Source organism: Cannabis sativa, chromosome X, assembly GCF_029168945.1.
Source record: "Cannabis sativa cultivar Pink pepper isolate KNU-18-1 chromosome X, ASM2916894v1, whole genome shotgun sequence".
NCBI lineage: Eukaryota > Viridiplantae > Streptophyta > Magnoliopsida > Rosales > Cannabaceae > Cannabis > Cannabis sativa.
The window spans coordinates 84,033,208-84,177,386 of record NC_083610.1 but is presented as its reverse complement, the minus strand read 5'-3'; the positions used below and the strand labels follow the sequence as shown (position 1 = coordinate 84,177,386).

At 32.5% G+C, this 144,179-nt stretch overlaps 8 protein-coding genes, 1 long non-coding RNA gene and 1 pseudogene across 15 annotated transcripts; 5 read left to right on the top strand and 5 right to left on the bottom strand.

The window, feature by feature from the left end:
- The first annotated feature begins 2,662 nt into the window (after positions 1–2,662).
- Positions 2,663–3,651, top strand: LOC115696782 (glycine-rich RNA-binding protein 1). Its single transcript, XM_030623668.2, has one exon. The coding sequence runs from the start codon at positions 2,663–2,665 to the stop codon at positions 3,284–3,286; it is 624 nt and encodes a 207-aa protein (XP_030479528.2). The 3' UTR covers positions 3,287–3,651.
- Positions 3,652–14,695: 11,044 nt separating this feature from the next.
- On the top strand, positions 14,696–18,060 carry LOC115701472 (SH3 domain-containing protein 2). The gene is made up of 10 exons (XM_030629288.2): positions 14,696–15,026; positions 15,568–15,690; positions 15,779–15,848; positions 15,949–16,100; positions 16,215–16,316; positions 16,598–16,798; positions 16,921–16,983; positions 17,098–17,250; positions 17,358–17,432; positions 17,619–18,060. The coding sequence occupies exons 1-10, from the start codon at positions 14,967–14,969 to the stop codon at positions 17,733–17,735; spliced, it is 1,116 nt and encodes a 371-aa protein (XP_030485148.2). The 5' UTR covers positions 14,696–14,966; the 3' UTR covers positions 17,736–18,060.
- Positions 18,061–26,604: 8,544 nt separating this feature from the next.
- LOC115701464 (B-box zinc finger protein 20) lies at positions 26,605–28,148 on the bottom strand. Its single transcript, XM_030629276.2, has 3 exons — positions 27,791–28,148; positions 27,236–27,685; positions 26,605–27,161 (listed from the first exon to the last, which is right to left on the bottom strand). The coding sequence occupies exons 1-3, from the start codon at positions 27,974–27,976 to the stop codon at positions 26,862–26,864; spliced, it is 936 nt and encodes a 311-aa protein (XP_030485136.2). The 5' UTR covers positions 27,977–28,148; the 3' UTR covers positions 26,605–26,861.
- Positions 28,149–47,290: 19,142 nt separating this feature from the next.
- Positions 47,291–53,990, bottom strand: LOC115701440 (uncharacterized). 2 transcript variants are annotated; one of them, XM_030629246.2, is made up of 7 exons: positions 53,698–53,984; positions 50,165–52,357; positions 49,992–50,046; positions 49,233–49,381; positions 48,744–48,830; positions 48,349–48,480; positions 47,291–47,678 (listed from the first exon to the last, which is right to left on the bottom strand). In XM_030629246.2, the coding sequence occupies exons 1-7, from the start codon at positions 53,764–53,766 to the stop codon at positions 47,580–47,582; spliced, it is 2,784 nt and encodes a 927-aa protein (XP_030485106.2). In that variant the 5' UTR covers positions 53,767–53,984; the 3' UTR covers positions 47,291–47,579. The 2 variants fall into 2 exon arrangements, with proteins under 2 accessions (XP_030485106.2, XP_030485113.2); XM_030629253.2 differs by having other exon boundaries at positions 47,678–48,032; positions 53,698–53,990.
- Positions 53,991–54,549: 559 nt separating this feature from the next.
- Positions 54,550–57,438, bottom strand: LOC133032751 (uncharacterized). 2 transcript variants are annotated; one of them, XM_061107057.1, is made up of 4 exons: positions 56,540–57,438; positions 55,756–55,880; positions 54,830–54,988; positions 54,550–54,614 (listed from the first exon to the last, which is right to left on the bottom strand). In XM_061107057.1, exons 1-4 carry the CDS (start codon positions 56,571–56,573, stop codon positions 54,609–54,611), a joined length of 324 nt encoding a protein of 107 aa, XP_060963040.1. In that variant the 5' UTR covers positions 56,574–57,438; the 3' UTR covers positions 54,550–54,608. The 2 variants fall into 2 exon arrangements, 1 of the variants encoding a protein (XP_060963040.1); XR_009685337.1 differs by lacking the exon at positions 56,540–57,438 and having other exon boundaries at positions 54,855–56,202.
- Positions 57,439–74,787: 17,349 nt separating this feature from the next.
- On the bottom strand, positions 74,788–76,809 carry LOC115703214 (S-type anion channel SLAH4). The gene is made up of 2 exons (XM_030630728.2): positions 75,726–76,809; positions 74,788–75,198 (listed from the first exon to the last, which is right to left on the bottom strand). Exons 1-2 carry the CDS (start codon positions 76,641–76,643, stop codon positions 74,884–74,886), a joined length of 1,233 nt encoding a protein of 410 aa, XP_030486588.1. The 5' UTR covers positions 76,644–76,809; the 3' UTR covers positions 74,788–74,883.
- A 931-nt stretch (positions 76,810–77,740) lies between these two features.
- LOC115696774 (coatomer subunit alpha-3-like) lies at positions 77,741–91,009 on the top strand (annotated as a pseudogene).
- Positions 91,010–100,599: 9,590 nt separating this feature from the next.
- On the top strand, positions 100,600–103,652 carry LOC115701393 (protein EXPRESSION OF TERPENOIDS 1). 5 transcript variants are annotated; one of them, XM_030629210.2, is made up of 4 exons: positions 100,600–101,123; positions 101,253–101,360; positions 101,686–102,408; positions 102,893–103,652. In XM_030629210.2, exons 3-4 carry the CDS (start codon positions 101,691–101,693, stop codon positions 103,297–103,299), a joined length of 1,125 nt encoding a protein of 374 aa, XP_030485070.2. In that variant the 5' UTR covers positions 100,600–101,123; positions 101,253–101,360; positions 101,686–101,690; the 3' UTR covers positions 103,300–103,652. The 5 variants fall into 5 exon arrangements, with proteins under 5 accessions (XP_030485070.2, XP_030485095.2, XP_030485062.2 ...); XM_030629202.2 differs by having other exon boundaries at positions 100,601–101,123; positions 101,253–101,332; XM_030629182.2 differs by having other exon boundaries at positions 100,601–101,123; positions 101,253–101,332; positions 101,666–102,408.
- Positions 103,653–126,647: 22,995 nt separating this feature from the next.
- On the bottom strand, positions 126,648–129,235 carry LOC115701384 (probable cysteine protease RD19B). Its single transcript, XM_030629172.2, has 4 exons — positions 128,491–129,235; positions 128,278–128,397; positions 127,307–127,553; positions 126,648–127,206 (listed from the first exon to the last, which is right to left on the bottom strand). Exons 1-4 carry the CDS (start codon positions 128,953–128,955, stop codon positions 126,929–126,931), a joined length of 1,110 nt encoding a protein of 369 aa, XP_030485032.2. The 5' UTR covers positions 128,956–129,235; the 3' UTR covers positions 126,648–126,928.
- A 13,897-nt stretch (positions 129,236–143,132) lies between these two features.
- On the top strand, positions 143,133–144,037 carry LOC133032548 (uncharacterized). The gene is made up of 2 exons (XR_009685170.1): positions 143,133–143,673; positions 143,809–144,037. It is a non-coding gene; the product is annotated as an uncharacterized LOC133032548 (long non-coding RNA).
- The last annotated feature ends 142 nt before the right edge of the window (positions 144,038–144,179 follow it).

Sequence of the window (144,179 nt, the reverse complement as noted above, 5' to 3'; positions counted from 1 at the left end):
TCATGGCTAAGAACAACAAAAGTGGAAGTCGAAGCAAGCACATCGACATTAAGTACTTAGCTATTAGAGAACGTGTTAAGGAAAATAAAGTGGTCATTCAACACATTAGCACTGAATTGATGATTGCCGATCCTATGACAAAAGGCTTGCCACCTCATAAATTCAAGGATCATGTAGAGAACATGGGACTTGGTTCCCTTATGTAATTTGTACAAATAAAGTTATTATTAATGAAACTCTTATTTTTATTTTTCTCATATTTATGCGCATCTTAATTTTACATTTGAGAAAAATTTCAGAGGACCTGAATAAACATAAGGTTTAGGGTTTATTCACTTAAGTACATTGCCACATAAAGTACATTGTTATATAATAAATGTATTGTAATACATGGAAGATAATACTCGATTCATAATGAGGACATGTCGCTATGATTCGTATGTTTATTATATAATGAGGAACGTTGGGTTTGAATATTTTAGTTTAAATGCTGACCAAGTGGGAGAATATTAGAATATTTTATATATGAAAATCATTTTCTTAAACAAATTAAACTATATATTTATACATATATAAATATTCATATACCTGATGTATCACTCATCTATACTAGGTAGGACAAGGTACTTTATTTTTTTAAGCTCTTAATTTACCTTTAGGATATTACTTCTGTTCAATTTGTTCAGTCTCCTCGTTTAAGATTCCAACTTCTACTTGACAATTGAGAAAACCAAGTGTTTGAGCCAAAAATTAATTTATGAAAAGTCAAGTGGTTGAATACGTCCAGGGCTGAAAATATTATATATATAAAAAAATCATGAAAAAAAAAGATGAAAAATATTAAAAATATATAACTCATGAACTCTATTTATATTATATATACATATATATATATATTTTATTTCAAAGTTGAGACCACATGAAGAGTTGGAAGCATGATGACTACATGAACATATTTTATGAAGAGAAGCAACTGTTCTACTACTCATCTCATCTGTATTCCATATAATATTAGTACCACTTTGGCACCCACCATACTTGCTTGTTGTTACATTAATAGTTACCTTCCTCAACTGAACATCCCATACTTGTAGATTAAGCAAAATACAAATGAATTATGAGTTCAATACTCATGTACGTACTTAGGTAGGGGCAAGGTAGATGAATTCGTTAATTACTTATAAGTTTGCATTGTCTCCTAACAGGTTTTTGTTGTTTCTCTATTAATATTTTATACAAATAGTGAGCTAGGAGCCATTAGTTAATCATTTTGAGATGTCTTTAATTCACATCTTCATTGCAATATTATTTTTCTTTCTTAGCTATCATTTTGTAATGTAACAGTAGTTGTTGAATTGGGTGAGCACGTGATTGGTACGTATACATAAAAACTAATCAGAAATTATACATGTAATAAATGGCGGACCCAGAATTTAACTGGGGAGTGGGCGTAAATTTTTTTTATATATAAAAATATTTTAAAAAAACAAGTAAATATAAAGAAAAACACAATTCAATATTTCAATTCCCAACTAAAAAGATATTAAATATCAATTACTAAAAATCTTCTAATAGAAAAAAAAATAATCTAAAACGATGTTCAAAACATATAACATACTCAATATCCTAAAATTTTAGTAAATATATCAATTTTTGAGTTCATATTTTTAGAGTTGTCCTCGACGAGTTTTCATGTCTTGAAAACGATGAATAATAAGCTCGTTGTCAATAGCATTGAATACATTCTTTTTTTTTTTGAGATACTGTCAAACTATCATTTAACTATTGATGACTCATTTTATTGGATATTTGTTGATTAAAATAATTAAAAGATTTTCTTTTAGTTAAAAAGTAAAAGAAATATTTTTTTTTTCAGCATGAGCTTAAGCCTACACCGGTCCTTTATTGGGTCCGCCAGTGTGTAATATATATATATATATATATTGTGTGGTTCAGGGACGGACCCAATTGTTTTAATGTGGGGGCTATAGCCCTCACTAACAAAAATATTGCCTTTTAAAAAATTAAATTATTTTTTTTTTAATTTGATAATTATAGACTAAAATAATGGAAAAGCCCCCACAAAATTAAATAAATTTAGTAAAAATGATTATAATATATGTATAAATATTTTTTAATAATAAAAAGCCCCCACAAAGAAAAATTTCTGGGTCCGTCACTAGTGTGGTTGTTGGTTTCAATTTTAGAAAATTCTAATAGTGGTCACTAGTGCTAACACTACTACCAGGTTTCATAAACTAAGTGCCTAATAACAAATTTTTTCAGTTCTTATCACATAGTACAATTAACAAACAAGGGTATAAATATGTCTTATTATGGTCCCTCCCACATGGCCAAAATAAACTAGGACACTAAGCTATACGGCGCGTGGTATATGAGTGAGTGGGCATAATTTCAAGCTTCCTAATTGCTCTAGCCAACCATTACTGCAGAGGTGGGGACAAAGTAAGACAAAAGCAATATCTCTAAAAGATAGAACCAAATTTTTGTTGTGAGAGATTCCTTGAGAGATCTAAAATCTCTGCTGTCATTGGCTCAAATTCAGTTAAGCAGAACTGTACTATATATATGTATAAATAGTGTAAGCTAGCTATATGGTTACTCATACAAATTTTCTTCACAACCACAATTCATTTAAAACATGGGTGTTCCAAGTCCTATATGGGTACATATGTTGCTTATCTCCATAGTAATTACAGGGCTGAAATGTGAGCATGAAAGGGGAAATGGCATTGCTGATCAAAGTCAAGACAAGCCTCCCTCTTTAGCTCTTGCTGAGGTTCCTAAAGGAAATAAACAAGTGAAAAACAATGACACAGACTCTTATAAACAAGTTGATCAGGTCAATAAGAGAAACAGAAATTATAGAGCAGGGGGCGGTGGAGGCGGTGGAGGCGGTGGTGGCGGTGGTGGTGGTGGCAGTTATAGATGGGGATGGGGTGGCGGTGGCGGTGGCGGTGGTGGAGGGGGAGGAGGTGGAGGAGGGGGAGGAGGAGGAGGCGGCGGCGGCGGTGGATGGGGATGGGGAGGAGGAGGAGGAGGAAGTGGGTGGTGGAAATGGGGGTGTGGAAGACATAATAATAATAATAAGCATGGGAAAAGGAACAGAGGAATGAAGAAAGATGAATACATAATGGGAGAGTTTGCACAATGCATGAGACGAGGGCGTTGCAGAGGAATGAGACTAGATTGCCCACTTCACTGTGGTGGACCTTGCTTTTACGACTGTCAGTACATGTGCAAAGCTCATTGTCGACGTCCATGATATTGATTCAAACCATGTCCTATATAGCTAGTCTATGATTAAACTAATTAAGACTTTTATCACATACACATATATGAGGAATGTTTTCTTCTTAGTATTATGGTTGTATTGGCTTGTTTTGCTTTTCCTCTTCTATTATTCCTTTGTTTCATTTTATTTAACCCTTTTATTATGACTTCATGATGTAATCATTTTTCATTTTAAGTTTGTGATGAGCTAAGCTTAGTGGGTTCTTCTTTTCATTTTTTTTAGGAGAGGAAAATTTTATTTGTGCTACGTACCCCATTATTTCTCTGTTCATTGATTTGTATAAGACTGAAATTTAGTAAGAAATAAGAAACACTTGTCCTTTTTTTGGTTGGAAATTTTTTCATCCCCTCCATAGCTTGATTTTTTTCTTTCTACTAGATAGTTTTAATTCTGATTGTTTATATAATTATATAAGAGTGTATATTATACTCGTCCTACATTACTTGTAGACATAAAGAATAAGCCTTATAACTAAAAGGGTTTTGGGCAACCATTCAGTGAGTAAGCAATGAGGCATTCACTACAAAAGAAAACAGCTACCTTAATTATAATTTTTTTAGTCGCAACATAATTTTTTTTAGACTAAATGTGACTTTTAGTCACAATAAAAAATTACTTATGAGTAAAACATGATATTTAGACACACGTTGTCACTAATTTTAACAGTGTGAAAGCCATGAATGAAAAATAGAGAGAAAAAGAGGAAGATGAATCAAAGGCTATTTTCATTGATCAAATGTAAGAGTACATGAACGCAGCTACTTATAGTAGCTCTAGTTAGTTACAATGACAACTAACTTTAACTAACACTAATGCTAACTCACACATCGAGCCAACTAACTCCTAACTGTATTTTCCTAACCAAATACTAACTTGATACTTCCCCCTCAAGATGGGCTATATATATCATTCAAGCCTATCTTGTTTTTGAAAGAATTGAATTGGTTAGAAAATAATGATTTAGTTAGAGTGTCTGCTAGTTGATTCTTTGTTGAAACATGTAGTGTTTTGAAGATTCCCTGTTGCACCTTCTCCTTTACCAAGTGACAATCTATTTCGATATGCTTGGTTCTCTCATAAAAAATAAGATTTGCAGCTACATATTAGCCGACTTGTTGTCATAGCAGAGTAGCGCAGGGTCTTGTGTTCAATTTTAAGTTCTTTTAAAATAGAGAAGAGTCACACCTCTTCACATGTTGTATTGGCTATGACTCTATATTGAGCCTCTGCTGAAGATCTAGAAACAGTATGTTGTTTCTTGCTTCTCCATGAAATGATTGAAGAACCAATGAAGATACAAAATCCTGTAGTTGATCTTCTTATATCAGGGCAAGCTGCCCAACCAGAGTTTGTGTAGGCATGTATCATGACCTTTGTATCAGCTACAAAAGTCCTTGTCCTGGATTGTTTTTAACATACTGAAGTACTCTTTGAGCAGCATTTAGATGAGATACCCGAGGTGTAGATAAGAATTGGTTTAGTTTGTTAACAGAGTAGGAAATATCAGGTCTAGTAATTGTTAGATGCTGCAATTTTCCAGCAATCTTTCTCTATGAAGTGGGGTCAGCCAATTTCTCTTTTTCATCTTGTCCAAGTTTTAGATTACCACTTATTAGTGTACTCTGCTGCCTAGAAATCCAAGGTCTGTAATGCATAAGGTCTTTGAGAGACAAAGATCCCTTGTTTGATCTAGCAACTTCTAAGCCTAGAAAATACTTGAATTTTCTGAAGTCTTTCAACTTGAATCTGACATTCAATCTAATTTTCAAGGCTTTAAGTTTTTGCAAGTTGTTGCCAGCTAGTATGACATCATTCACATACACCAAGAAAGATGAAACCTCCATCAAAATGCTTGATGAACAAAAAATGATCTATAGCAAAATGATGGAAGCCTTCATCAATTAGAACACTAGAGAACTTGGCAAACCACTGTCTTGAAGCTTGCTTCAGTCCATATAGTGATTTTTGTAACTAGAAAATTGGGTTTGGTGGCAACTCCCCCTTAGGTCTATACCCTTGAGGTAGAGACATATATACTTCTTCATTTAGATCACCATGTAGGAAAGCATTGTTTACATCGAGTTGATGTAAATGCCAACCTTTCATTGCAGCAAGAGCCAAAACCAATTTGACAGTGACCAACTTAGTAATAAGTGCAAAGGTGTTTAGATATTTACTTCGACTATAATCAAATCAAAATGTATCCATCCAACTAGGAGCATACCAGCTTCTGAACATAAGTTGGATTATACTGTTATGCATGGTCAACAGAGATTAAATCGACCATAATATGGATGTGCATGTAGATGACATGTCCGTCAAGTCCAAAAGGGTCTAGGGCATATAGAGGACCTGAGCAAATGTTTTGAAATTTTGAGAAAATTCCAAATGAAGCTAAATCTTCTCAAATATTATTTTGGAGCTAAAATTCTATAAGAGGTTGAACAAACTACAATGGTATACTCTAGTCAAATAGCAAGTGACCAAGAGTCTTCTTTAAGAAATTTTAACAAGTAAATCAAAGAAACTAATAACATAAATAAGAGTTCCTTATCATATGAATTAGGTCTTTATAGTAAATGACATGTTTGATAAAGACAGTTTAATTACATATCGATGCTTTTCATATATAATCTCTATTATATACGATACCTTCTCTTAGATATCATACTACATCATCAATCTGAATCGAGATTACTTGCAGCGAATAACGGGCATCAATGAACCACGCTAGCAATCGTTGATTAAAGATTCCATAACTTTAATATGTTGTTGAGTATTTTATTCATGGCTAAGTGGTCTTAATTCTCCGTACAATACAAGTCACAACTTTATGTGTGAATAAATTTTTTTTTGATATTTATATATAAATTATTCAATATTAAGTATCAATAATTTAACAGTCAACCACATATAAAAATATTCAACTTCTTATTTATAAACAAAAAAAATTTCACAAACTTTTCAGGACAGAAACCTTAACACCACCATCTAGTATAACATTGACCAAATAAACAGTTAAAATAACACTAAAAAGTACATAGAAATATTTCAAGAATTTTTTAAAGACTAAAGTGAGAGTGCATAAATTGTAGTTTTTTCACAAGCAAAATGACATATATGTTATATAAATTAATATAAACCCCAAGATCAATTTGTATATAACATAGAACACAATAGTAATATATAATAATTAGGTATGTGTACCTGATTGATCCATAGCAATTATCTCTGTTTGATCCACGAGCGATTCTCCACTTTGATAGTGCAATACTATCAACTAAGTCTTCACTCACACAGATCTAAAATCGAACGGTTTTATTTATCTGATTATCAAAAGGTATACAATTGTGATGAGACAATATGTATTTATAGAGTTAGGGAGGGGACTTGGCTACAAAACCCCTAGTTAGGGTGGGCTGCTCATCGAAGGCTTGATCAACTAGAAAAGCCCACATACCTTCACACTAGACTTTACACACGAATCTTAAGCCCATTAACAATTGATCACCAACAACATGGGCTAACACAGCAAAGAACTACCCAATCAACCCAAGTTTTAATAAAACCAATAAAATTTAATGTAAGCCCAAATAAAAGTCTAACATTCTCCCACTTGGGCTACATTGATTTTAATACATATATATTATATATCAAAATAATTTTGTTTGAAAACGACTCATGGGTTGAACAACAGAAAAACATTTGTGGCCACTTTAAAAAAAATGATAGTTCTCTGATAGCATCTCAACATACCGGTCCAATTTAACCTTTGATAATGAACTATGACAATCATATTGTTTTTAACTCAACAAAAGACATTCATAATCACAAATACCAAAGTATTAAATCGACATGGTCAATAAGTCTAGTAGTGTGGTAAGGAATTATGTTCAACATGTGATCAATTTAAAATAACATAATATCCTTATCAGTCCTCAATTTCAATCTTGATACGTGATGCTTAATAAATAAGCCGGTGAAATTCATCATACACCACTTAAAATAAGTTAGTGTCACTAAATATGCTTAAAGAATTAAGCCAAACAACATATCATTGTTATTTAGTAAATATACTTAAAATACAATGATCATGACAAGATATGAACTACATGCTTTCAATTCAATTATTCTCGAGAATATAACAAAGCCTAGCGAAAGCATAAACATCCAATAATCAAAAATATTGGCCTGAGAAGTAGTTAAAATAACATCAACAAGTAAATTACATATAAATGTAATCTCGAAAGATAAAGCAAGAAACTCCCACTAACGAAAGGAGCAAAAGATTATAAAATGCCTATATCAAAAACATGTTTATCAAACAATATGGCACTTAATCCTTTGGTTAGAGGATCTGCAAACATCAACTTGGTCTTTCAATATTCTATCACAATGTCTCCTTTCTTAACCAAGTCTTTAATAGTGAGATACTTTATTTCCTTATATTTAGAAGCACTACTAATCTCATTATTCTTTGAAAAGAAAACAACAATATTATTATCACAATAGATTAGTATAGGAGAGGAAATAGAATCAACTAGCCGTATCTCTAAAATCAAATTCTTTAACCATAAAGCTTACAAAGATGCCCCATAACATGCAACAAATTTAACATATATAGTAGATGATACGATTAAAGTCTATTTAACACTTTTTCAAGAAATAGCAGCACCAACAAAAGTGAAAATATAGCCAGAAGTTGACTTTAAATCATCTACATAACCACCAAAATCTGAATCTGAATAACCAACAACTTAAAGATTGTTGACATGCTTATACACAAGCATAAAACTCTTCGTTCTATGCAAATATCTCAAAACTTTCTTAGGCACCTTGATGATCATGGTCAGGATCAGATAAATATCTCCCAAGAACATCGACCATGAAAGCAATGTCAAGGTCTAGTGCAAACCTAAGCATACATCAAACTCCCTACTACACTTGCATATGGGATATTCTTCATTGCTTCTCTTTCCAAGTCGTTCTTAGGACATTGCTGCTTAGTGAACTTGTCCCCTTTCAGAATAGGAACAGAACCGACTTTACGCAAATCCATGTTGAACCTTTTGAGCACACGATTATTGTAAGCTTCTTGAGGTAAGCCAAGAAATTTTCAATTCTTATCATGATAAATCTCAATCTCCAAAACTAAAGATGCCTCTCCAAGATCTTTCATATCAAAATTGGTAGATAGAAAACTTTTGGTCTCATTTAGTAATGACAAATCACTGCTGACAAGTAAAATGTCGTCTACATAAAGAACAAGAAAAATATGATGACTCCCACTGATCTTCATATAAATACACTAGTCAAACTTGTTCTCGATGAAACCCAACAGTGTCACAACCTTATTAAACTTCAAGTACCACTGGTGAGATGCCTGTTTGAGACCATAAATGGATCATTTCAATTTGCAAAACAAATTGTCATTTCCATTTTCCTCGAACCCTTCAGATTGAGACATAAAAAATTTGCTCACTCAATTCTCCATTCAGAACAATAGTTTTAACATTCATTTGGTGTAACTCTAAATCAAAATGCGCAACTAAATCCATAATAATTCTGAATGAATCTTTAGTGGAAACAGGTGAGAAAGTTTCAGTGTAATCAATACCTTCTCTTTGAGTAAAGCCTTTAGCCACTAAACGCGCTTTAAACCTTTCAATCTGTCCCTTTTTATCCCTTTTAGTTCTTAAAAAATCCATTTGCAACCTATTGGTTTGAAACCATCAGGTAATAAAACTAGCTCCCATACACCATTTTTCTTCATGGAGTCGATCTCATCATCCGTAGCTTTTATCTATTTTGAAGAATGTGGACTATTAAGTGCTTCACTAAAAGTAAGAGGTTCCACAAAATGACCAAGATCACATTCACCTTCTCCAAGGTAAATAAATTTATCATCACACCTTATTGACATCTTTTGTCTTTGAGATCTCCATATAGGAGTACTTACGGAATAACCTCTATTTATTGACCATCATTTTGAATGACATATTCCACAATTAGATTTCTCTGATAACAAGACCCTCATCAACAACAAAACCTTCTTCAATAATAGGTTCCTCATCAATAGTAGGACCCTCGTCATCTTGGATAGTAGGAGCAATATATTCATCAGCAATGGGAGTGTTATCAACTAGAGTAAGAATAAGACTGCTATTATTATCATCTCTTGAAAAAGAGATAGGAATAAAATTTCCTTTAGATGACTCCCCCATTTCAAGAGATGGTGAAGTAATATTTTCAGCAACATCAAATTCCAGAAATTTAGCGATCGAGATTGACAATTCGCGTACCACGAGTAGGACGATAAAAGCGATATCCTTTTGAGCGCATTGGATAACCAATGAAATAACAACGATTTGTTCTCGAGATCTAACTTTTTCAAATTAGGATCATAAATCTTTACTTCATTTGGACAACCCCGTACACGAAGATGATTCGGACTAGGCTTAGCCCGGTCCACGACTTCAAAGGGGTGCAGGAGCAGTTGCGGGAACATGATTTAAAATATAAGTTGCAGTCATAAGTGCGTCACCCCATAAAAATTATGGAAGATTTGTTCTACTCATCATGTTTCTCACCATATCCATGAGAGTGCGATTTCTCCTTTCAGCAACGCCATTTTTCTCAGTGAACTTGACATATTGTATTGAGAAACTACACAATTTTCTGGAAAATATTCAGCAAAAAGGCCTCATGTGTTGTTTAGATTCTGTATAACAACCAGAATATTCTCCTCCGCGATCAAAATGAACAAATTTTATGACTCTTCCCAATGATTTCTCAAGAACATTTCGAAAGATTTTGACTTTATTAAAAGCGTTGGATTGTCTCTGATCAGGTAGGTGAGGCCATAAGAAGAAAAAACATCGATAAAAGTTATAAAATACTTGTTCTTTGCACAACGTGTTGGAATAAGGTTTGCGATGTTAGTGTGGATAATCTCTTATAAAGAGTGACTATAGTGAAGCGATCTGCTTTCTTATTTTAGTCAATTTTTCACCGGTACAATCGGCACAAGTATCACATGACAGAAACATCAACGGGAGAAAGAATTTTAGCTAGAAGTAATCGATCAATTCTTTCTTTAGAAATATGACGATTTATCGTGCCGAATAATAAGGATGTTATGTTAATATAAGATTTCTTATCCACAAATATTCACTGATATTGAAAAAGGAAGCTAAGGAAGTCAATGATAATTTGAAAAGAATATCGAGTAAAAACGATTTCCAATTATTCGGAGTCAAACATAATGTCGACAACTTATAATTGGCAAAAGGAAAAGAAAATTATTGTTTAACTAAAAGCGGAAGCGAATTACTTTAAAAGTAGGAATCAATAAAGTACTGTTCAAAACAATCTGAACACGTACTAAACTGTAATTCAAGAATTAATGTGCCAACATAAATAACGTCAACTCCAATATAAGTGTCCACTGTAAGCATTGACTCCCTCTCACTTGGCTTTCTGAGATCCCTTAGCCCCTGGTTGTGGTTGTTTCTTTTCATATTTTCTTTATCCTTTGTTGGGCTTGAGTTGAGAAACAAAGTGAGAAGATTCATTCTTCTCATTCTATTAGCTTGCTTGTTTAATTTTACACACAACGAAATAAGGTCACTTAACACTCCATGTTTTATTATAAGTGTTTAGGCGATCTTGATAAAGCTTAAAGAGGTAGGGAGTTCATGAAGAACTTAAAGAATGGTGTAAAAGCCGGGACGAGGAATATTATGTTCTTTCAACTCGGAATTTGAACATGAATAATTTTCGAATAAAACCTCGCACTCCTTTGATTTTTCATACTTAATGGTTGCCATAGCATCCATAAGATGTCAAGCTAACGTGACGATTTCACTAGTGTTAAATAGTTATTTTCACTTCTTTGAAATATTTCATTAGCATTTGTGGTGTTTGGCAAACCACCAAAGATGTTCGAGAATTAAACGTTTCATAACGATGAGACTAAGATGATTTGAATTTTTCCAATGTGCATGAAGAATTTTTGGGCAAAAATTCGATATTAGAAATAAGATCGTGATTTTTCTTCTCGAAGGCATAAGTCCAAATCTATTATGCCTAAAGTAATTTTCACATCTCGTTTCCATGTCTTAAAGTTGAAGCATTCAGAATTCAGATGGAAACGGTATTGTTGTTCGTAGAAAGGAGACCGAAAAATCCAAAAAATTAAAATTAAAACTTGAATAAGCAATATGAGCAATGCATTAGAAAATATTGTAGAATCAACTGGTCATTATAAACTCCCCTTTGGGGTGAGAATATAACACACACATGATCTACCTTCATGAAGTTAACAGCAAAGAAAAAATACATATCATTTAAGAATTTTATTACCTTTGGGCAAATAAATTTCTTAAAAATATATATTAATTCAAGCAAAAAATAATAATAAATTTATATATTTAAATTATTACCTTTGGGCAAATAATGAAAATATATATATTTAATATTAACTCACTTCATGGAATGTGAACTAATACATGTAAATACTACCTTTGGGCAAGTAATTACACATATAGTCAACCAAAATATATAATATTTTCTTCAACATGTGAAATTTGGTGATAAAACAATCATTGAAAATTAATAATTTTCAACCAAATTTCTAAAAGAGAGATATTAATTGCTTTTATTATATTGATAATAAAAAAAATAAAGTGTTCACCATAACACATTATTTTTATATCAAATAATCAAGTTTTAAAATTTTAGAACAACAAATAATCAAAAGATGTGAATATAAGAAAATTGGTGGAGACTACATAGTCAAAATAAATTAAATAAGAGAGTGACTATGTCATATGGAACGAGAAGAAATTCAAAAAAATTTCTATGATTTACGGATTTTGAAAAATCATCAAAAATTATTTTTAATAATTTTTTAACTGCATAATTATCATTAAAATAATAATAATTATTAAATTGCGTCAAAAAATTAATTAAAAATCACCAAAAAATCAGAAATCAAATTCTAATAATGCTGGAAAAAAGAATCGTCGAAAACGGAGTCACGAAACTACCTCACTCTCTCTCACTCTCCGGCAGCCGCGAGTGGGCTTCGTCCCAGCGGGTTGTCTTCAACCTCCAGCAGCTTCCATGGCTGCAACATGGATCTTGTGCGGCCGGTTCAAGCCGGTCGGGTCGGGATGAAATTCCGGCCATAAAAGTGACGAAAACGGAGGGGAAAAAGAGAGATTTTGATTGGTTTACAATTTCTAATAGATCTATGTCTCTAATTTGTTATTAATTCTTAAAAAAATAGATCTAAAGAAAAATTTATCAAAAAAAATAAAACGTAAAAAAAAAATTATTTGGATATCAATCTTGATCAAAATTCAAAATTAATCGTTGAAGAACATTGTAAGCGATTAAGAATGAGATATCATAATCGATTTTAAATTAAAAAACGATAAAATCACTTATAAATTATAATTTAAATATTATAATTATATAAGCTACTAAAAACTTTAAAATTAAAATTATAACAATATACGCAATGATTTAAATGCATGTAATATATCAATAGAACGAGAATTTGATGATAAACAAAACCCCTAATGTTTTAAGATTTAAGAGCAAAAAAATTGGCAATAAAATAATACTTGAAATTAATATGTAATTGAAGAAAATTAACATATACATATTAATGGTTATACAAATTATAGGTTAAATCGTATACGATACAATAGGCGATACGTCTGCATGTTATATAAATTAATATAAACCCCAGATCAATTTGTATATAACGCAGAACACGCAGTAATAGTAATATATAATAATTAGGTATGTGTCTTTTGATTGATCCATAACGATTATCTCTGTTTGATCCACGAGTTACTCCACTTTGATAGTGCAATACTATCCATTCTAAGTCTTCCTCCCTAGATCTGCAAATCGAAATGAGTTTTATTTATCGATTGTCAAAGGTATACGGTTGTGATGAGATGATATGTATTTATAGAGTTAGGGAGGGGACTTAGCTACAAAACACTTAGTTGGTGGGCACACTGCTTCAAAGGCTTCGATCCAGTAGCCTGCTTCACTAACTGGCACAAACACACTGCATGAATCTTAAGCCCATTAACAATTGATCACCAAGCATGGGCTAACTTGTAAAACTACAAATCAATAGAATTTTAATAAAACCAATAAAATTTAATGTAAGCCCAAATAAAAGTCTAACAATATAAAGTTCCGGATATTTTTTCAAAATAACAAAATAAAATAAAATCAAAGTTAAAAGCCATTTGATCAGTCATATTGTTACTAAAAAAGAGCCACCCCGACCCGACATATGAAAAAAAATAATAAAGAGGAAATTAAAATCACACAGAGTCCATAGGAGTAGGAGGGTCGACATAGTTGGAGATCAACCCGTTCTCGTCTTTGTTCATGCACGGAAAAATCATTAGTCTCGACATTTTGGTCTGCAGCAGTCGTTGCTTGTACTCTGAAAAACTCATTTACTTATCTCTTTCTTTCTCTTTTCTAAGATTTTTCATGTTCATGCTTAATCTCATAGATAGCCAACAATTCAAAGTTGTAGAGCAAATAAAAAAGCAACCCTTTTGAATTGACACATTCTCACATTCATCCCATTTCAGCATTATATATCAAAACAGTGGTAAATCTTAATTCTTTTTCTTTTGTTTTTTTGCTTGAAAAGAAAGTAGATTAATTGGTGCACACCATATCCCTATTAATTTCCTTCTACGAGGATCGATTTGAGGAGTAGGCAAGTTAGTCACGTGTCCAAAATTTCTAAAAAAATAAGTTAATTTTTTTTTTACATGATAAAACTTAATCAATAATAACATAAAACAAAAGTTCTTTCTTGTTTCTGGCCCTTGGGTTTGAATTCCAGCCACAACTTAACACTCTTTTGTTTTAATTTTATTCTCCATTAAAAATTAAAAGAAAAGATCATGAATGGAACCCATAATTTCAAGGCAAAATATTAGGACTTTTTTTTACTAAACTAAACTTTTTTATTCCAATGAGATACTTACAAAATTTTACATAAAATTATTAAGGATCTCATAATCCCTAGAGCTTATACATATTCCCTTACTTACTTGGTTGCAAGCTAAGACTCTTCCACACAAGAAATTCATGTCTTATCTAATAGGACACCCTTCTTTTAAGGCCATGTTAAAAGTGTCAAGAAGAGGACTCAAACTCCTCCATAAGGCAACAAGAGCAAGCAACTTTTTAACTTACAAAAAGTGTCCCAACCACTACACATGCTTGCGTTAATTTTTGAAATTAACTTTTTTTTTTTAAAAAAAAAATAATAAATTGAAAAAAAAATGATAAAATATATGCTTTTATTATGAGAAGCATTGACACATAACGACGTTTAGTTTTTTCATTAGTTTAATTCAAGACTTAACAAATAAAGAAACGGAAAACTCAGGTCAGGTGAGGATAACAGGGAATGGTGCCGTTGCGATCGAAACTCAAAAATTGAGGGGGCAATCAGCAAAACGAAAAGCCACAATTCAGAAATTCAAAATTCAATTCAATCTAATCGAAAATCAAAATAGTCTTCTCATAATTCTGTTTCTAATTCCCCAAACCCAAAAGGTATCTCCCAATCTTCTTTCTCTTAATTTCATTCATGGAAGCCATCAGAAAGCAGGCTACGAAGCTAAGAGACCAGGTCGCTAAGCAACAGCAGGTTCACTTCTACCCCTTACCGTACTTCTTTATATTAATTAATTAATTACGTTCTTATGAATCAAGAATTTAGATCACTGGACACTATTGACTAGATCTTCCGTAGATATTAATTATTGTTAATTACTGTGATCGAGGAGATCAATCAATCAAATAAGAAATTGATCAATTTGATGGTGACGTGTATTGATCCGATTTCAATACTATTTTAGCTTTCTTTCAAACTTTTCATTTTTAAAAATTTATTGAATTCAATTATTAGTATTTTGGTTGAATTGCCTTCTTCTTCAATTTGCAATTTTTTTTGTTTTTTCATTTATATATTGGAGTTAAGATTATGTTTTTTTTTTTCTTTGATTGAGAATATGACATTGAAAGGAAAAGAAAGAAGGTTTTTTCTTTTCTTTTACTTGTGTCAGCTTTTTGGTCCTGCATTAATAAGTAGTGGGTAATCTGCAATTAAGAAAGATTAAAGTAGATAAAATACTTGCCTTTTTTATTTTTTTTACTAATTTATGCATATGGCTCTTTGAACATCTTAGGCTGTCTTCAAACAATTTGCTGGTGGTATATACGGAGGTTCAGATAATGTTGGCGCTGATGGAACTGAACTCCAACAACATCAGAAACTTGAGAGGCTCTACATTTCAACTCGTGCTGGAAAGGTTAATCTTTTGTTTTCAATTTTTTGCTTGAATGTAACTATACCATTTCTTCAGTTTTTTCTTAAATCTTCATCTCTTACTTGCTCAGCATTATCAAAGGGATATTGTTCGTGGTGTTGAAGGTTATATTGTTACTGGATCCAAGCAAGTTGAAATAGGCAAGTTTCTAAAAAGACGCCCTTTTATTTATGGGATGTGATTTCATATTTGTTTTCATAACACATATTGATAAAAAGTAATGTATTTATATATTAACAGGTACCAAATTGTCCGAAGACAGCAGGAAATATGGTACTGAAAATACTTGTACCAGTGGTAATACGCTATCCAAAGCAGCCCAGAGTTTTGGAAGAGCTCGTGCTCAAATGGAAAAAGAGCATGGAATTCTTTTGAAAGCACTTGGCACTCAGGTTGGGATTGGTATTATGTTTATTAGAAAATTCTAATGTGTATGAGTAAGAGAGCTATTGGTATAAGTAATCATACGACCAAGTGAGTTCTTCTTTTCTTGAAAAATAATCCAGGTTGCGGAACCTTTAAGAGCAATGGTTGTTGGCGCTCCTTTGGACGATGCTCGACATCTTGCTCAACGATATGATAGAATGCGACAGGAAGCTGAAGCTCAGGTAATGTAATGGTACTACTCTGTCTTGTAAAATAGTATTTACCAGTCTCGGTAGTTTGTCATGGATTTACCATTTCTTTGGATGAAATCTACTAAAATTAGAATTTTATGCCCAAAAAAAAATTGGGGGGGGGGGGGGGGGGTGGTGCGGGGAGGGGACAAGAAGATGGAGGCAAACTTCAGAATGTATGGATTTTTGTAAAGTATATTGTTCATTTAGTATTTAAGCTTGATTGATGATTTCTACAAGGTGGTCTTTACATTATGATTGCACCCAGACAGGCTATTGATGTATCCAAACGCCAAGCAAAATTACGAGAATCCACAAGCACTCCTGATTTTATTATGAAGCTAGAAGCTGCTGAAAACAGGCTTCAGGAGCTAAAGTCCAATGTGGCAACAATGGGGAAAGAAGCTGCTGCGGCGATGGCGGCTGTTGAAGGACAACAACAGAGGTTGACTCTTCAGCGTCTTCTTGCCATGGTAATACAAAAGGCTGTTTATTTTCGTTATCTAATTATGCTGTGAAAACAGGCTTATATCTGTTTCATTTTCAATCAAAATGTGTCTTATTAAGTTCAAGATATTTTGGGTTTCAAATGAAGGTTGAAGCTGAGCGCAACTACCATCAAAGAGTCCTTCAGATTCTTGATCAACTTGAAGGAGAGGTATGAAATATTTTATTTACGTCTTTTTAAGATTCATGGAGTCTTTGAGAGGTTTAGTTGGGTGTATAAATTATTTGACATTAATATGATGAAATAAAAATTTGTGGTCAGCAGATGTCGTCAGAGCGCCAACAGATTGAAGCACCTTCCACTCCAACTGCAGAGAACAGTATGCCTCCACCACCATCATACGAAGACGTCACTGGTGCCTTTGATTCAGAAACCTACGATGAATCAACTGATGGTGCGGATTATTTCTTGGGGGAGGTATTTTCCCTGTTTGTCTACACTTGAAGTGCCAACCGTCATGATTGGTATAGATTTTCAAATTTTGAGACTTGTTTACAAGTTCTAACTGTATATTCCCATTGTAGGTAATGCATTCATTTAATGCTGTCACCGACGTGGAGTTAAGTCTGTCTATCGGCGATTATGTTGTTGTTCGCAAGGTTCTTCCATCGTTATTTTTCTATCCCAGCATCTTTTGTTGTTTCCATTAATATGTTGGGATGTTTGGTTGTGGTCTCATAACTAAACTTCCACCCTTTTCAATCATATGGTGTCCCTCTTTTTGATGCCTACAATGATATTTCAAATTTTGTCTGTCATGACAAGGTTTTTGGGTGCTCATGCAGGTCTCAAGCAGTGGATGGGCTGAAGGTGAATGCAAGGGGAAAGCAGGTTGGTTCCCGTTTAATTATGTTGAACGGCGAGAACATGTGCTTGCAAGCAAGGTGTCTGAGGTCTTTTAAATTACTCGGCAGTGTATGGCTTTCTTTACTTCAACTGCTGCGAAATTTGGTCCTACTAGCCATTGTAAATCAACCCAAAGTTGTTTGTATCACACTCATCAATACATTTATTTTTTCCAATTATCATAATTGAATGGCAGTTACTGTAATTTTCTCCACCATGTTTGCATTAATACGAGAACCAAAACATGTAGTGTTGAGTATTTTTATCCACTCTTATCTTTTTGGAGTAGTACGGTTTCTTTTTGAATGTATTCCTGTTTTGACTGATCTTTTATATGCTTGCGAGAAAATTGTATTAATCTATTTGTTTCCCTTTTCTTAATGTCTAAGTTCAGCACTATTACTTGGATTTCTGTAACAATTTCATTACTCAATACATTACTGTTAAGAACTTGTTTCTTTGGCTTTGGTTTTTTACGGGCGTAACGTGAATGGGGATGAAATGAATGGTGTCAATGTATGATCACAATCTATACACTAAGATGTTCGTAGGGCTCGTTTGGAACGTCGTATTAGGTCGTATTGTATTGTATTATATTGAATTAGATTATATATCATATTTTTATATAACATTGTGTTAAACTTTAATTTATACTAAAATATTATATATTTAGGTATCCACAAAAATTAATAATACATGTAGTTTTACATAAACATATTACATAAAATTATATTCAATATAATGCGATACAATACGACTTAATACGGCGTTCCAAACGAGCCCTTAATTTTTTATTTGTTCAAAGGTTATAATCCATGATGTTCAAGCTTCAACTATGATACAAAGTATCATAGTTGTAAATACGTTCGTGCCCGCCCAATCCCATATTTCGAAAAGTCTGGAATAATATGTCGTGTCATGTTGGCCCATATAAATATGTGGGTCGTGTTGTGCCGTGTTAATATTTTAAAGGGTAAGCTTATATTTTTATGTCGTGCTCGGAGTCGTGTTGTGCCTTATTTGAGCTGACCTGATTTTAATAAATGGGACAGTTTATTTTCTTCTTCGAACTCGAATTCGAGCTTTACTTTTTCACTGTTTCTTTTACAATTAATGAGTTAATCACCAAATTATATGTATTTTTTATAGTGTCAATTTCTTTTATATAATTTTTCAACAATAAGATTAGAATTTGAATATTTATTAGTAAATACATATGTATTATTATTATATAAGAGATTTTAACGTATTATGCTTTTAGGCTAGTCTATTTGTGTTTATGTGTCGTGTCTTCGAGCTTATCGTGTCGTGCTTAAATCTATTTTGTCATATTGTGCCGTGCTACTTTGAAGTATCGTGTCATGTCGTGTCCATCAAATTTATATTTTTTCGTGTCAGATTATGCTCGTGTCATGTGAAAAAGCTTTGTCCGTATTTACAGCCTACCAAATACCAACGTGCGATATAAGAAAATAATTGTAATAAATCTTTGATCCGTGAATAAAGGGAAAGAATAACATTTATAACAAATTGGCCAAAAGCATGCGTATTATTTTCTCTTCGACAAATAACTAAATTTAACATCAAAGAAATCATTACTAACATTGATAATATCTTTAATCACAATCCCACTTGAGGACGCCTAGGGTAAAAAAAGTATGCGAAACCTAGCTTATCTCAATTGTCACTAATGAGTCTCAATCTTCCTTTCATAAACCACTGTTTTGTTTTTCAATCCAACATAAGATTTGATTTTGTCCATAGACTAGGAATGCTAATCATTATTACTATAGGAATTTTAATTTCTTAAGAGAAAGCACAATCTTCATGTTTAATAACGAACAAGGTTAGCCTAACCAAGCAGTTTGGACTATTGCACAAGACTTTTATTTTATAAAGCCTATTTTTTTTTTGAAAGAAAAGGCTTACTTTTTTTCTTTGTTTTTTTTTTCATTATAAATACATAAATGAAAAATTTATAACTTTAAGTTTAAGAACGTATCTTAAAATGAAAAAAAAAATAGAAAAGAATTGAAGTTTTAATGTACACAAAATTTTTTGGGGTAAGTTGAAAAATACCACTTTTATTAATCAATTAATTAAATTTACCTCTAATTTTATATTTAATTGAAACATACCTCTTTTTATATGTATTGTACTCAAAATACCCTGACATAAGAGAGTAACATGGAGAGTATCTTGAAGTGACAGGGGTAAAATTGGTACAATGTTTAAAAAAAGAGATAAAAATGATAGACTTTAAAAAAGAGGGTAAAAATAAAAGAGGACAATATAAAAAGGGTATAGAGTGCAATTTTCTCAATTTTTTTAGTAAAGGGCCCAATTTGCACAAGGCCCTTAAATGCTTGGGCCAACCCTGATAAGGAATACTATATTTGTATAAAACTTTCTATTGTATTAATTATAACAACCATAAATTGTAATACAATACAAATCTTATTATTTTAATACAAAAGAAATGATATGTATTAGCTTGTATTATAATATTTAGAAATAATTAGAGGCCGAGGTCGGGTCCAGTCCTGAGTTTGAGTACAGATCTGGGGTTGAGGGCTGAGGTTTGAGTTGGGACCAGGCTCCGGAGTCTAATATCCGGGGTCCGGGGTTTGGGATCCGAGATCCAGAGTCTGGAGTCCAAGTTCATGTTCGATTTTGGGTCTAAGTTGGGGGTTTGAGTCGAGGTTCGGGGTCAAGGTCTAGATTTATCATAAAGATAGTATAATTTTACACAAACTAATAATACAAGTCAATACCAAATATAATATTACATTAAATAATACTATACAGTGCAATGTGTCACGGGCTCACCTTTTCAGGCAGTGGAACGCCCGTAGGATACCTTGACTTCTCTAAGCCAAGGTCAGCTTTACAACCATCTGAGTAATAATGAGCTCATTTTTCTCGCGACCGTGTGCCTCATGCACCCTTTGGTCCCTTGAACAACTCATGTCGAGTCGTGCTCGCAAGCATCTATGAATGCATCCATGCATGGAGGCTCTCTAGCCAAGATATGCACACTGTCCATAAATTCTCACTATAGTAAAGCAAATCACAACACCTTCGCTCACCTAGTCACTCATGACCAAGGTAGCATGTGTGGCAAGATGCTAACACCAAGTTGACGTGCCAACAACTTTAGTCATGTCCTAATTGATACTGTTCAAATAGTCTCCCTCCTGGCCCAAGGCCTCCCATACGTTTATGGTCCAATTCTCAAGGCACCATACCTTCACATATGTCAATAGCTCCTCGAGATAAGTCACCAACTAGTAGCATACGCCAAACCTCTATCTTTTTCTAGCATGGTGAATCCATCCCATGTGTGTATGCAAACTAGCTCATGAATGACTACCCATCTGACCTTATTTTGAGACCCATGGCCAAGGTGCACCACAACATCTCTTGCAGGTTTAGGCCATGTTCCATGCAAACGACATACCGACAAGCTAAATGAAATGTAACAGCTGACATCTAGCAACATCTCTAGATGCATTACCGGGTCGGCCCGATAATGTCCATGAGTACTCCAATTCTAGGAGACATATGAGTTCCCTCATGGTCCTCATATGCCTGTCCTACTAGTCCCGTTGACTAGTAGTAGCTCACTTAGCACCAAGGTGCTAGAGGGTGGTGGAGAGCTGACACCAAGTTCTCCCCCTTAAGGAGCACCCTAAGCTTTCAGCCTTCTAATAGGAACATATATGATTTTTACTCTGTAGACATATGGTCATCAACATACACTAATTCTCAGAATTTCTCAAATCTAATTACGCCATTGTAATCCTAAGCCCAAATAAATGGTGAATACCAAGTCTCATCCTAATCCAAATAATATTGAAGATATTTATAAAAATGCCACTACCGTACAAATTAGGCAACATCATGCCACCAATGTGCACACCAGCATGTGCCACCACTTGGCCACCAGTTGACCACCTCGTGGACATCACCTAGTACCATGCCATCTTGGCCGACACACTAAATTCTCCCCCAGTTTTGCATGTTGATGCCCTCATCGACGGACCATAGAGAAATTTATTTGATCTCGACGCCTAAGCTTACTTCAAGCTTCAACTGAATCCTAAATCTACACTAGTCCCTTTACTTTCGTAGAACCACCCTTTAGGTGATGATCTCCCATGCCCACTCTTGAACTTGATCAAAAAACCTTTGCCATTGTTGCTATTCAAAATCACCCATGAAACAGTGCCACTGTACTCGAATACTTCCTCTAACATGAACTCCTCCATGTCCATCACAATGCCCCTCAAGTCAACCAAGTATCCCTTGCAACACTGACTTTGAAGCTTACCCATCCTCTGGTAGTATATCACTCACCAACTGTCCAATGCATCCTCCTTTTGACAAGGACTAAGTATGGTGCACCCCTCACGGTGAGGTTTGCAAACACACCGTACCCAATGACACCAACAGAACATGCCTCCACTGAAGCAAGTCTCTTAAGATAAGTCCATCTAGAAACTTCACACGCGCACTCCATTGCATGCTATCCTATTGATGGTAATCGACCACCTTACTCTTGTCGCATGTCAAAATTTTAAGGCGTCTATCTTGAACGAGGCTCGCAAGCCAACTGCACCCAATGCAGCACCAAGTGCACTCTTTCACCCAAAACCTCCTCAAAGTACTCAATACTGGTCCATCAACCCTACCACATACCCACGACTTCATGAAAAAGATCCCTATGACCCAATGCAAAATTACTCCTCTAAGCTTCTAAAATCTGGCCAATGATCTTATAACCATTCGAAACCACATATTCGCCCACTGACTTCTGCTCATGTCGACTCTCTAACATTGTGTCACAAGTCCATCCCCCAAAATAAATCATACATCCTCTGACAACTCGTTGAATTTTTGACAAACATGATAACACGATGTCTTACTCTTAAGGCTTGAAGTCATCCCAATCCGCTATCTCCCATCGACATATGCTTTCTGAACCATTCAACTTACATTGTCTCATACAACACCAATGTTCCCATAAACACAAAGCATGTCCATAACATGTCGCAAACTAGTTCAATCTTGATCTCATCTTACGCCTATGCATATTGTCTATCTGTAACTTACAGCAATCGTGCATGTCTTTGCTCTGAACAACCAATCTTTTATAGTGTTTTTCTCTCGATTCACACACCAAAATTTGAACAAGTACTCTGATTCTTCAAATATATGAATTAGTGGGATCCCCCATTTCAACTTTGAAAAACTTCTCTCTTAGAGACATACCTCTCGAGGTAAAGCTCGCAAGCTAACCACACACTCACATGCAATCCCTCCTAAACAAATATCACTTTGATGAAGATGTTGAAATGATGTCGCATTTATATTGACTCTTCGCCCCTCGACATTTCTATGTTGCCTTAGTACCTGAGTCCTGCTGACTTTCACCTTAGGCAAACATTGCCATGGTGTTATCTTAGTACTTGAGTCATGTTGACTTTCACCCTAGATAACTGGCACTACATGTGTTCCAAGTCTACTTGACTTTACATTCTGAACTACAATTCATCTCCATGATACTCACCGATGCTTGTAACAAGCATTTGGTCTGCTAATTGAACTGTGAAGGTCTCTCCTCCACTTCATCTATTGGTGTCCTCGACAACATGCCCACACATGAATGTCTGACCACCCAACTCTTCATGCACACCATGCAATCTAGAAATGCATCCTGTAGAATGTGACTCTTGAGTCAGCTACCTCATATAACACCCCTGTCAATTCCTATATGCGTACATTGTCCACCTAACCATCCAACTGATTTGCACTAGCATCACGCCCCTATGGCCTCCCCTAAAGTATTAAGTTCCAATGATGCAACCTTCTGGCCTTCATGCAAACTCTAAGCACCCCCCTTGACCTTCACAAGCTCACATGACCATTAAGTCTCACTGGCATAGCCTTCTCGCCTCCATTAAAACTCTAGTGCCATCTCAACACTTATGCTTAGTCTTCTTGGCCTTGTTGGCTTTTTTAATACATTCAATCCATAACTCAGCATCTCTATTGATGCCTTTGTGTGATTTATGCCCATTGGAGTTTCTACAAGGAAACACTCCTTAATAGACTATCTTGGCACTTCCCGTCTGGATCAAATAAAAATCACACGCAAACACCTCCAAGTATGACCGTCCTCTTACAATTGCAGCATCTGCCCCCTTGGTCTCCATGTGATGCCCTCTTGGCACGCACACACAATAATTGAAGCATTCCATGTCTATCCCAATTTGAACCATCTTGATCATCAACTCTCGACTTCTCTCATGACTAACAAGCGTCTGATGGCCCCTACCATACTTCCACACCCATGACAACAAGCTTCATTTTCAATAAAAGTGCCTCTTGTTGCTTATAACGTCACTTAGACAAACTCGGCCTAGTGTACCAGGCATACAGTATGGACCACACAATCAACTCCTGTACTACGCCAACAAATTTTGACCTTTTAGTAGCACCTCTCCATAATTTCACGTGGTAGTTTTCTTTCTTGCATCCCTAAACTTGATCCAAAGCAACCATATTTGCCCATTATTTTATTCTTTTTTTATCCATATAATTAAATCCTAAACTCTAGTTGAAATACTATAAAAGGATCATAATGCTTTCATCTCATCTAACAACCTACTTCTACCAAACTAAACCTAGGTTTTATTCTCTGACAACTAGTAAATGAGAGACTCCTTTCTATAGTGATTTTGCATCTCATTCATTCTTCTTCACCAATTCGAGCCATAGTGATAGAGTAACATACCCACACGTACATATCAAGTCAAGTACTCAATCATAGTGTAGAAGACGGTGGTAACCAACCCGAATCAGAGAAAGAGATCCAGGCTCAGATCTTGTTATTACTCTACGATAGAAAGGAACAAGGGTTAGAGATTTGAGCGAAATGAGTCATATTATTCTGCTACCATCAATGTAAGATTTTCTAAACTCTTATGTGTTTAATTTTATGTGGCTTAGCCTCCTCTAGAGATTGAAGACAAAAGACTGTTTGATCCAATTTGGTTCAGACATTGATCTGAGCTACAGTATTTGTGTTATGGCAGAGGAAACACACTGTCACCTCTTATTTGAGTGCAGATTCAGGGCAGTTTGTGTGAATTCTTTGCTCGGGTCTGTACTATTTTAGGTGTCTATAAATGGATTAAAAGAAGCAGATTTAACAAGTTCTAAAAATGTATCTTCTCACTATTCTTTCAGCTTTGGTTTACTCAATTTGGCGTGCTCAGAACTTAGCTTTTTGGAAGAATCGAGTATGGGCGGTTGATTTTACAGATCGAAGAATTAAGCAATTTTTTTATAGTCTTAGTAGAGTCAATGTAAATGATTTGAGGTGGTTACATAGGTTGTTTAAGATGTAATAGGTTGAGTTGCCTTTTTTCTGACATCTGGGCATTTTTTGTGCTCAGCAATTTGTTTAATTTTCTTTGTGCAATACAATTTTATTGATTTTCCAAAAAAACAAGAAATGCAGTAATAAATAATAATAAAAATAATAATAAATGATAACAAATAATAAAATAATTATGTAATAGTAAAATTTATAAAATATGTAAAAGTATATAATTTTACTCAATAAAAAAATTAAAATAATAAACTAATTTAAAGAAACTTACTAAAATTACAAATGAACCCATAAAATCATGAAAACAAAAATGTGGCATACTTATGTTTCTTTTACAAATATAACGGAAAATAATAGCATTTCATTAACTTTTAAAAGAAAAAACACTGATTGGGATTAGTGGATATTTGGTACACAATATCTCTGTTTCATGACATCTCCTATCAACTACTCGAGGCTAGCTCAAGTGGCCATAGGAGGTGCGTGTGTATTGGAGGTTCTGGGTTCGAGTTCCAGATTATGTTGATGTAATATATAAATACTTAAATAACAAAAAAGACATCTCCTATCAAACCCTATGGTTGCATCAACTGAGAAAGAAAAAACATCCCATATATTTCCAAATAATTTTTTTTTCACAATATATACCAAAGTTAATGTGACTTGACTTGAACGAAGCAACTGCCATTAATGATAAGAGGAGAAAAAGAAAATCAGCTTTTATTATGACCATTTTAACTAACCCTGTTAAATATTAATAAACGTTAGCTTGAAAGTTGAAATAAATATTTTATATCAAAATCTAAGTAGAGAGAGAGAAGAACTGACAGCAAGAATAGACTGAGACATATAAATATCTTCCAAACTTGTATAAATATGGATAAATATTAAAGAGTACTAGTAGTGCCTGTCAATATCGTTATTGGTCCAACTAAGTATCGGGTCTCATATAATTTAATATAATAGCTTTTAAAGAGTATCGGTAACCAATCGTAATGCGACATATCGAGAAAATGCTAGGCACCATAAATATGTGCCCCAAAATTTCTTTTCCGAGTAGTAATAATGCAAGAGATGTGTTGTGAAATACTTGGTAGACAAAGACAGCAGCTAATTTTGCTATGCCCACGCCCAAAAGGGCCGAGAGATAGTTCTCATTTTCTTATTGAAAAGAAAAATGATTAACACTTGTGCCCCCACACCAAGTACTGGTACACTCTTTTATTTCACTAATCTGACTTTTTTTTTTTTGGAGAGAGAGAGGCCTAATCTGATTATTAATCAGCTACCAAACATTAAATTATCAAGATAAGATTTTAATAATTAGATAAATAATGTGTTAGGAGAAAATACCACTTCTTATTTTCTTTCCATAAAAATTCAAAAAATATGTCCTGACAATTCTTATCAACTACTAACTATCAAAGATTCTTTCCCTCTATAAAATTAATTAAATATGTATATAGATATGTAAATTATTTCATACCAAAAAGAAATTTGATGGATTTTAAAAAAAAAAAAAAAACTTGGAAAAAAAATAAATTCATATTTACATACAACGATCTTTGTATTTCAGACAGCGAAAGAGACCAGGTTCATGAGAATCTAAAAAACACACAATCACAAACCCAAATACTCTCAGAAGAAAAACAAAAAAAAAAAAACAGAAAAAAAAGTCAAACTCGAAAGCAAATAAAATTAGTACAGTAAGAAAATAGAGAGGCCTTCTTCGTGTTCTTCTCTAGTTATAGTCCCAAAAGAGAAGAGTATAGATAGCCTGGAATTACCAAAGTTGCCTGGATCTCTTGGTGGAACCGCCATTATTGTTGCTATAGGAAAGATTGATTTGGGGGACTGTAAAAGCATCGTCGGCCCACCTTTTAGTGGCAGCGTTGGTTTTGATATTTGTAGCCTCCTTTATCTCTGAAAGGCGGTGGTTGTTGTTGTTGTTGTTGTTGTAGTTGTACATGGAAGAGGAAGAAGGAGCTGGTGCTTGAGGGACCCAAAGCCCAGTATTCTGCGAACCCAGCTGGTTGTTTTCCATATCACAATCCCAAAACTGTGATACTAATCCAGTATCACCCTACAAATTAATTAAAGCAAAAATTAAAAAGATTAAATCTTTAGTGAAGATTGCATGAAAAAGAGAGAACCCACCTTAGAGAAACCGAAAGCGGCTGAGGAAGAATCGAGAAAATCTTCGACGTGCCAGCCTGGCAGGGTCTCTATCAAGTACTCTGATATGCTGCTTGTTAAAGCCGTACCAGTGCCCACATCACCGTTTGTGGAAGTTGTTGAGCTAGTCTTTGGTAATGAATTATAATTATTATTATTATTATTTGTTGGGTTTGGAATTGGAGGCGAAACGGAAGTGAAGGATTTTTTGACGGAGGAGCACTGAGTGGTGGTGTTTGGGCAAGAAAGAGAATCGGAAACGGCGTTTGTGGGAGAAGATTCGTAGAGCTTAGAAGTAATAGAGAGCTTAACCCCAGTTAGAAGATACCTATTATGCTTCTGGGTGTGCTCGTTCGCTGCGTGAATCGGATAGTCACACTCTCTGCATAGAATCGCCCTGTCTTGTTGACAGAACAAGAAAGCTCTTTTCTCCTATGTACATAAACAATTTCATATTAGATTCAATTATATATGTTTATACATAAATTATATGATCAAAAAAGAGTGAGCGAGAGAGAGATAGAGTAACAAAAGTACCTGACAAATATCACAGAGGGGGATTTGTTTGGAACAAGGGTGGAGAAGAGAGAAACGTTGGTGTTTAGACGCAAGCTTATTGGCATGGTGGACGTGGTGGTCGCAAGTATCGCATAGAGCAGCCTCATCGGCGGTGCAGTAAACTGAGGCATCATTTTTGGTACATACATCGCACTGGATCTTCATTCTTTTTTTCTTTTCTTGGGTGGGTTCAGTCAGAGCGAGAGAGAGAGAAAGGAAGATGGGGTCAGAGAGTGAGAGAGAGAGAGAGAGAAAAGAGAGAACGAGCGTGAGTAAAGAGAATAAATACAAATATTACAAATTTACTCTGTTCACTTCGGTTAAACTAAATAAGCGCTGGTCCAATTTCACGGCTTTCTAAATATAGTTTTAAACTATTTTAATATACAATATCTTTATTTTTATTACACAACTACTATTTCTATTTCGTATCTATATCTAACAATAAAATATTGTCACATCTTACCTTAAATATTATTGTTCATCAATTCCTACTATTTCACTCATAAACTAAATGTCATATTTTAGATACAATCTAAGACATCTCTAGTAGATAGGGTAACTTTTATGCTAATTAAATTTGACTAAAAAAATTAATGAACGACTATTTTTTTTTATAAAATTTTTACAATTTTAGGTTCAAAATTTATTTTTTTACATATATTAACAGTATTCAATAAAAATACAAAAAATAACAAGAAAACAACATAAAAAATAATATACAAATAACAAAAATCAATAAAAAAAATAACAAGAATACAACATACAAATGCATCAAAAGAGTATATTTTATGTAAATAAATCTTAGAAATCGTTAAAATATTGTAAAATTGTATTTTTGTAATTTTTTTTATTGTTTTTGTAATTTTTTGAAATAATCCAAAATATAATTCAATACTGTGGTATACTCCATCCAAATGAAAGGTCTCCTAAAGTTGTTCCTAGAAAATTAGGTGTCTCCTGAGTATTGTTCCCACATAGCTAACTTGTCCATCTAGGAAGGAGTCTTGTGGAATGATAGTTGAGTTCGGAAGGGAGCTCCCTAATGACTACATGTCCACTCTGGGTTCAGTCTTCAAGATAGCTAGCCCTCCTCCGAAAAGAAGTTTCGGACAGCTAGTTATCCTTCCTGGAAGATTGATCTCCCAAGAAGACAATTTCGAAAAGTCGACTCCAGCTATTTCTATCCTATTTAGAAGCTTCTTCAACGGGTGCCTTTGGTCTGTGTGTCGAAGCTCGCATATGTTCCCAGATGCACTAAGACTTATGCTGACATAGAGATCTCGCTCACATGAGAATTGGTTAAGTTAGTTATTGTCTAACAAACTTAACAACTTCGATTCTTGTAGCCACCGACTTTAGGACCCTAATTCTAAGCCTATAAATACGACCCACACTTAAGCATTGGAAGAGTATTGTCTCAAATATCTTATAATTTAAGAATAAAACTTTATTAGTTAGATAAATAATGTAAAATAATTTTTTTAAAATTTGTTCAAATTATTTGTGCTACTAATATGGTAATGAGTTATATTAAAAAACTCATATTAGTTTATGAATGTGTGTATATAATACGTAAATACATCAAATTATAATAAAATAAAGCAATGAATAATTGAGACTTTAAATAAAAAAGATAGAAGTAAAATTAGTTTAATAAATTGTATATTAAATATGTACAAAAAAATATATATATTATATATAATATACATGTTCGGTCGGTTTGTCATTGACACTAAAACCGAACATGTTAAGGCGGTTTTAACTGAAGACAGTTTTTTTTATTTTTAGTTTTTTTGGTGTCAATTTTTTCGGTGTTCGGACAGTCGGTGTATAATAAATTGTAAATAAATTTTTATACGCATATATTGTAATTAAGTACTATAAAATATATAAAGTTGTAAATTTTTCTATCTTTTTTCAATAATATTTTTACACAATTATATAAAAAAAATAACTATAATTATTATAATTTGAATATTATTATTATTATTTTAATTAATAAGAAAATATTTATCATTGTTATTATTATTAAATTATTAGACTTTTTAATATATCATGCTTTCGAGTTAATCTATTTGTGCTTATGTGTCGTGCTTTCATGCTTGTTGTGTCGTGTGACGCCTCCTATATTTTTCGTGTTGTGTCGTGCTTATATATTTTTTCTTGTCGTGCTGTGTCATGCTTAAGTACATATTTTTTTTACCGAGTCATAGTCGTGCTTCTCGAGGTCGTGTCGGTTTCGTGCCGTGTCAAAAAACTCGACCCATATTACAACAATAATTCTAGGTTTAGATTAGGTGGTGGTGTGGCGATGATTTTGATCTTCTTTGTGATTTTGGGTTTAGATCAGGTGGTGTCGTGATGGTCATGATTTATTTTGTTGTTGATGGTGGTTGTGGTTGTAGTGGTGATGGTGGTGCGGTAAGGGATCCATAGAAAGGGAGTGCAAGCTAGGGATTAGGATTATGAAAAGTAGAGGAAAGAAAATAAAATAAAAGAATTAACATTTTTTACATTTAAAATTTTAAATAATTTTTATAATAAAAAAATAATTTAAGCTGTTGGACCATCTGATGAGCCTAGGAATGTGTAATCTGCATTTTGGTATGCATCATGGGTCACATGGATAGGAGCAACTTGTTTTGGGCATTTGTTGCCGAAAAAGATATACATATTGTTTTAATAATTAAGGGGTCGTTTGGAACGCCTTATTAGGTCGTATTGTATTGTATTGTATTATATTAAATTGTATTTTATACAATATTTTTATGTAAAACGTTATATGGTATTAACTTTTATGAACACCTAAATATATAATATTTTAGTATAACTTAAAAGTATTATATAAAAATACAATGTATAATCCAATTCATTATAATACAATACAATACAATACGATCTAATACGGCATTCCAAACGTGGCCTAAGTTCATTAAATTAAAAAAATCAACAATGAATGAATCTCACACCTCACAACAAAATACTTGCCAATCCGTCAGAGCCGAAATTAACTGAATGGCTTAATGTTACGAAACAAACAAACAAACATTTAGAAAACCTGCAATGAAGATATTTACATTTAGAAAAATACGCCAAAAAAATGTATAGAATCAGATATTTTATCTTACCTGTTTTATATTTTAGTGCTCTATAATGTAAAATTTGACTAATAATGTATAAATTGTATCATTTTTATTTACTATTTTCTGACTTTATTATTTATTTTTTTATGCTTTTTATATATGAGTAAAATTTAGATAATACACTAAGAATTTTTTAAAAATTAATATGGAAATTTTTTTATTTTTACTCTTCGAAATTTTTTATTTATAAAATATCTCTTTAGTAAAATTAATAAGTCATTTTATTAATTATTTTATAGTTTATTTATATTTATATTATCGTTGTTATGAGGTTGTTTTTAATTATTTTATAGTTTATTTATAGTTGGTGAGGTGGATTTCTCATTGATTTTAGTTGTTTTTTTTTATATTTTACTGAGTAAAGTATATTTTTGTAATTTTAAAACCTTACAAGCATATTTTTATAAATAAAAATTTTAGACCGTAAAATTATAAATAAAACATAAAAAATAGTATTTTTGAAAATTCTTTTAAAATTTTTTACATGAATAATACAAAAACTAACTTTTATTACACACTTACTTTCACACCGTGGTATAAACATTTATACCCTTTTTAATGTTTTATTTATCAAAATATATTTGCACACATAATACATGTAATGCGAATGTCATTGTAGAACAATCACACTCAACTATTTTTCCATCTCTTTTTTATATATCTTCTTCTTTTTATTTTAGTTTTCATTTTCAATTTTTCTTTTGAATTAATTTAACATGATCAAAACAAGGTTTCTCACCTAAAAATTGATCCCACGATCTATAACTGCCGTTGATGTTCCAACCACGATTTATTATTATTTTTTTAATTGTTTTCTTCTATCAATTTCTATATAAATGGCTATCACTCGTTCCTCATCTTCTCCGTCTCTTTCTGTGAAAAAATTGGGTTCAAGAGGGATTATTTCCCCTCCTCGAGTTTGACCAAAGTCACCTTGATTGGATCCAACCATCCCTCCTGACAGTGACGAAGCCAGAACTTTATCTGACTGAGGGCTTGAATATTTTATTTTTCAAGGGCTTGAATAAAAATTAAATCAAATGATTTTAATTTTTATTTTAAAAAATAATAAAAATTCAAATGAAATAAAAAGAATGCTAAAGAGAGTATTACATATGTATTTAGCAACAAAAAAAAAAAATGTTGACTGTTTTATAAAAGTGGTGTTAAATTTTAGTGATATAATTTATTATGTTGACATTTAGGATTGGATAGAAATAAAGTGAGTGTGGGTTTAATATGCAAATTGAATGAGGGCTTAATATATAAAACAAAAACTTAAATAAATTAAACTAATATAATATAATGTATAAGCTTTTTTATATATATGAGTGAGGGCTTAAGCCTACATTATGGCCTAAGTCCCTCCGTCCCTGCCTCCTGACCTCACTAACAGGCAATGGCGATAACACGAAGCTTGGCAGCGTCTGAGGAAAAATATGAGAAAATCTGGCTTGCTTGGGAATTCTTCCAGTTTGAAGCTCTGAAGAAATGAAGCAGAAAGCAAAGTGTGAAGAGTGAGGAGGAAGTCGCTATTTATAGCCGTCAGGGCATGATACTGGCCTCTTAATTATCCTACGACTCCTTTCAAATTCCAAGAAATACACCCCAATCCAACGGTTGGAAAGAACCCTAAACAAACCCATTTATAAGGGGAACATTTATGTGCTCGAGTATCTGACTAACCCTTTATTTATGACTTTCTTGAGGATTAATGTCAGGGAAGCGAACCATCATCATCAAAATCGAGGAATAAAAGACACGCTAATGCGAAAGTCATTCACAATAAAGAACGTGGCGCGTGCGTATGAGTAGAAGTGTTTCACCTACATGTGCAGTTACACTTCAAATCCTTTGGGAGAGATCTGAAATAGTCACAAATAAATACAAGTCCCAACTCAAAAAATTGTGACCTAGAACTTGGGGGTAAATTTTGTACATATTTTTTACCATAATACGTGGCAAGCAAATTAACATTATATTAGTGCTATATTAACAAATTGCTTAAAAAAATAAACAGAATGTAACTGTAGGAAGAATATTTCCAACAACTTCTATAGTTTACGAAGAATATTTAGAGCAAAAAAAATTCTAAAAATAGCTCTTTATAAGAGCATCCCTAATAGATGCTTTATAATAGCTAAGAGCTAAAACAAAATAGTTAAGAGGTTAAAATCCTTAGTTGAAATACCTCAATTCAAACTCCTAAATTTTTTTAGCTAAATGTAGTTAAGCTTTAATATTTCTCTATTTATTTTTTAATATTTTCTTTTGTACTTAATTATCTTCTTTTCTTTCATTATAGCATTTGTTTATTATATTTTAATTTATTTCCTTAACTTCAATTAATATAAATATTATATTTGAATGATGTGGAAAAAATATAAAGAAGTTGATATATATTGTAGGGTAAATATTATTTTGGACCCTGTGTTTTGCAAAAGTTACAGATTGGACCCTGTGTTTTGTTAAATGACAAAATGGACCTTGTATTTTCTAAATAGTAAAAATAAGACCCTGAGCTTAATTTTTGACAACTTTTTTTTTAATACAACCAACTTGAAGACAATGCTTAATACGAACAGATACAAAAAATGTAAACAGTTTTGTCATAGCACTTTTAGATCGGATTATAATTAAACTTTATTTTGACAAAAAATCAATTCAGGGTCCTATTTGTACTATTTTAGAAAATACAGGATCTATTTTGTTATTTAACAAAACACAGGGTCCAATTGGTAATTTTTGTAAAACAGAGGGTCCAAAATGGTATTTACCCTATATTGTATAGTAGGGGTGGGTATCCGATCCAATCCAATTTTTTTTTCTTCATCCGATTCAATCCAATTAGTAATTGGATTTAGAAAATCATCACCCGATCCAATCCAATTAGACCTCACAATCCAATCCAATTACTAATTGGATTGGATCGGTTTTTAATTGGATATCCAATTACACACCTAAATTTCAATATTAGCTTAAAAATATAAAGAAAAATACGTAAAAAACTAAGTATCACTTTTTATTTAAGTTTAATACTTCATAAATATACTATTCTTACAAGTGTATTGTAGCTAAAAGTTTTAAATAATTAAAACAACAACATTTCTAAGTAATAAATTAGAACAAAACATTATGAAAATAAATATACTAAACAATCAAGTGTTACAAATTCAACATACAAAAAAATCTAATAAAAATATAATAAATATTTATTATATTTTTCAATATTTTGTATTATATAAATAATTTTTTAATATATATATAAATGTAATTGGATTGGATCGGTTTTTAATTGGATTTTGAGATTGACATCCAATAACCGATCCAATCCAATTAGAATCTAACTTTTAGCATCCAATCCAATCCAATTGTAATTGGATATCCAACCTTTTGTAATTGGATTGGATTGGATCGGTTCGATTCAATTGAATTGGGTTGGATGATGCCCACCTCTATTGTATAGTGCAATATAAATGTGTGCGATAAAATAAAAATAAAATAAAATATTAGTAAAGTATTTTAAAAGATAGTATAAACGATGTTATAAATCCTGTAAAACACATAATTTAGAGAGAGAGAGAGAGGAGACAAATCTTATTATTATTTTTTTTTTATATTTTTAATTTTACATCTACATTTTATGGCATCTATAATAATAGCGGGATTAGTGGATAATGATGGTGGTAGAAATTTAATTATGAATGATAATGACAATATATTATATTCATATATAATAAACCCAAATCACTATGGTGTATTCATGTTTCCTATTCCTCTAGCAGAAGTAATAAAAGATTATGGGAGAGACCTCTTTTCTTTCTACCAATGTGCATTTGGGGACAAGACACCTTTATAAATTCGATCATTTATTTATTTATTTATTTATTCATAATGATCAAAGAAGATATGTTTTGACAATAATATTAAAATAATAAAAAGAATAACCAGAAAGGCCTAGAGTTCCAGCTGTCTTGTGTATGAGGTGTCTCCACATTTGAAAATAATATAATATAAACCTAAAAAAAAAAGTATTGTGGTGCATATAATGTGATTTAATGTGATAAATAAGTAAATTTGACAAGATTATCTCCTATATTTAATAGATATTAAATTATATTTAGAATAAAAAATAATTTTATGATATTTTTATATTAATTTTTATTATTATGCTTTATTATATAATTATAAATTTTTTAATAATTTATTAAAAAATATAAAATAATAATAATACAAAAATAAATATAAAATTTAATAATAATAATAATGTAAATTATTTAATACAAAAGAGCATGTTAATTAAAATTTAATAATAAAATATTAAAAATGACATAATATAAATATAAAAATATAACATTTATTGTGATGTAAATTTTATATCATGTTATATTGTGATCTAAATTTAAATTACTTTTTGTTATGTGACATATTTACATCACAATTTGGCATACCATTAGAGTAAATTTTAACAAAGTGAACTATATTTTACATTTGCATCTTCATTAAAGATGCTCTAACATCATCTAAATTTTATATCATAATGAATATTACTTTATAATTTACTATTTTACCCCTAATTAATATTATTAATAATTTTTTATATTTTTCTTTATACATTGATGTAGTTTTTATATATAAAAATCTAACGTTTTTGTTGATTTTATTACACTTTTATATTAAAATAAAATTTATTTTACTCTTAATATATTTGTGCACAATCATAAAAGGGAAATTTACAACAATATATACATTATAAAACTTTATTACATTATATGTGCAAATTTTTTTATTAAATTGTACATTTTCTGAACTATGAGAAACATACTCTTATATTTATATATAAATTTATATATACTAATTTAATTTAATAGCATTGTTATTAATTGACTATCTTCTCATAATTGTATCATATATTTAATGATATAAGTATCACAATTTTATTTTATTGTGTTATTAATAGATTAATTTTGGTAATTATTGTTCAATTATAAATTCAATCTCTCTCGGAATGGCTCCAGCAGAATTATGAAATTGTCTGGCAAGTACCATTGGGTACGAATAGCCAGAACTTTGTCTGTATCTTGTCGCTTTTTTAGGTTGCTCACCTCTTGTCTCTTCTGTGGAGGTGATCTCAAGTGACAGTTGGGGGAGGTGACAACTACGTCGATAGAGATTCAGTTGGTCTTTCCTTCGTGGACTAGTATCCAGTCCATTCCTCTAGTAGCTTCTTGAGTGATCTTGAGGCTAGTAGTGGTCCATTATGGCAAGGATCAAACAGACATGCTCCAGGGCACATCCTTACGACCCTCACATTGCTAGGCTGGCAAACAGAGGTAGAGCCAGTATAGTTTAGGAGGTTGCACAACCTCTAGATGGTAGAGAGCCAAAGGTTGGCCAGGCAGATGCGCCTGTGGCTGACCAGGATGCGGAGAGCTTAGATAGTGAGTTTGAGGTTGAGGAGATTGTACCTGTCAAGAAGAGACAGTACAAGACATGTTCTATTTTCCTCTATAACACTCTAGTCTCGTACGATGAGGGTGTTCATCCATTGAATAGGCTTGGTTAGCCTTCAGAGGTTGGAGTGGACCATGTTTTAAGGGAGGCTGCGAGCCTCAGGTTCTTGATCAGGGGGAGCAGCGGGATCGGTGGATCTCTCCTCCATACACTATCAGCACCAAGACACTTGACAAGATCAAGGAGAGTGGAGTAGTGGGAGATGTCCAGTGTGACCAGCCATTAAGGGACCAACGAGAGCATCAGTTGGCCCTCAGCTGGATGTCATAGTCAGAGCGCCACATAGAGCAGGGAGCAGTACTGCTCCTACTTTAGAGACATCACCGCATACTTCAGAGTGTGCACGTCTTAAATCACCTCGAAATGTATAAAGTACCTTTCAGCTATGTTGATTCTCTACGTCGAGTTAGGCTGGCCTCAGCCTTCCCCTTATGAGATAAGGTACTTCTTTGAGTTAAAGTCTATCTTGAAACAGAACCAGACAAGATACTTCTACTTTAGCTAGATCGGTTATCAATGGCTGGGAGATACTAACATCGCGCCCTTATCGAAGGTATGAGGATATGCCAAGAACTATTTTATTGCTTGGGAAATCCAGCAAGTTCCTCATCACCACTTTCAAAAAGTGCCAAGCTATAAACGTTCCATCCCCACCCTCTAGATGCAGGATAGAGCTAATCATATTTTGTCCCTCCCGATTGATAGGAGGATATATTGAGGCCAGCCTGTCTAGCTAACTTTCAGAGATATGGTCTATATCCCCCAAAGTCTGGCATTGTGGGGGTTGAGGGCCCATCAAGAGGTCCAGACGGATCCCCAGCAGCTGAGGAGGCTTGCCTAAGAGGTGGACGTACTCTTCACATGGATGACGATATCCCCCTCTCTAGAATTGCAAAGAACTTGGAGAGAAGAGAAAAAGCCTTCTACCAACACTTGGCTCACGGAGGCATTATTGATGATGCCACTTTTTTCATTAGGCCTAGAGGCCAGGGTTCTGCTAGGTCTGCTCACCCCTTGCCTACGTTTAGAGGTAAGGGCAAGGTGGCTACTAGTAGTTCAGATGACTCCTCTTCCGAGGATGGTGGTAGTTGATAGTTGATAGCACCAACCTTTCTACTTTTTTCTTGTATTGAATATTAGTAACATGTACTCTAACTTTGTTACTTTTTTTTTTTTTTGCAGATATGGCTTCTAGGCTGAGAGATCTTGCTAGAAAGCCCTCTGGTAGAGCTTTAGGTCGTCCTAGGGCCAAGGTGGCCTAGACCACCCGACCTAGTGATGCTACAGGGTCTTCACTACCTCCCCCTCCTCCGGGTCCTGCAACGGCTAGTCAGCCGGTGATTGTCAATCTTCCACTGAGGAAGACCCCATCTCCATGCTAGCCTTCAGGCAAGGGCATCTAGAACAGAAATTAAAATCGAGCCCTTAAGTGAAAAATACCATTAACGTTCGGACTAAGCTTTAAAAAGTTACAAACTCCATTTCTAACTCAAAATCACCTCAAATTCAATAAGTAAACATCGATACTAATCTCATAGCTACCAAAGAACAATTCTACGAAGTCAGAATCTCCATAACTATTCTAATTCATGAAACTTCTATACAAAACCTATTGTTTTTAAACTTAAAACGAATTAAATAAACCATACCTTAAGCTTTCACTCTTCAAAGATTTGCTATCCTGCTACTACCGGAGCTTAGATTGCTAGGTTTTGGTTGAAAATTACAAAAAAATAAATATAAAAGGAGAAGGTTTTGTCAAAAGACGGAGAAGAAGAATTTTGTTCATTCGTTTCGTTTATGTTTACTGATCTCAATAATCGCATTAACATTTTTAATTAAAATTGTTATGACATTTTTAGCCTCCAATCGGATCTCTAAAGTCATCAAACCTAAAAATATTTTTATTTCACAAATAACTCTTATTGTATCCACGTACTTCAAATAAATCTCTGTAATTAACAAATTACGCTTATTTATCCACTTATCAATTCTTCAGGATCGCCAAACCTAAAAATATTTTAATTCTACATATAACTCATATTACATTCTCACATACTATATAAATCTCCGTAATTTATAAATTATGCTTTTTACTCACTTATAGCAAAATTTAAATTTTATGCTAAAATAGATTAGTAGGATCATAATCTCACTTATTACCTAATTAACCTATAATATAAATATAAATCCTAATTATTTATTATTAAGCTTATCGAAATATTACACCATAGTTCATCTTTTATCTTCTTCTGTTCTTGGACTCTCTATCTCTCTGTCTTTCTTTCTCTGTAACTTACTTCTTTTCTCTCTTATAATTGTTACATAATACAAGAGAAATCATGTATTTAAATAAGTTAGTTTAGCTCACATGTCCAGCTAACTAACTCTCCTCTCACACACTCAAAATAACAACAGTATAAGTAATTTCTAATTGTAAATATAAAGTGGGGTTTTTATGACATGACACGAATATGACATGAAAAAATTATAGACTTGAGCGCATCATAATACGATGGTATAAATATTTGACACAACATAACACAATATATAAGCACGAATAGACTAATTTAAAAGACATTACACACAAAAAGTATCGACACAACACGTTATTACATTACACATTATTGTAATAATTATAATAATAAAAAAAATGTATGTTTGTCAATTATAAATAAGTAAAATAATAATAAAATTTAAATATAATAGTGAATATTATAATTATATATTGATTTATTTGTAAGGTGTAACTAATTAAATTTTAAGAATTTATAAGTAAGTTTTTAAATTTTAATAATTTTTTAACACAATTGTTTATAAAACATAGTTGAAAAATAATATAAAAAAATACATATAGCTAGTAACTAGCACATTAATTGTAAAAAAATGTAGAAAAGTAAAACATGAATTTGATTCCAAATATGAAAAGGGCTTGATATGGCTAAAAAAATGTATCAGTCTAAGTAAAGGACAATACAAATCTGAGTGCAACATAAAAATACTGAGCGTACTAATCGTGTTGGATTAATTCCTCGAAATTATTAACAGGTTAGGAGATGATTTATATATAAAAAAAAATAAATAAATAAAAATATAAATGGAACACCAATTTATAACACTACCTTAATTTGATTATTGAACGTCTAATAATTCCTAGAGAAATAACTTACAAAAGTATATGCTTATTATATCCGTTTCTTGATTATTTATTTGTTCATTATATATTATTTATATTTTTTAGCACATTAAAAGAATATAAATAATATATAACGAACAAAATCCACTTCACATTCTCAAAAAGAAAAAAAAAAAAAATTCCTGTTCATGCTGTTGTTATCAACTCTCCGCTACCTTCCTTAATCGATATTAAGGTACATATCTAGTATATGTTTTTTTTTCTTGTTTTCCAGGTTAAAATAATTTTAATTTTAATTTTTTAATATGAAAATGCATACATTATAGTTATTTAAGAAATTTTATAATTTTTTAAAGGAATTTAGAATAATTTAATGCGTTGAAAATAATGTTCAAACAGTATATTATACATGTGTCTCTTTTATTTTATACGCGTGTGAAATAGACAGTTTAAATCCTAATTTCTTATTGCACATTTTATGAATTTTTTAAAACTTTACAAGATATATATATATATTAAATAACTATAATATACACATCATATAAAAAATTAAGATTATAACTCAAATATCAGAAACACGAAAAAGTTGCATAGGTACTCCTAGTTTTAGAAAGTGCACCGTAAAAACCATTAAAGTAGTACATTATGGGCTCGTTTAGTATGCCATATAAGAATCGTATTATTTTGAATAAAATATTGTATTGTTTTAATGATTATTACGACCATAAATTTTAATACAATATGAATAAATGATTCTTATTAGCTTTGTATTATAATATTTATAAAGGGTTCGGGATTGGAGACCCCGACTCCATTTCTGAACTAGGACCCGAACCGAAATAATCCGGCCCCGGACCTCGAATGCAGCCCCAGCCCTGGATCTTGACCCAAACCCGAATTCGGCCCTAGACTCGGACCAGACCCTGACCCCGACCTAGTCCCAAACTCTGGACCGAAACTCGAACCCAATCTCAAATCTCGGATCCGATCCCAAACCCAATCTCAAATCTCGGATCCGATCCCAAACCCAAACAAAGGTCAAAATTAGGGTTGAATTAATAGGCTCATGAAATAAGTTGTTTTGAATTTTGTTTTCAACACTACAAATTATTTAAAATTTTATAAAAATTTCTAAAATATCATAAATAATTAAATATTCACCATCATAAAAAAAACAATATTGAATTAAAATTCTTTTGGCCAAAAACATAAATACTCTTACAGATTATTGCCCCATTATAAAAACTTATATATTTATATGGAATTGATAGCAAAAAGAATCTTATCTAAAGCTTTACAACTATCATCATAATATATATGGAATAATATATATACATAAAAATTATAAAAATATATAGATATAAGCTTCTCATCTTTTTATCTTCTATGGTATGATGTGAGAAGGTATGGGTTTTTTTTTCTTTTCTTTTTGGAGAATGGAGGTATGGGTTCATTTAATTAGAAAATATATTCCGTACGTGATATTAAAAATATCTAAATGGACCAACAGTAGTGTCTTGAAAAGGATCGACTGCATATATACTATATTATTATAGTTACATATTAGAATTTGTACCAATATTCATGGTCAACATGAATATCAAAACTAGGTAATACTGAGTAGGCTAATTTGAATTTTTTTCAACCCAAACTTTGACATGTACTAAATTATGCTCCTAAATTTTTTAGTCGTTAAAAATTCTTCCTGAACTATTGAGATTGTTAGATTTAAGGACTTTTGTCTAATGTCATTCAATTTTACTATTTCAGTGATTGTTTATATACTAAACTATGCTCCCCAGACTTTGATATCTACCAAATCATGTCCGTCGAACTTTGATAGGTACTAAATCATGTCTCTTGAACTTTCATCCATGTTCGAATTTTTTTACTAAAATTGGACAAAAGTCCTTAAATTCAATAATCTCAATAATTCAGGGGGCATTTTTAACGACCGTAAAAGTTCAGGGGGCATAATTTGGTACATGTTAAAGTTCGGGGGAAAAAATCCTTATTAGCCTACTTAATATTAGTATTTTGTGCTAAACTATTTCTTTATTCAATTTATATATATATATTAACTCTTGATTTCTTACTTGGTTTATATACCTTTTTGGGCACTATTGCTAGTTCCAGCGAGATGTGCCCCTCCAGAAATAAACCATAATGTCCTCGCCCTCAATTGGGGGAGGTTGTACACCTTGGTTTTAATTCTGGTTGTTGGGCTAGTTTTGTTCATTTCCCCTATTTCTCACATACTTCCTAAGATATTCTCGAGAAATGAGTCCTTCGATCTCATCTTTCAATTGGCGACATTCATCGGTAGTATGCCCAATATCTCTATGGAATCTACAATATATGTTTGGATCTTGCTTACTTCTTGAATTTTTCTTTAGCTCGGGCCTTCAGAAAGTGACCCAATTTTTGTTTGCAAGATAGATATTCTCAAGAGTTTCATTTAGTTCTTATAAATAGAGTACATGAAAACATAATTCTCGTGTTTCTTTTGTTTCTTCTTATCATTTGATGAATCTTTTCTTTTCCCATTCAACCCATTTTTGATCGAATTTCCCACTTTCATTGTCACGGTACTAGCAGCAGCAGTACTCAAGCTAAGTTTATCTCCTGAGCCTGACTGAGCATTTTCATTTCATTTCGCACAATGATTATTGCTCTGTCATTGAATTCATTAATTGTTTTGATTGGGTGACCCTACAGATCATCCCACAATTTGCCTCCCACGATCGACAAATCAGTGGTTATTCCAGCTTGGAGCACTGTTAACTGAATACTATCATTTAGGTTTCTTACTTCTATTGTTGTTGTACTAAAATGACTTAGATAATCCTTTAGCAACTCTCCTAGTTGTTGTTCGATATTTGTTAGCAAGGATGCTTCTGGCCTTCTGTCTCTTGCGGTCTAAAACTATTTCTTAAATTCTTTGGATAACTTCTCTCATGAGGTAATAGAGTGGTTGGTGAATTTATCAAACCAACTACTCACGGCCCCAGTCTGAGATGTTGGGAATAATATGCAACGCAAGTTGTTGGAGACATTACTTGCTCGTATTATAGTATTTAAGTTGTTCAGATGTGTAACTGGATCGGTTGTCCCGTCATATTATGTGACATGTGGATTCTTAAATCCTGTAGGGAATTGAGAATTAAGTATGTTAGGGTGAAAGGTTCTATTTCCTTGTCGGAATCATACCCTAACAGTTTCCCATATTCCCTATCTTGCTATCGTCTGAACTTATCTTCTAACTAAATCACCCTTAATTGAATAGGATCCATGGCTGGTTGCTCGACTTGTTGCTGGCGAATAGTGTTCAGATTTAACAAGTCTCAGAGATCTGGGGCATTATGATTCAGATGCTCGTATAAGTCAGGTTGTCTACAGTTTAAATGATCATGAAGATCGGGGTCACGTTGCCTTTCATGTGCTTGGGTTCTGGTCGATCTATTCTAACCACGAGTCCTTGACCTTGACCCACTCGAACCAGTGCTTGATCCTATTTCTTGGGGTTCTTCTCGCATAGGCCTCCATCTTCGAAAGAGATTTGACACACGTCCCCTACTCAACTAGGTATATGTGCTATCTCTGTCATTTTGGTTTGGCCTTCGTGAGTGTCTTGGTGGATGCCCTAATTCGGGTCGTCCCCTTGCACCCCTTGCATCATGCTGAGTGAATCCATATTCCCCAGGTCGTCTTTGTCTGGCATCCATATTCATGCGAGATGACTCTGGGTTGTCAGGTTGCACATTCCCATGATTCGTGTTACCGTGTGAGGTTCTTGGATTTTTGGGTTAAATCTCCTTATTGTTGGTGTTTCTTGGATTTTGGGGACATCATGTGTCCACTGCAAGTATATCCCTTGTACTCCCTAGTTGATCACCTGGGGATTCATAAGATTTCCATGGTTATCACCTCTAGGAGTTTCCCCATGTCTCCTGGTCCTCGAGCCTCTAGGTCTTCCCCGAGGTCGCTTAGTGCATGTGTTTGGTTGGTTAAGGGGTGTGTTGCTGCACGTAGCCCTTGCAACCGCAGCCTCGCGTTCCAACTCAGCATTCCTCTGATTTGACTTTTCCAATCTTTGTTGAAGTTGTCTGTTTTCCAATTCCACTAATGGTTCGTATCTTGTGAGATTGGACGCGTCCTCACTACGTCTTTCTTGGATTTCACCCTTAGTTTGTTCAAATCCTCCTTCACTATTTCCTATTCCCGAGTGAGGAGCCTTAATTGCATTTGTCCTGTGAGAATTTTGATGTTCTTTTCTTAGACGCTGAGCTGTCTCTCCTGGTTGAGTATCTTCATTTTGAGGGGTGTCATTTACCATGGATGGAAGGTTTGAATATTCTTCAGGGAGGGTATTTTTTTCTGAGTTTTTTCTTACAAGGCTCTCAATGAAAGCACCAAGTTGTTAACACAAGTTTTTATTAACCAATAAATGAGCCTTAATGTAATAAGTAAACTCTAAAATCATAATGAATAATAATAATAAATATAAGTAGCAAGAAGGTTTTTAACGTGGTTTTGAAGTTAAATCTTCATACTCTACGAGTTCATCTTATTTCTGAAATTTTACAAAGTGTATACAGAATACAGAATACAGAATACAAAATACAAGATATAATTTGTGAATTATATTCTTTCTTTCTAAAATTGGTCATCCTTTTTTCTCTAGGTCATGTCCCTATTTATAGGAGTCTTAGGGTTTCAGTTATTCCCTTGCTATTTTATCCTTGTAACCGCTCATAAAATATGGACAATCCCCACGTTTTATATTTACATCACATGTGATAAAAATAAATAATTGCTTTAATTTCTCTTGTCTTTATCTATATGAGGTTACGTTGACTCCACTTCTTCATCTGGCAACACAAATAATCATCTTACGATGCTTTTCTTTGAAGATAACTTTTTGTGCCTAAGTATAATCTAGGAAGTGCTTCTCGCGTCCTTCTGTAATGTTATGAGAGGTGAACGCGAGACATTATCATAATGTGATAACTCCGAGACAAATTATATTGTGTGTATTTTCCTTAGTCTTTCAACATACTCACGAGTATGTAGGTCAATGAGCTACAAGCTCTTAAGAACTCATTCCTTTCCCACATACTGTCGTTCTGTCATGTACTCTGTGTATCTCGAGATGGACCTTCTATGTTGATTGTTCATCTCGCTGGTCGTACAAAACAATAATTATTTGTGATTCGCTTTTATCTTTGAAAGGATTAATTTGAATATTTCTACCAATTGTATTTTTCGATGCGAGTTTATTGAATGCATCTCAACCATAGTGCTTGCTCAAAATATGAGTATAACAAATATAATTAAAGAGTTTAATTATTTAGTTTTAATTCATTGGAGCTTAATGTTATAGGTCTATAGTCCTCGAGACAGCTCAATCAGAAAATGACAAAGGTAAATACAAGTAATGGGCAAAAAGGACTTATATGATATGTAAATAATTTTACTATGCAGTAAACATAATTATTAGATAATTATGAGTATTTAATTAATTAAGAATTAATTGAATACATGAATATAATTAATTATGAATTAATTTATTTTGAGATATTTAATATTTAATTAATTAGAAAATTGAGGAATCAAAAGACACATATGCTCTCCGTGCACACTCCTTGCGTGTACAAACATATAGTTCCTAAAAAAGAAAATTTTGGTTCAACAATTTAATAGTTAAATATCAAGTTAAATAATACTTTATATATGGTTAAAATATTATTTTTTAATAAATAAATAGATTCTCTCATTAATTAAAAGGTTTAATTAATTAATTAATTTACTTATATATCTATTCTATATAAAATGTGGCTATATAACAAAATTTTTGATTTATGAGAAATTATTGGGTGACTTTTTTTAAAAATAAAAAAAAAATAACAAATTATTAGATGTTGGCAATTAGTTAAACCTAAATATAATTAATCCACCTAAAGTGTTGCAATTAATAATAAATTTGTTTTATTTTTTTATTAAAAATTATTTTCAAAATTTGATATTTAGAATTAGTTAAATTTTAAATATTATTTTAAATTAAATTTGAATGTTTTAACAGTTAAATATTATTTTAAATATTTAGAATTAATGAGTATTTTCATTAATTCTGAAGATAAATTTAGGACGAATAATAATCTTTTTTTTTAATTACTATTACAAAGTATAATAGTAATTTTTATTTTTATTTATATCACTATTATGCTTTCAAATTTCAATGATTATCACTACATTGAATATTATTAATTTTAAAATTATGATATTAAAAAAACTAAAATAAAATTAGCATACGTGACTTGGCACGTAACATCTATCTAGTAGGTATATATAAGAGAGAGAATTATATTAGAAAAAAGAGATGCGATACTTTTTTCAAACCCAAATCTCATTCGCATAGTAGTCTCCCTAAAGAAGAAAACTAGGGCTTCAAATTTATCAGATCTCACCTGTTGAGAATATCTGATAAATAGAAATCTCCATTACGTTGTTTTACGAGCTCACACTTGTCTTTGGGTTGTGAGATTATTGAGGAAGATCTTGGTGTGAGATCTCAAGAAGTGTCATACGAAAAGATAACAACAAGAAAGGACTTCAAGTTTAATCTCTTTCCTTCTATCTTCTTATTCAATTTGTATTTATATATGTAGAAGTAGATTTTACCTATTGGGCATTTTTTCACTACGTATTTTTTGATTTGATCACTAAAACAAGAACAGGGTCCAGGCCCAGGTTGTGGGGCCAGGTCCAAATCAGGGATCTAAGGCCAAGTTAGGGTCTAGGGTCTAGGTCGTGGTCCGGGTCCGAGTTTGGGTCTGGGTCGGAATTTGAGTTTGTCGTCCGAGTTCAAGTCCAAGGTTGGGGTCAGGTTTGGGTCCAAGGTCTGAGGTCAGGATTTGGGGTTGGGGTTCGGGTTTGGGTCCAGGGTCGGGGTCTGGGGTATGGGGTCCAGGGTTGGGGCCTGGGTCCTGGTCTGGGTCCAAGGTTTGGGTCCAGGGTCCGGGTTCAGGGTTTGGGGTATGGGACCAAGGCTGGGGTTCGAGTCCAGATCTAAGATTCAGGTCCAAGATCAAGGTCGGGGTTCGGGTTCGAGTTTGGGTCTGGGGTCCAGGTATGAGTTTGGGTTTGAGGTCAGGATTGGGGTCCAAGTCCAGGGTCGTGGTCTCGTTCCAGAGTCTGGGTTGGGGTCGAGGTCCAAATCTGAGGTTTGGGTCGAGGTCCGAGTTTGGGGTCTGGGTCTGTGGTTAGGGTCTAAGGTCCTGCGTCCGGGTCGAGGTCCGAGTCTGAGTCCGAGTTGGGGTCCAGTTTTGAGTCTGGGGTTCAGGTCCAGGGTCTGAGTCTGAGTCGAGGTTTGGGTTCAAGGTCGAGACCCAAGTCTGGGGTTCAGGTACAGGGTCCGAGCCCAAGTCAAGATTTGGATCCGGGTCTGGGTTCCAAGGTTTATGTTGGGATTGGAATTTAAAATATTGATTAAAAAAATTGTTTAAATAAATTTTGAAAGTGATTTTTTTTTGTTTTTAAAATTTTAATTCTCAATTTAAAAAGTAAAAAGTAAAATTAATTTACATATCAGGATGAAAATAATGAGTTTATTGATTTGGAATTGGATGTTGCACAACCACATCCATGCTCGAAATTCTGGATAAGACCATGTAACAGCCGGTCTTGTTCAATCTACGTCTTTCATCAATAACAATAACTTCTGGATATGAAGATATTCATTAATTCATGAATGATTGGAATAAAGAAAATGTGAAGATATTGCCTTGATATATTTTTCTTTCTTTCTTTTGTTTCCCTCGACTCAAGGTGGGAAAGGAATAAGTTCTCACTTAACATCAGTAGACTAGTTACATATTGAAAAGCATACTTACATTACCCAGAAAGGGCAGTTAGAAAAGTTAAAAAAGAGCACCTTCTGATGAGAAATTCCATTCCTTGCACCTCCAGTATACTATAATTGGCCCTCTTGGATTTGGGTAGTCTTTATGCTATCCAGATACATTTTCACACGAGCAGGGTTCATCTCAAATATGAATGACATCCCTCTAATCTGAAAATCCACCATTTGTGACATATCATATAAGTTTAACATGTAACGATACAATATTGCCTTGAAAATATGTGTTCATACATTATATGTTTGTGTTTATATATACATATATAAAACATCTCAACTCTCGACTAAGTTGCATCTGCCAATTTTCAGTTGTACATGAAATCCCCTTTTCCCCATATTTGCTTCCTCATTAGTCTTAATCAACCATAATCATGGTTCGATCATCCAGCTTAAAGTTTAAATCTTTGAGTTATTTGAGATTTGTATTTAAAATCCTCCTTTCACATGTAGGCTAATATACTGGAGAATCATGCAAATACAGGTTGATGCTTGTGATACTTGATAAACCTCCAACACATACATAATGAATAAGATTAGTAGAAGGGAAAAAAAAGGTCAAGTTCTGAACAATTTAAGAGGAGCTTAATTACACAGCTAGAGGAATTTAAAGAAAGATTCCTACTCCAATACTATGCCAGAAAACATTTCTTACAAATAGATGAGTTTGGCTTTTATATTCTCAAATGATGTAAGCATTCTTCTCTTATGACCCTTAAGCTCATTGGAGAAAGCATTTAAATGGGGCCAGTTATTTATTCACAATGTTTATTTCCACTTGATACTATTTACCAAGGCAGATTGACAAGGAACCGAAGGAACGTACCTCGATCAAGCAATTGGAATTCAGGTTTAGACTCTGCTTAGGGCCTACTTCTTTACTGTTCACAGATATTGAAAACCTGCTGCTAAGGTTTTTCAGATAGAAAGATCCACTCTTGTCCATCTTTATAATAGCCTAGAAAATGTGAAGAAAAAGAAAGATCAAACTCACTTCTTTATAAAGTAAAAGCCTCTCCTCCCTTTCTCCCTAAACACACACAAACACACTTTCTCCTCTTTTATTCTTGTGAAATGGAACTGTGAAGATGCCTATCAAGATAACACAAAAGCAAGATACACAGAAAATAACAACTGCATAACCACACACAGCCTCTCCCTCCAAATATAATTAGCTCTTTTTTATACGGGCTAATCCAGTGTGATCAAAGAACCTCTTACCTGCCTCCGGGATATCTTGTTGGAGTTACCCTCTCTTCCCAAATCAATGTCAACAGGGCTTTCAAATGTTGCTCTACCTAACAAAACCTGCAGGATTTTTTACTAGGGATTAATATAAAAGAATGCAGTGGTAACCAGGTACCAAAATGTTTTCAAGATTATTCCCCAAAACACATTGGAACCTCTACGCATGAAAGTAATTCAAGTTAAAACACTTCACAGTAAAAGCTTTCTAGATCCTGCCAAATTTATATTCTGAAACTTATATTTCTTCAGTGTCTTATATAAAAACCTATCTTCCTAAATTTTGAGTCTAGATCAAATTAATTACTACACATAAGATCCAAACTGAGTTCTGAATATATATCTTAAACTCTAATAAAAATTTCGCCAAAAAGATCCCCTATAGCTCTTGATAATATAGGAAAGACAACAAATATTCCAAATGAGAAGTACAAGGGTGCAGCCAGAGTGATAGAACTGGCCTACCTCGGGTTTCTTAATATAATGCTTCGAGTGTTGCCCATATAAAATGGCAAGTGCTCCATGAGATGCAATAGCTCGTTGCATATAAGAATGAGCACTCTGCTCCAGCCGTATGATTGCCCTCTTAGTCTCCTCATGCTGATATCTTGAGACTGCAGGTATACAGAGTTATAACCATAAGTAATCAGAAAAAGAAAAACAAAAAGGTAGGGGAGGGAGTAATAGGAAGGATGTTGAAGAAAACAACAAAACAAAAGGGGAAGAAAAGAAAGAGACATTGGGTTGAATCATTGAAAAGGCACACATATTCAGAAGCAATGCCGGGTTTATTTAATAATCTGGAATTTAGTCATAAAAACATGTGGCATGATAATTTCTTTTTAATAAAAGTGGCATGATAACATTATTTGAAAACAAATGACCAAAATATATGAACATGCAAATATTTGCATATGATCTCCAGTTGAAGAAACTGAGATTTACCCAGGAACATAAATTCCAATCTAAAAATTTATAGGAACTATTGTCCCAATTTTATATGCCAGTGCAATTCTTGCGAAAAAAAATACCATATTCATATTGTTTAATCACCTATAGACAGAGGCAGAGCACATATCACATCTCCTAGATGCTCTGATAAAAGAAAATACCAGACTAGGGAAAATAAAAAATCACACGCATGTCAACATACATTAATAAGTCCAGATATATAGCACTAACAATAAGCTCAGTCAATTAGTGAAGTAGCTCGGTTATTATTACCTTCTTCACTAGAATGCAAGTCCTGTTCATCTGGATCCAAGTCCATGTCAAGCACCTGCAGGTGGAGAAGACAAGGTTATTATAAAACCTACATAAAAATTAAAACAAACCACGCCAAGCAACTAAGTCAATGTTCTTTTCTATTTTTCTGCATTCAGCACTTCCAGATTTACCATTGCCTCAACATCTGAATAACAAGGTATGTCATCTTCACTGTAATTAAGCATTGCATCATGCTCAGCTGTTGCATTGTCTAAATGTGGTTTAAAAACAGTACAATTCATGCGTGTCAGTTCAGCCTGTATTGACTCCTGATCTCTGAACCCATCATGTTCCTCCTCGATAGCAATGGCATTTCCGTGTGGATAGCTTTTAAAGCTCGCAGAGCCAAAAGCTGGTTTCTCAATAGAGATATCAGTTGAGTTGAGATGCTTGGCCATTGGCAATTCTCTGATCTCTTCCTTCAGAGTCTCTTGGAGTGTCCTTGTACTTGAATTTGCAGAATTTAAACCAATACTAGCAACCTTAGATGCCATACTAGCCGAGTCAGACTTGGAAGCTGCAAACATAACCCCAAAACTACCAGCTGAAGGATTCAGACCCATTTCTTGTAAAACATGTGATCCCATCACATGAGACTCTCTAGGAGTTTTTCTTTCTTTATGCATTAAGCTAGGTCCTCTATCACTAGTTCGTTGATTACTACTGCAATCCTTAATAGATGAAGAAAGTGGTCCACTTGTTTCTTGAAGCTTTGCTTCTGCTGTGGACGACATCACTGTTGGTTGATTTGATATAAAAACATCATCATTGCATGGAACTTCAGGGTCCTCAGTATTTAATACACAGCAAATAACTCCATCTTTTAATTCAGGAAATTGAAGGTTTGAGGCTAATATAGATGATTGCATCTGGCTTGGAGAACTGAATGATATTTGTTCATCACCTTCACGGCACTCAGTATCATCATGCAGCTCTCCGTGATATGGAGCAGATTCATTCGCAGTACACATATCTGGAGCTATAGATGTCTCAAGTTCTGTTATATTGGTCGTTTGATCTTGACCAACATCATTTGGTGAGCTCAACAAAAGAGAGCTTAGACCATCATAGTAAGACCTATCAATCATATCTCTTCCATCAGAAGTCATACACAAGAGCTCTTCATCATTGAAGTTTAAAAGAGAATTGGATAGTTCTGCCAAATAATTGTCGGTGCCATTATGAACTTGAAAATTACCATAGGCCGTTTCCATTTTCACTTTGACTTCTGAATGAACATCAAAGTCAGATGTCCTTGTACTCCTAGAACCATAATCATCAGGAAGGTGAAAAGAATCTCCAGAGCATAGATCTCTGTCCCCAAGACAATTATCCACTGACAAAGCTGGTGCCGTTTCCATTTTCACTTTGACTTCTGAATGAACATCAAAGTCAGATGTCCTTGTACTCCTAGAACCATAATCATCAGGAAGGTGAAAAGAATCTCCAGAGCATAGATCTCTGTCCCCAAGACAATTATCCACTGACAAAGCTGGTGTTGACACTGTCTTCCAAATTGGTGTCCCTGGAAGTGGAGATAGAAACTCCATGTTGTTAAATGGTGTAACAGATCCTGAGACAGGAGAACTAAAGACCTTATTCACATCAAATTCAGCAAACATGTTCAATTGATCAGCATCATCTTGATTGAAAGCAGGAGATGTTTTTGCTTGTATTTCAACCCCTTCAAAGAAGCTGGCAGCCAAATCTGTTGGATCTTCCATCTCCTCAAGCCCGGAGATAGAAGGCCTATTTTCTCCGAGAACCTGAGGAATTTCTTCAAGGGTGTTATTTTGGTCAACAGAAAAGGTTTCTTCAGTTGGGTTTTCAAGACTTGTGTGAAGAGTATGGAATGTCCCACCATCAGCATCCATCAGATCATTTGGAAAGGCACAAGTCACCATTTCTGAAACCTCAAGCCCAAAAGGGTTTGAGGCTGCATCTTGAAGCACGCAATTTGCAGATAAAGCCTCATCTCCATTTCCAGCATAAGTACTATCAGTAGGGCCAACAAAAAAACTGAGATCCATGGAATTAAATGGTTCATTACAGATCCTTTTCCGCAAAGCATAGTAACAGCTACGAACACTGTCCAATTTTCTCTTCCCTATGGCACAGTTGTTATCTTTTAAATTTCCAAACCTATTGAGCTTCGATGGAAGCACTGAAGCAGAACGCTCAAACTCATTCATTTGAGCAGATGCTTCCGCAGAAATAATTGGATCATAAAGGAGAGTAAACCATCGATCTTGCAGCTCTCGAACAGTAAATTTTCGAGAGAATTGAACTGCACCCTTAGCAAGTGACTCCAAAGAAGCACCAGCCTGCAAAAATTATAAAGAAATATAAATATATAAATCCAAATGAAAATTGCTAGAACAAATTCAGGTGTTCCATGCAACAAATGATAGTAATTAGTCAAAAAAAAGTGATTCAAATGAAAAAGTAAACAGCTCAGGGACATGAAATAACATCCATAACATAAATACATAAGTGAATCAATTAATTGTGTTAGACATCAATTTTAATAAACATGTTAGATGTTTCCAAAGAAATCACCCAGTCTTCCATATTTATGTCTCTAGTCTTCTTTTAGATAGATTAAAATGATTCATAAAGTTATTCAAAAATGCCATATCATACACTCAAGTTTCCTTTCCCTGCCCTCGTGCAGTAATCTTTTATGGTGCCTAGTTGTGCATCCACAAACTCAAGTTTTTGCATAAAGAAACTTCTACGGTGCCTTGTCACATTTAAGATCTTAGCAGGAGGTCAAACAATCATTAGGTTGTAGCAATATTGAAGATTCAGAAAACATCTACGACATGACTTTCTCAAACAACCAAAATGCCTAAAAGCCCAACCATACACATAAAAATAATGCTGTGGGAAGTAAAAATATGGGGAATCGATGCACAGCAACCTTGCACCCATAAGAATTGTTACGTGGAGCACCCGTTTTTAGTTTTCAAGCATCTCAATGTAAAAGCAGATTTTTAAGTTTCTAGAACATAAGTCTCACTCTATGGAAGACTTATCTAATTGGAAATATCCCCTTAGCCATGGCAAAAATACATGGTGGGGTGGGGTGGATGTCTTGATGGTCGGGGCGACCCACCCTATATACATCCCCATATCCACTATAGACATTCCAAGCCTAACCTAAGGTTTTTCCAAGAACACCATTCCACTAGAATCACAAATATATGTCTCTACACCACTACAAAGTGATTCAACACACTTTCTTACCCCACATTTAGCAATAGCAAGGGTCAAATCCCTTGTTCAAATGCCCTAAATATTGGCCTGTTTTATAAAGCATAGTTGAAAGGCATCTTAAGGGAAACCATATTCAAACCCCGAATATATATTAACGACATACACTTGTAAATAAATTCTCCTCCTCCACACACACACAAATAAAAAACAGAAATAGAAAACAAAAGCTTCAACGCAAGAATGTAAGTTAAGGATTCACATAGATATGTAAATTGAGAGAAAGAAAAAATAAAATAAAAACAGCAGGCAGAAAGGTACAATACGAACTAAGCTAGTGAACTACGGTGAGTTTCTAAATAAAGAAATTGAGCAATAACAAGAAGTAACAATGGCAAAGTGAAAGTGAAAGCCATAGTTCACTACAGTGGGAGTTATATGAGTGTACCTGGACGGCGTTCTTGAGTAAAAGGTCGTCTTCAGGAATCCAAGAAGAGATGGGAGCAAGCGCACCCATGGCGGAACCTAACCACACACTTTATCTAATCTCAGTTTTCACTCTGTTTCGTTTTTCCAGGCCCCAAGGAAGGAAGTTGTATTTCTTGAATTGAAACAGAAAGTTGGAACAAAACAAGAAGAAAAAAAATACAAATAAATAAATTAATAATAATAATTAAAGATAAAAAGGAAAAATAAAATAAAATAAAATGTTTGGGAGGAAGACTGAATGAATGAGCTTTCGAAACGTGTAAAAAATTCCCTTAGCGGTCTCAGGTGGTCAGTGATATCTATGACTATTCTATGTCAGGTTAGGTCACGTGCGATTATCATCTAAAAACATTTCATTTCAAACTGAGAGACAGGCCCGCCCCGGCCCACGAAAGTTCATTTCACGGGTTGGCTTGGACCCGCCTTTTTTTTTTAAATAATAAAAAAAAAGTTATTATTAATATTATGAAGTAGATCATAAATATAATTCTTTAAAAAAAAAAAAAAATCATAAATATAAATGAGTGGAACATTCTATATTTTTTATATTCAGATATTTATTTAAGATATATTGTAAATTAAAAGATCCAAATTAAAGGGAATTGTCTGTTTTTTTAATTATTTTTTTTTTAAATTTATCGTTTGGGTTTCTGTTGCAATGATAGCTGCAATAGGGTTTTATAGCGCTAGTTGCAATACTAGTTTTTATATAAAATTCTGTAAAAATGTAAAAAAAAAAAATATATATATATATTTAAAAGTGTAAAAATTAAAATACAGAAATTTGCAACTAAGTTACTGTAAAACATACCAAACACATAAACACCTCTCCCAACTCCCAAATCATCAGCTGAATAAACTAAACAGAGTTTATTCCTATCAAATACAGAAAGCACAAACATATTATGTAACTAAAGAAGAAAGAAAACAGAGCCCAAATCACGAATATCGAAACTGTTAAATAACTATATTCTTAAAACTGCACCAAAAAAGTAATAAATTACCAATTAAAAAATCATTTAAATAATTCTCAAAACTAAAAACAAGTAGAGCTAGTGAAAATGTTGCGAGTGTTATTGAAAGGTACGTACGTAAAGAAAGGGTAGAAGCGCTAACGTGGTTATAAGGTTGGCTGGAGTTCGGCGCCGGAGCAAGATGAAAGGCCGGTAGAGACGGAGTCGACGATGGAAGGCTCTAATTCTTGACTTTTGGTTGACCGTTGACCGATAGCAAACAGTGTAGGATTTTTTCTTTTATGAAAAAAATAAAAATAGTATTTTTATTTATTCAAGATTAAAACATAGAACAATACTCAACCTTTCTTTTCAAATAGTGAAAATTTTATGTTTGGTGTTATGACTCATGACTTCATGTTAAATCTAACTTGGATACTTTCTAAAAATATTTTAAAGACAAAGCTATTTATTTACCTCATATATTTTTAGGAATCTACCTAACCAAAGAGCTCGATATTTAATTCATGATTTGCAGCAAATAATAACTACTATAAATAAATATAAAAAAAAATTAAAAAATTACTGTACAGGTAGCAATTAAGTAATAAATATACTGCACCATAAAAGTACCGTATCATCATCAACTTACATTTATAGATACACCTAAAAGCTTTCAATAAAAGTATATTTTACTCAGAAAAAAAAAAAGTATATTTTAAATAATACCAAAAACCATAAAGAACAAAAACCTCATCACATATATGTTGTGACTTGTGAGAGCACGAAACTTGTGTTTAACCAACATAAAATGGAATTTCAACCAAACAAAAAACATAAAAAATAGTATAACTAACCCTTTAAGAGTGTTTGGTATTGTTTTTTATTTTTTTTATTTTTTTAAAAAAAATGTATTTTCAGCAATAAGAATAGAAAATATTTTTTTATAGTTTTCAAAATAAAAGACGTATTAATTAATGTTTTCAAAAATTGATTTTAGATTATTAAGAAAAAAAAAGAAAAACTTCAAGATTTCACACCTTAGACACGAACCCAACCCCAACCTCGGCATGAACTACGAACGTTATCCCCGATCTCGGTCCAGTACCCAACTCAAGCTCAAACTCCAGACTTAGACAAGGACCCCAGACGATCTGTACGAGGAACCCAGCCCTTGACAAGGTTAGGTCTAATGATGAAAAAAAAAATATGTGAGAAAAAATATGAGAAAAAGAAAAATAAGTTCGACAAAAAAAATTATTTAATAGAAAACAACATTCTTTACGTTTTGAGACTTTTGTTTTTTAAATTGAGTTTTCAAAAAATTATTTTTTTTAAAAAAAATATGGTCAAACACAACACCTATAAGTGTTCATTGGAACACATCCAATATTTTTAGGTCTATCTAAATCCGATCTAACTATATATTAGATGTTAAATTTTACCATCCGATCTGATCTAATTAATTCTAGTCATCCAACCGATCCAACATCCAATAGATGTTGGATTAGAGCGGTGTTATGCATTAGATGTATTTCATGTATATCTATTGGTTTAATTCGAGTTTATTAATTAATATTTTAGATCTATTATTTATTAGATCGGATCGGATTCATCTAACATTTTAGATCCAGTATCTATTAGATTAAATTGGATCCATCTAATCCAAAAAAAAAAAGTAAAAATTACACAAATTATAGGATAAATTTAACGGTTTGCTTTTTTTTATGGCATGTTTTTTTAATTTTCACTTAGGTTGTGGATTTTCAACCATCTTTATATTTGTATGGGTTAACTTATGCCATATTTTTATAAAAAAAATTTGAAATACCATATTTTATGGTTTACCTGTGCACTCAGTTGAATCCCTCGTATCTCTCATCTCTTTGCCTTCTTATGTATGAAACCAAACCATGAACTATTCTGGGATATCATCATCAGCAGCATCATTCCACTACTGAACACCAATCCCAATTACACCTTTCTCCTTCCAATTTTCTAATGGAATTGAGCATACCAACGGTTTCGCTAAAGATCCAAATGAAGCACAGAAACAGATGTCTTTGATTGATATAGACCAGCCTCAGAAGCTGAGAATGGACATGGATTTGGATCTGCCTCAAGTTACAGAAAAGTTTGAGGACTGAAAAAAAAACTGACTTGAATAAAAATGCAGCTTTCTTCTTCTTCTTCTTTTTATGTTGAGCCACGTTCTTAGTGTTAGACTTTTATTTGGGCTTACATTATATTTTATTGGTTTTATTAAAACTTGGGTTGATTGGATAGTTCTTTGCTGTATTAGCCCATGTTGTTGGTGATCAATTGTTAATGGGCTTAGCATCTGTGAGTAAAGTCTAGGTGAAGCAGAAGTGTGGGCTTTTCTAGTTGACTGAAGCCTTTGATGAGCAGGCCCAGCCCAACTAGGGTTTTTGTAGCTAAGTCCCCTCCCTAACTCTATAAATACATATTGTCTCATCACAATTGTATACCTTTTGATAATCAGAGAAAATAAACTGCTTCTGATTTAGAGATCTAGGGAGGAAGACTTAGTTGATAGTATTGCACTATCAAATTGGAGTAACTGCTGTGGATCAATCAGAGATAATTGCTATGGATCAATCAGGTACACATACTCAATTATCATATACTACTATTGTGTTCTATGTTATATACAAATAGATCTTGGGTTAATTGTTAATTTATCTAACATGTGGTATCAGATTGCCTATTGTATATGATTTAGAACCTATAATTAGTATAATTAATTTGCATATGTTAATTATCCATAATTACATATGAATTTCGTTATTATTTTATGTGCAATTTTTTGTTTATTAATCTTAAAACTTTAGGGGTTTTATTGATCGTTAAATTCTCTTTCAATTGATATATTATATGCATGAAATCATTATGTATATTAAGAGAATTTTAAATTTAAAGTTTTAGGGTTTATATGATTATAATATGAAATTATAATTTGTGTTTTTTAATTTTATAGTTTTTGATCTAAAATTGATTATAGATAACTCATTATCAATTGTTTAAGAATGTTCCTGCATGATTAATTTCGGATTCAAACCGAGATTGGCATTACAATTTTTTTTCTATTGTGTTTTTCAATTTTCGGTTGGATATTTGCCATGAAATCTAGAGATTTAAACCTTAATACCCGAAATTAGTAGTGTACATGAATTAGAAATCCAATCCCGAGCAAAACCCATCGAAAATCCAGTGTTTTCGTCGATTATTTGGCCGGAAAAACGAGCAGACCCGACTGGGGCCGACCGGGTCGCGCGACCCGCCTGGAAGATCCGGCTGGAGCTTGAAGATGACTCCCAGCCGCAACGCCCACTCGCGCACGAGGCGCGTGGGGGCGCGTGAGGCCTCCTGGATTGTCGTTTTTCGACGTTTTTTTTCCAGCGTGCTTAAAATTAAATTTCTGATTTTTCTATGATTTTTAATTAATTTTTTGACTCCGTTTAATAATTATTATTATTTTAATGATAATTATGTAGTTAAAAATTATTAAAAATATTTTTTGATAATTTTTCGAAATTTGTCAATCATAGAAATTTTTTTGAGTTTCTTCTCGTTCCATAAAACATAGTCACTCTCTTATTTAATTTGTCTTGACTATGTAATCTCCACCAATATTCTTTATTTCACATTTTTCCATTAATTGTTGTTCTAAAGTTATAAAACTTGATTATTTGATATAAAAATAATGTGTTATGGTGGACACTTTATTTTTTTTATTATCAATATAATAAAAGCAATTATATATCTCCTTTGGAAATTTGGTTGAAAATTATTAATTTTCAATGATTGTTTTATCACCAAATTTCACATGTTGAAGAAAATATTATATTTTTGGTTGACTATATGTGTAATTACTTGCCCAAAGGTAGTATTTACATATATTAGTTCACATTCCATGAAGTGAGTTAATATTAAATGTATATATTTTAATTATTTGCCCAAAGGTAATAATTTAAATATATAAATTTATTATTATTTTTTGTTTGAATTAATACATATTTTTAAGAAATTTATTCGCCCAAAGGTAATAAAATTCTTAAATGATATGTATTTTTTCTTTGTTGTTAACTTCATGAAGGTAGATCATGTGTGTGTTATATTCTCACCCCAAAGGGGAGTTTATAATGACCAGTTGATTCTACAATATTTTCTAATACATTGCTCATATTGCTTATTCAAGTTTTAATTTTTGAATTTTTTCAGTCTCCTTTTCTGTGAACAACAATAATGCTTCCATCCATATTTTGAATGCTTCCAACTACAAGACATGGAAACGAGATGTGGAATTTACTTTAGGCATAATGGATATGGACTTGTGCCTACGAGAAGAAAAACCTGTGATCTTGCGACTCCGATACAGCCTTGAGAGAACTCATCATGCACAATGGGAAAAGTCAAGTCGTCTCAGTCTTCTTACTATGAAAAGATCCATTCATGAACATCTATTGAGTGGTTTGCCAGACACTACAAATGCCAAAGAGTTTTTCAATGCTGTAGAAAAATTATACGACACTGGTGAAAACGCTGAAGCTGGACATCTTATGGATGAAATGACAACCATTAAGTATGATGAATTAAAAGGAGTGCGAGATTTTATTCTGAAATTGGTGAATGTTCAGTCCAAGTTGAAAGATCATAATATTCCTCTTCCTGACTCTTTCATTATTCATCGAGCTCTTCATGCTCTTCCCGCTCTTTCGGCCTTATCAAGACGACTACAACACTTACAATCAAACATGGACTATCAACGACCTAATTTCTCAGTGTGTAGCTGAAGAAAGCAAGCTTAAAAGGGAGAAGAATGAATCTGCTAACTATGTTTCTCACCTCAAGCCCAACAAAGGAAAAGGAAAATTCAAGAATAAAAATGATGGTGCTACTAAAACGAGAATGGTAATGGTAAGGAGCATAAGAATAAACGAGAAGAATAACAACGGAAAGTCCAAATACTCTAATGTGAAGTGTTACTTTTGTGAAAAATTGGGGCATCGAAGAACGATCGTCACAAATTTAAGACTTGGTTAGAAAAGAAGCAAGCACAATCAGGTAATCCATTAGCATGTGTTTGTTTTGAATCTAATCTAGTTGATGTTCCTATTGATTCTTGGTGGTTAGACAGTGGTGCTACTGTTCATGTTTCTGCTTCCTTACAGGGGCTAAAGGATCTCAGGAAGCCAAGTGAGAGGGAGTCCAAGCTTAAAGTGCGCAATGATATTGGAGTTGACGTTATCTATGTTGGAACATTTATTCTTGAATTACAGTCTCGTGATAAGATTATTCTGAACAATACGTTTTATGTTCCTACTTTTAAAAGGAATTTAGTTTCGCTTCCGCTTTTGGTTAAACAAGGATATTCTTTTCATTTTGCAAATGATAATGTTGACATTATGATTGACTCTCGAATTATTGGAAATTGCTTTTATTCTGATGGTCTTTACAAGTTGTCATTGGCTCCTTTAGATTCCTCTTTTAATGTTGTGAATACGTGGGTAAAAGACCTCATATTAAGGAAACATCCTTATCGTTATGGCACAAAAGATTGGGTCATATTTCCAGAGAAAGGGTTGATCGTTTAATTAAATCTGAAATACTTCCTCCTCTTGATGCTTCTGATTGGGATACTTGTGTTGATTGTACTCGTGGAAAATTGACTAAAACAAGAAAGAAGACTGCAAACCGCAGTCAATCTTTATTGGAAATTATCCACACAGACATCAGTGGTCCTTATTCCACCACGTTGTGCAGAAACAAGTATTTTATCACTTTTATCGATGATTTTTCTCGTTATGGATTCACCTATTTAATTAAAGAAAAATCTGACGCCCTTGATAAACTCAAAATTTTTCGAAATGAGGTTGAGAAACAATTAGGAAGAGTCATCAAAGTTGTTCATTCTGATCGTGGAGGAGAATATTATGGTCGTTATACGGAATCCGGACAACACATGGGGCTTTTGCAGAGTACTTACAAGAAAATGGTATAGTTGCTCAATACACTATGCCTGGTTCACCTGAGCAAAATGGCGTTGCTGAAAGGAGAAATCGCACTCTCATGGATATGGTTAGAAGTATGATGAGTAGAACAAATCTTCCAGAGTTTTTATGGGGTGAAGCACTTATGACTGCAACTTATATTTTAAATCGTGTTCCCAGTAAATCTGTTCCCAAGACCCCTTTTGAGTTGTGGACTGGGCGGAAGCCTAGTCTTAATCATCTTCGAGTATGGGGTTGTCCAGCTGAAGTAAAGATTTATGATCCTAATTTGAAAAAGTTAGATCCGAGAACAAATCGCTGTTATTTCATTGGTTATCCAATGCGCTCAAAAGGCTATCGCTTTTACTGTCCTACTCGTGGTACGCGAATTGTTGAATCTCAGACTGCTAAATTTCTAGAATTTGATGTTGCTGAGAAAATTCCTTCAACATCTCTTGAAATGGGGGAGTCCTCTAAAGGAATTTGTATTCCTATGTCATTTTTAAGAGATGATAATAGTAGTCTTCATCCTACTCCAGTTGGTAATGCTCCCATTGTTGATGAATACATTGCTCCCGATATCGAAGATGATGAAGGCCCTATTATTGATGAAGGGCCTATTAATGATGAAGCTCCTATTGTTAATGAGAATCCTGTTATTGAAGAAATTCCAGTTGTGGAAGATGTTATTCAAAACAATGATCAACAAAGAGAAGTTATTCCAGAAGTACCTCCTCTAAGAAGATCTCAGAGACAAAAGAAGTCAACAAAGTGTCATGATAATTTTGTTTATCTTGGAGAAGGAGAATATGATATTGATCATTTTGTGGATCCTGTCACTTTTAGTGAAGCACTTAATAGTCCACAATCTTCAAAATGGTTAGCAGCTACGGATGATGAGATCGACTCCATGAAGAAAAATGGTGTATGGGAGCTAGTTTTATTACCTGATGGTTTTAAACCAATAGGTTGTAAGTGGATTTTAAAGGCTAAAAGGGATAAAAAGGGATGATTGAAAGGTTTAAAGCGCGTTTAGTGGCTAAAGGCTTTACTCAAAGAGAAGGTATTGATTACACTGAAACTTTCTCACCTGTTTCCACTAAAGATTCATTCAGAATTATTATGGCCTTAGTTGCGCATTTTGATTTAGAGTTGCATCAAATGGATGTTAAAACTGCTTTTCTGAATGGAGAATTGAATGAGGAAGTCTATATGTCTCAACCTGAAGGCTACAAGGAGAATGGAAAAGAACACTTAGTTTGCAAGTTGAAACGATCCATTTATGGTCTCAAACAGGCATCTCGCCAGTGGTACTTGAAGTTTGACCAGGTTGTGACATCGTTTGGTTTCGTAGAGAACAAGTTTGATCAGTGTATTTATATGAAGATCAGTGGGAGTCGTTATATTTTTCTTGTTCTTTATGTAGATGACATTTTACTTGCCAGCAGTGATTTGTCACTACTAAATGAGACCAAAAATTTTCTGTCTTCCAATTTTGATATGAAAGATCTTGGAGAGGCATCCTATGTTTTGGGGATTGAGATCCATCGTGACAGGAATCGAAAAGTTCTTGGCTTATCTCAAGAAGCTTACATTAATCGTGTGCTCAAAAGGTTCAACATGGATTTATGTAAAGCTGGTTCTGTTCCTATTCTGAAAGGGGACAAGTTCACTAAGCAGCAATGTCCTAAGAACGACTTGGAAAGAGGAGCAATGAAGAACATCCCTTATGCAAGTGTAGTAGGGAGTTTGATGTATGCTCAGGTTTGCACTCGACCTGACATAGCTTTCGTAGTAAATGTTCTTGGGAGATATTTATCTGATCCTGGCCTTGATCATTGGGTTGCAGCCAAGAAAGTTTTGAGATATTTGCAAAGAACGAAGAGTTTTATGCTTGTGTATAAGCAGGTTGACAATCTTCGAGTTGTTGGTTATTCAGATTCAGATTTTGGTGGTTGTGTAGATGATTTAAAGTCAACTTCTGGCTATATTTTCACCTTGGCGGGTGCTGCTATTTCTTGGAAGAGTGTCAAACAGACTTTGATCACATCATCTACTATGTATGCTGAGTTTGTTGCATGTTATGGGGCATCTTTGCAAGCTTTGTGGCTGAAGAATTTTATTTCGGAGATACGAGTGGTTGATTCTATTTCCACACCTATGCTAATCTATTGTGATAATAATGCTGTTGTTTTCTTTTCAAAGAATAACAAGATTAGTAGTGCTTCTAAACATATGGAAATCACTGTCAGAGACTTGGTCAAGAAAGGAGACATTGTCATTGAAAATTGCAAGACCGAGTCGATGTTAGCTGATCCTCTAACCAAAGGGTTAAGTGCCGTGTTGTTTAATAAACATGTTGTTAATATGGGCATTTTAGAATCTTTTGATCTTTTGGGTTAGTGGGAGTTTTGTTTTCTGTTTGTTTTTTTAGAAATTATTATTTATAATTTTCTGAATAAAGTTATGAACTACATTTTATGTTTCAATATTTTTTATTATTGAATGGATATGTTTTCAATTATGTTTTGTTGTATTCTCGAGAATGATTGAATTGAAAGCATGTGGTTCATATTGTTGTGATCATTGTCTTTTAAATTTATTTGCTTAATGACAATGATATGTTGTTGGCTTAATTCTTTAAGCAAGTTTAGTGACACTTACTTATTTTAAGTGGTGTATGTTTAATTTCACTGGCTTATTTATTAAGCATCACGGTATCAGTGAAATTGAGGACTGATAAGGATATTATGTTATTTTAAATTGATCACATGTTGAACATAATTCCTTACCACACTACTAGACTTATTGACCATGTCGATTTAATACTTTGGTATTTGTGATTATGAATGTCTTTTGTTGAGCTAAAAACAATATGACTGTCATAGTTCATTATCAAAGGTTAAATTGGACCGGTATGTTGAGATGCTATCAGAGAACTATCAGTTTTTAAAGTGGCCACAAATGTTTTCTTGTTGTTCAACCCATGAGTCGTTTTCAAACAAAATTATTTTGATATATAATATATATGTATTAAAATCAATGTAGCCCAAGTGGGAGAATGTTAGACTTTTATTTGGGCTTACATTATATTTTATTGGTTTTATTAAAACTTGGGTTGATTGGATAGTTCTTTGCTGTATTAGCCCATGTTGTTGGTGATCAATTGTTAATGGGCTTAGCATCTGTGAGTAAAGTCTAGGTGAAGCAGAAGTGTGGGCTTTTCTAGTTGACTGAAGCCTTTGATGAGCAGGCCCAGCCCAACTAGGGTTTTTGTAGCTAAGTCCCCTCCCTAACTCTATAAATACATATTGTCTCATCACAATTGTATACCTTTTGATAATCAGAGAAAATAAGCGCTTCGATTTAGAGATCTAGGGAGGAAGACTTAGTTGATAGTATTGCACTATCAAATTGGAGTAACTGCTGTGGATCAATCAGAGATAATTGCTATGGATCAATCAGGTACACATACTCAATTATCATATACTACTATTGTGTTCTATGTTATATACAAATAGATCTTGGGTTAATTGTTAATTTATCTAACATGTTTAGTAGTGACAAATCACTGCTGGCAAGTAAAATGTCATCTACATAAAGAACAAGAAAAATATAACGACTCCCACTGATCTTCATATAAATACACTGATCAAACTTGTTCTCTACGAAACCAAACGATGTCACAACCTGGTCAAACTTCAAGTACCACTGGCGAGATGCCTCTCCAAGATCTTTCAGGCCCTATTATTGATGAAGGGCCTATTAATGATGAAGCTCCTATTGTTAATGAGAATCCTGTTATTGAAGAAATTCCAGTTGTGGAAGATGTTATTCAAAACAATGATCAACAAAGAGAAGTTATTCCAGAAGTACCTCCTCTAAGAAGATCTCAGAGACAAAAGAAGTCAACAAAGTGTCATGATAATTTTGTTTATCTTGGAGAAGGAGAATATGATATTGATCATTTTGTGGATCCTGTCACTTTTAGTGAAGCACTTAATAGTCCACAATCTTCAAAATGGTTAGCAGCTACGGATGATGAGATCGACTCCATGAAGAAAAATGGTGTATGGAAGCTAGTTTTATTACCTGATGGTTTTAAACCAATAGGTTGTAAGTGGATTTTAAAGGCTAAAAGGGATAAAAAGGGACAGATTGAAAGGTTTAAAGCGCGTTTAGTGGCTAAAGGCTTTACTCAAAGAGAAGGTATTGATTACACTGAAACAGGTGAGAAAGTTTCAGTGTAATCAATACCTTCTCTTTGAGTAAAGCCTTTAGCCACTAAACGCGCTTTAAACAATTAACAATTAACCCAAGATCTATTTGTATATAACATAGAACACAATAGTAGTATATGATAATTGAGTATGTGTACCTGATTGATCCATAGCAATTATCTCTGATTGATCCACAGCAGTTACTCCAATTTGATAGTGCAATACTATCAACTAAGTCTTCCTCCCTAGATCTCTAAATCAGAAGCAGTTTATTTTCTCTGATTATCAAAAGGTATACAATTGTGATGAGACAATATGTATTTATAGAGTTAGGGAGGGGACTTAGCTACAAAAACCCTAGTTGGTGGGCACTGCTCATCAAAGGCTTCAGTCAACTAGAAAAGCCCACACTTCTGCTTCACCTAGACTTTACTCACAGATGCTAAGCCCATTAACAATTGATCACCAACAACATGGGCTAATACAGCAAAGAACTATCCAATCAACCCAAGTTTTAATAAAACCAATAAAATATAATGTAAGCCCAAATAAAAGTCTAACACTTAGTTCTTATTTTGGGCACTGGATTTACTTGTTTTCTTCTAATTATGTTGTGTAGGAATTTCACTTGACTAATGAAAGGTACTTGTTAAGGAGACTTAGTTAGTTTTGGTAGTTAAAGTTAGTTAAATAGCAAGTTTGTTAGTTTGTTACTGTATAAGAACTTTCTGTTTTGTGTTTTAGCTGCAATCACTTGTGTATATAAGAACACAAATGTAACATTTTCATTAATGGTTGAATACACAAATTTATTCTCTCTCTCTCTCTCTCTCTCTCTCTCTCTCTCTCTCTCTCTCTCTCTCTCTTGTCATGGTATCAGAGCATCTTCATCCTTCTTATTCCTCGATCTAGCTTCAATGATAGTTTTTTTTCCAAGAACAATGAAGGTTCATCAAAGGCCGGTGGATCCTCTTATAATCTTCCAAAATAATCCCCTGTTACTTTTTCTCACTCTCTCTAGGTTCGACTTGATGAACACAATTATCTGTCATGGATTCATCAAGTGTTTGTAGCAATTAAAGGAAGTCGACTACAAAGATTCTTGATCCACTACTCACTCCTCCAAAGTTTCTTACTAAAGCTGATCGAATCTCCACTACTGTTAGCCCTGAGTTCGAAGATTGGGAGTACTAGGACAACATCCTTGTTTCTTGGTTGCTATCGTCAATGTTTGAGAAAATTCTCACACGAATGGTTGGTTGTGATACAACCTCTCAAATGTGAATCACACTCAAGGAGTATTACACAGCACTGAATAGAGCTAATATTGGTCAATATCGCACTTTGCTTTGCAATGCCAAAATGCAAGGATCTCTTGGTGATTACCTACTCAAGATCAAAAGATTGGTCGATTCTACTTGCTTCCATTGGTCATGAGATCTCCCCAACTAAACACATTGAAGCGATCTTCAAGATCTCACTAGTGACTACAATGTGTTCATCACCTCCATGAATACACGAACTGAATAGTATATTGTCCCTAAAATTGAAGCCTTACTCATGGCTCAAGAAGTTCGTTTAGAAAAGTTGACTTAAGAATTGGATATCTCAAAGCCTGAAGCAAATCTTGCTCACACGAAACCATTCACTGGTGGCAGAGGTACCTTTTCTTCTCCCTACTTTCCTAATTTGACTAATTTTGGCTCCCATTCTGTGTCTTGAGGTCATCAAATGCAGAACAATAATGTGCAATACTCGGCTCATTATCCTCCTCCTAGCTTTGGCCAGTAACCTACTCAATCCACAACTCGAGGAGGTTAATCTTGTGGCTCACACCCACCTTTAAGAGGTGCCTTTACATATGGCAGAGGCTAATACTCACCCTGGGGTCAAACAGTTTAATGTCAGTTATGCTATAAACTTGGTCATATAGTGGCCAAATGCTTTTATCGATTTGGTAAATCATTTCAAGGACCAAAAACCTTACAAGCATTTACTGGCAGTGCCAACATTGCTGAAGCGTCTCAATTATATGCTTCACTAGAAACCATTGGGGACATCAACTAGTATCCAGATACAGGTGCTACTCACCACTTAACTACCAATGCATATAATCTTTCCTACACACATGAATACCAATATGATTAACAAATTCAAATAGGTGATGGTTTAGGTTTGCTCATTCACACAGTAGGAAAAACATCATTTATTTCTCCATTTCACTCAAAAAATCTGGTTCTTAACAATTTATTACATGTACATTCTATCACTAAGAATTTGTTGAGTGCCTCTCAAATTACTAATGATAACAATGTCTGTTTTAATTTTTATCCCTCTTACTGTCTTGTCAAGAATTTAGATACAATGAAAATCTTGTTGGTTGGGAGGCTTGATCAAGGTCTATACAAGTTTGGTGCCATTCAACCCCACTCTCTCACTCAAACAAAGCATCCTAAGACGTCCTCAAATACTTTATACCCTAGCTTAATAAGATCAAATCCTCAATGTAATACACATGTTGTCCTTGTTGTTAATGTTGAATATACACTTTGGCATAGCAGATTAGGACACCCCATAGCTAGGATTGTACAACATATTTTATCTTCTTGTAATATCAAAATTAGTAATAAAATAAATGTTGGTTTCTCATATTTATGCCATGCTTGTTGCTTAGGAAAACATCATAAACTTCCCTTCCCCACATCCACTATTGTTTATTGTCAACCACTACAGCTCTTGCACTTTGATTTATGGGACCCAGCCCCTATTAATTCATCTAGTGGTTACAAATGTTACGTTAGTTTAGTGGATACATATTCTAGGCACACTTAGATTTATATGCTTAGAACTAAGTGTGAAGCCTTACCCACTTTCACTAGATTGAAAGCTCAAGTTGAGCTGCAACTTGGCCATAAAATCAAAAGCATCCAATTAGATTGAGGGTGAATATCAAGCTTTCACAAATCTATTACAAGAACATGACATCAATCACAAAATTTTTTGTCCACACACTCCTGAACAAAATGGTGTTGCTGAACACAAACACAAACACATTGTGGAATCTGGGCTTACCCTATTTGCTCAAGCATCATTAGCTCTCAAGTATTGGGATGAAGCTTATAGAGCTGCTATTTTTTCATAGACAAAATGTTGAATCCTTAACTAAAATAAAGCACTCCCTTAGAAGTTTTATTTCAAACCAAACCAGATTACCTATCTCTTAAAGTGTTTGGTTATCTATGCTATCCCAATTTAAGACCTTACAACAGAATTAAACTCTAATATAGGTTTATTCCTTGTCTGTTTCTTGGATACAACTTGTCTCATAAGGGCTACAAGTGTCTTTCTAAGGATGGGAGATTGTACATCTCTAGAGATATTTTATTTGATGAAATTATGTTTTCTAAACTCTTATGTGTTTAATTTCATTATTTTAGAGAATTCATATTTAGGATGTTAATTCAACATACTTGTTAGTAAATCTAGATCCTGGTAAAATATTTCCAACACAATGTTCCTATTTTCACTGCACACACTTATGTTTGACAAGTGAATACAAGTGTGTAAGTCTCCTTTACTCGAATAAAATTAAAAATTATCTTGATTCACATTATTTATAACTTGTCTATTTTCTCTCAACATATGTTAAGTGTGATTGGTATTTAAGATACTAATTAATTATCCTCTTTTGAAAGCATAACATGTGTATTTGTCTCCTTTTATGAAATTTAACTAGCTACTTGCTCTAGAATAACTTGCTATTCTTTTCATTTTCGTTTATTCTGAATTTTTATAAAAAAAAATTAAAATTTAAAAAAAAAGGAGGGAGGCGCTTGTCTTGTGGGGTAAAGAAATTTAGTTCTTGATTTGTTTGGTAAGTATAACATTTGATCTAATTGATTTATTATGATGAGTTTCCTTTTAAAGTTTGATATCGCATTCATTGTATTTTGTTTATTTGTTGATCTTGAAGGAATTTTTTTTCTATCTTAATTGGCCTATTTTTGGAAAATATCATAGTTTATTCTTGTTTTCTTTTATTTTGTTTAATAAAAAAAAATTAAAGAGTGGGGCGGTTTCCTCTTTGTTAAGGGGCATGGCAGTTTATTTCCTTTTAAATTGGTTTCCTTTTTCCTTCACATTTTTAATTATTGAAAGCTCGGTTATATAGGCCCATGGTCCCCTCACTAGTTGAGATAATACAGCTTGCAGACTCAGTTAATTGATTTTAATTAATCAATTATAATTCTAAAATTAGACTATGTCTTATTTATGAATTTTCACTAAGCAATGGCTTAATTGTGAAGAAAAATAGTTTTGGGGTCAATTTGTTAATTAAAAGACTTTGTATGGTCTAACTAATAAATAATATAAATGACAATTTTATTTAGTAATTAATTATTATTAAATAAATAGTTTTGCCATTTATAGGATTGAATTGGAAAATATAGTATTTTTGAAAGAATAATAAGTGGTTGAAACTTGAAATAAAGTGGCAAAATTGTAACTAGAAAGTGGTTCACTTTAAGTGTACGACCATAAGTGATTTTTTGCCTAATATTTTATTCTTTTTTTAATCCATATAATTCATCCCTAAGTCCTAGTTGAAATACTATAAAAGGAACATGATACTCTCACTCATCCAACTAATGTCAACTTGACTATTCAACCAACTTAGATGAGAGAGTTCCTTCCTTAGTGATTTCAGCTCCTTCATTGTTCTTCACTATTCGAACCTTGAGTGATGTAGTGTCATGCCCACACATAGCAAGTCAAGTACTCAATTATAGTGAGTAAGACGGTGGTAACCAAACCTGAAGGAGAGAAAGAGATCCAGGTTTAGATCTTAATAATGCTCTGCTACTAAAAGGAATCAAGGTCTAGAAATCTTGAACGGAAGGAGTCAGTATATTCCACTGCAATCAATAATTTTATTGGATATTAAAAGCTAATAATTTTCCTGCTAGAATAAAGATGATTTGCTACCAAAAAATTAGTAGCGAAAAAAATAACATTAACAACCAAATATTTGGTAGCAAAAAAATTTCAGCGAACATGATACAACTACCAATTTACTATCGAAAAATTTGGTAGCAAAAAGTATTAGCTACCAAATATAGATTATTTGCTACCAATTTTTTAGTAGCTAAAACTTATATTTCTTGTAGTTAACTCATATTTAGGATGTTAATTCAACATACTTGTTAGTAAATCTAGATCCTGGTAAAATATTCCCAACGTGTATTTAAGAGATTCGGATAGCCTGAAGCCCTTTGGGAGTCGAGTTTGTCATACTTCTTCAGTAAAAGGCGATGTTCCATGGAGTTTGTAAATGGGCTTTCTCTGCTGCTCGATCATTCTCAAAGCTCGCAGGAGGCTTTCTTGGTCTATCACTCCTGGTAAAACAGGATTGGCCTGTGTTACTGTTGGTATAGCAGCAACCGCAGCTATGTTGGTTGGGATTATCACCTCTGTAGTCCCAGTTAGTGCGTTGGGAAAATTGACTGCATTGGTCGGGTTATTTATATTTTTTGTGCCTTGATCGCCCACTTGGGGATCACGAGGCTCGTTATTGTTTCTTGGCATTCGAGATCATGCCTTGAAAATTTTGTTGAGATGATCACACAGATCACCTCTGTGAACATGGTACCTTCCTCCTCGTCGTGTTTCGACAAAGTCTGACCTGGTATAAACACTTCAAGAGCGATTATTAGTGGAAGAAGAATGAGAGTCAACTTCATTTACCTCAACTCATGGCTAAGCCTGGCTTCGGGGGTTTCGTTGCTCAGGGTCTTCTTCCTGCGGTCCCTCCTCCCTAGTGCGACCAGTGTTATGGACGGCTGGCTCTCTGTTTCACATAGAATTATGTGGGTTGGTTCAAGTCAAGACCCTCCTGCTCATTTTCTTGTTCTCTGTGAATATGATTATTATTAAGACGTTCATTTCGCTGCCTATTCGTGGTAGTTACTTGAGGATTGCCCGAACGTGTGTTCGGGACTCGAGGTGGACGTCAGGTCCTGGCTCACCTGTTAGCTTCGGCCTGCAACGCAAGCATTTCCTCTTGCATGGTTGTATACTGGGTCGTCGTTAGTTGGATAATACCTTCAGAAACCACGACTGGTGTGATAGGCAAGAAGTGGCCTATGGTGGCTGCTAGTGTCGATGTTTCTCTGGCATGACCGGCAATTTTTGGAAATAAATTGAGGGGAGTGACAGTGGTTCGTCCCTCACCCCCAATAACTGTGTCAACTGGATTCGCTCCATTGCTTGGGAGTGGGACATTCATCGTTCCGACATTGAAGGATCCCGTGTTGTTATTTCTGTTCGTCTAATTTGCACCCATTTCAATTTTCTTTCAAAATCAAAAATAAATACGATTGCCACAGACAACGCCAAATGTTGTTGGAGGAATTTTGACAACACCAAATAAAAATAAAAATATAATTATATAATAAAAGAGAGCGAGTACTCAACCCAGAATGGCGAGTATGCAACTGAGACTTCACAGACTGACTGAAAAAAACTAATAAAAATAATGAGCACGAAGAGGTATAGTGGTTCAGTCAAATCACAGTCTGCTTAGTCCACTGTTGCAAGGATTTTCTAGCTTGTTCTATTCATATTAGATCATTCTTTTATATACAAAGCAAGTGTTCCTTTGGTTACACAGAACTTAATTATTTGAGCCGTTTTACATTGAATATTAGCATTAAATTAAGAAAAATATAAATGGAATAAATGAAGAACAGCTTAAATCTATTTTACTAAATACAACAATGTATGCAATTTTCATAGTGCAAGTTGTCTGTTCATATACTCGAACAAGCTCGTAGGCTTAGGGTGCGTTCTGTTAAAATGAGGCTAATGGGTTTCACGCTTAGGTATCTGCGTCCTAATCGAGTCGCGTATACGGATACCTTGTCAGCGTCGACAACCTAGGGCATGTGAGTCCTTGTTGGGTCATCGAACATGTTAGGTCATTCGGACCAACTCGCTATGTAAAGAAACGATCTTTACTAAACTGCAGGAGAAGTCTTCATAGTTATCGCATATATCTCGGTATATGCGAGACTTGTATAATTCTTTCTTGGTCCTACATTACGCGAGGGGTAATAATGCGACCAGACTCTGTCAGTGTCACATCATCTCGCTGAGTTTGGTTCAGGCAAGGTCTATTCTTAAGAGGTCCTCTTCTGACAGCTCAGCAATCCTCGAGGGATATGAGTCCACGTGTCATCCTTATGGGAGCCTGATCTCGAGTTTCTAGGTGAAAAATACACACTATAACATTATGTAAGTTTACAATTAATTTATCATGGTGTTGATTTATGTGGATGATTATAGTGACAAAGAATAATTTAAGTGAACTCAACACTCAAAACCCCAATAGGCTCAACACACATAAGCTATAATATTTTGGGGAGAATTAGCAACAAAATTTTCTTATATGTTAATTTTTATATACTTAATCTCTTGATTTATTTTTTTGTGATAATACTCCTTAAGTTTATTTTTAGGGTAAATACTATTTTGGACCCTGTGTTTTACAAAAGTTATAGATTGGACCCTGTGTTTTGTTAAATGACAAAATGGACCCTGTATTTTCTAAAATAGTAAAAATAAGACCCTGAGCTTAATTTTTGACAACTTTTTTTTTAATACAACCAACTTGAAGACAATGCTTAATACGAACAGATACAAAAAATGCAAACAGTTTTGTCATAGCACTTTTAGATCGGATTATAATTAAACTTTATTTTGAAAAAAAAAATCAATTCAGGGTCCTATTTATACTATTTTAGAAAATACAGGGTCCATTTTGTCATTTAACAAAACACAGGGTCCAATTGGTAACTTTTGTAAAATAGAGGGTCCAAAATAGTATTTACCCTTATTTTTATATGCAAATTTGCAGTATCATTTAAAAATTATTTTGATGCCAATTGAGATTGTTACTGTAAATATCTATGTCACGTGACATTAAAATCTTAAATCTTACGAAAACATGTTATGTATACACAAATGTAAATAGTGGAAATTTAGTTAACATTTAACTGTGAAATTTAGCTAACGTTTTAAATTAGTAAATAAAAGTAAATTTAAGAGAGTTGTTAAAAAAAATTAAAAAAAATTTAATTGTATAAAATTAAAACACACAAAAATTTGAACGTTAAATAATTTTTTTTTACATAACATGGTATAATGTAATTCTACATAAGCTTTCAAATTGTTCAGATTTTTATTATTATTATTTTTTTTTACTAAATTGGAATTTAAATAATTTGTTGTATTGTTCTCATATTTTTTGTTTGTCATATGGTGAGGTCGTTTAGGAATGACGTCTTCACCGTAATTAGGTAATTAAGCAAATCGATCGGAAACTAAAGGATACACATGTACAGCTGGATTGCAAACTAAGCAAATTAATGGACAAGGACGAACTTTTATTTTTCCTACTCCTTTACATACACATGTACAGTACAGCTGCATTGATTTGTTTAGCTATTTAATCCTATATTTGATTTAAGGTGCAAAATATTATAGACTTATAGTAATGCACTCTTGATATTTTATATTATTTATTAAATTAAAATATATAAATTTAATATTAAAATGTTTCAATATTATGCTACTTTTTATAATGTCTAGGGTACTTATTATTAGATACTAGTAGTATTTTTTATATGTAGCTATTGGTTAGAGATATTCTTTTAAATTATTTTTTTAAAATTATATATAAGATGAGATATTTAATTATAACACAAAAAGAAAAATAATAAGCACTAGTTCCTTTAGCAATTCTCTTTTCCTATAAACACACAGTACCAGACTTTTACAAACATATGACTTTGACGGATCTTTTTGAGGGATCTCTTAGTCTCTTAATATTAAACTTCATCCTGGGTGAGGTAGGTGACGACGTAAACTTTAAACCAATTTATATAAAGCCAGAGTTGCAGATAAAACTATTACTAATTTATACAAAATAAGTCGTCGTACTAAGTTCGAAGAAGACAATTTATACAATTTAAGTATATTTACATATATACCTAACCTAAATGCCCAACAAAAAATTATATATATACCTAAGTTTTTGATAGAGATTAGGTTTGATGATTAATATAATATAATTTGGTTTGAAATTAATATATTTTTGTTGTGTTGGTGTTCAGAAAATGCGTGCATCAGTCCATAAAACTTATTCAACGTAGGTATGTGATTCGCGAGTCACGTCAAAATGAAGCGAGGAAATTTGGCAGATTATATTATAAATCATATAATCAGTATATTATGTTTATCTTGATCTATACATGATATATATTTATATTTGTACACAGATCATTTTCAACAATATTAGCTAGCTAGTATACAAAATTAATTAATTTAATATATATTTATATATAAGATCAATTGATCAAATGGTCAAGACAAAATTTGATAAGGTTCAATTCTCCCCATGACGTACCTAAATGTAGTAATAATTTCCTAATATCAAAATATATATTGCAAAGTTAGGCTACTATATATCTTTATTTTTTTTAATTGATGGAGCTTTGTATAAAATTTTGTAGAAAGTTAGGCTACTTTCTAAACTAATGAACCTTCAAAATTATGATTGCGGTTGAAAAAAATTGTCATGTAAAATTTAAGTGCATGCATATATAGGTAGTAATGTAATAACAGGTGCTCTGTTTTTTTTCTAAAAAAAAAAAAATCTTATTTCAGAAAATTATGATTGCTTCAAAAAAATTTGGTGCACATATAATATAGCAATACTGATCAATTAATCAAACATTATACAAAAATGCATTAATATAGAAGATAAAATATATTTAATGATAGACCACATCATTACTCATAATCATGATATCATCATGGAAAACTTAATTCAAATTTTATCTATGTATTTATTAATTAAACTTACATTAATTTATATCCCATTGGAAAGTAATCAAAGACATTAGTGAGGAGACGTGGTGGTGGTGGATACTAAAGGTAATAAATTATTTCTAGTACTATGAAAAAGAGTGGTTGTAATAGGATCATTATCGGGTAAGAGCATTTTTGTGTTTATGACAGTGAGTGCGACCAAAGTGAGTGACACCAAAACAGAGAGGCCAAAGAGTAACAGCATTAGGACATGAGCAATCCCTCCTTTCACCTCTTCTGCGTACTCAAATGAAGCCAAAGCTAGTACGGTCATTGGGAATGAGTATGCCCACCATGCAATGTTGAATCTCCTCATTGACCTCTTGAAAAGCATTGGTCTACATATCTTCAAATTAAAAAGAAAAAAAACTGTTAATTAATTAATTACACTAATAAATAAACGTATATATTATAATGAATACCACTTGAAAATAAGGTCAAACGTTTGAATGCAAATAAGCTATTTGCATGCATATATATTGTTTGACTCAATAATAAAAGCAGGAGTATATTGTTATACCTTAACACATGAACCAATAATGATATAATATTTATTGTGGTATTTAGCAATGCCCATTAGTATTTTTCTAAAACCATGCACATAATTTCTTTTTATTATTATTAAGAAAAGCATGCACATACTTAGCCACGTTATTATATCAACCATTGTTATAATTAATTAATGAAAATTGTAAAATTGTTGCCTAGTATTTTTTTCAGTGTCATACTAATATCGTTAATAAATTGTGAGGCGTCACCTACAAGAAGTACTGGGTACTACTGTTCTTAATTAATTATCAATTTTCTATTCTATTGTATTTTATGGGCCTTAATTAATTAATATTTTAATATCAAAATTAATTAATTACTTACCAGAGAGAGAAAGAGGAAAAGGGAGAGAAAAAACAACATTTTGGACACCATATCGAAATCACCAACAATGGATTCCCAAGCCAAGCTGGCCATGCTTGGCGCCGCGAAGAACAAGAAGAAGACAGGCCTCAGCATGGCCGGTAGCCGGTCACCTCCTGCTAACCGCTGATAAAGTGTCACAAAAAGCACTAAATAATGGACCATACCCAGGGAAAACAGCCCCACCGCGCTCTCTCTCCACCCCATCCGAGCTGCAGCCTGTGCCCCGACCAAGTTCCCGATCACGGACAACTGGCTTGTAGGGTTGGCCGCCATGGACAAGTACCTCTTCCCTTTGGTGAACCATTGGCCGTATATTTTCACGTCAAGAAGAACCACAGGGACTGAGAAAATCCACCAGAGAATCAAATAAGTGGGTGTTGTAGGGGCGAGAAACGGTGCCGTTTGGAGCAAGAGTAGCCAAGAGATCCAAGGGACGAAAAGGTAATTTACTCCTACGTGGTGCAAAAACTCAGCTTTGACCATCTTAAAGTTAAACAAACATTTCAAGAGGTAAATAAGAGAAAGAAAGATTAGTGTGAAAAGAGCAAAAGACCACAGGACAAGAAAAGTCGACGTCGAGTTGATCATCAGGACAACAGAATGAGTAGCATTAGTTGTTCTTGGTCCCATAAATTTTTTCCATAGCAAAGCTTGACCACCTAGTGAAAGACTGATTCTGAAATATCCTGCATGAAATTTTGTTACTATAGATCTTAAAGAATTAAGTAATCTATCCACTAAGATAATCATCGTAGTGGTCGGCAAACTTTGTTGATCATAATTTATATCATTATTATTGGTGGAAATTGTGACAGGGGACGATGATGAATATTGAATCACTTGCTCGATTTCGGATTGACAACTTTGGGCCGCCATTAGATATATATGTATATAGTATAGCACTAATTATATATACTTAAGATATATGTTTTAAGTAATAAATGCACATTTTCATGTGTTGCTTATTATTTCGGGCCTCGTGGGGTTTTATAGTGCAAAGTCATCAAGACTGAGACAAAGGGAAATTCCTAAAATAATATTGAGAAATCTTATTGACGTGATTCGATTTGTACTTGGTGTTGTTTGTATTACGATGAGAACAACTCTACACAATAATTTATTCTACTTACAATTTACGTAAATATGTTACTATATATATTTATAATTATATTAAATTGGATGGCTAGCGAAAATAATTTTTATAATGGCAACATGCATGCATGGCGTATAACATTCAAATTAGTTTTGTTTAGTATAAAGTAACGGTATCACATGCCAACTAATAACAACGTCTTAAGTTCGAACTCATGTATTTTGATTTTTTTTTTCTTATTTTTAATCAACTGTCTTTCTTTGGTAAGTATTTGTTTGTGCTTTATTTGAATTTTTTGATGTGTTTCCCTTTATAAATGATTTATTATTAATTGATTTTTTAAGATTGTTGACTTAGATTTTTATTTCAGCACTTAATTCAAATCATTGAGAAATCTTGATTAAATTTCTCATTTGTTTTTTTTCTTTTAATTTTTGGTGCCTTAATAAAAAAAAGGAAAGACTTCTAAAAAAAGGGGGCATTTTTTATCAAGAGGGAAAGGTTATTTTTTTGGCAAAATACTCCATATACTTTTTTTCAAATTTATAGTTTGAGTTTCTAAAGTGGTTTCTCCGGTGGTTTCTATGTGGGTTACTATATGATTTTTAGTTGCGATTTAGGTTGCTTCGCTAGTTACAATAGGGTTTTCTTTGGAGAATTCCGTAAAAATGCAAAAAAAAAAAAAAAAAAAAAACCTTAAAGTGTAAAAATGAAAAAGTCCTTATTTTTTTGTTTTCTTTTTTAAATTGGTTTCCTCTTCTCTTTTTCCCTCTCATTATATATATATACTAATTTGCTTTCAGAATTTCTCACAACCACTCTTCATCTACCCCAATCTTTCTCTTCTCAATTTTTCTCTCTTTGTTTTTCATAAACTTTCATGGCCAAAACAAAGAACCTTGGTTAACCAAGGAAACTGGTCGACACCAAGGCTACCCCATCCAACACCGTACCTAAGCCGTCACAATCTCTGTTTGCTATTATTGGTCCAGCGCCTACCCCTGCAACAGTCGATTCATTGTCTCCTCGGTGTGAATTAGAGAAAGCTTCAGTCAAGAAGCCATCTTCATCCAAATCGAAGGAATCACTTGTGTCTCAGGCCCTTGTTCTAGTTCTTGTTGTGGTGTCCCCTTCTCTTCCTTCTTCAAGCAAGGGCAAATTAAAGTCTCGAGTCTAAAAATTTGTTGGTCATATCCCTAAGCCTGATGTTTTCTTCTCTAGTTCGAAGTCTCCATCCTCACCGGACCACAATCTTCCTCTTACTGCTAAGGAATCTCATTCTCAATGGTCTTGGTCTCCATTTACTAATGTTGGTGCACTTTCTACAACAACTACTCTGAAAGGACCCTCTTCTCAAACTCGTGCTCAGCAAGCTTCTCTTGAACATAAAGAACGAACAAAAAAGAATCATGACAAGCCTTTTCTTACTGCTAAAAGGTTCAAACTCAACCCTCCTTTAGTGTCCTCAAGTGAAGAAGAAGAAGAAGAAGAGCCCCTAGTGGCTTTTAGTTGGGAAACTGATTCCAAAGAGATGAAACCTTTTCATCTAGAAGAGGTAATTCTGTTGATGAAGATCTTAAATCAACTGAAGATAAGGAAGATCAAACTATTGTCGAGGAAGAAAAAGATGAAGTGTCCTCTGATTTGTCTCCTAAAGTGTCACTGACCAAATCTTCATTAATAACTCCTCATTCTGCTTCTACAACCAAGGTTTCATCCAAAGAAAAGGGTAAACAACCAATGAAGGGTTCTTCCTCTGGTAATACCTCTTAAGCTCTCAATTCTAGGTTTTGTTATAATGATAATTAAAGGAATTGGAAATTGTATGCTACCCATAAATTTAAAAATGAGAGGAATTTCGATTTAAGTGCTCATCAAGTTTATGGCATTATCAAGTGTTTACAACAAAGAAATTGGGAGGGTACTTATCTAGTTTTGAAGGTTATATTGATGGCATAGTCAAAGAATTTTATGCTAACTTGTCTGATGATTTGCTTGATGAAAATTTTGAGTTCTTTGGCGAAGTTTATGACCGAGGGCATTGGTTTTCTTTTACCGAGGATGATATAGTTAAAACATTACAATTTTTGAAAAATGTTGCAAGTGAGGTCGTCTCTTCTAAACGTGATTTGATCATTTCCAAGATCACCGGTGAACAAGTTCAATGGCCCACTGGTCATGGTGTCCGCATCACACATCTCACCTATGGTCATGCTTTGTTAATGTGGTTTGACCTTAGCGATTGGTTTCCAAATTCCAACAAGACAATGGTGTCTCAAGATTTGGCCTTTCTTCTCTATCGGATCACTAATAGTGTTTCTATTAATTTGACTTCATTTATCATGGAGTAAATTGTTTCCTTCTGTCAAGGTAAGAAACCAAACTTTAAGTTTATTTTCCCTAACCTAATCTATAAGGTTCTTTCCTCTCAGAAGAATGTTTTCCATCTAAATGAGACTCTTGAGCCTCTTTTTATTGGAATAATTTTTCAACCCTCGAAGTACTTTGATGGAGCCTTCCCCAAGCGCCCAAAGGCTTCTGTTGGTGCAAGTCCCTCTGCTGCTGCTGCAAGTTCTAATTCTACTCCTGTAGTAGTGCACGAAGTCAAGTAGGAAGTGGCTTTGATGAGCAGTTGCTTGGCTGCTATGGAAGAGGTTCAACAAGAGATGTCGAAGTAATTGTCAACTTTGGTTCAGTTTTATGAGCCTCAAGATTAGTGTTCTCTTTCTTTTTCTTTTTTCTTATGTTTGCTTGATGTCTTGTTGCACTTTGTTTTGATTTCTTTTTTTATCTTGGGCCCTTATAGATAAACAAAAGTAAGAGTAAGGGTTTTAATTTACTAAAATCTGGACTCTTTTTTCAAAGGGAGTTTGAGTTTGTTTTATATGTTTACTTTTGTTAAAGTTAGCATTTTATTTTGTGTTGTTGGTGTGTTTTTTAAGGAAATTTTATTTTGTAATCTTGCTAATTTTGTTTTCCATGTGTTTAATAATTAAAATTATTTTGATTACTTAAAGTGACAAACAGGGAGATTGTAGAGTCTTTTTTTTACAATTTAATTGTCAAAATATTTTTTTAATTAATGTGAATATTTATTGAGAAATAAATATATTTTACTTATATTATTTTCGTGTGTATGGTTGCCCTTTTCCTTTTAGAAATCTTTGGTTAATAGCTGTATTTTTTTCTTTTAAGAAACTTGTCATATAAGAGAAAAAAATTTCTATATGGAAAGTTTGCTTAAATTTAGAAAAGTTGACTTTCCCTTTTGCTAGTTGATAATTTCATTTTTGACCTGTATGTAACAGATCATATAATTCTTTTATGGGAGGTACTGAAGACCAAATCATGATATTAGTCTTATTTGGAAAATTTCCCGTTTTGACCTGATCTGTCTCTACAAAGTGCAATTTTGTCGCTGCAAGTCAGGGTTCACACAGTGCACTTTGTAGATTCATTTTTCTAAAAGGTTTTGTAGGGTTTAAACAGTGCACTTTAGGATCTAGAGAATAGCCAAACGTTTCTCACATCTTCTAGATTCATTTTTCATATTTTTATCTTTGTGAGGAGAGAGTTTCTTTTGTGGAAACCTACAATGTTCAGTTAGGTTTTAGTCTTTATATTATTGTTCTTATATTGTTCTTAGAATAGGTTGAAGAACTTCATTGAACAAGAGAAGGGTCTTCGGGAGAAGACGTGCCCTAGCTTTACTTTGGGAGGAAATAAGCACTTCACATCAAAAGACAAAAGGATTTCGTTGTCTAGTGTTGTTCATAAATTAGATGGCAAAGTAAATTACAAATGATTACGACAAAACTTTAGAGAGTCTAAATTGTTTAAGTCAATTGTATTTGTAATTGTTTGAGACTTTATTAATTGATTTCATTCTTTGGGCATGGGCCCGTGGACTAGGAGTATTTTAAAAAACACTGATACCACGTATGATTCTCTTGTGTCAAGTTTTTATATTCTGCACTATTATTTCTATTCTGTTATTTCAAATTTGTGTTCTGTAGTAATAAGTTTCCAATTTGTCACTGCAGATATTTACCGTCACATTTTTCAACATTAAAATAATTTATTGAAATATGCAAAAATACGAGTTTTTAATATTAATGAGTGACAATTAAGTAAATAAAAACTGTAATATTTATTGTGGTGTAAATTTAGCTCATGTTATATTTTGTATTAAAGTTAGCATAATTTTTAATATGCTTTAAATTTGACCAACATTATACACTACTATTAGAGTTCAATATTAAAAAGAGTATTGTTATTAGTGGTACGGCAAACACCTGCTATAAATTTTGCCCTACGATTGGTTAGTGATTTTCTCTAAAATTTATTTTTTTAAAGTTATATGAGACTCGATATTTAATTACACCAATAACAATATGATACCGAAGAATGTACTAAGCACCAATAGTACTGTCTTTTAGCATTTCCCTATTAAAAAATACATATACTATATGTTTTTACGCTTTTGGAAGAGGCTTGTTAATTAGTTTATATTATATTATATTTATTTTATTTGATTAAGATAATAAATTGTAATAATTAATAAATTAGAATGAGTGTAAAGAAAATAAGAAGGTTTAATCTACCATAAAATCTTTCTTATCAATTTATATATTTATAACTTGTAATATTCTACAAGTAATGATATGATATATTTTTTTTGAAAGCAACAAGTAATGATATTCATACGCATAAATTAAATTACACAAACTTAACACACACATATGTGATGGACACTTTAACAAGTGAAACCTACCTTAAATTAATAAAAATTATTAATTGAATTTATTTATCACATAAGTGTGCGTCAAATTCATATAATTTATGTGTTCCCATATCATCTCATATTCTATTTAATGAATAACGATGACTTTTGTTAACAACAATTTTTATTTATTGGAATGACATCAAGTTTATGTTTACGGTTTTAAAAATATGGAGAACATAAATATTTGTTTATAATTCGATCCAAAAGAATTATTGGAACAATTTATTTTAAGAAACTATAAATTTTGGGTTTTTAATTGTAAAAATATGTTTTTTTCTTCACAAAAGTTATTTTGTGGAAATAATTTAAGAAAAATTTAAAACAAATTAGGGAAGCCAAGTAAAAGTAACCATAACAAGAGTGGTAACCAGTTACCTTATACTTTTTTTTTCCTTTCATATTTTTTAACTTTTTTATAAAATTTTCCAAAAATTAACTTTTAAAAATCATAATTTTACAAACTTATAATTTAAAATTATGAAAATTCCCCTATTCTGATTTTAATAATATGATATTTTATAATTACATTATTCAAATGCAATAGGGAAATTTGACTTTTTATGCATTTTATAAGGGATAATTGGTTAGGAGAACCAATAATTAGGGTAATTTTAAAAATAAAATACTTTTACCAAAACCCCTAAAATACCCTCATAATTTCTAATCATTTCTCTCTCCTTCTCAAACAAACTCTCTCTACCCACTTCGCCTGAACCGAACCGCGCGACCCCCACCTCCCACCACGAGACGACCCCCACCTCCGACCGAGACGACCGCCACCTCTGACCGAGACGCCTCCGACGGAGACCCACAGAACCACTCCGATCGAGACCGCACGGTACCGACTATACTTTGGTCGGATCCAAGAAAAACACACTCGTCAAGACCATCGAACCCAAGGTCAAGACTATCGGACCCAAGGACAAGACCATCGGACCCATCGGTCCGAGCATCGGACCAATCGATTTTTGGGGGGACCATCGGACCCATCGGTCCGATGCTATTAAAATCGATTTTTGGGACCATCGGACCCCATCGGTCCGAGCATCGGACCTATCGGACCCCTGGTATTTTTTTTTTCGGTTTTTGGTTGAGACTCACGGGTTGAGAGAGAGGAAGAGAGAGGGGGCTGGGTCCGGAGAGGGGAGCTGGGTCCTTCGTCAGAGGTGGTGGGTGGTCCTCGGTGGTCGTCGGAGGTGGTGGAGGTGAGTCGTGCGTTTGAGTGGTCCTCACGGGTTGAGAGAGAGGAAGAGAGAGGGGGTGCGCCGTGGGTATTGTGGGTCGGTGGTGGTGCTTCGATGATGGTGCGTGGTGGGTCGGTGGGAGAGCGCCGTGGGCCAGTGTGTGGCCGTTTGGGGTTCAGCTGGGGTTGGGAGGGCTGGGTTGGGACGGTTGAACAGAGAGAATGGAGGAAAGGGTGTGTGATTTTCAGAGGGGTAATTTTGGGATTTAGGTAAAGTGGGCATATTCTAACAATTACCAATAGTTTAAGTTTTCCTAACCAATTAACCCTTAAATCATGCATAAAAAATCAAATTTCCCATGCAATAATCCTAAGATGCGTCGCAGGAGCTAAATTGCGCTAGAGCTTGCGACGCAGCTGTATCGCACCTTACAATTGTGAAATCTGTGTCATTTTTAATTTTTATTTTTTTGTCATGGTTTCTTCTTCTTCGTCTTTAACGAGTGCCTTTTTTTTGTTTGTTTGTGTCTATCAATGAGTAAATGTCAATGTAATAACGTGTGTGCATAGAACTACCTAAACATTTTGATATTGATTACAAATTAAAAAAGGATTTTGGGAAATAAGTAAAAAATTGTACTACTAAAATGAAAAATGTGTTTGTTATTAAAAAATGTTTAAAAGAATGCAAATAAGTTTTCGTTTTGTATGCGAAACAAAGTTTAATTTTCTATTTGTAAAAAAAAAAGAGTTTAATTTTATATATATTTATATACGTAGAAGTTGGTTTAATTTTGTACTAAGAAGTGTAATTATATTGTATATATTTAAAAAGAGTTGAAGAAATAACATTAGTAACTAGTAAATAATATGAATTATAATTTTGAGGTTGATGTACAATTTTCTAAGAATATTTGCAAGTTATAAATTTTCAAAGAAGAATTGTGCTTTTTTTGTTTTTCTTTTTTTTTTGAATAATTAGTAATTTTGCCTCTTAAATTTTTGATAAAACTGATTTCACATTTTAAAATATACCACTTATTAAGAATTTTCTCTGAACTTTTACATTAACATAAATATAGTCTTCTATTAGGTTCCGTCTCATTACTCCATTTAAATGTTGACTTACTTTTGTTAATTATTAATTTTGTCCCCTAAATTTTGACAACTATCAAAGCGTACCCCTCAAAAATAATGAGAAAGATTTAACATTTTTTTTAGTAAATCTTAAAAAATTAATTTACATCTTAAAAAAAATTATTCTACTGATTAAGAAAATAAAAAAAAAAAAGAAATTAAAATTTTAAAACTAATTAAATAATTTAAAAAATTATTTATTTATTATGAAAAAATTTATTTAGATGTAAAAAAAATATTAAAATTTTAATTTTTGTAAAAACTAAATTTTATGGGAATAAGCTTCAACTTTTTTTTTTCTTTAAAAAATCTAGATTTGTTTAAGTAAATATAATATTTTTTTTTAGTTTAATTTCTAAATTTTTTACAAAATAATTTTATATTTTTATAGAATTTTTAATTATTTTTTAAGATATCAGTTTATAAATATAAATAAGTTTGATTTTTCTTCAAATTATTTATTAGATTGTGAATAATTTTAGTTTCATTTTGTAAGGTGCGTGTTTATAAATAAAATAAAATTTAAAAATATTTTTTTAATAATAATTTAGGTTTATTTTAAGTAAACTTAATATTTTTTAAATAATTTAATATTTTTATCAGTTTTTCAATTGTTATAATTTTTTTTAAAATTAATTTTTTTAATAAAAGAGGGTAAAATTTTGCATTGGTCAAAGTTCAAGGGGTAAAATACTAACTTTTAATGGCAAAAGAAACAGAATCTAACAAAAAGAGCATAATTATGCAACTGTTATATTTTAAGAAGAATTTTAACAAGCTGCATATTTTAAGGGACAAAATCAAGTAATATCGAAAATTTAAAAGGTAAAAATACTATTTTTTTTTTGTTTGTGTTTTAGGTGTATAAACAACTTTTTTAGCTAAGAATAAGATATTTAGGAGTGAGCTACTTTATACACAACTTACTTTAAAATTTATAGTTGACCCCTTCATTTTAATTTCTTCTTTTTGGCACCCCTAAAGTTCAATTCTAACTCCATTTTTAAAGATATTATTCATATTTTCATAAGAATACATCATAAATTTTGTGTTGTTAAAAAAGAAAAAACATCACAATTTTTATAACTATTGCAATATCCTGTTGATTTAATTTTTATAATTTTTTTAACTTATAGAATTAAAAAAATACTTATAAGAGTATTTAGATAAAAGATAAAAAATTATTTTTAAAAAAACAGAATTTATAGCTTTTTTGAAAAGAATTTTGAGAAACTATTTTTAAAATTACTATAATTTACATAATTTTTAATTTACTTACAATTTTTTTTAATAATATCTAAACAAAAATATTTTTTATTATAAGAGTAAAAATTAGAGTAATTTGCGGCAAAACCCCCTCAACTATCAATTTACTTGCAAAAAACCATTCAATCTCATATTTTGGTGGGAAAACCCTCCAAAGTACTGTTTCGTTTACATTTTTAAGGTGTCGTCTATTCAGCCTGGTTAAGTCTTAATTTTGCCCACGTGGCAATGACAGGTCAATAAAAAATTATCCTACGTGGCCATATTTTACAAAATAAAAATTAAAATAAAAACAAAAAATTTAAGAGTAATTTGCGGCAAAACTCCCTCAACTATCAATTTACTTGCAAAAAACCATCCAACCTTAAAGTTTTTTGGATGGTTTTTTGCAAGTAAATTGATAGTTGGGGGAGTTTTGCCGCAAATTACTCTTAAAGTTTTATTTTTATTTTGTAAAATATGGCCACATAGGATAATTTTTTAGTGACTTGTCATTGCCACGTGGGCAAAATTAGGAGCTGGACAAACGACATCTTAAAATGTAAACAGAATAGTACTTTGGAGGGTTTTCCCACCAAAATATGAGGTTGGATGGTTTTTTGCAAGTAAATTGATAGTTAAGGGGGTTTTGCCGCAAATTACTCTAAAAATTATAAGTGAAAACTTAACAAATGTGGAAACTTATCTTATGAATTCTATTAATTAAAAAAAAAAAGAAAAAAAAAAGAAGAAGGGTAAATTATCCCCCCCAAAAAAAAAAGAAAAAAAGTGTAAAATTTTATTTTTAGACACATGACGCGATTTTAACTCAATCTAAAATGGGAGAGTAGAGTGGAGGAAGCAAAGCAGTGTGCATTGAAACTTGTTTACTACTCCCCAAGAAAAGCACAAGGCAGAAGCAGATCTACCAGACAACCCAAATCCATCTCTTTTTGTCTACAATTTGCATTCTGATTTTGATCTACGCCTTCTTTCTGATCCCTGGCTGGCAATGCCTGAATCATATTGATCCACTCTTTTCTTTCTAAGATCTAAGGTAGGTACAATTCTGCTCTCTTTCTTGTTCCTTTTAATAATATCTTCTATTGAAGCAATGTAATCCCAAACTCATTCCTTAAGATTTTGGCTCAAATTGAAGCAAAGCTAAGTTCTTGGCTTCGATCGAAATTTTGTCAAGCAATCCCAAATGCGCTTACTGTCCATCACTTTTTCAAAAACTGAACGGAGCTGGCTTAATATTTGTTTGGATAGCTTATTCGAATGATTCACATTCAAGATTTCCTTTTTGTTGATTTAGCTTTGGTTTTGGATTTCAATGTGTTATGGTTTGAAAATTGAGCGGGAACGAAGTTGATGAAATTCTATACCAAGAGTAATAGAGTGAATGGGCAAGTTTTCGTAGTAAAAGGCCATCGATCTTGGCAAGTCTCTATAGTGGTGTGATTCAGCTCTGGGATTACAGGATGGGGACTCTCATTAATCGATCTGATGAGCACGATGGGCCAGTTCCTGGCATTCATTTCCATAAGTCGCAGCCACTATTTGTTTTCGGGGGTAGAATTCTTCAACGCTGATAAAATATTATTATTGCTTGCTTGTTCTATTTCTTGCCTAATATGAATTATGAGAATGCTGATTTACTGCAATTGACGAGATTTAATGTATTCTTATGTGCTGTTAATGCCTTTTGATATTGCAAAAAAATTAAAGCATTTTATAATGATATTCTTCTTATCTACTACTAATATAAGCCATTGACAATATAGTAAATGGTGAGGTTGGTGTTTGCATATTTTTGGACGAGGGTCGTAATGTCAGTTATCTTAATTTAGTTATGTGTTTGCATATTTTTGGATTGTTAGTGCTAGTGATGACCAAACCATCAGAATTTTGAATTGGCAATCCCGTACATTTTCTGCGCTTACCAGGCACAATCATTATGTCATGTGTGCCTCATTTCATAAATAAGGACCTTGTTGTCTCAGCGTCCTTAGATAAAATTATTCGTGTTTGGGACATCAGTGCTCTTAAGAAGAAATTAGTCACATCTGCTCATGTTGATGGCATCTTACGGTTGGGTCAAATGAACTCAGATTTATTTGGAGGTGTTGATTCTGTTATTAAATATGTCTTAGAAGGTCATGATCGGGTGTTAATTGGGCCTCATTCCATCCAACACTCCCACTGATTGTGTCTGGAGCAGAGGATCGTCAAGTGAAACTTTAGAGAATGAATAGTAATATAATAATTTTTCTGTTCTACTTTATATTAGTTATTGATACAGTTATCATACTTCAAATATATATATATCACAAACCCGAGAGGATTAACTCAAACGATTAGGCACTTACTTAACAATAGGTATAGTTTCGTGATCGCAAATATTGTGGGGTTGGGCGGAAGTTTAATTTCTCCAACAACAGAATAAAAAATTATCACAAGATTGAGTTAAACAAAGTTGGAAATGCATTTCTCCTTTAAATGTCAAGATAAAGGAAAAGAATTACCAGCCTTATTTTGAAGTTTTTTCATGTTCTCCATTTTGATATTTTCTGAATTTATCCTTCAGTTCAATTATTCGTAGCTGGGATCCACTTGTGATTTGTATTTTTATTGAGCTGATTGCGTAAATCAGGTGTATTTTGGTTTAGATGCTCGCGAAGGTCAGGTTGTCATTGATTTAAGTGCTCACGAAGGTCAGGCTGCCTTCTTTCATAATTTCTCACAGATCTTGTCTCCGAGTAACTCTTGGATTGATAACTCTGTGAGTTGCTTATGCTTTCTTGGTCAGCATAATAACGTCGAGATCTACTTCCTTCTCACATTTGTCTATCTGACCGACTATGCCCTTGAGACCTGGATTGTCTCGAGCTTGAGCTTGCTTCATCTCGCACCGACCTTCTCCTTTGGAAGAGATTATAAATGCGTCCTCTATTCAAGTACGTGTGTACACTTTTGGTATCTGCTCGAGAAGGACGTTGAGTATGTCTCGGAGGAAGCCCGCTTGTCCTTAGTTGATTTCCCGAGTTTCTCTCATTATTGCGAGGGATTCCCTGGTTCCCTGGTCGAGGCTGCCTTGCCTCTTCATTCCTGTGAGATGATCTGTCACGTCAGGTCGTTCATTCCCTTGGTTAGCAAATCCATGGGAAGTTTGTGGAACATCTCGTTGATGTTCTTGATTCCTTGCATTAGTATTATTTGTTTGATTATTCATTGGGGCATCCCTTGTACCTCCAGGTTCTTCTTCCTGGGTATTTTGGGGATTCCCCTAGTTTGTTTCCTGCCTCCTGGTCCTAGATCCTCGAGGTCTTCCTCGTGGTCTTCTTACTATAGGATCAGGTTGGTTCTGAGGTACTATCACCTATGCGGCCCTGGCTGCTGTAGCCTCTCACTCCAACTCAGTGTTTCATCAGTTTGATTCAGCCATTGTCAAAGTTGCCTATTTTCCAACTCCACCAATGGATCGCATCTAGTTGGGTCACAAGCATCTTCACTCCTAGGCACGTATCTGGTTATTGGCACTCTCCATTACCATCGTTCCTCCTTGAACGTGGTATTTCAAAAGTGTTGGGCTTTGAGATCCCATGGGCTCTTTGCCAGGGCGATGGGTTGTTTCCTCAAATTTATTATTGTTGTGTTGATCATCACCACCCATTGAGTATGGGTAGATAATGTTTATAAGGAGGAATTTTTTCGGAGTTTTTATCACCAAGACTCTCAATGAAAGCACTAAACTGTTAACGCAGATTTTTGTTAATCAAATTAAATAGCCTTTTTGCAATAAATATACTACAAAAATGAATATATAATTAATAAATACAAGATTTTTTACGTGGTTTTGTAGTTAAAATCTACATACTCCACGAATCATTATTAGGGATATCTTTTAGTACAAAATACAATATCAATATTTGAATAATAATATTTTCTTTCTCAAATTTTGCTGTCCCTTTATAGGGAGACAGTTAATCTTTTTGGGATTGGTTCAATATAACTGTTCATGAAGTTTGGATAATTCCCACATTTCATTTAATCACATATGGGATAATATCTAATAACTATCCAACCGCTTTTTATTTTTATTCTTTAGACGGTTATTGCTGACTTGGAAGGTCATGTCTTGTTGGATATGAGTTATCCTCCTTGTCCATCTTAATAAGGAAAAAATGCTAAGTGTTGGAAGATATAATTCGTCTTGTCGTATTCTTTTATTAGCATTGGTTATGCGAGGTAATCTTCTCACTATGTGTAACGCGAGACGGTAGTGTGTTGTCACATTTATTCTGCTCGAGTGGGTGAATATCCTCTTCTTGTCTATTAATTTGAGTATATCCCGAGACAGACATGCAACTCGTCGATACCAGTTTAATAGTTACTATCTTTGTCTCGCGTTAGACTACCCAGTGAGCGAGTTTGAACATTTTCTATTAAATTTATATTTAATTATAATGAGTTATTTAATTATAGTAATGATACAAGATCATTATTATATTCTTTGAGTTGACTCACGTTCCTCTCATGTGACACATGTCAGTTTTTGGTACTTAACCGAACTTCGAGTATAACACTTGCAAAATGGCAACGATGTATCGTTAGCTTAATTATAATGATGGGGAGGTACATGAAGAAAATGATGAGGGAGGATGGGATCTTGAAGATCTTGAGCTTCCACCTAAAGCTGAAACTCCAAAATCTGCCAACAATGCCCGCTCAATAATTGTTGTCCCAATTCCTGGTATGGCCAATAGTCAAATTTGGGTCCAAATGTCATCTCTTGCGGCTGAACATGCAGCTGCCAGTAATTTTGATACTGCAATTCGGTAGTCATTCTTTCTTGAGTTACACAATTTTGCTCCATTAAAATCATTATTCCTTGAGTTACACATGGGTAGTCATTCTTATCTAAGGGCCTTCTCGTCAGCTCTTGTGATTTCTGTTGCGATTGAGAGGGGATGGAGTGAAACAGCTAGCCCCAATGCCAAAGGCTCCCCTGTTCTAGTGTTCAAACTTTCTAAGCTGGATGAGAAGCTTAAAGATGCATATAAGGCAACAACTAATGGAAATTTCAAGAGGCTTTGTGCCTTTTTCTAAGTATTCTACATACTATTCCTCTGATATTTGTAGATTCACGGAGAGAGGTTGATGAAATAAAAGAATTAATTATTATCGTAAAGGAATATGTTCTGAATTTGAAGTTGGAGCTCAAGAGGAAGGAAAGTGAGGGTGATCCAGTTCAACAACAAGAGCTGGCAGCCTACTTCACCCACTGTAGTTTGCAAATAATTCACTTGAGATTACTGTGTGCTACAAAGCTGGTAATCTTATCACTGCAACAAATTTTGCAAGACGCCTGTTGGAGACCAATCCCAAAGATAACCAAGCAAAAACTGTTGGAGGCCTCCCAGTTGAACTATGAGTTCAAGAACCCTTTTGTTGTATGTGGGGCAACATATGTGCCCATATATCGGGGACAGAAGAATGCCTGCTCTCATCTTGTGCCTGCACAAGAAGGTCAGCTTTGTACTGTTTGTAATCTTGCTGTCGTTGGATCAGATGCATCTTGTTTGCTCTGTTCTCCTAATTCCCAAATCAGATGATCTTAATACCGAGCAAGTAAGATCATTTTTTCCACCCAGTAAAGGCTATATGGTTTTATATGTTGTTTCATCTTCTCTACCAAAGACAATATTTTGAATAGAGGGATTCCTTTAGTTCGTGTTTATGTTGTATTTGTGTTTTTAATAATCTATGTTATCAGGTTTCATCTTTCTCTTCCATTTGATCTGGGGATTTCATTCTATATGTTGTCATCATTTTTACTGTAATAAACTTCTGAACTTCGACAAGTCTATTAGGCTGAGGTTGTGGGGATATAAAATGTTTTTCATGATGTACGTAAGTTGGAAATTTTGATTGACATATGGTGTTGGTAAGTGAAGCTTCATTTGTTATAATCACCAATCAGTTGTATAATTTATTTGTAAACACTGAACAAGAATAGAAAAAGTTTAATGCCCATATTCTGTCTTTAGCGGGTTCAAATTATGACCAGTTAATCTATATATCCATTGAAAACAAGTTTCTCTTTTAAAAATTGTGAGGGCTTCTTCTTTGATACTCATTTTAAATCTCTTATTCTTGTCCCTTTGGGATGGTGTCTTTTGTTGCCTCTTTGTCTTTGAATCTTTTAAAGCGTATCAATTATCAATTTGCTTTGTCCTTTGGTAAAGGTCCTAAAGGATATGCACCCTTTGATGAGACATAAATACATAGTTTAAATGGCAAATGACATCAATATAATCTACTTTAGAAAGGGAAACCTATGATCTATAAATCAAAATCTATATATATAACTACGTTCTTATGATGTTCTCCACATGCACTGGGCACTACCATATACAACTCTTATGTATTAACTACTAAGGTCGGCCCACTCTACAAATTTTTAATTAATAGATGCCCATTACTATTATCGCATTTCTCTACTCTCCCCACTACAAAGTCTAAAAGGCTATATAGATTAAGGGTGCTATTACTCTTAATTGTTATTTAATAGCTAATAAAAGAAAATGACTGGAGACTTTGGAATCATAATTTTGATTGAGAAATGTAACCAATAATACTTTGCATTATTTTATTTTTAGTGCAAGAGTACATCACAAAATTACGACTACTGATACGGTTAATTAAATATAGTGAAACATGGAGCTAAACCTAAACACTAGGTAATATTTTCATTACAAGTATGGGAATAAGCATAGGCGAAAAGCTCTACATGTACTTCGGTTAGGTTGTAACAGATGATTAAAGTAATAGTTCCCCTATATATAGATTTAAGGTAATTTTGGCCTCTCTACAAATATCATTCGTCTCCTCTCTACCTATATAATAGGTTTTCTATTCAGTTTTTTGACCATTCAATTGCAATGTATAACACATATTTTAATTTTCATTAGTTAAATGTAAAACGGAAAAAAATGAACCTTTATTTCCGTTTCAAGGGGATATATATAATTAGATATATATATATATTACATACGTTGGGATTGTTTACTTTTTATTTGATTCATGTATTTGCTAAAAAGATATATAGGTTGGTAGTCCTATCTGTTCAAAGGAAACATTGACACTTACATGTGTTGTTGGTCTTAAGTTGATTCCAAAAGTTGAGCGAATGACTTGAAAAAGACAACCTTAAGCTATAAGAAATAGCTAAAACTATTGCTACTTTTTTTTTTCTTTCTTCCTTTCCCCATGTATGTGTATAAATCCTTTCGGTAAATGGAAATAATTAAAATTCTTTTTTCTACCTCGATAAGTGCTTGTTTTATAGACTAATCCATCATTAAGTAACACAATTAGCTAGTCATATCTTAATTGTAACTGTATATAATCAACACTCTCATTTCTATTTATTGATCTTTAATTAGGCCCGCAAACACATATCACTTTTACCTTTCTTTGATGATAATATTACATTTACACACAAGTAGAAGGAAATATATACGTAGCTAAGATGATTATAAGATTAGTCATAATTAAGTACTACTCGGTCTCGATCCTTCGGTCCTACCCCCACCATTGGTGACCAATTAGTTATGAGTGACTAAAATTTGTACAAGGTTGATTGGTGTTATTAAATTTAGAAACATGGGAATTATTAATTTTAAGAATTTTTATTTTATTTTTTTAATAAAATTTAAGAGCGTGGAGTGGTTTTGGCAATTGGCGTGATGTGAATGAAGGGTCAAATGACTGAACGTAGGAGTTAATGATTTTTGGCTAAAGTTGAAACTTAAAGCATTACCTTTTATCGGTAAAAAAATTGGGCTTTTGGGCAATCGGCGGAGATGAGCAGAAAGAGAGTCAATTGGAAGGAGAGCACTGGGCTCGAGAGTTTGACAGACACAGACACAGACACAATTATTGGTACTCACATTATTATTTTTATTTTTTATTTTTTATTTTTTATTTTTTTATTTTTTTTCCCTTAAATAAAGTAGAGAAGAGATCTAGAGAGAGAGAAAGAAAGAAAGAAACTCTCATTAATCATTTATTCATCTCATTGCTTGTTTTATTCTTTTTCCAAACCATAATTAATGTTTAATGTATTGTATTGAAATTATTGATTATATTTAAGTTAAGTTTAATTAAAATTTTTGCCTCCTTATCAAATTATGCCGTTTGATTTTTAAAGTTTTTTTTTAAAAAATTCTAAATTATTGAGATTGTTAGATTTAAAACTTTTGTCTAATTTTAGTAAGGAAAATCTAATATAGATGAAAGTTTCAAGAAGCATAATTTGGTACATGTCGAAATTCGAGGGACATAATTTAGTAGATATTAAAACATGGGGAGCAGGATTTAGTACATGAATAAACACAGAATTAGCAAAATTGAATTAAATTACACAAAAGTCCTTAAATCATACAATTTTAATAGTTCAGGAGGAATTTTTAACGGTTAGAAAAGTTTAAAAAACATGATTTAGTATATTTCAAAATGTAGAGAGCAAAAATCTTAATTAAGTTTAAGTTAATTAAGTACTCTCTTTCGTTAATTACTTGTTACAATGTCAAGAATATGATCATTCTTTCTTTATTTATCTATTTAATTATATAATTTTCTAACTAATTGTCACATCTCAAATATTTTAATGTTAATTTGATATAATCATGGTAATTGTAAATATAGTGTTATTTAAGTGGAATACTGATGATTATATGTTTGAATCACACATAATAACTAGTCCCAGATTTTTCTCAATCAAAGTAATTATTAATACAATAAGTTATTTAACTAATTAAACTAAGCACAATTACACTATATCTAGATGATCATAATGACTTGACATCGACAATATGTAAGCACGAAGCGATTAATCGAATGCTTCTTTATTTATTTTTGCCAAGAAATAAATTGTTAAGATTGAAATTACGTATCATTTTCTGACAAAAAAACGGCTAAGGCGGATTGTTGTCTCCACGTAGATATTCATATGCTAACCCCACTTTATTACTGGAAGTCTGGAATTTATATATACAGACATAAAACCATTTTTTGGTCCAAATATATATTGTGTCATAATTCTTGTCCATTAAAGAGTTAGCATTTTAGTATTAATAATTGTTCTTATTTAGTAATATGGTAAAAAAAATAAAAATAGATGAACAAGAATTAATTAAAACACATTTTTTTTTTGTCAGAGATAACTTAAATCCTACATATTAATATGTAATATTTAAGTATTGAAAAGCACCAATAAAGCATGCGTTATTAATTTGTAGCATTCTATTAATTATGTAGATATATTTATAGCCACGGCTCTATGTACTATAATGCTTGTAAAATGTATCAATTAGCATGATGTCGTAGCAAATTATGAAGCTTCATTTCCCCCCTTATTTGTTTTTTAATTGATAACATAAATACTTACTATTCTTATTTATTATCAATTATTTTCCAAAAAAGTGATCATGTAAATGTTTACTTAAAATGAGTTATTTAGTTTTGCTATCCAAAACTTTTATTGGTTTGAAAAGAAAATAAAATTTATACAGTTGACTAGGGGTGTTCATTGGATCACATCCAATATTTTGAGGCCTATCCAGATCCGATCCAATCATATATTGGATATTAGATTTTATCATCCGATCCGATCCAATTAATTTCGTCATCCAATCGATCCAACATCCATTGGATGTTGGATTGGATCGGTTCTATCCATTGGATGTATTTCATATGTATTTATTTATTTAATTTGGGTTTATTCAATATTTTAAATCTAGTATTTTTTTGGATCGGATTGGATCCATCCAATATTTTAGATCCAGTATGTATTGGATCGGACTGGATCCATCCAATCCAAGAAAAAAAGAGTAAAACTTTAATGTTAATTTTCATATATACATATAGATTTGACGTATAATAATATAAAATCTAATTACTCATCCAAACTAAATGAAAATACTAATTAGTTCGATTGGATGTTGGATGTATTGGATTTTTAGACACCCCATCCACCATCCGATCCGATCCAATTGGATATTTAAAAATAACATCCAATCCAATCCGATCACAATTGGATATCCAATGTTTGGCGGTCGGTTGTAATTGGATCGGTCGGTTCTCATTGGATTGGATGGATTTATGCACACCCCTACAGTTGACCATGGTTGGAAATGAGAGGCAGCTAGGAGCCTAGGACTAGAGTGAATTTTAAATGTTATTATTATTATTATTATTATTATTATTATTATTATTATTATTATTATTATTATTATTATTATTATTATTATTTATTTTTATTTTTTTTTTTAAAAAAAAAGAGACTTGGGTGGGATCGATAAAAATATAAATTTTAACTTGCCTTTTGAAGTAGAAGTGAAAATAGTACTCAAAATGAAAATAAATTTATAGAAAGCAATAATTTACGTGTACTTACATAACTTTTCAATATACATAGATATTTTTGTAAATTTTGATATTTTATAATTAAAAGTTTTTTTTTTATTAGTTTCCATTACTTATTATCTTTTTGTAGATATATAAAAGGGCCGGTAGTTTTATTGACAACTACTTTTGTTTTGCTTCTCATCTTTTTTCTTAATAAATTCATATATACAATATTAAAACTGAAACTTCACCAAAAGATACGAATTAAAACTGAAAAAATTATTTCAAAACGCCTTTGATTTCTTTTAAGGAAAAAATAAACGTCATTAAAATAAATAATTTCAAGCCGGTATTTTATTTTATAGATTTTTTAATTAATATATATTTTCAACTATAGCAATAATACACTCGGAGAAACAATTATATACATTTATTATTATGTATAATTGATTTTATGAGAGGTTAAATTAATAACATATATATAAATATATTTTATGAGAGGTTATTTTTTTTGAAAGGCATATATAAATTTAAGAAATGTAATTTACGGGTTAAATAAATTGTATGATGAGGATAATAATTATTTTAATTAATTTGACACGAAACAAAAATATATATGCCTACCTATATACTATTTTCACTGGAAAAACAGCTACATATATAAATGTAATACAGGTCTAAAACGGTGTGGTATTAATAATCTCAATGATTATTAACATAGTTTATTTGTTTATATATAGAACATGAATAAATGAATCCAATGCTTCCCAAAGAACAAGGGGATTAAAATCACTAATAATAATAATAATAAAATTATAGATTTGGCATATAGTGTGAATTAATAAGGAACCACAACAAAGGGACACCGAGTAATACAATCACCTATTCAAAGGCCACTTACCTCATTATATATTCGATATATTTAAAGTACTGTTTTTCTTTTTCTTCAGACGATCGTATATAATAAACAAAGTAATATTAATTAACAAAAATTAAAGAAATGGTTCCTCTTCTCGGGCCCCTAATAATATCAATTAATATATATATATATATTAAACTAGTATATATAATTTAACGTGGCAAATGGACAAAGGGCATATTGTACGGCGGCGGGACAAAGCGGCCGGAATCCGTACCTGTTAATAAATAATTAGAATTCAATAATTAGTGGCCATTAATTTGCGGGGTTCACGTGATTGTTTGTTAAAAAGTGTATTACCCTTAATAAGGGTAGGTTAATTTTAATTTTAGCCCTCTCCCAAAGGATAAGGAGAGTACTTGCTTTTCTTTTTTTCTTGGTTATATACCATTACTATTAGGGAAGAATGATTAGTTGGAGTAATTTAATTTCCTATATATCCTAGCTAGCAAAAATAGGAGAGGGTTTACCTTTAAAAAAATGTTTAATATTCATTATTATTTTATAAACCAATGATGGTGAATTTCACCATTATATGTATTTGAGTGAAAGCCTATGTAACCCTAGCGGTCCTTCATCCAAGTGGGGGCCAATCCCACAGTTTATCATCACTTTTTAATTTTTACAGAATAAATAATATTTATGTATTTAGAGAGTTTCTATAATAATGTTTATTTATTTTGGTTTTATTGTTATTTAATAACGTGGGTGTAACACTATAAATTAACACGAAAGTTTTATGTGTATTATATACATAAGCACGTGAATAATCATGTTAGCGCCACTTTTGATGACACTTTTCCTTAAAAATTATGTTTTTATATGACATTATGATTTGTCTAATTAAATTTCTGAATAGAAAGCATTCTATGTCAATTTTCGCCAATGAAATTGATTTTCCATTAGTCAATAACACAAGAATATGTAATATAAATTAATTATGTCATTTTACAAAAAATAAAGAAATAAAAAAAAAAATCCAAACTAGAATGCAAAGATGAATTAATTTTTACATATAGTAAAGTTGAAAACAAGATAGAAAAACTTGCAAAGATTAAAATTTGGAACAACTAAGAGATTATATATCTAATAAAAATTAATATGGAATGAAATAAAGAATTATTGTCAAAACTCTTTTCATTAAGTTTAGAACATTGACACTATATATAATACTTTGGAACACTTTTTAATAGTTATTATTACTTATGTATATATAAATACTAAACAATTTTAACTATAAATTTTAATTTTACAAAATATTAAATCATTAGATCTAATAACAAATAATAAAAGAGAAATTTATGTTTAATTTAGCTATTTAATTAAATAAATATCTTTTTTTGCACTATATAAAAAATATGTTTATATATAATAAAAATATTCAAGACAAACTTAACCCTTTTTTATCTATCTTTACCCAAAAACTTTTTTTAATTATTTTTATTTTCAACTAATGAAACAATCTCAGTCCATATAATGTAAAAATGAAAGATTTTTCTTAGATAAAAAAATTAAACATAAAAACTCAAATTTTCCTAATACTACCTATTCATAGCTAATACGCATAAAAGTGCATCATATATATACTAAAATTGTTTGTTGTTACTTGTTAAACAATGTATATACAATATATATATATATTTATATAATCAGGCATTTTGGTACTATCCATCTCATTTGACATCTAGGAAATTGTTTTAGCTCAATTATTTTCTTTATCGTGTATATTATAATTATTTATGATCACTTGTAATATTTATAATTACTTATTAATTGGCAAAAAATTTAAATAATTTATAGTGCCGAAAATAAGATTCAAATATTTTGTTGCACGTATAACTCAGTGGTAGACCCAAGATTTAAGTTGAGGGAGAGCGTACTTCTTTTTGTAAGTGAGGGTGGGGGTGTACTATTTTTTCTACATGATATAACATATTAAAAATTGATGCAAACTTGTATTTTTATAGTATTAAATATGATTTAAGTAAGAAAAAAAAAAAGTAACAATAGAAAGATTAACTTCAATGATTGAAGTACTAAATACAAATTTTATTAATAAAGGTTCAAAAAAAAAATTAACATACTAAAAAGAAAATATGCTTTTGTTAGGATTTAAACCATGACCTCCACTATAATGTCAAATAACTTAACCACTATGCCAAAGCTTATATCATGTTTACAATTATCACTTTTAATTAATTAGAAATATGTATTTTAACTAACTAATATATATATATATATATATTTTTGAATTTTTTTAGGAGAACGACTGTCTCACCTTGTCTCAATGTGAGTCCGCCCCTGGTGTGATTAATTTTTTTTATACATGTTGTATCAGGGACGGAGGTATAGAAAGTTGTTGTAAGGGGGCCAAAGTGCAAAAATATAATTTGAGAGGGTGGCCAATAAATAAATTTTTAATGAAAATAAAAAAAATTAAATTATAACTAAAATAATTGAAAAAAAAATATTGGGGGGTCAACACCTTTATGGAGCATGTAGCTTCGTTCCTTTGGCCTGTGACTGTATGAATTTTATTTTTAGTATCATAAATTATTTAAATTTTTTTAAAAATTTATAAATAATTATAACGTGTATAATTATAAAAAAACAAAATTAAAAAACTTGGGTAGATGTTAAAACACATAGTGTATATATTGAAACACCCTTCTTGAGGAGTGTACTAGACAGTTTTCCAATAAATAACTCTTATGATCAAAAAAAGAGGAGGCTAGCTAGGAAGTTTCCATTTTGAGAGAGAAAAGAAATCCTTAAAATTGAACATCAAAAGAAGATTTATTATGGCAAAAATACAATCATCATCATGATGCAAATTTAATGGAGTCTTCTCCAACCAATGGGGTCCAATCCTCAAGTCATCTTATTTATCATTAATCCAAGTTGTGTAGCCGCTTCTCTCGGATTATCAATTATTAAAAAAAAAATCAAGAGAGAGAAACCCTAGCTAGCACTACTTATTAATTAGTAGTAATGGTCATTATGAGATTATATATATGTAATATGATCGATCATCAATGTCATCTCTATGATCAAACAGCAAAAATAATCTCTTTTTTTTATTATTTCTAATGAATTATTAATAAAGTTGCAGTAGTGTTTCGTATATGTATATTTACTATTTCTATATAAAATAAGATTTTGCCATTTTAATATGTAAAGTTGCCGAAAATAAACCTTCAGCCATTGAGCATTTAGTACATATATGGCCGTTTCATCTGATGCAGTTGCTTCGATAAAGTGCTTGTTTTTCGAAGAGTAAATGCCTGTCAAATCACAAGTACAGAGAGAGAACATTTTTTTTAAGCCCACACGTTATCTGTGGCCTGGGTGCAGTGAAAAACCAAATACTTGCAATTTTTGTTTATTTCCAAATTATTAAAATAACCCATTTTTCAAATTCACTCACTGCTTTAATTTGTTAATTCCGTATAATTAATTAGCTAGTCACAAATAAATAAATAAATAAATAAATACATTGACCTGAACTTGGCTAACTCCCCTTGAAAACCCTAGCCTCTGCCATGCTAGCTATATGTGTGTGTTAAATTACTACATTAAAACGTGTTGACCTCTTAAGTGCATGGCAACCTTTCGATTAATATTATTAAAAACAAAAACAATTGCTTAAATGTCTATTTCTAAATGTTTTAAGTCAATCATAAAATGATTACTGGGAGAATTTTTAGTGGAATACGAGGCATTTTGACAAGAAAATTTTATACGTACATCTACAGCCCCGAGAATTTCGTTAAACTCGAAATTATATAAATATATATAGATTATTTCTAGAAACTTGGGAAATTAATTTATTGATCAAATGATGACACTTATCATTTTCGAAAGGGCTAGCTTGTATTTCTTAGCCGTAGGATTTGGGTCGTATCACACGTGTCATGCACTTACACCGATGATGAAATTAATATGTAGTTGCATGGGTGAGTTTATCAAAAGTTTTTTTCTTTCTGGTTATGTATTGTATTGGATTATTGCTCCGTGGACTTCGAGTTGGGGGTGAAAATAGTCTTAATAACAGGGACCGGTCAAAATATAAATAAATAAAAATAAAGTTGTAGCGGGTTTTCCGGTGAAAGGACGAATAAGCAAAAGCCGAGCCATGACACGTGGACAAACAGGAACCGCTTGATAGAGATTCAACGTCTAATATTTAATCATAATCGGTGAGATTCATTGAAACTGGAAGAGAACTGTAGAGAAGTGGCCAGTCATAGATTTTCTTGTTCATCTCAGTCATACTCATACACACACACTTTCTTTCTCTCTCTCTCCCTCTTTCTCTTTCAAAAACCCAGTTGCACATGAAAGCGAGATAGAGAGAGAAAGAAAGAAATAGACAGAGAGAGAGAGAGAGAGAGAGAGAGAGTGAACAAGGGCTTGGTTGTCTTAAATGAGGGTCGCGTAGCAGAGAAAGAGAGAGAGAGAGTGAAAGGGTGCAGTTGCCATGGCGGCGTTGCAGAGCTCTAATTCCGTGCCATTATTGATTCCAACAACGAAAGAGTAGAATTGAACACACAAAGACCCAATTTGCTAAACAAACAGTACTGCTCTTTCATCTCTCATTTTCTTATTTTATTAATTAAAGAACTTTTTTTTTTCTTTCGTGTGTTATTGTTTTCTTTCTTCCTTCCTTTTCTCTTTCTCTTCTTCTGAAATTTGGTGTCAAAAAGCTGCAAAAGCTCCAACAACAAGATCGATAGGAGAGTCAGACTACTACGTCTCGACCCAGAATCAGAATCCCCAAAATCAGGTCAAAACCAGAACATTATATACACACCGTTAGTGCTATTCACTTATTACTTTCTATACTTACTTACTACTACTACTACTGTGTAACACTATTACACTATATATCACACACACACACACTACATACTTAACTCGCGAAAACCCGGAGATCTTGATCACTTTTATTTAATTTTGTCCTTTATTTCATTTAATTTTATTTTATGTACTTCATTTTAATATATATATTAAAAAATAAAAAGGACAGTAAGAGAGTAGCACTACTTCTACTACTACTACTACTAAACAGCTTGAGGTAATTGTACTGATATGGATTTTGACCCTAAATTGAGGTTAGTATTGGGTTTTGGGTGCAAGAAATTATGGCTGGGTTCTTTTGCCTAGGCGGACCAAGAGATCATCATCATCATCCTCATCAACAATCATCAACCCCAAGCAGCAAACAAGAGGATCAACAAGATCAAGTGGAAAGAGAACGAAACCTTTTCCTTTACAGATCAGCAACTGATTCAGAGATCTGCACCAACAACAATAAGCAGCAGGGTGGTGGTAGTTTTGAGATATGGCCACACCATCATCAGCATCAACAGCCTCAGAATTTCAACAACTACGTACTCTCCTTTGGCTCAAGTCCTAGCCGAGCTAACAACAACAACAGCAGTAGTAGTACTAGAAACCTAAACGACGTCGTTTCTGGCGATGACCCAACTAGATTGGGGTTCACAGTTATGAGGCCAGGAGGAATAGTAGGTGGTGGAAGTGGTTCGGCTGGAGGTATGAATTGTCAAGACTGTGGGAACCAAGCTAAGAAAGATTGTATCCATTTGAGGTGCCGTACTTGTTGCAAGAGCCGAGGGTTTCATTGTCAAACCCACGTTAAGAGCACCTGGGTTCCGGCTGCTAAACGCCGAGAGCGACAGCAACAACTCACGGCTTTACAACTTCAACAACAAGACCAACAGTTTCGAGTTCTTGACAACTCAAAAAGGCACAGGGACAATCAAGGAGCCTCTGCTGCTCTAATTCCTTGCACTAATACTACTACTACTACTACTACTCGTTTACCTTCCACTACGTCAGGTAATTAATTATTGTTAAACTTGTTGTTTACAATACAAACAAATAAGTAATAAATAATAATAATAATTAATATTATTGATTTTATTCAGCTTCTACTACTACTACTACTACTACTTCTTCTTCTTCTTCTTCTGAATTTCTGGACTTTTTCTAAACAAAAAGAAAAAAAGAGAAAAATAAGAAAATATATATCGTTTGCATGTGAGAAAGTCCACCTCCATAGTTTCCCACTTGACTTTGCTTTTTATCATATAATTTTAGTTTTTTTATTCTTTTTTTTTCTACAACTGTTTGTCGGTAAAACTGACGAAAAAGTACTAGTATGAAAATTGGTTTATATATGTGTGTATGCATAGATCTAATGATGATGAGAGCTTACTACATGTACATATAAATATAGAGTTAAGTGTAATAATAGCACGAAAAATTGGTTAATTAATATTTTTCTTTTCTTTCTTAATGATTTTTTTTTTGGATTAATTAGGGTTGGAACTTGGAGGAGCATTTCCTGCCGAGGTGAACTCTTCAGCTGTTTTCAGATGCGTGAAAGTCAGTGGAATGGACGATGTAGATGAGAACTACGCGTATCAGACGGCTGTGAACATTGGAGGGCATGTTTTCAAAGGGATTCTGTATGACCATGGTCCCGAAGCTCATTACACCGGAGGAGGAGATGGCTCATCTGGCCGGGGAGGCGGAAACGGAGAAGACAATACTACTCATCCTCATCATCAACACCTTCATCTTATAACAGCAGGAACAGCCTCTGTCTCCGCCGCCAGTACAGCCGGCGGTAACCCATCTATTTCGTTACTTGACCCTTCAATGTACCCAACTCCACTCAACGCTTTTATGGCCGGTACGCAATTCTTCCCACCCCCGAGGTCTTAAAACAAAAAACAAAAACAAAGAGAAAAGAAAAAAAAAAAAACAACAAAAAAAGGTCTCTCAGTTTCATCATTTATCCCCTAGCTAGCCTTAAGGGGAAAAAAAACACTTGATTTGTCGGCTACTGATGATCTCTCACTATTATTATTATTATTATTTAGTATTCTTATTCTGGTTTCTTTAAGTTTTCTTAAACATGCACTGAAGTAGAAGAAGGCCTATATAGGATGTGTACTAGAGAATAGCTAGGTTGTTGATGAGGAGAAGAATATATCTATTGTCTGGATATTTGGCCTAATTGTTTTAAAATTTCAATTCAGATTTTCATTATGGTTATAATATATATCTTCTATCGATGACCCCATTCTCAGTTTTAGATAAATCTTTCTATTTTATTAATTAAATGTTATGATGATGATGATGATGGTGAGGAGGACACACGAAATTTTTTAGTTTTGTTTCTTATTGTTTGTTTTATCTATGTTATCTGATTTGTTAGATTATATAAATATATAATTATTTTCTTATCTGGGTCCATATTAAATACACTTTCTGGTTGGTGCTGAACTCGAAGCTGCTTTTTCCTGTTTATCCGATTACTTGCCGGATGAAATTATGGAATGAGTAGGTTTCGTTTCGTGTTTGGTTAAGCAAAGAATTTATAATGAATTTTATTTATATATATACCTCAGAAAAATGTTCTTCAATAATAAATAATAATAATAATAATATATTTAGTAGGTGTGTCTCGTTTCTGTGTGAAGATATGAAACTCGATCAACTCTTGGTTTTGTTAAGATAAAACATTTACTGTACACCACAAATCCATTACAAAATATTGGCAAAGTAGTAGTAGATCGCCAATGGGCATTGTCTGAACATCTCAGTCTAAAAAGTGAAATAAAAGTTTGAAAGAACCTTCTCAGTATACCACTCTTTCTTTTTTCTGAATAAACCTATTTAGTTACGTAAATGCATAATCATAAATAGCATTCATGCCAACTACTTATCTGCATTCTGCAACACACAATAAAATTTAGTATTCGAATGGACATGCATGGATGTGACCCTAAAGAGTGTTTAGCCATAAGATGATCCCTATGCACTTTGAAATATTCATATCATCATGTGCTATACTCTCCTCTATTAATATTTGTCAAAACAAAAATATATACAGATTAATTATTATATATAAATATATTATTATATCTGTTTATACACATATAGGATGATGAGGACCGGCCTAGTGTACCTAAACTAATACTGATCCCTTATAGCATAATAAGATCGATATAATGGTTTCCATTATAGATTACCGGATTTGGTACATATATGAAATAATACGATAAGGGGCCATAAGAACCTAGGTTACTTTGTTTCGTAACATTTGATCCCAAGGGTATCAACATGTGCAATCTTTCTGTATTTGTGGTTCTCTTGGTGATATTCATTTATTGATTTTTTTTCTTTTCTTTTCTTTTTGTTAATTTGTTTGTTTTGGGCACTGGCATGTAAAAACTTGGATAGAATATTTAAGATGCAATTTTTTGCATGATAAGTGGGTTCACAAGATTTCATTCCTTCCCCTTAAGGAAATTTATATATATAAATAAAATGATTCTTGTTTTATTTTAAGTTATTGGCATGTTAAGGAAGAATCAGTACAATTTGCCTGCTGAATGTATTAATTATATAACCTTAAGTAACTATTTTACATCAGTGTAATTAATTTAAAATGATAATTAAGTTTATATTGAAGAAAATATTAGTCATAATTATTCCATAATAGTGACCTTAATTTATCATGATTTTAATTACGTGTGTGTGAATATATATTTCTATATGTGCACGCAAAACATTAGTTATTTGAATTAGCAATAATTTGGTTATACTTATTTAAAGAACATCATCCCAAATATTAAAGAAAATTATATCTAATCCCTCTTATAAACTATATATATAAAATAATGTCCCTAAATTAAATTTCTTGTTGTCCTTGTAGGAGAATTTTGTTGTTTGATTATATATATTGTTTTCTCTTCATCGTTCCTTCCATACATTGTTCATAATCTTCATTGATTTGGGTGTGCTTTCACATTGATATCTCTAGTTCATATTATGACATATAATTTCAATTATATACACAGGATGAGTTTGCTAAATTTGCAGCTTTATGTGTCATGAACTATATTGAATAATATTTTGAGTAGTTTTGAGAAACTAAAAGTAATAACTTATAGCTTATATATGCTTCTACATATAGCTTAATATGTTAGAATTAGAACATTTCAAATATAATTATATGAATTTTATCCCTGCACTTCTTTTTACAATTTGTTGATTTTTTTAAAATAAAATTGATATCAAGTTGTTAATTTTACATATTTTAAAGATTTGACGTGACAAGATTTATTGTCAGAATATAATTGCTAAATGACATTATAGTAGTTAAATTTATTTTGTATTTAACTATATATTTAAAAATTTAATAAATCACCGTCACATTATTTGGTATCCAAAATAATGGTCCACATTAGTTGGTATCTAAAAAGTTGGTCCACCAAACAAAAAAATAAATATAATTTAACTTGGAATTAGTGACAATGGATCTACCACATATCATCAATGATCATTTTGATTTTTATTTATTGGTTAAATAAAGTTTTATGTTAAAATTTTAATTAATTGTTCCTTTAAATTTTTGAAGCATGCATCTCTATAAAATGTGAAATACTTATTTTCAAATTGTAGACTTTAGTTGAATGTGATATACTTCTTTTTTCAAATTGTAGACTTTAGTTGAATGTTGTAGTTAACATAGTGTGGATTTGAAGTTTGTATGTTACGGTTGAGTTTTTATATTTATTTTGTGGGATCATAAAAGAATGTGCTCAAACTCAAACATGCAAAAATGAAGAATATAGTATATTAAAGCAGAGATATATACAATATTTGTAAATTTTGGATAATATGGAACTGCTAGCTATATTCTTAGTCATGCCGATAGTGTGGTATATATACATATGTATATGCCATTATAGCAAATAGTATTTACTGATTTAATACTGATAGAAATATTGCTATAAGCAAAAGAAAACTACTTTCTCGTTCGGTATAGAGAGCACTTTTTTTCCGTTGAGAATTCTTCCTCAAACCATGCCTGTTTCAATATAATATATAGGATCCACAATTTCTTAAATGCTGTATTTTCTTCAATCATGTGTGTATTGTGCATAGTTTCTGATGCCCTAACTAGCAGTAAATTATAGGTGCCAGGTGATGATTTCTCCAATTATTTATAATATCTTTATTATCAATATTACTTTACAAAAAATAATGTATATAATTTATGTACTAACATTTTAACGAAAATGTGGTAACTTAGTTTTAATAAAAGATAAATGAAAAATAGTTCCTCTTAAGTTAATTAAAATGTTTCGTTTATACGTAATCGATCCTATCATATATATATAAACAAAATTCAGTGTCATGTGTCGGAGATTTAATTACTGTATACTACTACTATAGCTACCGACTCTCTCCCACCATTATATCTCCAAATTAAATCATATATAGTTCCATATTTATTAATTCATCATATCAACAATATCGACTTGGGGAAAACAATCAAATATATATACGATCTCTGACAAATTATATATCAACGAAAATTCTGACCATTCTTCTTTAATTTATTTCCAATCTTTTAATTAATATATAGAGTAGTACTATACATATATTTTGCAGTTATATATTCTATAATATTAACCATATCTATACACAAGCACACGATTTCATATTTATTTAATATTTAATTAAGGAATATAAAATTTTCCAACAAAATCAAAAATTCAGAATGGTGGGTCAGTTAGATGATCACTCTACATGATTTTAAAAGGCGATTTGTGCTATCAATATCCTGACCTCCTCAGTTCAGTTAGCTAAACCCTATGTATATGTATATATATTAGTACTAGTTCACACTACAAAGTGTAGTAGAGAGACCAAGAAACGTGATTAAAAAAATTGGGGGAGACAAGCAGGAATGTACCACTGCAATTTGGTATACTATTTATAAAATAGAGTGGTCCGGAGATGGTCATTCATCCCTAGACACAACATATAAATATATATACATTGATTATGAAGAGCAAAAAGCCTGTACATTTCTCGTCTCTCTCAATATCAATTTATTAATTAAGTGCATGCATGCCCATATATATTTATAACAATATTTGAATATATATATATATATAATGTTTAAATGCCAATTTAACATTTGATCATTATAAATTTATTTGATACGGATCATCAGGGGCTTAATGGTCATTAAAAATTATATAAACGGTACCCCGGCCCCTTCATCTTCATCATGTCCTGTCCTTTTTAGACACGTACAATAAATAAAAACTTACATTATTTAATGAACAAAAAAAGAAGATGGTCTACTACATATAACATTGAAGGATTTCTTTTTTTAATATATGTATTTTTTATGTGGTATATACAAACAAGGAAACCGTAAGAGGTATAGAATAGAATGGTAGAGGGATTGTGGATTCTCTTTTGGGATAGTAGTATAGTGTCCCACACAAAGTTATATAGAGTAATGATCATGCGTAGTTTGTGAACTGAAAGTACTAGAGTGGTGGCAAAACTATCAAAAACAATTCTAGGGGTTTAGCTCATGGAAGCCTAGGCGACCGTGACACCTAGCTATACCCACCAATTGATCAAGTCCTATATATATATACAACTCCCCATGCATGCTTCGGTGTGTGTCTATAATACAAAACACTACTGTTCTTAGTTCTTACCAAAGGCTACTGATACTGATGAGAGAGAGATAGGACACGTAGTACACTGTCCTGTATTTATAATGTGTGTGATAATATGTGCAAAAAAAAAGGGTCGACTCTCTCTAGCTACCTACATATATATATATATTTATGTATATTTTTATTTTACAACTCATCACTATATATAGCTAGCTAGTGTTCAAAACAACAGTTGTCTTAGTAAAAAAAAAAAGTTAGGTTTATTTATTTATTTATTTTGACTTGGACATGTAACACATAAAAACGTTACACTATGCTGCATAATAACGCAATTATATAAATATCAATTAAATGCAGCCGCATAATTGTTCCATTAATGTTGTTTTTCTTCAACGAGTTTGCTTGATAATATGGTTGATTCTCATATAATAATGTACATACAATTAAATTAGCCGAAATTTTTGAAAATACAGTATAATTACATGAATTGTAGTCGCCTAATTGTACCGTCATTAATATTATATATAGTTACCATAGAACTTTTGTTCCGGCCATCAAAAAAAAAAAGAATTATTGGTTACCATAACCATATAGTACTAGCTATAGCTTAATAACTAATTTTTTTCTTTTTCTTTTTCACACTAGCTATAGTTTTAATTAACAGGTGTGAGTGAATCTTAACTGCAATGAAACCCCCGGGTCCTTTATTATTTTCTTGCTATAGATGCTTCTGAAAACTGTTTAATTAATTGAATAAACAACCGAATAATAATATTTAATAACTAGAGTACTTCTTCCAAAAAGTTGAGATTTAAGTAGCTATATTAAATCAACAAATAATGTATAAGGATGTAGCTATATATATATACATACGAATCACGATGTTTGTAACGTAGAAACTCCTGCTGGGGTAGTACTGACGTGATCCAATGGGGCCTGATTAATTTGGATAGTGTAAAGTCCAATTCTAAAGTGTTACATCTATATATGTACTACACTAGCTAGTTTTTAAGTTAATGTATATACAATTAGTTGGAAAAATAGTATTGCTTCACTAAATGTGTCATATTTGAATTCATATATATTTTGTTTGCACACGTACGTATCATTATTCGTAATGGTTGATTCTTTTTATAAAAGGGAGAAAAAAAAAGCCAAATGATCATACGTACGATATAATCTACTGTAGAGCTTTCCTTCAATACAGGCCACATTATATAAATATCATGTACAATACAATTAAATATATATAGCTTTCTATCCATATAGCTAGGGTTTGTGGAATGTTTAGTCTTGAAGGTTGAGGACAGACTACGCATGCGACCCACTATTCATCTCTTTCTTCTTGGCACAATTTGTAAAGTGCTCATGACCTCCATGATCATCAATGTCCTATGTGGTCCAATCCAACCATCAGATCTCTTTCACATTCAGCTAGCTAAGTTGACTGTTTAGCAGCCTGTATTATATCTTTATATTTATATATATAGCTTAGAGCTATAGAGTGCTAAACCTTGTGATTTTTATCAATAATAATTTAAAAGCAATACAACATGTATAATAATATATAGTAATAATATTGTTTTTAGAGTGGGGTCATGATCGAGGTAGGTCGAGCCCGATCTGTCTAATTTTCCCTGACTCTTGTTTAATTTTTGGGGTGTAATCATATACAAATCTAGTCTCCTAGTTATTGTATAACCCTTATTAATTTAAAAAGTTATAGAACATCCAAACTAGATAGTTTTTTACCGAAGTTTAGTAAACGAAATTTGAGACCTCTTTTCTTAGTTTGGAGAAAAAAGATCAAACCTTGGAGTTTTTAATATGACATGACAGCTGGCTCTTACCACTGCAGCAACGCTACCTACATATATGTATATATTACTGTACTATCAACTAATAACTTTTAAATTAGATAATTAAATTTCTAAACTTTCTACATAAAAAGTAGCCAAAAGTTTCATAAATTTAATTTAACTATATTTAAAACTACAATTAGGTACGTAGAACCTTGACAACCTAATTAGTAAAAGGTACGGCCAGCTGTTAAATAATGTTATTACATATGGCGCTTGATCTGTTGAGTTGTTGTGTGTAATTACATATATAATAATATTATACACAGTTCTTCACATGAGCTTAAAACAAAACCGTTCAAAGGTTTTCTTTATTATACAAAACTCCAAATTATATATATTGCAATCATCACTAAATAACTAATCCCTTATATCCAAGAAACACGTGATGATTTTTTCTTTATTTGTCCTTTGTGGTCAAAGTTTGAAAGTACGTCAAATGAATGATAAGAAATTCAAATTCCTGAACCCCTGTCGAAAATCGAAATTCTTTACACGAGCTATACAGTATATATTTATATATAAAAATATATATTTATACCTAAACACTAAAATCTTTTGAGTAGTCATCAAATTATTGCAATATGATTGTTGTGCCTGATAAATAAGACTCACATAAACATTTGGATCCCACATTATATAAACGATATACGTAATTTTTTTACACTCTCTCTAAAAGGGATTCAATTTGAAAAAACTGATTTACACATTTTATCTCTTTTGGCATCTACAGTTTTCTGGTCTATTTTTTTTTTTTTTATTTCATTATCTAATAGTGTAAGTTGAACTTAGACTACTTACAAAATTTTAGAAAATTCTCAATGCCAAAAGTTAGGTTTAAATAATTTTTTATAAAAAAAATAGTGAAACTTGCAGATAAATATTTGAACTTTATTTTTAGTATTATAAGTCCACTTATAATAAGAGATGTGAATAAAATTGTGCTATCTTTGACATAAAAAATAACTTTGTAGTACATTTACATGTCAAATATTAGCATTGTGATTCAATGCACAATTACTAAAACTTGATGTGAAATTTAATATCTAATTAATATTTTTATTAGAAAAAATAAAACTAATAACTTTATTATCAATTTTATTATGTAGGACAATAAAAAAAATATAAATACTTCATATATTTTTATTGATAACTAAGAGGGGATCATGTGGTGCATATCCTTTCCTCACCCCTTCGGTCATTTTGATAATCTCGGGAATCATGTGTCAGCTATAAATATCTTAAACTTCAATATGCCTTAGTTAGGTTATCGGTAACTACCTCAAGGATTTTCATTACACAGATGACACCACCTACAACAAGCTAGCCTTCAGAAGAGCGAAGCCTTTAAACTAAGGGTTGTGGTGGGTTTCAAAATCTTGATCCAAGCAAGGATGCCAGTAAAAGAAATCCCTACCACTACGTACACTACACCACACAATAGGAGGTAATACTTCATAATTTAGTACTAATAAAATAATATAAATGACGTCAATGTAAATAAAAAATAGTGCATTTATTTTTTGTATCATAGCAAATTTACTATGTATCAAATTTATATCATTTTTTGACACATTATTGGAATACATTTTTTTGTTAAATGAGCTATATTTTAACTTTTTTATCGATTATTTGTAGGAGATGCTTTAACCTAATTCAAATTTTCTAAAAATTTACAAATTTTTTTTATAACTATAACATATATGATCATGAAATAAAGTCAAAAAAAATAAATTAATGGTTGTATATAGGATTATCTTATTTTTATATGTAAACAAACAATTACGACATGAAAACAAGACAAAGCATGGTCAACTATATCTTAAAGGAAAGTTTACAATAATATACATTTTTTGTATTTAATTTATAATAATAACGTTACAACGCGCCACGTCAGTTAAATCTAACGTTTTCCATTTTTTATTTTTTATTTATTTTCTTGCGTTTTTAAAAGTAAGTGTTTAGTTACTAAAAGTGTTGATAAGAAACTAATAGTCACCTTTATATAAAAAAAAATTATTTTTATATCATATAATTTGAGATACATTTTAGTTACTTCTAAAATTTTAAATTTTTTTTGACAAGTTACCTCTAAAACTTATTTGTATACATCTTACTAATTAATTAGTTGTTTTTAAGTTATATAATGGTAGATTATAATTTAAAATACATTTAGGTAACTTTACAAATTATTTCTAAAACTAATGAGTTGTCATTTATTATAACAAGCTACTATTTTTATATGTCAATTATTTTATGTACCTTTTTATTATTTTGAAAGCTAATTAGTTATCATATAATATAATTCAAATTAACAAAATTGTAAAATGAATGTTAATTAAGATTTAATAAAATTAACAGCAACTAATCATTATACAAGACATTTATAGTAATCCACCATAAAATTAACAATATACTAAATTTTGTTTTAAGTTTAAAATTTAATTACTTGTATGTTAATAAAATATATATATATATATTTATATATAAAAAATATTGCTTTTAAGTATGGTTATTTTTTGATACCAACAGAAAAATATATGTTTTCCACACATTTTAAAATGACCACCTTAAAAAGTAACACAAATATAAACTAATTAGTATCTAAATGTCTCATTTTTTTATGAGTAATTAGCGACGAAATCCCCTTATGTTTTAATTTTTATACACTTAATCCCCTTATCTTTTATTTAATTTGGTGGCAAAACCCTTTATGTTTATTTTTCTTTGCAAATTCGACATGCAAGTTAAATATTATCATTAAATATCAACTGGATGACCACTATATACACATGAGTACAGTAAAACCTCAAAGTGATCAATACAGTAGTAATTTGTTGGTATTTAATGGTAATATCAAACTGAAACTTTAAATTTGCAAAGAAGAGTAAATTTAAAGGGATTTTGCCACAAAAAAAAAATAAGAGGTTAAGTGTAAAAGTTAAAACATAAAAGGGTTTTGACGTAAATTTCTCTTTTTTTAATAACATCTGGTAATTTTTTTTGTTAACAACATATAAAATAAAATAAAAGATTATTTTTAATTATAAATATATATTTTCTACATATTAAAATAATCAAACAATTAATAATATAATTTTTTTATATATATATAATTATAGAAAAGAAAATAAAGGTATCAAAATTCCTCATTCACAGCACGCATAAAAAAAAAATTTACATACATTTTTACGTTTAAAGAATGTTTTTTACATTTTTACGGTTTTCCAAAAAATAACACGAAAACAACATAAAATCAACAAGAAAACTACATAAAAGTAACATGAAAGTAATATCAAAATAACAACAAAAAATAACATACATATAACAAAAAATCAACAACAAATTAATAAGATTACAACATAAAAATACCGTATTTTTAGTAAATAAAATCAAAAAAATCCTAAAAATGTTTAAAATTCCGTAAAATCGTATTTTTGTAATTTTTTTGTTGTTTTTATGTTTTTGTGAAATAATCCCTAAAAAAATAACACTCAGTTTGATATTAGTACTGGCAGTGAGAGAAAAAAGGGTAAATACTATTTTGGACTTTGTGTTTTGCAAAAGTTACCAATTGGACCATCTGTTTTGTTAAATGATAAAACTGACCCTGTATTTTTCAAAATGGTACAAATAGGACCCTAAACTGATTTTTTGTCAAAATAAAATTTAACAATAATCCGATCTAAATGTGTTATGACAAAACTATTTACAATTTCTATATCTGTTCATGTTAGAAATTATCCTCAAGTCGGTTATATTAAAAAAAAAATTGAAAATTAAACTTAAGGTCCTATTTTTACTATTTTGAAAAATATAGGTCTATTTTGTCATTTAATAAAACAGAAAAACCAAATTTGTAATTTTTACAAAACACAGGGTCCAAAATAGTATTTACTCAAGAAAAAACTTTATATGCGGTACAATTACCCTCATTTAAATGTTCAATGTTATATTTGTTAATAATTTTAAATTTACGTATATAATTCAAAAAATTCTTTAAAAATAAGGTGTGGAGTGTAAAATTTCCTATCTTAAACGTGTATAATAATGGGCTTGGTCTTGGGCTTACTTTTCTTTATTCAAGAAAATTAAGCTTATTATTGTTTCTTTTTTCTTTTTTCGAAATGGGCTTATTATTGTTCTTTGGAGTGATGTTTCAATATATCTAAGATTTAACATAAATATACACTTTTTTTTAGTGTCCTTAAAGTTTTTTCTTCTTTAAAATACATTCTTTAGGTTTTTTTTTTTTTTTTTGAAACGAAAAGACAGTCTTTAGTTTACAAAGAATGGTTTTCAAGTGCACAACCCACTGCATACTTATTAACGAGTGACAAAAATGTACTTAAAATATACCCTAAAAACCAAAACATGCATTTTTGTATGGGATTATTTAAAAAAAAATACAAAAATAACAAAAAATTACAAAAATATAGTTATACAAAATTTTAAATATTTTTACAGTTTTTAAGATTTTATTTACATAAAATACGGTCTTTATGTATTTTTGTGTTGTACTCTTGTTATTTTGTTGTTATATTTTTTATTATTTGTATATTATTTTTTATTTTGTTTTGATGTTATTTTATTATTGTTTTTCGGTTATTTAATTTCATGTAGTTTTTTTGTATTTTTTTGTGTTTTTATAAAATACCATAACAAAAAACGTAAAAATGATATTTTTTACTAAATCCAAAATAAATTAAAAATAAACATAAAATTTTCTAATACATAAATACTGATTTAAGAATATATATATATATTTATATATATATACCCTATCCATAATAAACTAAAAAAATATATCCAAAGTATAATATATATATATTTATATTACCAAAATTAAAATATGAAAAAATAACTCAAATTAAAAGTATAGCCAATAGACAAGGAATGCAAAAATAAATAAATAAACTAAATACCAAAATATTATTACTATTTTCTTATTGTACTGCTTACTCACATAGCATATATTTCTATTAAAAAAAGAAGAAGAAGAAGAAACACTTACCCACCTTACTAGTGCACAAGACATGTGCCAATTTTTTGGGTTTTGGGTGCATTGGGTTCAGGTTCGAGTTCGAGTTCTACGAGTGTTAAATGTGAAAAATTGTTACCGAACCCGAACGAGTAACTTGTTATTACTTTGGGAGTTTTCATAAGTACTTAAAAAGATAAAAATATTATAAAAGTATGAATTTATAATTTTTTCGATATTTTTACAGGTTTAAAGTTAAATTGTTATTTTTCACAACAACATTATACTATATTATTTGCACATTGTTTTCCTCATACGCAGTCCTACCTTTGATAGATCCATCCTCCCAGTTGGGGAAATTTATATTTGTGTTGATGCTGCAGTGAGAGGAGAGAAAGCTATTGGAGCTATTGTGGTCCACAATTCCAGTGTAACAATTGTGGAGGCTATTACTTTACCCTATTGGGTGCAGAGTGATCTTTGGCTCTTGCTCATACTTTAACTTTACAATATTGAGTGGAGAGTACATGACTAAAAATTAAAAAAAAAATACAAAAATACATTAACACGGAAAAAATTTTCATTTTTACTTTTTAAACTTTTTTATTTACAAAAACTTAAGCATTATTGTGAAAAACAACAAAACCTGCTTCTTCATCAACTACAGAAGCATCGACTTTGCAACACCAGAAATCCTCCGTAATTTGATGAAGATGCATCTGCACATACTTATCATTCACATCAATTTCTTCAAACTAGATACGGTTGCACTTAAAATTATTGTATCTCGAAAGACAATCCTTATAAAACAGTTCCACTTCACACAGTTTGTCCTTAAAGATCATCTCATTATGCCATTTCCAAATAGTCTCACAAACACAGGCAGTAAAAAATTTTAGCTCATAATCCTCCAAGTTAATCTACTATTTGCCAAAGTCCATTAAGTTAGTCCAATTAAAGCAGTCAATACAGATCCCCCATTGACTTTTAAACCAAATCCCACGAATGAAAGAACATTGACAGAAAAGATGAAAAGTCGATTCCTTTTCCATATTGCAGAAGCAATGAAATTGGCAGTCGTTAGGAATAAAACCAAGCCTAGACTTAGTAGAAAGGGTATCAACCAAAATTTTCCAGCAATGTAATTTCAAACGAGGGTGTAGCTTCTGTTTCCACAAGCTTTCCCACACCACACTTGGATCCTTAAATCAATGTTGTTGGCTTATCCATAAGCGCTCTTAACTGAGAACTTACCTGATTTAGCAGCCTTCCAAAATAGCACATATGGACCCTCATATAAAGGTTTGATCTTCAAGATATCAGCAGCTTTATCCTCATCAAAATACTCCCGAATCAACCTTTCATCCCACACCCAAGATTCATCCAAGAACAGATCTTTTATCTTCTAAAAGGCGTGATTGCATTTAAAATGGAAGCTAGCTTTGATTTCATCTATCTACCTCCAAGGAATCCAAGGTCTATCCTAAAGATCACTATTACCATCTACTAACACACATTTCTAGCTTCCAATAAACTCTTCTAGCATCTTGAGTGGCTCCCTTGTTTCTCTACCATCCACAGATTACTGGTATGACAATATTTAGCCAAAAAGGCTCTCACCCAAACTTTATCCTCCTCCTTCATGATCAGCCAAAATAGCTTGACAAGAAGAGCCAATTTCATGTATTTGAACCTTCGAATGCCTAATCCACCACACCTTTTAGGTTGACATGTCTCATTCCAACTTTTTAAAGCACAATAATTCCTTTTCTCCACATTTCCAACCCACCAAAATCTCGCTAACAAGCAATCTAATTCCTCACATAACGTGCCTTGAGCAATAGACATAAAATAGTTCGGAACGCTTTGAAGGACATAGCTTATAAAGGTAGTTCTTCCAGCTTGAGACAAATGTTTGGCCTTCCAACCCTCCAACCTGCTCAGAATTTTTTCCTTCAAAAAATGATAATCTTCCCTTTTCTTAGCAGTAAAGAAGAAGGGATTACTAAGGTACTTCTCCTTTGGATCAATACAACTAATACCAAGTAACCCCTTAATTTTTTCATGGCACCTCCGGGTAGTGTTGGGCGAAAGCACCACTCCGCATTTCTACTGCTAATAACTTGACCCGACCAATGTTTGTACTTTTGTAAACACTTCATTAGAGTTTCAGCATTCCTTGCCGAGGCTTGACAAAAGAAAATAGAGTCATCAACATAGAGTAGATGAGTAATTGGACTAGCATTCCTCGAAATATGCACACCAACTAGATCTCATCCCCTTTCAGCTCTCAAAATAAGTTTAGAAAGCACATCGCTATAAAGGATGAAAAATGAACGACAAGAGTGGATCTCCTTGCCGAAGACCTCGATTAGGATTGAAGAGAGCCAAGGGGGTGCCATTGAGTAAATTTGAGAAGCTAATTGAAGAAACACATTGTATAATCAGCTTACAAACTTGAATGCTAAATCCATTTGCTTGAAGTACTCACAAACAAAATCCCCATTCTAATCGGTCATAAGCCTTGTTCATGTCTGTCTTAACTACCATAGCCCCTACTTTTCCTTTCTTATTTTTCATAAAATGAAGCACCTCATGGTCCATAAGAGAACATTCTGCAATCCAACGCACCGGAATAAAGGCCGATTGAAAAGGAGAAACCAACTGATCAATCACCCCTTTTAATCGGTCCGTCAAAATACGAGATATGATCTTATACCCAAAATTACATAGACTTATAGGACAGAATTGCTCAAACTGATCTGCATTAAGAACTTTGGGAATTGATCAAATAAATGTATGATTAAGCTGCTTGTTTAGAACCCCAAAGGAGAAGAAGTCCTTCCCCATTTTACTGACTTGCTCTCCAACAATACCCTAGTATTTTCTAAAGAAAATACCTGATAATCCATTCGGTCCAGGCAACTTCAAGGGATGTAATTTGAAGACCACCTCTCTAATCTCACAGTCATCTAGAATCCTACAAATCCTTTCATTCTCCTCCAAAGACACCTTATCAACAAAAAGCAACTCAAAACTTGATCGATAAATGACTCAGTAGATTTGTATATCGATTGGAAATTTTCCTGGAAGTAGACCCCAATATCTGCATGCTGCCTCAACCATAAACCATAAGTGTTTTCCACTCACCCAATAAAATTGCGTCTTTTGCGAATTACATTCGAAGCATGGAAGAACTTAGAATTGCCATCACCAAACTGGAGCCAACTTTCTCGAGACTTTTGTTTCCAGATCCAATCCATTCTACCTTCCAATTCCATAATTTCTATCTGAATTTCATCTTCTTTTTCCACATTAAATTGGGAAATTAGCTCATTTTAAATATGTACCAGTTGTCTTCGAAGAAACTTTAATTTTCTATCACAAAAGCCAAAAACTTTGTCATTCCATATCTTCAAATATTATTTCGTATATTGCAATTTCCTTTGCAGTAAAGAGTCATCGTTTCCAGTATTTTCCCTCTTCCAAGACTTCTCTATGACTTTCTCACAATCTGGTCTCGAAGTCCAGACTTCAAAGAATCTAAATGGGTACTTTAACTTACTGTTTCTCCCCACAGGTTTAAAAAATTGGCGCATGATCCGAGCCCACAATAGGAAAGTTGTGGACACGAGCCCTTAGGAATTCCATACACCAGTATGCATCAGCAATAGCCCTATCCAGTCTCTTCTGAACTCTATTGCAAGCATTTCTAGAGTTTTGCCAGGTACTAACACTACCATCATAGCCTAGATCCACGCCACCTGAATTGAACAAGAAATCTCTGAGAAACTCCCTTTTGCACATCGTGAATTTTTTGCCTCCTTCCTTCTCGAAATCATCAAGGATAACATTAAGATCTCTCATCAAAACCCAAGGCTCTCCACACTCAGAGATCTTATCCGAAAGCCATTGCCAATAAGCTCTTTTCAATTCTTGATACAGGGTGCCATAGACACAAAATAAACAACTTATGGGCTTCTAAATCATTGTTAGGCTAACAAATAAGAGTAGGCTCAGGAAACAAATGTGGCTTCTGGGAAAGACACAACCAATCATGAGGAATATCAAGACTTTGGGCAATAGTAGGTCCAATATCAGGGATTAAATCGTTCCTTTTATTAACATTAGCAAAATTTGGTTGAGGTAATTCCAAAATCTCTGGCCCAACAGTGAACCCCTTATCTTCTTCCACCTCCTTTAACTTTCCCTCCTTTTCCACGTCAGCACCAAGACCACCATCATTCCCAAGAACCTTATTCCCACGCCTACTACTTGTACCCTATTTGGCAATCGAGTACTGAGTAGTGGCCTTCCAGCCTTGAGCCGCCTCTGACGAGTGATAGCTCAGCTCCACCGGAGCTCCTACCGTCTCCACTTCAATAATCTTTTCCTTACCCTTCTGATTACAATCCTTGTTTTCGATGTCTCAGGCACCGATCTTCTTCTCCAAGTTCCCTTACGTCATATTCTATTAATATCCCACTCATGAGTTTCATCCAAATCGACTATCATTTCTGTTACTCCCTTTCCATTCATGTTGAAGCAATTGCTCTTCCCTGTATCGCTTTTAATCTAAATGTTGTACATCTGGACTGCTTTACCCACCTTTGAAGTAACCATCGCCATCTGAACATGACAAGTTTTGTCTCAATGAGCTAATCTACTACAATTGAAACAGAGATGAGGTAATTTCTCATACTTAAATTGAATCCACGATTTTGGTTTCCCATCTGTCGTCAAGAAGAAACCAGCAGGAATAGGATGCGACAACCACACCTCTATCCACGCTCTGATATGTCCACTTCTCACCAGCACCTTCTTGCTCTTAATTTCAGCCTTCACATACGAGCCCACCTTCTTTGCCAATAAGAACATTATCATTCGTCGAGCATCTAGCTGGAAAACCATGGAACAGGACCCAAAATCTCGCCACCTTGAACTCTCCTACCCAAACTTCTCCCTCCACATGCCATGGCTTAAGATTCAACAAAATTCCATTCACCAACCATGGTCGTTTATCCAGAATATAAGAACAATCTTCCTCATCCTCAAGGAAGAAACCCAAGGCTCCATCTTCACATTTCTTCATCCTCTAAAAACCCAGTATACGCCAAACTCCCGTAAGAATCTTCTTAACCACCAAGGCGGGCATATCCTTGCATCCTATAACTTTCCCCATACAAGCCTTGTTAGCCACTACATCTTCTAAGGTAATGTCCTCAAAGAGCTCCAACATCTCCATCTCAAGCGCAGTGTCAAGCTGTAAGAATTTGTTCTTATCCTCGTCAATAACGGCCAACTGAATATCTTCGTTCACAGGGCTGAGCTTAGCCATCGCAGCTTAACCAAACAAAAAAGGCCAGAAACAAACACCAAAGAAAGAAAGCAGTGACTTCGGACAAATATGAGACCAGTCAAACAGAGGAAAAATGACTCCTAATAAAGAAAGCACACGAAAAGTAGAAAGTCTCTCTAAGGCAAAGACACACAAGGGAAAAAAACCGCAATCTATTAAGAGACTAGATTCTACCAGGAGCCAATCCCGTGGATACGTTTTTGTTGTTTTTTAGTTGGTTTTTTAACTTTTTGTAGAGAAAAGTGTATTTTTGTAATTTTAAAACTTTACAAGCATATTTTTGTAAATTAAAAATTTTGAGTCGTAAAATTATAAATAAGGCATAAAAGAATGGTATTTTTGAAAATTTTCCTTACTTTTTTGCGTAGGGAGGTGGATTCCTTTGTTTTCATCATAGACCCCTTGTTTTGAGTTCTATAAAGTTTTTTGTTTATAAAAAAAATATATTTTTTTAACAATGAACAAACTTTCATTAAAAAAGATCAGTATTAAGTACATCGAACAGAAAAGATGGAAAATCTTTTATCCAAACTAGCTCACCATCTACTCTGAGTGCGTGCACAGCTAATTCATGAGCAGCGTTATTGGCCGACCAACGAACATGAATCAGGGACGCCTCAGAAAAATTTTATACAAAAAATTAGAAATATCATCTAAAAGAGAACCACAATCATTGCAAAGAAAAGATCTCTTAGCAAAAGTAGAAATTACAGCTAAACAGTTAGCTTTAATAGAATGGAGAGGAATTCTAATGCCAAGTGACCAATCCAACGCCACCCTAAGAACTATTGTTTCATCTTGAATAACTGTGAAGTTTCCTACAAAACCAAAATAGAACATAATAAGGCTCACCCCAAAGCATAACCATACTAACAATGATAAAAAAATAATAAAAAGAATAAAATTAATAAGTTGAGTTTGCATGTGTTTTTGTCTTATGTTCTTGAAATTGAATTATGTGTTGATTCCATGGTTAGAATTATGTTTTATTGTAGTATATTGTGTTAGGTTTAAAATCTAATTTTCAGGTTATTTTTTAGTTTGATGTTGTTGTCAATGGTAGATTAGAGCTGAAAGTTTTGTTTAGTTTTCTAAACTTTGATGATGTAAGTTGATGGAGGTATGAGTCAAATTGATGTGGGTGTTTAAGCATGTAGTAATTGTGATGTTGTATACTTGATTATACTCTGAATTTGTTTGGGAATTGAATGCATGATTATATGAAGTTTCAGTGAATTAGGTAAATTTCAAGGTATTGAAAATTTAGTATTTCTAGGTTTTTCAGGCCCAGCTGCGGCAACTAGATGTATGGTCGTCGCGGCGAGGCTTGATCCCAGGATAGGGGATGGCCCCTGCCCAGCTCGTCGCGGCAACCTTATGGTCTGTTCGCGGCGACAATTGGTCACAACGACTCCGCGACGACAGTTCAATTTAGCTAATTTTCTTTTGGGCATAATTTTTGACTTTGAACTCTGTTTTGGACGTTTTATATATCATTGGAAAGCTCGTTTCGAGCTCTATTACTTGGTCCAGAGTTAGATTCTTACATGTGAATTTTTATGAAATGTGATTTGGGGATTATCCCTGTTGTGTGAAACTCAAGAATTGTGACTAGAAATACCGGCACTTGGTCAGGATCACCTATGGATTGAAATTCTCCTCAAATGCTGGAAATCAGGTAAGACAGTGAACTAAACACAAAGAGTATAGCGCGGTGGCGCGGTTATATGTTATGTGATTTTTTATATGTAGAATTGTGAGTTAGAGTTATTACCCTAAGTACATATTGCAATAAATATGTGATAATGTAATATGTGAATTAATGAGAAGAGTTATGTGAGTAAGGCATAACTAGATTAGACTCGGTAACTAAAACCAAGATAAAACCTATTAAGCCCTTATATGTAAAGAAGACGTAAGAGCGTAACAGGTAAGTCTATGTCATATAGACATTAGATGCAGTGGCATCAATGTATTTGAGATAATAAGATATACAGTGCAGTAGCACAGTTATAAACGCAAAGACGTAATGTATGAAATGTGATTTTTATTAATGTTCATACTATTTTATTATTGTCTTGTTGGGCCTTGGCTCACGGGTGCTCTATTATGCGGGCAAGGGTAAAGTAGTATCGAGTCAACCATGAGTTCAAGGTTTTTGAAGATGAATTGTATATGTTCCAGCCAAGTTAGACCAGGAGGGTTGGGTCCAACATGGAATTGTATAGAAATTATATTTTCCCACTTAGGTCGCCTTGTATGAAATAACTTGTAATATTTCGAAAATGATTTTTACGGAATCTCGGATATGTAACTTTAATATTTTGTTTTATAGTAAAGTATGCTTTTATTACAAGTTATTTATTTAATTAAGTTAAATATAAGTTTTTTAATCACCTGGCTTATGGACACTGGTCAACGGGATTATCATATTGTAATCACGACACGTGGCGTTCGTTTAAGTAGGACGTTGCAACAATGGAGTTTAAAACTCCAGAGGAAAAGTGGAGTGATAAACCACCATATCAATCTCATCTGAAGGTTTTTGGATATGATGCATATGCACATCAGAGTGTTGGGAAGTTAGAGCCAAGGGCTCTAAAATGTGTATACCTTGGATACCCAGAAGGTACCAAAGGATACAAACTATGGGTAAAAGAAAAACTTGGTTTAAAAACTATAAACAACAGGAATGTTATTTTTAAGAAGATTATATTTCCTTGTATTTTCTAACAACCCAACTGTTTTAGGAAATGTAAGCAAAACTAACAAGGCATGTAGCACAGTTAGCTTTGACCCATGATTTGAAGAACTAGAAACTACTCAACAAACCGAACCTAATAAGAATGCTGGAAATGACTGGGATATTATTCAGGTGGAACAAATGGAAGATGGGGTAGAAATAGTTCATGTGGAAACTTAAGAAATCAAGATAAAACATAACCAGAGAATCTCAATCACTATTAGTTAGCAAGAGATAGGGAAAGGAGGGTCCCTAAGCCAAACTAGAAGTACAGTTATAACATCTGAGATGAGAATACTGCCTATGATCTACTAAGTGCTATAGAAGGAACTAAGCTAGAACTTGAGACCTATGAGGAAGCCATAAACAGTAAAGACTCGAAGAAATGGCTAAATGCCTTGGATGATGAAATGGGGTCATTAGTTAAGAACAAGACTTGGATACTTGTCAAGAGACCTAAAGGAAAGAGCATAGTGTCGTGCAACTGGCTATTCAGACATAAAGAAGGCAGAACTAAAGGAGAACCAATGAGTTACAGAGCCATGTTAGTGGCAAAAGGGTTTACTTAGAAGGAAAGAATTGACTACACAGAAATATTCTCCCTTTAGTCAAGAATAAGATAATAAGACTAATGTTAGCTCTTGCAACTCAACATGACGTGGAAGTAAATCAGATGGATGTTACTATAACTTTTTCACGTGGTAAACTTGAAGAAGATGTCTACATGGAATAGCCTAAAGGTTTTGAAGCTAAGGGAAAGGAAGATCTAGTGTGCAAGTTGGTCAAATCTCTGTATGGATTAAAGCAGTCCCCTAGGCAGTGGAATAAGAGGTTTGATGAATTTATGACTAAACAAGGATTCAAAAGGAGTTACTTTGACACATGCTTATACTTCCAAGGAAACAACATCAGTGATATCATCTACTTGATACTCTATGTAGATGAAATGCTGATAATAAGCAAAAAAAAGAGCTAAAGTAAACCTGGTCAAAGGATTTCTAAACACGGAGTTTGAAATAAAATACTTAGGCACTGCTACCAAGATCCTAGGTATATCTATAGGCAAAAATAATAACTAGGGGACTCTGATTCTATGTCAAGAGGATTATGTGCTAATATTTATTGAAAAATTCTCAATGAAGGATGTTAGGAAGACTAGTTAGCCTATAACAAGTTAATATCAAATTTCTAAGAAGGATTGTCCTACTACTGCTAAAGAAAATGAGGAAATGAGCAAAATTCCCTATTCAAATGTTGTCGGATCTATAATGTACCTAATGGTAAGTGTTAGGCCTGACTTAAGTACATGGCTAATCCAGGAATGCTTTCACTGGTTAGCCATGAAATGGATATTAGGTATCTGCTTGGAACAATAGAAACAAGTTTGAATTAGAGAAAGTCACAATTACCAACTAAGATAAAAAGATATTGTGACTTTGACTATGCTAGAGATAGAGATACTAGGTGGTCTACATTTGCCTATTTCTTTCTAATAGGTGGAAATTATCTACAACAGAAGCTGAATATATTTCAGCTACAAAGGCTATTAAAGAAGCAATGTGGATTAAAAGAGTTCTAAAAGAGCTAAATCTCCTAAAGGAAAATCATACAATCTATTTTGATAATCAGAGTTGTATCCACCTATGTAGGAATCCAATTTTCCATGACATGACAAAACATGTGGAGATTAAGTACCACTTCATCAGAGAAAAAGTGTCATAAGGAGAAGTGCCTATGGAAAAGGTTCCCATAGAGGACAACCCTTCAGACATGGGGACTAAAGTGGTACCCCTAGCGAAGTTCAAACATAGCTTAAACCTGCTAGGGATTGGAAATAGTGGATGACCTTAAATGACATCGAGCTTAAACCCAATGAGATCATATATACTATCATTGCTTAATAAGATAATTTAGGTGGAATTTGTAAAGATGAATCCTCTTATTGAGCTCAAGAAAATGCAATCAAATTAGTCATAAGTTGTTACAACACTTTCTTGAAGGCTTCAGATCACAGCAGAACAAATAAAGACCCTAACTACTCAACTAATACGTTTACAACTATTTTTCAGCTCAGCAACTGCTCAGTGCTTTCACCAACATCTCTTCTAAGCCTATTTAAACCTAGATCAAGGTGAAGAGCTTCATACCAGAGATAGAGAGAGAAGATCCAGAGAGAGAGAGAGAGAGAGAGAGAGAGAGAGAGAGAGAGAGAGAGAGAGAGAGAGAGAGAGAGAGAGAGAGAGAGAGAGAGAGAGAATGATGAGTCTGAGTGTTAAGCTCCATTTGCGTTTGTTTTGAGAGAAAAACAAAATAGAAGTTAGGGCAAAGTTATAGTGAAGAAAGATAGAAAGAAATTCAAAAGATTGTAATACTGATTACTAGTCAAATACATGTGACTTGAAATTAAGAAGACGATGTAACCTTACCTAATTTGATAGTGAAATCTCAAGTATCTCAGTGGCGAGCTCGACAAGGATGTAGCCCATCTTTTTAGGGGTGAACGTTGAGAAAATTCGTTGTGTTCCTCTTCTGTGTTTGATATTCTTAACCCTAATCTCTCTAATTTTAATTTTGTGTATTGTTCTTGTGCATTTTGTGTAGAGATAAAAATTTATACTGTGAGGATGGGTCACCGCGGGGACCCGCTCCTAATGGGGTGGGGATTCCCCGTCTTGGTGGTTAATGGGGCGATGGTGGGGGACAATTTCAATACCCGAAGCGGGGATGGGGCAGGGGCGGAGATAATACTATCCGCACCATATCCGACCCCGATATAGATATATATATATATATAATTTCATTTTTATTCTTAACATATATATAGTATATATATGATTGATAATCAAAATTATTTTGATTATCATCAATAATCAAAATTATATATCATATGCTTAAATTATGAACATCTAATGACGATAGTGAACTGATGATCATTGTGGATTACATGTGTAAAGATATTTTCTTCTCGATTCTTAATTTCATTTTTGTTTACTTTTTAATTTGTTGGGAGGCTTGAGAGGTATGAAACTATGATCCTATACTTGGGTTATGATTTTTTTGTTTTTTTTTCTTCAAACTTTGAGACATATTTAGTTTTTATTTTCTACTAGGTTATGTTTTTTTAGGTAGGTTTATCTTTTATCTTCTATGAATTATGAACGCATAATAAATATTTGTGAGAATATTGGTTTAATTTATTTTTTTTCAATTATTTAATTTATTTTTTTTCATTTTACCTTAATGGATACCCGATGGTTCCCCATAACCGATGGTTATTCTCCTACCCCGAATCCGTTGGTTATTAAACGGGGATGGGTCGGGGATGGGGTTATAAATAGGTAGCGGGGATGGGGGTGGGGATTGCATTCCCCGTACATTAACCGCCCAATTTCCATATCTAATTTTGTGTGATTCTCTAACCCTAGCAGACTGAGTTTTTCTAAGGGTTTCTTGAAGGTGTTCGAACCCTAGAAGCTGAAAAAGATTAGTCAATAGGGTTTGGTTTTTGAATAAGGGTTATTAGGGCTTTTCTTTTTGGGTCATTACTGTTCATTTTGGACTGATGGATGTTAAAATCTTTGCAATAGTACCAATTTTCTCAAGTTAAATTAGCATAATAAGACTATTGTACAACAGACTAAAATGCCAATTATTAACATAAGCGTTTACATTAATAATAGTTCTAGATAATGATCAAATGTTCCCAAAGGAACAATATACAACAGTATCGTTCACCAGATTACTATATTACCATATTAAAACATGAAGAGTTCTCTCTCTGTCCAGAGAGTGAGAGAGAGACATTAAAGAAATAAAAGCCATCTTAAAAGGCATGACTTTATATATTTACATAACCCATTTGCTGCTGTAGCACATTAATTAGCACTAAGGTAATTTAATGATGTACGAACTTTATGCTTGTTTCATATTCAAAGCAGTTACGGTAGAGACCATAGAGTCCACCCCACACACGTTGTGACCCCTGCAGATTTTGTAATATCCATCCTCTCCCCAGTTCTGTCCCCATGAATTCTTTATGATCCAGTATGGCTTATTTTTGAACCTGATCTGAGAGTAACCTGCAGCCCCATAACCCACCAAAAGCACCCCATGATCCAGATGCCTTCCGCAGATGTATGGGCATGAAACTCCTCCTATGTATGTCTGCATGAAAACCGCATTGATGCCAACTGCAAAGTAAAATTAAGAAATCGTTATTACCACCACCATTTTATTTTTCTTTTTAAATTTGACAAGAGCCAATCAGAAAGATATGTTAGAAGTAATTACTTGAAAGGGGGCCATTCTTCACCAAATTTGCAGCGATTTGCTCTTCATCAAGAGACACAACGCTGAAGTTAGATACTGATGCAGCAATCTTGGTCTTGTCAAACTTGCAGGTACCACGATCGGACCCAGTGTAGGGATAGTCCACCTCACGCTGAAGTCCACCGGCCTTGACTGTGTACTCATAGGCATTTGTCATCAGCCCACCATCACAGCCTGCGTCACAAGAACCCTGTTCTTCTGGATCGCACTGCAAGAAGTACATGTGTGATTTTACTAATTGACATAGATAATAATCTCTAGATAACGATAACTTTATTCAAGTAATTTCTTCACCGTTCCCTTAGCATAGAAAAATTGTCAAAGTTGACATCCCAGCTTTACTAGCAGTCGGAGAACCCAATTCTAAATCAAACTTTGGTCACCATATGTTATATATATTTTTGGAAAAGTCTATAGTACAAACGGCTGTTCCGGTAAATTCCTATTTAGTTCGACATTCACGAGAAGTTTTTAGTATAATTTTTGTTTTTTTTATGATAGTCTACATTTTCATTATTTACTTTTAAATTTTTTAAAAAATTTTGAAATATTTTGTTGAAGGCCTGACTATGCGTGTTAACAAACTTTCAAAATATTTTCATTGAAACTAATCCAAAGATTATTAAAGCTCTCTAAGTAATCGCTACCTTCTTCAAGCATCACCATCGTTAGTGAACCAAAATAATCCAAATATGAAACACAAGTAAACTTTTTTCAATTTCATATTTCATTTTATACACAATAAACAGATATGTGCAGCACACAAAAATAAAATTCAAGAGTTTCAGAAATTTCTAACAGAGTCAAATAAGAAAATTATCAGTATTCAGTTTCCTAACATTTATGCTTATAGAGTCAACATATTAAATCAGGTCCCGATGAACTTCAAGTTTACTAGATATGTTACTTTTAGGAAAGAAAAAAAGTCAAACCTCGTGGTCGCAATCCACAAGCTGTTGCTCACTCAAGCTAACAAGCTCTCCAGTGGCCAGAAAATGAGCTCCCTCTAGTGCCCCCGTGGTACTAAACGACCAGCACGATCCGCAAGAACCCTAGTTTTCAATCCGATCATAAAAAAGAGCATGAGATAAAAATGATATTCAAATTATCTTCAGCTAAGATCAAATACAAAAGCAGATTCTCACCTGGTTCTTAACCTCCGTGACGGCACCATGATCTCGCCAGTCAAAGTCGTCTGGAAGATCGTTAGTAGGAAGGATCGGAGCCTTTTGAGCGTCGGTAGGTAAGCGGAGAGGCTTGAGGCCGAGAAACGTCCGTTGGAATTCACCTGGAGTCAGATCGGAAAACTTAGTGACTCCATGAACGGCGGTAGGGTCAAGCTTCTGGTGCCTCCTTGCGCGGCGAAGATTAGCCTTAAAGACGTCGAAGCGGTAGTCGTGTTCCTCCGGGGTAGCATAGGTCTTCCCAAAGTTGTGCTTGAAGCTGGTGAAGTGGTGGTCGGCGTTGAGAATATGATCATCTCCTTCCGAAACAACCTGACGGATCAGAAGATCTTCGTCTTTGACCTCCTTCGATTTCACGGCGGAGGGCAGCACCGTAGATGAGAGAAGAGAGAGAACGAAGATAGTGAGAAGAGTGGGTCGGTCCATTTTGGAAAGAGATGTTGGGTTGGGGCTACTGCCTTTGCAGAGCAGGAATATGGGAATGGGATATTTAATCACGACGACCCACCTTCCTCGAAGGTGGTCAGTAGTTAGACGCTATACCAATGGTTTCTTGACACGTGGCATCCTTCTATTTGTTTCCCGTTCCTGCCAATTGTATTTTGAAAGCGAATGGTAAATCGACAAATTAAAAACTAAAAATTAAACAAAATATCTTTTGGCTGTGCTTTCGTGCACCTGCTGACCGCCTTATCTGCCTTATCCATTAGTTGTCGTTAGTAACCATATATTTTACCTACAAAGAGTTGAACTTAATATAAATAAAAATAATTATTTAAAAATAATGATGGTATAATTAATCATATTTTTTAAAGGGCTAAATATTATTTTCGACCTTACAGCTTAGAAATCAAGAAATCATTTAAAAAAGTTTTGTACAGCTGAGAAATTATTTTTGTGGCTGTCTCTAAGGTTGTTATATTCTATAAATAGGACTTAGAGAGCAACCAAACGTTATTATCTCTTCTAGTCTCATATTGTCATATCTTTCTTTGTGAGAAGAGTGTTTCATTTGTAAAAATATAGAGTGTTCAACTAAGTTTTAGTTTTCTTATTATGATCTCATACTATTCATAAAATAGGTTGAAGAGAAGCTATGAACAAGTGTGTGTCTTCGGGAAAAGACTTTTCCAACTCTCATTTTGGGAGAAAGTGGGCATATATCTTCAGAAAGATTTGTTTTAAGCCTTATTTTGGGAGGAAGTAAGAACCCATCAATAGTTGAAGGGAGTTCACTACTTGGTGTGTTTTAAATATCAGATTAGCAAGGTGGATTACAAAGGATTGTGCCCAATCATTAGAGGGAGTATAAATTTGCTTAAGTCAATTGCTTTTGTAATCTTTGATACTTTACTAATTGATTTCATTTTCTGGGCGTGGCCCCATGGACTAGTAGCGTTTGGAGAAGCACTGATACCACATACAAATCTCTTGTGTCAAGTTTTAAATTCTGCACTATTATTTCTATTTTTTTTTACTGATATTAAAGAAAATTATAAGCATTTGCAAGAACACAAATTTTCATATTAACTAAAGTAGAGAGTATGATTAAAGCAACAATAATAAAAATGACTCTCTATTTGAACTTTTTTGTTATTTTAACTACAAAATAGAGAGTACCAGCTCCTAAGGGGATATCAAAAGAAAATTTAAATCTTTATATTAGCTTTACTAATAGAAATTTAGATTTACATGTTTAAATGTGCCTTCTATAACAAAATAATTCCTTTCATTTTTAACATCTCAAACTTAAGTTCATCTTTCACCCTATACTAAAAATACTCTAATTCATTTAAACCTCCCCTCTCTCTATATCTCTCTCTACAGAGGTTACTTAGCCACACACAACATCACGTCGACCAACCACCATAACAACACATCGGACCACCCTAACCTCCACTATAACATCACGTCGGACCTCCCTATTCGCCCACTACAGCTGCCTAGATCCATACCTCAACCTAAATTAATGGGTGATTCTTCTTCTCTAAAAAATGATCTTGAGTTTACTTGTATGTTGTTTGTGTTGAATAGATCTACACATTTTAGCTTGGGTTTTGTTGATTTTCTATCAAAAGATGAACTTGAGTATTGTTGCAGTTTTTGTATCTTTTTTTCTAAGTTTCTCATGTTTTTGCGATATTTATCGATATATTGCAATTAGTTTTGCGATAATTAGCTAAATTAAAGGTTAGGAATGATGTGATATTTACCGATGTCTAGCAATATATAAGGTAGAAAATGAGTTAAAGGGTGCTTTCTCGATATTTAGCGATTTAGTGCGATATACTTTGCAATATATAACTAAAAATATGATAATTTTGAGAATTAGAGATGTTTGTCAATATTTTTTGCGATGTTTAACAATGCACTATTAAAAAGGAGGATTTTAGAGAAATTTACGATATTCTACGATGTTTAGCGATAATTTTGCAATACAAACCTAATCGTTGTTTTTTTTCTTTTTATGTTTTTGGGTGTTTTTTCATTTTAAATTTGACACGGGTTCAACTGTGTTTGTGTTTGTACTCTATGATGGTGTTCAGGCTGTTCAAGGTTTCAGTTGGATTTTTAGAAGCGAAAGTAGTATGGCGTTGATATTTTCAGACTTACTGTTAGAACTTATTTTACCAGTCAGTTATTTTTGAGTTATTTTTCTATTTTACTAAAACACAGTATTTTTGTAATTTTAAAACTTTAAACACAATATTTTTGTAAAATTGGTACAGTAAAAATGTAAAAACTCCGCGTCCCAATAGTTTTATCAACTTTCTCCCATTTTATAATATTTTTGTAAATTTCCCAAAATTCAAAATGGAATACAAATGTCTACTCACCAAAACCCAAATATATTTTGTGCCAAGTATGAACCCATTTAAGCCCAAAAGCAATTAGTCATTTCTTTTTATTTGGGCTTATTATGCCTTATTAATTGAAAAAAAAATAGATTGGGCCAACGTTGTGGGCTTAGGCTTTTTGTGAAAGAATTGAATCTGGATAAATAAATATTAACCTATACTAGGAAAATTTACATGTGAATACCATATAAAACAAATAATTACTAATGTATTAACAAGAACTTAATATACCCAAACCAATCATTAAACTTTAATGCCTATTTTATTTTACGGATTGTTTTTGTCAATATCATGTTTTTGTAAGCATTAATTTATTTCCTTTTTTGGTTTTATTTTTTCAATTAAGTATTTTTTTTTTTGTTTAAAAGTTAAATCATTTGTTTAAGAAAATATGGTATCTATTCTAATTTTTTTCTTGAAAAATTAATTGAAATCTTTTTTCTTTTTTCTCTTTTCAAAATTAATCTGAATCTTTCGTTTTTTCGAAAAAAAAAAACCAATCTTTTTTGTTATGATTTGTTTGAAAATGAAATATTTTGTTTTAAAGAAAAGAATTAAGTGTTCAATTTGAATCTTTTGCTTACAAGAAAACAACTGTGGTTAAGAAAAAGATTGGGTATTATATTATGATACTCATTGGTATCATATGTAATTTAGTAGTTATTGGTATTATAATATGATACTAATTGGTGTCCAAAATATTGTGGATGATATATAATTTTTTTTTTTTTTGACATATGTGATGATATATAATTTGTTTTCTTTAGTAGAAATAGAAGATATGTTTGTTATTACATAATTAATGGTATCATATAAAATTTTGTACTAATTGATATAATAAAAAACTATTAATTAGTATTTAAATTTATAGTTTAACTACTAGAACAAAAAACTTATTAATTAATATCTAAAAGTTTGAATTAACTACTACCAAATAATCTTTTCTTATTGGTATTTGTATTAGATATATTCCTTCATAAACAGAGGAGAGGGACGCCGACAGCTGAAGAAATGAGAGAGAAAAAAATTAATTTATTTGTGTGTTAAATTTTGGGATTAATTTGAAGAGGAAGAAGAGATGATTTTGGAGGAGAAACTAGGAGTGTTGTGACAAATTCCATTTGGATTTTTCTTTATAGATTTTTCGGTTTTAGAATTTTGTAATTTGCATGATAGAAGTGGTAATTACGTATGAATTTATAATTTTATAGAGAGGTTAGTGATTGCATAGAAAAATAACTAAGTTTTTACAAAATAAATTAAAATTTTAAAAAAATTACAAAAATACGTAAATATAGACAAAAATTTATTTTTATCCTTTTAATTTTTTTTTATTTATAAAAACACATTTTCAGTCAAAATTATAATAAATTGTTTTTTTTTTGTTATTTCATAGTTTATTTATAATTGCATTATAGTTGTTATGAAATTATTTTTTGGTTATTTTTAGTTGTTTTATAGTTTATTTATAGTTAATTTATGATTGTCGTGAGGTTAATTTTTCGTTAGTTTTTAGTTGTTTTCTTATTTTTTACCGAAAAACTGTAGTTTTGTAATTATAGTATTTTTGTAAATAAGGTCTTTAGGTTGCAAAATTTTAAATAAAACATAAAAAATAGTATTTTAAAATTCTCCAAAAAAATTGTGTAATAATATTAATTATATAACAAAAATGGTAATAGTTAGAAATTAAACCCAACCCACTTTTTATGAAAGAGAATATATAATTTTCTAGTTAAATTTAATAAGCATATGTTTTCTTTTGTCCTAAATTATTTGTCATCATTTTATTGGTTGGACAAATAATGGCAATGAAATTAGATAAGAGATTCTTGTTTGATGAATGATATACTAAAAGATAAGGGTGACTATCCTATTCAATCCAGCATTTCTGCTGTAATTTAATTTAATCCAATTAGTAATTCAATTTAAAAAATTATTATATGATCTAATTCAATTAATAACTAAATTAGATCAGTTTTTTTTTAATTGCATTTCAGTTCAATACTTGATTTTAAATTTTAACTAAAAGAAAACCACATAATAACTAAAATACACATGATTTTTAGAGTTCTTTCTAGGAATCGATTTGGGTTAGAATTGAGGAAGAAAAATTTGAGTTTGTGATTTATGCACGGAAACAGTGAACCATTTCACCAAGCAGAGTCCTAGTAAACGATTACCCGTTCGGGGTAATTCTTGGGTACCTCAATTTTTATGTTTTCTCGATATTTAGGGTATTACTACGTTATTTATCGATATAGAAACTTCAAATTATGAGTTTTAGTCCCCAAAAGTATTTTAGCGAGAAACTTACTAGTTTTACATTAATTGGACTTAGGGCCTCTGATCGTCGAGCAGTTTTTCCACTCAAGTTTGATCGGCACACCTAATTACAGAATTGAGGTATTATGGCTAGTTGTACTTATAGTATAGATTGATGCTACCAACATTAGTACACCTAGAGTATTGAGTGCATGTGGTATTATAGTCAATGATATTATAGTCAAGAACGTTCGAGAATACGCATTAGACGCAGGTTTTAGACTTGAGGTAATTAGGTGTATGGGAGCCTAATTACAAGTGATGTTATATGTTTATGTTTTATGCCTTTCTGATTAAGTTTTGTCATCTCACAGATATATTTTCTATGTGTAAGTAAAGGCAAGACAAAAGTTGAACAATAGTGAATCTGGAGCTCAATAAAGATTGTACATATCTAAATGGTTAGACTTAGAGGGTTCGAATCTTCGAAACAAAATGGACTCTATTTTGCTAGTTGCTGGACGACACTTTAGTTATATGCTGTTTTTTGTGCAAGTTTTTTTAAAAAATAAATTCAGGATCTTGGAATTTTTAAACTTTGAGTATTTACGATGTTTATTTAGTAAAATTTTTAAATATAATTTTATATTAAAATTAGCAAATGTTATCATAATTATTAAGAAAAACACACAACATACCTAGCTGGTTAGTAGGGCATTACAATTAAAATTCAATAATTGGCATTCAATTTAATTGTAAATAAATATTCAATTTTATAATTAAATTAGATTAGATTAATTGAGTATAATGATAGATAAATTAATATAAACCCCAAGATCAATTTGTATATAACATAGAACACAATAATAAGATATAATAATTAGGTATGTGTACCTGATTGATCCATAGCAATTATCTCTGTTTGATCCACAGCAGTTACTCCACTTTGATAGTACAATACTATCAACTAAGTCTTCCTCCCTAGATCTCTAAATCAGAAGCAGTTTATTTATCTCATTATCAAAAGGTATACAATTGTGATGAGACAATATGTATTTATAGAGTTAGGGAGGGGACTTAGCTACAAAACCCTAGTTGGGCTGGGCCTGCTCATCAAAGGCTTCAGTCAACTAGAAAAGCCCACACTTCTGCTTCACCTAGACTTTACACACAGATGCTAAGCCCATTAACAATTGATCACCAACAACATGGGCTAACACAGCAAAGAACTATCCAATCAACCCAAGTTTTAATAAAACCAATAAAATTTAATGTAAGCCCAAATAAAAGTCTAACATTCTCCCACTTGGGCTACATTGATTTTAATACATATATATTATATTAAAATAATTTTGTTTGAAAACGACTCATGGGTTGAACAACAGGAAAACATTTGTGGCCACTTTAAAAAATGATAGTTCTCTGATAGCATCTCAACATACCGGTCCAATTTAACCTTTGATAATGAACTATGACAGTCATATTGTTTTTAACTCAACAAAAGACATTCATAATCACAAATACCAAAGTATTAAATCGACATGGTCAATAAGTCTAGTAGTGTGGTAAGGAATTATGTTCAACATGTGATCAATTTAAAATAACATAATATCCTTATCAGTCCTCAATTTCACTGATACCGTGATGCTTAATAAATAAGCCAGTGAAATTAAACATACACTACTTAATAAATAAGTAAGTGTCACTAAACTTGCTTAAAAAATTAAGCCAACAAAATATCATTGTCTTTTAGTAAATATACTTAAAATACAATGATCACAACAAGATATGAACTACATGCTTTCAATTCAATTATTCTCGAGAATATAACAAAGCCTAACTGAAAGCATAAACATCCAATAATAAAAATTATTGGCCCACAAAGTAGTTCATAACATCAACAAGTAAACTACATATAAATGTAATCTCAAAAGATAAAACAAGAAACTCCCACTAACCCAAAGGAGCAAAAGATTATAAAATGCCTATATCAAAAACATGTATCAAACAATATGGCACTTAATCCTTTGGTTAGAGGATCTGCAAACATCAACTTGGTCTTTCAATATTCTATCACAATGTCTCCTTTCTTAACCAAGTCTTTAATAGTGAGATACTTTATTTCCTTAATTTTGGAAGCACTACTAATCTCATTATTCTTTGAAAAGAAAACAACAATACTATTATCACAATAGATTAGTATAGGAGAGGAAATAGGATCAACTAGTCGTATCTCTAAAATCAAATTCTTTAACCATAAAGCTTACAAAGATGCCCCATAACATGCAACAAATTTAACATATATAGTAGATGATACGATTAAAGTCTATTTAACACTTTTTCAAGAAATAGCAGCACCAACAAAAGTGAAAATATAGCCAGAAGTTGACTTTAAATCATCTACATAACCACCAAAATCTGAATCTGAATAACCAACAACTTAAAGATTGTTGACATGCTTATACACAAGCATAAAACTCTTCGTTCTATGCAAATATCTCAAAACTTTATTGGCTGCAACCAAATGATCATGGCCAGGATCATATAAATATCTCCTAAGAACATCGACCATGAAAGCAATATCAGGTCTAGTGCAAACCTAAGCATACATCAAACTCCCTACTGCACTTGCATATGGGATATTCTTCATTGCTTCTCTTTTTTAAGTCGTTCTTAGGACATTGTTGCTTAGTGAACTTGTCCCCTTTCAGAATAGGAACAGAACCAGCTTTACACAAATCCATGTTGAACCTTTTGAGCACACGATTAATGTAAGCTTCTTGAGATAAGCCAAGAGCTTTTCGATTCCTGTCACGATGGATCTCAATCCCCAAAACATAGGATGCCTCTCCAAGATCTTTCATATCAAAATTGGAAGACAGAAAATTTTTGGTCTCATTTAGTAATGACAAATCACTGCTGGCAAGTAAAATGTCGTCTACATAAAGAACAAGAAAAATATAACGACTCCCACTGATCTTCATATAAATACACTAATCAAACTTGTTCTCTACGAAACCAAACGATGTCACAACCTTGTCAAACTTCAAGTACCACTGGCGAGATGCCTGTTTGAGACCATAAATGGATCGTTTTAACTTGCAAACCAAGTTGTCATTTCCATTTTCCTCGAAGCCTTCAGGTTGAGACATATAGACTTGCTCACTCAATTCTCCATTCAGAACAACAGTTTTAACAATCATTTGATGCAACTCTGAATCAGATTGCACAACTAAATCCATAATAATTATGAATAAATCTTTAGTGGAAACAGGTGAGAAAATTTTGAGTGTAATCAATACCTTCTCTTTGAGTAAAGCCTTTAGCCACTAAACACGCTTTAAACCTTTCAATCTGTCCCTTTTTATCCCTTTTAGTTCTTAAAAAATCCATTTGCAACCTATTGGTTTGAAACCATCAAGTATTGGAACTAACTTCCACACATACATTATTTTTGTCCATGAACTTAATCTCATCATCCATAGCTTCTATCCATTTTGAAGAATGTGGACAATTAGGTGCTTCACTGTAAGTGACAGGATCCACAAAATGATCAATATCATATTCTCCTTCTCCAAGATAAACAAAATTATCATGACACTTTGTTGACTTCTTTTGTCTCTGAGATCTCCATATAGGAGGTACTTCTGGAATAACCTCTATTTATTGACCATCATTTTGAATGACATATTCCACAATTAGATTTCTCTGATAACATGACCCTCATCAACAACAAAAACTTCTTCAATAATAGGTTCCTCATCAATAATAGGACCCTCGTCATCTTAGATATTAGGAGCAATATATTCATCAGTAATGGGAGTGTTATCAACTAGAGTAAGAATAAGACTACCATTATTATCATCTCTTGAAAAAGACATAGGAATAAAAATTCCTTTAGATGACTCCCCCGTTTCAAGAGACGTTGAAGGAATATTTTCAGCAACATCAAATTCTAAAAATTTAGCAGTCTGAGATTCAACAATTCGTGTACCACGAGTAGGATAGCAAAAGCGATAGCGTTTTGAGCGCATTGGATAACCAATGAAATAACAGCGATTTCTTCTCGGATCTAACTTTTTCAAATTAGGATCATAAATCTGTACTTCAGCTGGACAACCCCATACACGAAGATGATTTAGACTAGGCTTCCGCCCAGTCCACAACTCAAAAGGGGTCTTATAAACAGATTTACTGGGAACATAAAATTTTTAAGAATTTTATTTCCCCATAAAAACTCTGGAAGATTTGTTCTACTCATCATGCTTCTCACCATATCCATGAGAGTGCGATTTCTCCTTTCAGCAACGCCATTTTGCTCAGGTGAACCAGGCATAGTGTATTGAGCAACTATACCATTTTCTTGTAAGTACTCTGCAAAAAGCCCCATGTGTTGTCCAGATTCTGTATAACGACCATAATATTCTCCTCCACGATCAGAATGAACAACTTTGATGACTCTTCCTAATTGTTTCTCAACCTCATTTCGAAAAATTTTGAATTTATCAAGGGCGTCAGATTTTTCTTTAATTAAATAGGTGAATCCATAACGAGAAAAATCATTGATAAAAGTGATAAATACTTGTTTCTGCACAACGTGGTGGAATAAGGTCCACTAATGTCAGTGTGGATAATCTCTTATAAAGAGTGACTATAGATAGCAGTCTGCTTTCTTATTTTAGTCAATTTTTCACAATTACAATCAGCACAAGTATTCCAACCAGAAACATCAACAGGAGGAAGAATTTTAGCTAGAAGGAATCGATCATTTTTTGTTTAGAAATATGACCCGATATATCGTGCCATAATAATAAGGATGTCATCTTAATATAAGATTTCTTACCCACAATATTCACAGCATTGAAAAAGGAAGCTAAGGAAGTCAATGATAATTTGAAAAGAATATCAGAGTAAAAACAGTTTCCAATTATTCGGAGTCAAACATAATGTTAACACTATAATTGGTAAAACGAAAAGAAAATCATTGTTTAACTAAACGCGGAAGCGAAACTGAATTACTTTAAAAGTAAGAATTAAGAAATTACTGTTCAAAATAATCTGAACACTAAACTGTAATTCAAGAATAAGTGTGCCAACATAGATAGGATCAACTCCAACATAAGTGCCACTTTAAGCTTTGACTCCCTCTCACTTATTTGCTTGAGATCCCTTAGCCTCTGGTTGTGGTTGTTTCTTTTCATATTTTCTTTATCCTTTGTTAGGCTTGAGGTGAGAAACAAAGTGAGAAGACTCATTCTTTTCAATTTGTTATCTTGCTTGTTTCAGCTACACACTGAGAAATAAGGTCACTAACACTCCATGCTTTATTATAAGTGTTTAGGCAGTCTTGATAAAGCTAAAAGAGGTAGGGAGTTCATGAAGAACTTAAAGAATGGTGTAAAAGTCGGGAAGAGGAATATTATGTTCTTTCAACTCGGACTGAACATGAATAATTTTCAGAATAAAACCTCGCACTCCTTTGCTTTTTCATACTTAATGGTTGCCATTTCATCCATAAGATGTCCAGCTTTAGCGATTTCACTAGTGTGAAATAGTTTTTCTACTACTTTGAAAAACTCATTAGTATTTGAGGTGTTTGGCAAACCATCAAAAGATGTTCAGGAATTAAACGGTTCATAGCAATGAGACTAAGATGATTTGAATTTTTCCAATGTGCATGAAGAATTTTTTTTTTTTTGGGCAACAATTCTGATATTAGAATAAGATCAGCAGATTTTTCTTCTCGAAGGCATAAGTCCAAATCTATTATGCCTAAAGTAATTTTCACATCTCGTTTCCATGTCTTAAAGTTGGAAGCATTCAGAATTCAGATGAAAACGTTATTGTTGTTCGCAGAAAGGAGACCGAAAAATCCAAAAATTAAAACTTGAATAAGCAATATGAGCAATGCATTAGAAAATATTGTAGAGTCAACTGGTCATTATAAACTCCCCTTTGGGATGAGAATATAACACACACATGATCTACCTTCATGAAGTTAACAACAAAGAAAAAATACATATCATTTAAGAATTTTATTACCTTTGGGCAAATAAAATTCTTAAAAATATGTATTAATTCAAGCAAAAAACTAATAATAAATTTATATATTTAAATTATTACCTTTGGGCAAATAATTAAAATATATACATTTAATATTAACTCACTTCATGGAATGTGAACTAATATATGTAAATACTACCTTTGGGCAAGTAATTACACATATAGTCAACCAAAAGATATAATATTTTCTTCAACATGTGAAATTTGGTGATAAAACAATCATTGAAAATTAATAATTTTCAACCAAATTTCCAAAAGAGATATATGATTGCTTTTATTATGTTGATAATCAAAAAATAAAGTGTCCACCATAACACATTATTTTTGTATCAAACAACCAAGTTTTATAACTTTAGAACAACAAATAATCAAAAGATGTGAATATAAGAAAATTGGTGGAGACTACATAGTCAAAATAAATTAAATAAGAGAGTGACTATGTCATATGGAACGAGAAGAAACCCAAAAATTTTTCTATGATTTACGGATTTTGAAAAATCATCAAAAATTATTTTTAATAATTTTTTAACTGCATAATTATCATTAAAATAATAATAATTATTAAACGGCGTCAAAAAATTAATTAAAAATCACCAAAAAATCAGAAATCAAATTCTAATAATGCTGAAAAAAAAATCGTCGAAAACGGAGTCACGAAACTACCTCACTCTCTCTCACTCTCCGGCAGCCGCGAGTGGGCTTCGTCCCAGCAGGTTGTCTTCAACCTCCAGCAACCTCCATGGCTGAAAAAAATGGGTTTTGTGCGACCCGGTTCAGACCCGAGCGGGTCGGGACGAAATTCCGGCCAAAAAAGTGACGAAACAGACGGGAAAAAGAGGGATTTTGATTGGTTTACAATTTCTAATAGATCTACGATATTAATTTCATGTGAAAACACATAAACTTAGGTAGATCTAATCTAAAATAAATCCGAAAACTAAAGAAGAAAGTAACCCAAATATGTGTTCCAATTCGGAAATTAAAGGTGTACAAACATTTTAAATCAATTATTGATGAGATATACACAATCAATTTCAAATTATAATCAATAAAATTGAAAAACACAAAATTAATTTCATAAAGAAAATATATAAACCCTAAAAGTTTAATCTTAAAATTCTCCTAATTTACTCAATAATTTTATGCAAATAATATATTAATAGAAAGAGAATTTAATGAGGAATAAAACCCCTAAACTTTTAAGATTGAAAAACAAAAAATTCAACATAAAATAATAACGAAATTAATATGTAATTGAAGAAAATTAACATATACATATTAATGGTTATACAAATTATAGGTTCTAAATCATATACAATTGGCAATCTGATACCACATGATAGATAAATTAATATAAACCCCAAGATCAATTTGTATATAACATAGAACACAATAATAAGATATAATAATTAGGTATGTGTACCTGATTGATCCATAGCAATTATCTCTGTTTGATCCACAGCAGTTACTCCACTTTGATAGTACAATACTATCAACTAAGTCTTCCTCCCTAGATCTCTAAATCAGAAGCAGTTTATTTATCTCATTATCAAAAGGTATACAATTGTGATGAGACAATATGTATTTATAGAGTTAGGGAGGGGACTTAGCTACAAAACCCTAGTTGAAAATGGGCCCGCTCATCAAAGGCTTCAGTCAACTAGAAAAGCCCACACTTCTGCTTCACCTAGACTTTACACACAGATGCTAAGCCCATTAACAATTGATCACCAACAACATGGGCTAACACAGCAAAGAACTATCCAATCAACCCAAGTTTTAATAAAACCAATAAAATTTAATGTAAGCCCAAATAAAAGTCTAACATATAATTGAATTGAATTGGATGTTACCCTAATATTAAGAGATGTGTATGTATAATAATTGAATTGTATGTTGAAATGGGAAGGTGACGTAATACGAGAGCTAAATTGTTCATAGCAGCCAACATGTTATACGTTATAGAGAATTGAACTGTCATGTATAATGGACGTAGTCGCCCATTTTGCTGGAATTTCATCATTATCAGCATTTTCCCAAATCAATTCTGTGTATTAATAATATCATATTGATTATATAAGGAAATATACACGTATATATTTATATATTTCTATATATATACTAATCAATCATCTATTCTATCTTCTTCCCCACAAGTAAACATTCACTCATAGAGTTTATTCATCAATTTGTGCATGCGCCAACTTTGTTTTTTATTCAACTTTCCAATGATGACTAAGTTGGAAATAATTACATTGCATAAGTGATTCACAGGTTTTTTTTTTTTTTTTTTTTTTTTTTTTTTTTTTTTTATATATTTATTTAAAGAAAATATATGTATAGAAACAATATAATAATGAAGTGTCTCCAGGACCGGTTCTAGATATAGGCGGACTAGACTTGTGCTTAGTGCCCACACTTTTTGGGGCCCAAAATAAAAAAAAAAATTATTAGGCTTTTATTTGAGTAAAATTTATTTGTGTTGTAATCAACAAATATTCATAGTTTAGTTAGTTGAGGTGGATGACATATTATTCAAGGTTATAAGTTCAAATCCCATAACACTTTTCTTTTGATATTTTTTTTTATATATTTTTGAGGGCTCCAAAATTTAATTCGTCTTAGGCCTATATATTCCCAGGGCTGGCCCTGAGTGTCCCTTAACCATTTCTATAACCACTCTTATATAAATATTGTATATATTATTCTGATTTTTACTGACATGACCTGACAGGTCCATGTGGCCAATATTAATACCACGTGAGAGTACAACTCGCCAACAAGGAAACTAAGCCGTCTATTCAACACTTCAACTAATGGAGGATCCGAGTACTTAGGAGAGACAACGAAATGACAAACCAGCCACCCTAAGGGGTTGGCCGACCCTATGCCCAGCATAGGTCGGGCAACTTCCAAGCATTATGTGGCCGACCAGCCTGCACCCTAGCAAGTGCATGGCCCACCAAATTTTGGTGCGCAACCTTCATCTGTGGACAGCAAGTTAAGCAGCGAATTAGGCCTTGAAAACCCACGAAAATAGAGAAAAAATATCAGCAACTTTCCTATTTTTTAGGGATATTTAAGTCATTTAAAGTTTATTATTTAATTATATAAATATAGTTTTATTTACATATTTTTAAGGGATATTAGTGATGTAAGCTCTACTATATAAAAAGCATTAGTTAAATCCTAATTTCCTAAGTCTTAAGCTCTCAGTTCCAACTCTCAAGCTCTAAGTCTGAAACTTAACACTCTCCTCTCTCTCTCTCTCACGCCATAAGAATATTCTCTCCATCACTTGAGATTTGCCAGCTCCATTCTCACATTGTAATCTTAAGAGAGCCACTTCAGATTCCATAACACTTGTGATCTTAGTGGTATTATCTCTGGTATCAATATAACAAAAAAGGGACACTACAACAAAAGGGACTTTTAATCCCACTTTTTACACTTGAAAAAATAAAAAGTGGGATAAAAACTTTTGATCCCACTTTTACATTTGGAGTCTTAAATATAAGTTTGGAACAAGGGCCTTGTTTGGAAAACGGATAAAAAACAGTGTTAAAAATGCTATTTTTATGCATTTGCCAAACACAACTTAGCATTTTAAGTGGGACTTTTTATCCCGGTTTTTACATAATAACCGGGATAAAAGGTCCTCATACATTTGGGCCTTTTAATTGTTGGGCCGACTACACATATAAAAGGAACAATAACTTTTAGGGTTTTATTTTTATTAGGGTTTGTCTTATTTTTCCTCCCAGCCGATCTCTCTCTCTTCTATCTCTGTCTAAGCGGCTGCCCACATGGAGATCAAATAGGCTCTATGGTGTCTCTAAGCTGCAATCCTTCCATGTTTTCTATTTTCCGTGCATTATCACAGGCCAGCGGCCTTTTTCTGGTGAAGGACGAGTCAACGGAGTTCAGATCCGACCTCCATGCCTTTTGAAACTTCCAGGTACTTCTTTTTCTTTTTTGTTCTTGAGAGATCTATGCTCCACGTCCTCTAATCTTGTTCTACTTCTTTTTTTCTTTTTTTTTCTTTATTTTTTTGAAATGCCGATCAACTCTCTCTCCTTCTCTCTTTCCTCAGGTGTGAAGGTTCGTGGTCGACGGGTCATGGTTTTTCATGGTGGACAAAGCTTTGTGGTCGCTATTTTTGGTCGTTGATAATGACTCACGGTTGTCGAAGGTGGTTCGCGTGGTTGTCGAAGGTGGTTCGTGGCTTTTGTTGTACTGATATTTTGGGATTTATAAATCTGTACTGATTGTATATTTTACCAAAAATATTGTTAAGGAAAAAAAATCTCTGTAGTGGTTCATTGCTTGTTAGTTTTAGTATATTTTTTTTTTATTTTTCTTAACCTTTAATCCCGGTTATTATAGAAAAACCGGGATAAAAAATTACTTTTTATCCTGCTTTTTAAAGGAAAACCGGGATTAAAAATAGTCTTTTATCCCGGT

Coding starts and splice junctions, on each gene's coding strand:
- LOC115701393 (XM_030629210.2), top strand. CDS start 101,691: ATGGCTGGGTTCTTTTGCCTAGGCGGACCAAGAGATCATCATCATCAT. Junction 102,409..102,892: donor TTTACCTTCCACTACGTCAG/GTAATTAATTAT, acceptor TGGATTAATTAG/GGTTGGAACTTGGAGGAGCA.
- LOC115701384 (XM_030629172.2), bottom strand. CDS start 128,955: ATGGACCGACCCACTCTTCTCACTATCTTCGTTCTCTCTCTTCTCTCA. Junction 128,398..128,490: donor TCACGGAGGTTAAGAACCAG/GTGAGAATCTGC, acceptor ATTGAAAACTAG/GGTTCTTGCGGATCGTGCTG. Junction 127,207..127,306: donor GAAGAATGGCCCCCTTTCAA/GTAATTACTTCT, acceptor TTTACTTTGCAG/TTGGCATCAATGCGGTTTTC.
- LOC115703214 (XM_030630728.2), bottom strand. CDS start 76,643: ATGGCGGCCCAAAGTTGTCAATCCGAAATCGAGCAAGTGATTCAATAT. Junction 75,199..75,725: donor TTTTCCTCTTTCTCTCTCTG/GTAAGTAATTAA, acceptor TTTAATTTGAAG/ATATGTAGACCAATGCTTTT.
- LOC115696782 (XM_030623668.2), top strand. CDS start 2,663: ATGGGTGTTCCAAGTCCTATATGGGTACATATGTTGCTTATCTCCATA.
- LOC115701464 (XM_030629276.2), bottom strand. CDS start 27,976: ATGAAGATCCAGTGCGATGTATGTACCAAAAATGATGCCTCAGTTTAC. Junction 27,686..27,790: donor CCCTCTGTGATATTTGTCAG/GTACTTTTGTTA, acceptor TTATGTACATAG/GAGAAAAGAGCTTTCTTGTT. Junction 27,162..27,235: donor CCGCTTTCGGTTTCTCTAAG/GTGGGTTCTCTC, acceptor ATTAATTTGTAG/GGTGATACTGGATTAGTATC.
- LOC115701472 (XM_030629288.2), top strand. CDS start 14,967: ATGGAAGCCATCAGAAAGCAGGCTACGAAGCTAAGAGACCAGGTCGCT. Junction 16,317..16,597: donor GACAGGAAGCTGAAGCTCAG/GTAATGTAATGG, acceptor GCACCCAGACAG/GCTATTGATGTATCCAAACG. Junction 16,799..16,920: donor TTCAGCGTCTTCTTGCCATG/GTAATACAAAAG, acceptor TTTCAAATGAAG/GTTGAAGCTGAGCGCAACTA.
- LOC133032751 (XM_061107057.1), bottom strand. CDS start 56,573: ATGAGAGATACGAGGGATTCAACTGAGTGCACAG. Junction 55,881..56,539: donor GGATTCAACTGAGTGCACAG/GTAAACCATAAA, acceptor TTTCATCATTAG/ACCTAACCTTGTCAAGGGCT. Junction 54,989..55,755: donor CGTTCGTAGTTCATGCCGAG/GTTGGGGTTGGG, acceptor TTTTCATAAAAG/AAAAAATCCTACACTGTTTG.
- LOC115701440 (XM_030629246.2), bottom strand. CDS start 53,766: ATGGGTGCGCTTGCTCCCATCTCTTCTTGGATTCCTGAAGACGACCTT. Junction 49,382..49,991: donor CTTGCATTCTAGTGAAGAAG/GTAATAATAACC, acceptor GTATACCTGCAG/TCTCAAGATATCAGCATGAG. Junction 48,481..48,743: donor ACAAGATATCCCGGAGGCAG/GTAAGAGGTTCT, acceptor CACATTTTCTAG/GCTATTATAAAGATGGACAA.